This window comes from Protopterus annectens, chromosome 2.part0 (genome assembly GCF_019279795.1).
Source record: "Protopterus annectens isolate FY-2018-M chromosome 2.part0, PAN1.0, whole genome shotgun sequence".
Classification (NCBI taxonomy): Eukaryota; Metazoa; Chordata; order Ceratodontiformes; family Protopteridae; genus Protopterus; species Protopterus annectens.
Window position 1 is genome coordinate 966906258 of NC_056728.1, and position 144179 is coordinate 967050436.

The 144179-nt window shown below is 39.2% G+C and overlaps 1 protein-coding gene across 1 annotated transcript in view; it reads right to left on the reverse strand.

The window, feature by feature from the left end:
- Positions 1-6128, reverse strand: part of BMP2K (BMP2 inducible kinase) — a gene marked incomplete in the record, with an annotated part of 1991334 nt that extends 1985206 nt beyond the window's left edge. The window contains 1 exon segment of the mRNA XM_044061221.1: positions 4930-6128. Coding sequence (XP_043917156.1) covers positions 4930-5071 — 142 coding nt within the window.
- Positions 6129-144179: the final 138051 nt, after the last annotated feature.

A 144179-nucleotide genomic window follows, 5' to 3' on the forward strand; every position in this document is an offset into this window, starting at 1 on the left:
CCCTAGCTTGACGTCTGATTAACTGCAAGAATATAATGTATCGTAAGACAGTGAAGGAGCATCCAAGAAGTCACAAGTAGTCAAACAGTGCTACACAGTAGAAGTAAATATCAGGTGGGTATACAGATTTAAAAAAGGAGCATCTTGTTGTTCAGCAACATGCAACAAATCACAGCAATACCTGTACATTTTACTTATACAGATATTCACTAGTTAACTGAGCAGCAATGGCAAATGAGCAACAACTGTGGATTTAATGGTCTTTTCTCGTTTTAACTGAGCAGCAATGGCAAATGAGCAACAACTGTGGATTTAATGGTCTTTTCTCGTTTTATGGAAGCATTAAACTGACAAGTTCTTATTTCAGGTGTCCTAGCCATACTTAGACAGCTGTATGCATTTTATCTCATTATTACTTATTTTGCATAGATTCTGTACTGCTGTGATTGCCAACTGCACAAATAGATTCTCACTGCAGACACTGCTCATGCATATAACTAACAGGTGGCGACTCTGACCTAATGTGGTTTGGGCAGGGTTTGCATTAGCATGGTGGGCGTCAGTTAAACCACCTGGTAACACACCTTCCACCAAAAAATTATTCTACAGGCACACAAAATGAATTGGTTAAATCAAAGCAAAATAAATTAGAGCCCAAAACAGGACCACAAGCTCGGGGGGGGTCTCTGTGTGTCTCACCATTTTTCAGGTCATGCCCACCTGTTGACAGATGCCTTCTGTAATGGCTACAGTTGTACCAACATTGACAGATGCCTTCTGTAATGCCTACAGTTGTACCAACATTGACACATCATAAGACTTATCAATAGGTTGTTCTCTTGGAAAGGCTTTGTCATATTAGCCCCCTGCTATGTAAACTTCCATGAAAAAGAAAACATAGTTACAATTAAACAGAATAAATGCAGAAATTTCATGAGACTGCTTATTTTGCACCAACTTTAGAAAATATAAGAATCCTTTAATGTCACTGCTCAAGTACAATGAAATTTGTAGCAATCCTAAGTGCATCCATATATAATTAACATGATTGAATAAAGAAAATACAACACAATAACACAACATAATGCAATACAGTTTAGTAAAAACAAGCTATTGCGCATGAAAATAAAATAAAGAGCAAAAGAATGTAAACATACACCTTTATAGTGCAAAATGACTTATCTGTACTAGTCAAAATCACTCAATGCGAATGTTTAGCATTATTCAGTTCTCGTACGGCTCTGGGATAGAAACTGTTCTTAAGTCTGTTCGTCTGTGATGGAATGGGCCTGAACTGTCTGCCAGAAGGCAGCAACCTCAACAGGTCATGTCCAGTGTGGGAAGGGTCTGTCAAGATGTTGGCTGCACTGTTGAGGAAACGAGAGCTGAAGAGGGCAGTGTATAGTCAATGATTTCCTGGGCAGAGTCAATGATCCTTTGAAGGACCTTCCTGTTTGCAGCAGAGATGTTGGCATAACACACAGAAATGCAGTATGTCAGCACACTTTCAAAACGGTGGAAAAAAGACACCAGCAGCTTCTTCTGCAGGTTACTTTTCCTGAGGATTCTCAATAAGACATTTGTGAAGACAGATTTTAGGGAATAACGCAAGTGTACAAACTAGTACCATAAAAACATTGCAACACCACAGTAAACCAAGTATACACTAACAAAGTTAATGACATCAAATCAAACTAGATGGGCAAAGCCCATTTCAATGCATACACCAAAACGGTAGTGAACAAATATTATAGCAAAAACATTGTAAGGTAAATAAAATACTACAACTCCAGCATAGTCTTGAGCTATTCTTGAGATCAATGTATTCTTGGGTGTTTTTGTATGACTAAGTATTATTAGTGTAATGTACCTGTACATTTTCAGTTATGTCTAACCACAGGATATTTTATCACAACTATTTTATCTTCCAATTATGGACTTGTATTGTTTGCTAAAAATTCTGAAGAAGTCTGTATTTTTATTGACATTTGATTACTAGAAATGTTCTACTAGGTAGGTAACCCATTTTTAGCTGAGGTCCAGGAAGAAAATCTCCAAAGTATTATAAAACATTTTAAGAACAATAATTTTACAATCGTCATTTAAACTATAGATGTTGTTGTACTATTTATGATTATACCACATTAGACAAAATGTGAAAACATTGGTTAAAAATACATACAACTTATATGACAATGATTTAACATTTATGGAAAGTTTAGCCAGTTAGAAATTAAAGAAGTTACTATAATACAAACAGGAATTGCAATATGAAGTGGGAGAAAAAAAAAACAAGGTTATGGTATTTAGATGGACAGTCAGGGGAGAGAAACTGACTGAACTAAGGAAGTAAGAAAAGAAGGTAGTAAAGCTAGAACGGGTATTTGTTCATAACAGGATGAAATCATTTAACTGTTTTACTGAAGAAATGTATAGTGTATTCCAGTATAACATCTGGTTGTTGTGGACTAAGCTTTTTCTTTCTTTAAGGCTGTCTAGTGAGAACAACAACATCAGCTGTGTCACTTGCACACTTTGTCTCTATCCCAGAGGAACTTCTGGTGGCTTTGCCATGAGTCCTTCCAGCACCCCCTCTGTGAATGGCCTTTAGAAATGCACAAAGTACTCAATGATTGGTCTGACAAGAGACCATTACAGCAGAAGCATTTCCTCTTTGCTTCTGAAGTCTATTCCTGGAGTCTATTAAGGAGCGGTTAAATGTGTGGTGTCCAGTGGTGCAAGGTTCAATTCCATTGCTCGTGTGACTCTTGAGCAAGTCACTTAACCCAGACACCGCTCCTGGGCTGAGTCATCTGAAAAAGGTCCATGTAAATTAGTGTTCTATCCCAGAAAATAAATACAAATAAATAAATTCTTCTTCCAATGACATATCTCAGAATTCTGTTGGCTGGTGCCAATGTCTGTCTGCTCACTTTGTTCTTTGTGGTACAGGTGTGGTCATCACTCCTTAAACCCTTTTCCTGCAGTGTTGTCATCAGCTCTACCCCCCCCCACCCCACAGCCACTACTTTACATTGAAGATGCTGTGACCCAACTACAGAACTTTATGCTGTGACCCAACTACAGAACTTTGAATTTGCCTGCAGTGAATGTCAAATGTCATATTTTAGCTGACTTGATCTCACTTTCCAAATCTTTCCTAAAATTGTATTTCCATTCCTACATTGAGGTACCTAACATTGTCATCATTACTGAAAAAAAGCTTCCAAGTTCTCGGTTAACTTGTACTTGTTTGAAGTGAAACACCATGAAAACTATATGCATTCAGTGCCAACTCCTGAGGTCCTACAATAATTTTCGTTATTCCTAACATTGTCCCTCTCACCACAACTTACGTTACACCATTTAACCCAACAGCAATCCAGTTCCTTAGTCTTGAGCCTACTCCTTATCTTTTCAGCTTTCCTAGTAGCCACATATGCAAGATAAGCACAAAGACCTTGTTGAAATCCTACAAGGCCACATCTTCCAGTATTCCCCTTTCAAGTTCTCTTGTAAGCCAGTTAAAAAAAAGGTTGAACTGTCAGCCTTTTCAAGCTACAAACCTAAGTCTGATAGTTTGTCGGAGATTAGCTGATGCCTTCCAGGAAAGCAACTCACCTTTCACTGCAGTTAAGCTAACAGCCCTGTATCTCCAAGATTTTTCCAGATCCCCCTCCTTTACAACAGTACCACTGTTACTGTTTTCTAATCCTCAGGCAGAGCCGGTCACTTCTACATTGTTCAAGATTGTTGAAGACCCCAGCGGTGCAGCCACATGATCTTGCGCTTTACATTTCTGTATGGAAAAATGATTCAGGTCAGCCTTCCGCCCTACCTCCCCCTCCCTAGCATAGTACCCTCACTTTGCCTTTGAATTCTGCATTATTCACAAGCAATGAAATGGATAAAGTACTCCCTTTAGATACTTTGACACTAGTCTGAAAAAGTATCTCATGAAGAGATTCTGGAATTGAAAAAGATGAATAAACTCAAAAAACAAGTAGAACAGATTTATGCTGCAGAGCAAGAAAACCGTATATTACAGTCACCAAGCATGAAAATGGAAACCAACAAAGAGAGTAGAGAAGAAGTTTTAGATATTATCAGATTATAAGACTGACACCTGACTGTGATCATAAGACAGGCTACTGTTAAGAATTCAGCATTACTGCAAGAAATGCATGTGACATCAGCAGCTACATGCAGTTAGGCCATTAAAAAAAATCCCTGCGCACACAACACTGTATACGACTCTGGTGAAGGCTCCACTCTATTTCCATCCCATTCCTAAACCACCTACAGCTGTGGAAATATCAGCTCATTATAGACACCAAGACCATAAACAAAAAATAACAGGTGGTTAGATGGACAGTATACAATGGGAGGGGGAGAAAACACACAGACATATATATATATATATATATATATATATATATATATATATACACACACACACACACACACATATATATATATATGTATACGCACACCTTATATATAGACACATACATTACTAATACCAGACCTACTGACATCACTAGCAATTAACGCACCAATAATGTCGCATAAAACAACAAAGGCAAGTCAGATTAAGTGCTATTAAAGTTCATTCGTACAGTGATTCATCGTACCTGATAAAGGGCTGACATCAGTTGTCTTAAAGAAGCTTATAATAAATGGAATTTCACAAACTTGATTTTAACCAGGTATGAAAATAATATCGACGACGTGCTCTAAAAAAACTTTGAACAGCACTGTCACTGGTCATCCAATGAGAAAAAACAACACTTCCAATACAACAGTTCTACTATAGATCTACAGCAAACATAATTGCTTACACTTTCTATTTTAAACACCATTTCAAGTAAACACTAAGCTGTCAGTTTTATGGCAGAATCACACGCGCTTATTTTAAATACATTATACCTTCTGCAAGGAGTTCTTCAACTGTGACCTGGTACCGTCCAACGGTGAATACTCTCCCAATATAGTTACCGCTTCCACCACTCACACCAGAACCTGCCAGTCCAAGGCTCTCAGATCTGGGCATCCGAGAAAACTTTTTCATTTTTGTACATACCACTTCCTGCAGTGCAGTCCACGAGTTCTAAATTGAAAGGCACAACTCTAGAGAAGTTCAACCAAAGTAAACTACTTCTCCTTTCGCTGTAACCTTAGTTTTCAAGCAGCTGGTTCATGTTCTCTTGAGAAGTACTGTAAAACGGAACTTCCCCTACCACTTAGTCGGTACGGCCCCATCAAAGTAACTCCAAAACAGGTCAAATCGAAATAAATTGCGTCTCTCTTTAAGCAAGTACACACGTAGTATTTTCGATCTGAACTTTTTGTTGCTTATGAAGGAAGAGGGTTGTACGTAGCCCAATGTACTCCACAATGAAATAGCGGACGTCAGAAAAATTCCCACAACAACCCACCGGACCTGTAGACAAGGTACACCTCTTCCTCTGTAGCGTTGCACTTTCCCACTTCCTAGGCACTGTTCATCACAGACTTTTACCGTTGCAAATACAGCAGGATCCTCCCACTGACGCTCACAATAACTCATCCAGCTCTTGCACTTAAGCATTAAGTTCCATCTTCAGCTACTCCATCACGTTTTCCTTCCGTTAGTAGAGTTGCTAAGTTGTCTGTGTTCCCCGGAGACCAACGAAAAATGATTAAAATACGTTGATGTTCATAAACAGTGTTATTGGGGCGTGGTTTCCGTTTTAAGATCGGTTGAGACTGCGGTTTATGACAACGGAGACTATAAATAAGGAAATGAGTGGAATAACCATGGTGTGGTAGTTTTTGCTGTTCAGCACGTATGCAAGCAGTAATGCTTAATATGTATATCGCTCAACTGTCCAGGTTATCGCAGAACGTCCAGATGTTTGCTTCATATTTTTGGTCTGTTCCTCATAAAGTTTGTGTTTTTCTGGCAAATCACCGAGCACAAACATTGAAGTCACTACCTAATGATATACATTTGAGTTTCCGTCTTCGTATCATTCAGGAAATGCATACTAACGCAAATCCTGTTATTCTGTCAACTTTTTCCGTTTGTAAGAGTATTATTTAAAATCTCTACCCATTTTGGGGGCTTTGTCCAGGTTTCTAAGAGACTGAGAGCTATATCAACAGGGTGTGTGTTATTTTGGAAGTAACGCCCACCCAGGGGTAGTTTGAGGCCCGACACTGCAGGCTGAGGGCCTGCACCCCTCGAAGGGCGTTATTTCCATGATAAAACTTACCCCGGGGAGCATTATTGCGCTTAGAGAATGAGCTGCCTGTAAAATTGTACTTAATTATTTTTTGTAACTGTACTATTTTTATGAATTTTTGACGTAAAATAGTTCAACTGCCTAATGTTTCAAAACTTGCATTAGCATATGTTAATGTTGGAGGAACTCCCAGGAAGCGTTTTTACAGCCAAAGTATAATACTTTCAAAATATCCAGCCATTTACTGTATTTGTTGTTCCCGTACTTCTTAAATGTTTGGTTTGTTGGGGATTGAAATTACAAAATAATGACATATTTGAGTTTCAGACTTTTACTTCCTTCAGCAAAATCATGCTAACACAAATCCTTTTATTTAAGCAAGTTTGTAATTTAATAAGATGAATAATTAAAATATGTTTCTGTAGCTGAGCCTTTGTTCCCGTTTTATTTTAGGCTTTGTGGTGCTGCGGTAGCGTTGTCGCCTCATAGTACGACGCTGTCCGGTTCGATTCTCAGCTATAGCATCTTCTGCATGGAGGCATGCGTGAATGGGCGTACCCTCATTGAAGGTTGTGCGTCAGGGCTGGTAACTCGGCATGTAAAAATCAACTACCAATTATTAGCGGACCGGAGTTCCTCTGTGGCGACCCCTAACCGGGAAAAGCCAAAAGACACAACATCCAGATTTCTTCACAATGGTGCAAGTGGATAGTGTTGTCACCTCACAGCATGAGGTTCCTTGGTTTGACTCTTGGCCAGGGTGCTCTTTGTCCTCCCTATGTTTAGCTGAAAGGTCCAGAGGTATGCAAACATCTTTACTACTGCTGCTGCTGCTGCCAGTGATTGAACTCACACACCCACCCATCTGTATAAGAAAATGCCTGCTAACACAAATCCAAATATTACAGTGACTTTATGATTTTGTAACAGCAATGCTTAAAATATGTTTCTATTTTGAGCCTTTGTCCTCCTGTTTATTTTAGGGTTATCCAGATATATTAAGCTAAGAGGTCAATAGGTGTTCATACCTCTTAACTATTGCTGTTGCTGCTAGGGATCACCTACACTCTCCCTCTCTGTCACGTGTGTATGTATGTGTATATATATATATATATATGTGTGTGTGTATATACACACAGTCGCTTCTGCTTTTATGCATACATTCACTCGCACTCAGAAATGTAAACACACTTTTCTGTTTTGTTTATTTTTTACACTGGCTAAAGAGCAAAAGCACCACTTCGCAAGTGTAAAATAATAGTGTGATCGATCTCTCTCTCACTCATACACATGTACACTCATATATGTTTTTTTTATTTTAATTATTTTCCTTTTTTATTTTACACTCGCTAAACAGCAAAAGTGCTGCGTAGTGAGCGTAAAATAATGGCATCCATTAAACTTTTTTTAAGTACAAGCTCCACAGAAGCTTGATATGGTACCATGAAGAGGCGGACTCATTTTTCAGTGGGCATAATCTGTATATTAACACCCTGTTGGAGAATGTTCATTTTCCAATCAGTATGTGATCTACAGGTCACCCGTTCTCTAAAGTTAAGGTTAATTACCTGCTGTTGTTTTCTTACGGAGAGTCCCTCTTTTTTTGTCATCTCTGTTAGGAAAAATGGCAAATATTCCTCGATAAAAGATAAAATATTTCCTAGCTTTCCTCTAACTGGTGCAGAAAACAATGATTGTGTACCTGAAATTAAAACAACTAAAATGCTTGGTTCAGTGATTTCTTGTTAAACCATTTTTTAGAGGAGTTTGTGTCTTCTGTTTCAGCAGATATGACCTACATATCGTCCATTACTTTTATATGTTGATATGGTTATCTATAGATGTAGACCCACAGTGACTGGCTTAATTCCGAGAAGCTTGTACTTAACAATAAGAAAGCCAAGACCATTAAATTGAACACTACAAGGACTATCCAAAACTAATAACCTTGAAAGTTAAGACCACGATAACCACATTATGTAAACCCCAATCACATTCAGATACCTTGGCATCTGGCTAAATCAAGCTCATGTTGAAAAAAGCAGGGTGAAATTCAACTTCCTGGGCACAGATAAAAGTCTCAGTTCTTATCACCACCTGTAATGTTAGTTATAAGATGAAGGCATACTGGAATAAGGCCTACCAATTGTTGCAGAAGCATTCTCCACCCCCGCAACACACACAAAAATTTAGACCTCAAAACATTTTCTAACAAAATCTGTCTTACAGAACACTACCCCCAGGAATGAACATCACTGCTTATCTCAGAAAAAGCTAAATGTATGCCCATTCAGCAATGAGCTGGCCTACTGCTTGGTTATTTACTATTTAAACTATTACAACAAAATGCTTTAACCTCTCTCACATCCAAATTTATTGCTAACACCCCCTTAGCTTCTGAGAACCTAGTTCTATTCAGGATCATTACTTCAGACCACTACACCTAAACTTGACTGCAGTAATCACAGATTTGCCGTTCTTGCCCCTAAACTATGGCAATCTTTCCCTTCATGCCTTAAGGAAATTCATAACTTGGATTCCAAAATAGCTACTCTCCATGAGAAGCAGGTTCACCAAGTATGAAAAATAAAACTGGTGTAAAAAAGCCAGCAAAGGCTAACAATATGTGAAAAATTCAGTTGCTGGTTAGTTGCTAGACTCCCTCTATGGCAGCAAAGAAGAAACCTCAAGTGTATATACTCCAAATCTGGCCATGAGAAAGAAGCCAAGACCTACATTAGTAAAGATGCAGTCATACCAGCCAGTGATGTAGCTAGCTGTTCTGACAACCAGTGCCATCTATGCACCCACCTATTCAACTCTAAATTGAGAAGAAAAAGACAGAGCTTTCCTTTTAAACTGTGGCAAACTGCTTCTACAGTTTCTCCCACACAGAAAGCTCTAAGAGCTTCAGTTCTGACCACAACTGCAATACTAGGATTTGAGTGCCAGCAGTGTACTGCACCAACGACCAATTGACATTGGTTGATGTCACCCCATAGTACTCTGTGCCTGAGGCAACTGTGCCCTTTACCACACCCTAGCTGCTACTGACAAGACTGTGGTAGAAAGGAAAAAGTATTAAAAAAAAAAATTGGTGGCACCACAGTGTTTGTTGAAAATGATTATTCACTGTACACCAGGCAGAAGAAGAGCAGCAAGTCTATCCCTGCAATCGGGACATGTTGAGAGGTAGCTGTGAAATTCAAGTTACTATATCCAGCTGTTTGTAGAATATTTTTCCCAGAGAATCAAATGAATTTTATGAATGCAGAACAGTATGAGGAGGAAATAAAAATGTTTACACATCAAATAATGAGCCAGCACGCTGAAGGGGACCCTGCCTCTCATTATGCTGATCGTAACACTGGCCATTGAGAGAACTTGCTAGTGAAATTGTTTCCATTGTACCAAAGGAAAATGATTGACAAATAGAAGGTAGCCCAGGAGCTGACTTAAAAAACAGTTGCATCTTGTACTTGAACTAGAGACCCATGTTTTGTGGTCGAGATGATGAGAAAGAAAACCAGCAATAATGTGAAATTTTGAAATAAACTGAAGGTACAGTTTGGATATGAGACCTTTGCTTCTTTAAGAAGTAAATAAAAAAAGACTTGTAATTTGATTGAAATTAATAGGAAGACTCTAAAGAATAATTCCCACTTTGTCATTAATGTTTAAAACGACAATAAAAGGAATAAAGATTTATTTATTTATGTATTTGTATTTTTAAACATTTAGGTGGATTGGTCCATGAATCTTTTTAGGCACAACCCGGGACAAGAAGGCAAGTCATTGTGTAATGCATAATTGTAATAAAATAAATACACAATTGATAATATCCCTAAATGAACATCAAAAATGCAGAAATGCATATGCTTTGATAATATCCATAAATGAACAAACACAACAAAGACTTGGTAAAAATAAATAAATAAATAGCATATACAAGGCATCATATCATTATAATAAAGGTGGTGCATTACTCAAGTATTTACAAGTCAGGGTAGCTTATCAAATGCTCATTGAGTCACCAAAAGTTTATAGACAAATTAACAAATTGGCAGTAGGTTACCTTCATACTACAAAGCAAAATTGTGCCCACTTAGAATGATTGCAGCGAGATTGAGAGGGTAATTGACAATCTTAAATATGAAGGCTTAACCTGGATTCTTCTACATTTATTTTCCTCAGCAAGATGTTTTTTAAGTTGGTGTTTGAATCCCTTGAGGTCACGTACTGATCTAATAATTCAGGGACTGAGTTTCAGCATGCAGGTGCAATTTTAGAAAATGCAGATTCAGTGGTAGCGAGTTTGAATGGTTGTCTAACCAGTTGGAGTGAGTCCCTTAATCCAAGCAAGTGATTTGTTTCTCTGATAATGTAGTAAGCTTTTTTTAATGGAGGACTGTGGCTTTCATAAACAGCTTGTAAATGAATATTGTTATAGGGAAAGTTTGGTAGCTGTTTGCCTCTTTGAAGTGTAATGCAGCAATGTTCATTTTGATTGGCCAGCTGTGTAAATCTATGTATTTTATTTCCAGCTGCTTATATCAAGGAGATGTTACGAGTAGCAACAAAGGAAATGCCAGAAAGAACATATTAAAGTCTGGGGAGTAAAATGATGATAGCAGTAGCACGCCTGGTTTCTGGAGTGAACAGGTTGGATATTCTGTATTGAATTTTAGTCGAGCAAGAACTTTGGCCCCCTGAGCTTCTGTGTTTACATGAAAGTTAAGAGTTTGATCAATTGTAATCCCTAAGTATGTCTGAGTAGTTATTTCAGGCATAGGTATTATTGAGAGATCTGTTATAAAAACCTGCTGATTGCCTCTGAGTTTTTGTAAGTTTCAAAATAGCTTAGTGGCAGTTTTGCCAGTACTGATTGGCAGCTTGTTTTTGGCTTGCTAGTTTGTCAAAGGAAAAAACTTCAAAGACCAATTCACGTTAGGTTCAAGCAAGGCACCCTTTATTACTTGCAGCAAGGAGACAAAGCATGTAGGCACAAGGTTTGTCTGAATTACTGGTGATTAGTATGTTATTCTTATACAGTTCTCTTCCTGTCACAGAAAATGTTACTATTCTATTGCTGACGTAGTTAGACACAGCTTTCTGTATGTTCTACAGAAAATGTTACTAGACTTATTGCTGACTAGGTTAGATTATTTGCTAGCTTGCAAAACATTTTGAGAAAAACAACCTGGCCTTGGGCTTATTTTTGCCCATTTTAACTTTTCAGTTCTTCAATTGTACTGTTCTAATACATGTGTTACATTTTGTCTAGATTCAAGGTACATTTCTAGCATTGGTACAAATAATGCTGACTAAGGTTTATACTTTCAAGCATCTATTGTTTTCTTTATCAAAGCTTCTAGCAGCTGCATAAGCATAAGCAGAAATGAATATCTCTTTGTTAAGTTTCATGACATTAGCAGAAATGAAATGTCTCGTTATTTTCATGACATTAGCAGAAATGAAATGCTTCTTGTTAAGTTTCTAATAGCTGTGCAGATTCATGCAGTGTGAACAGAATAAATGTATTAACCCTTTTAAACCTCGAATGCACTAAGCATACATATTACTATTATATATTTTTCTAACATTTCCCCCCTTTTAATACTTTTATTCTACTTTCAAGATAAGCATAAACAGTTTTTTCTTCCCCTAACCTCTTCCTACTCAGGATTTGCAGTTAAGAGAGTCATTCAGTTTAAACTTATGAAAGCATTTTCAGTTTTTCAGCAGTTCTTCAAGTTCAGCACCTTGGTATAAAGTTTCTGAAACTGAAATGTCTATAAAGTCTTTAATCAGTCTTTTTATGCAGGGGATGCAGCAGCACACACATACCACCAGTAGGATTATTCCTACACAGATGGCAATCAGAATGCTCATCAGGATACTGCCCCACCCCCAAACAATTTCTGGAAAAAGTCCGTCAATGGATTTGGTCCTGGTTTGGTCATGGCTGACACCTGCTGAATTACCTCAAGATGGTTGTCTATCTCGTGTTTGTGATCAGGAATATAAGAACAGCACTTCTCCTGGATTAAAGCGCACGTACCTCCTCTTGCCGCTAGGGTGAAGTCGAGAGCCATGCGATTTTGAAGCACCACTGTTCTCATGGCAGTCAGTTCATCAGTCACCCATTCTAGGGCAGAAAAGGTTGCATTGCTCATTATTTCGAGAAGCTTAGACAATTTTCTCAGTTCCCAGATTGATTTCGTTTCTCCATATGCTGGCAGTACACCTGCCGACGAGATAACAGTTATCACTCAAGTCCATATAAGCCCACAGCATGATGGTTTTTCCAGCACGCATTGATTTGCCTCACTGGATTGACAAGTTTCTTGATTTCTCGAACATTCTGAATTTTCCCTTGAGGTAAAACTGCTGTGTGTTGTATGGACGGAACCAGGTACCCCAAAAAACAACTGCCGGACCAATTCTCAGGTAACCATTTATATGCTTTCCTACCACATACAAAGTAACAATCTTCTACTTTGGTAGTAACGTTACTATGCCCTGGCTCTGCATGAAACATTTTTTTGTCGATTATAGACAGTTGTCTATAGAGGTCAGCATTATGTTTTACTTCACCAATTGTCTTATGCATCAGTTCAACAAAGGAATCATAGCTTGTGTTGCAATAGGATCCGATGTTGTCAGGTTTAGTGTAGCATCTATAGGGATCAGTCACATTGCAATTGCTCCAACCCACCTGAACTGTATCATTCTTGTAAAAACACACAGTTCCCTTCTGTCGAACAGACAAGTGTAATGCTACTTTATCTTGTGATGTGACATCTGATGTATCATAAATTAAGTTTTCCCAGGTCTTGTTGGCTCCTAGGGGAACTGAAGTTAACAGTAACCCCCCATATGCTGTTGTCAAAGCTGTGCAAATCCAGCAATTCGAAACATTGAAGGTCTCAGCATACACATATTTGATTGCTGGTAAGTGTTAAAGTTCGGGTGCCACTCTGCCGCTTGTTTAGTTCAATTTGTGTGGCTGGGAAAAGGAATGGCCACAACAAAAAGATTATTGTCACTAGTACAGTCAACAGGATGATTATGCAATACTTTTGAGGAAACGGTTGTTCTGCATTTCTGTTTTCTCCGACTCTTCCAAGTAGGTGTATTTGGATCTTACTGAATTCCGTCATCTTGGACACGTGCTCTTACTCTCTGCCCTAATAGGACCTTCAGCACCAATGGTTTCTTCACTGGGGTTGAGACGGATCAGTCCTATTGATCTGACCCCCCCTTTGTGGCCAGACTTTGTGCTGAGGGCCCTGATGGAGAGGTAAGATTTTTGTCCAACTCAAAGTTCTTAACCAGCTTGCAGTGCGTCAGGTGTATCCACGAAGCTCGTTCTGCTATCTTGACTGCAGTGGGTGTTGAAAGGAGCACCTGGTAGGGACCTTCCCACCTTGGTGATGACCAATTCTTCCTCTTGATGTTTTTGATCCACACCCAATCTCCGGGCGTCACTGCCACTTCTGATGTCTCGGTTTGTTTTCTATCTGAAACAGAATTTCACTGCAACAGATGTTTAGAACTCAACAACTTTTTCATATATTCAGCTAGTGTGAAATCAGCTTCCTGGTCTGATGACATGAGAAGTTTCCACTGCGGTGTATAATAAGCCCTTCCAAATAATTTTTCAAAAGGAGTCAATCCTTTTGCTGTAGGGACAGTTCTCATGCTCAACAGTGCCAGGAGCAAACAGTATAACCAGTTTTTTCCTGTCTCAACTATTCATTTTCTCAATGTGTTTTTTAGTATACCGTTATGCCTTTCAACTAGCCCTGCAGATTGTGGATGGTATGCACAATTATTTTTTAAAGAAATACCAAAATGCTTACTCAACTGCTGTATGGTTTGATTTACAAAGTGTGTACCATTGTCACTGTAGATCCTTTCCGGAATACCAAACCTAGGAATGATTTCCTTGACAAGTACCTTTGCCACCATAGCTGCATCTGGATTTTTGGTTGGAAAGGCTTTCACCCATCTGGAAAACATATCTACAATGACAAGACAATACTTCTTATTTTCACATTTGTTCAATTCTATGAAATCCATACAGATAGTCTGAAACGGATAGGGTGGTGTAGGGAAACTCCCTTGCTTGGGCTTTATCGCCCCCTGTGCATGATGTTTGTTACAAATCTGACACATCAAACAAAATTTTTTAGAGTAGTTTGTAAAGCCATACGTTGTGAACATCTGGTTCACCAGCTGTACCATCCCCCCAGTTGAGACATGGCACTGCCCATGGCTCAACAAAGCTGCATATCGAAACAAATTAGAGGGTAGTATCGGTTTTCCTTCTCTAGAGATGTACAGTCCCTTTTCGAGGATTGCTCCTTGTTTTATCCATCGTTGTTTTTCAGCTTGCGTAGTGAGTGCCTGCATTGTTTTTAACATATCTAAATCTAAAATCTCAGAGGGTTGTAATTCCTCATTTAAAATAAATACTTCTGTGGCTGCTTGTTTTGCAGCTGTATCAGGTCTTGCATTACCTTTTGAAATCCTATCTTGTTGCTTGGTGTGAGCTGTGCATTTACCAATGGCTACTTTCTGAGGTAACTGAAAAGATTCTAAAAGATCTAAAATAAACTGTGCATGATTTATAGGTTTGCCAGTAGATGTTATCATTCCCCGGTTTTTCCACTGTTGCGCAAAAACATGTACAGTAGAAAAAGCGTACTGGCTATCAGTAAAAATGTTTACACATTTACCCTTTGTTAAGGTACATGTCCGTGTCAGGGCAATCAATTCTGCTGCCTGTGCAGATAAGTTGTGTGGTAAAGGTTTTGCTTCTATAATCCCAGTATCAGAAACTACTGCATATCCTACTAGGTTCTGTCCTGCAGGACCCCTTTTGCACGAACCATCCACGTAGTATGTCACCTCGCCATCATCCAAGGGGAAATCCGTGAGATCTTTTCTAGGTATTGTCTTTTGCTCAATTACCTGCAAGCAGCAGTGTGGTGTGCCGTCTGCAGGGTTCTGGAGCAGAGTACAAGGGTTTAAAGTCGTGCATCGCTCAATTGTCATATAAGGTAGGCTCAACAATATGGTCATACAGGAAAGATGCCTAGTAGGGGAAAGATATGCCAACTTTTCTTGTAGTAAAATAATCGCGACTGCATGAGGTACTCTCAAAGTGAGAGGGTGGAACAAGACTACTGAGGCTGAAGCCTGTACTGCCATTGCAGCTGCAACTACTGCTTGTACACAGTGAGGTAAGGATTGTGCCACTGGGTCTTGTTGTGATGAATAGTAAGCAATGGGGCGTTGCTTATCCCCATGCTGTTGTGTTAATACTGATGTCATGTAACCCTGCTTACAATTTACAGTTTGGAAAAAACGTTTATGGTAGTTTGGCAATCCCAGAACTAATGAGGACGCTATTAACTGCTTTAGTTTGCAGAAAGCAGATTCTGCCTCTGGTGTCCATTGTAACGAATCCTGCGCTGCCATAGGCTTTTTATATATATAAGGTCAGTCAGAGGTGCAGATTCCAAGGCATAGTTTGGAATCCAGCTCCGGCAAAAATTGGTTGTACCCAGGAAGGACATCATTTCCTTCTTGGTAGTGGGTTTTGGTGCTTGCAAATTTGCTATTTTTCTGTCCTCATCTAATGTTCTACCTTCCTTGGATATTACATATCCCAGGTATTTGACTTGTTTTTTCCAAAGCTGCAGTTTACTTTTATTTACCTTATGTCCTTCAGCGGCTAAAAATCGTAGAAGTGCTATGGTATCTTCTCTACATTCCTGCTGGGTGGGGGCTGCCAGCAAGATGTCATCAACATAAAGTAAAATCTGACTGCCTCTTGGTGGGGTGAATCCTGCCAAGTTGCTTGCCATTTCTTGTGAGAATATTGTTGGACTTTCACAATATCCCTGTGGTAGTCGCCTATATGTATACCTTTTCCCCTGAAATGTGAATTCAAACCAATACTGGCTATCAGGGTATATCGGTATCGAAAAGAACGCATTGCTGATGTCTACCACAGAAAAATACTTCTGTTGAGGTTTCAGATCATTCAACAGGGTGTGTCGGTCTGGCACCGTAGGTGCTCTTGGTATTACTGCATAATTTACAGCTTGTAAATCTTGGACCATACGCTATTCTCCATTGGCCTTTTTAACTGGAAATAAGAGTGTGTTACATGGTGAATCGGGAGATTCTACTAGTATCCCTCTTTTAAGTAAGGCTGCTATAATAGGCTTTATCCCTGCCTCTGCATCTTTTCTCTAGGGATACTGTCTTTTTTGTGGTCTGAATGCTGACTTTGGCATGATAGTAACTGGTCCCGCTGTACGAATGAGTCCTACATCTGATTTTCCTGTTGACTAGAGGGTCTCTGGTATATTTCATAAGGCATTCTCTTCCTCCTCTAACAGGAGTGTCAATCAGCTGTCCTCGCTAGACTGCAAGTGCACAGCTGGGTTGGTCTGAGTTATCCAGTTCAACTTCTGTATTTGTATTCCCTGTTCTGACAGTTCTAGTTCTGTCTGTTTCTCCCATCTTGTGACTTTTTCTCCTAGGTCTGCCCATTCTATATTTCTGTTTTTTGTTAAGCTAACGTGTGGTAATTGATTAGATTTATAACATACAAAGAACTACTGGGGCAGTGAACAGCTGGCTACACTGTTCCCTTCTGTGTCCCAGTACAGGTTACGCAATACCAATCTGTTTGCATGATTCTTAAATAATTCTTGCTCGTATTCCTTATCAGGTCCTGGTGTGTTACAATAATACAGGGTACAGTGCAACAGGTGTTACTTATCAGTGTCAAGGGAGGGGAACTTGCTGATGGCTACATTCATTAACTCTTTGGTCACAGTCCCTGGACCAGTCGTAACCAAGTCCTGGCTGTACCAATAAAAATTTCACCCTCCGGTTGCACTGCAAAGGTATCAATTTGTCGCTGTGCTTCCATACCCTGCATGGTTGGGACTACTGCTATACCAAATAGCTGCATGAGGTCTCTGCCCAAGAGGTTTACTGGGCATTTTGCGGAAACAACAATTTTGCTTTTCTGTGTCAATCCTGAAACTGGATCAGTTATTGCACTGTTACGGGAGAGAGGCTCCTGATACAGCTGTCCATTAGCTGCTTTGACCAGTATGTAATCAGGTGACTCTGTGTTTTCTGGCAGTTTGGAGGGATGTATCAGGGTTCGTGATGCCCCTGAGTCACACAAGAATTTAACTTCCTTCCCTTCTACCAAGAGTGTAACTTCTGGTTTTGTGTCTGCTAAATAAAGCTCCAAGCTCAATATAGCTAGGTCTAATATTTCATTTTCTTCATTGTCAGTAACTTCCTGCACTTCCTCTACTCCCTCTATCACATTCTCATTTGTCCTTTCTTCGCTAGCCCCTTCTAGTGATTCCTGACTACCATATAGTCAGTCCTCACCCTCCTTGTCTTCCGTTGTTGCCTTCTTGTTTTTCTTGCAATCCCTTGCCAAATGTCCCTTTTTACCGCATTTAAAACATTCTCCTCTTTTCTTTTGCCCTTCAAAGTCCTCTGATCGTTGATCAGATTGTTTGTTTCCCTGTGCATTTTTCTTGCCGTTTTTCCCGGACTGTACTACGTAAACTTCTGCTCCATCTTCTACAGAGAATACTTGAGCTTTCTTTTTCTTTTTGCTATTAAAATGCCTTTCAGCATGCCTAGCATATTCAAGTAATGATTGTAACCTGCTTGTTCGATGGTCTACCATATGTTTTGTAATAAAACTGCTTATAAGTGCAATACTGCCCTTTAAAAATGCATTCTTTAATTGCTGTTCATATGGGGAATCTTGTGTTTGATCTTCAGGAACCTGCATTCCACAGTGGTTATTAAAACACTCTAATAATCTGGCATAGTACCGATCAATTGTTTCACCTTCTTGTTGGATGCATTGATTAATGCAAGTCCAGTCTGCCCTAGTTTCCATTTTTCAGAGATGTGGTCTGTAAGACCTTTTACTCTGGTGTCTAATTCTACGCTGCTATGTGGGAGTGGTCTTTGTGCAGCGTCACAGGGATTCCAGTTCCCACTAATCATGTACCAATCCGGCCCTACAATCTGTCTAACTACTTTTTCTATCTCTTCTCCGTTTAAGTTATAACTCAGGCTCATTCCAAGTAAATCTTCTGAGAATTTTCTAAAATTAACCTTTGGATGTGGAATTCCCTCAGTGGCTTTCCGGATGTCTTCCGGAGTCCAAGGTCTATACACTAAAATAGTTGGGTCCTGATTGTCTTGACCTGATTCAGGATTGGGTACTTCTATAAGTGGTCATATTTCTTCTTCTTCACTTATAGATCGTGAATTCTTAACCATTTGCCATAACTCTATGCCTTCATCTGAGTTACCTGCCTTTGTTCGGGACTTGGTCCCGATGGGATCTCTAATTTTAGTCAGTTTTAGTTTCATAATATCTGTATCTTCAGTGACTACAGGATATCGTGGGGGTGAACTAACCTGTTCACTTGCTTTATATTCTGGTAAGGGAGGCGGAGGTGCTGATGCTATTACTAAGTTATTGTCCTCCTTATCTAAAAACATTGCTTTTGAATTTTTGTTCTTTTGTTCCTGACAGTTTACTTCCTCAAGCCACCTGTGTGCCTGAGGAATTCCTAATAGACGTTGCTTTTTTACCCGACCTTTGGAATCGGTTTTGAGCTGTTTGATAAGTTTGTTAAGCGAGGATTTTTCTAATTTTCCATCGAATTCGTATTTATTAACCCATTTTGAATAATATCTAATATTGTTGGCGCGCTGCGACTGCGCATATTTTGCGTCTTCTGTAAAAAGCGGATTTTGGGGTCTTTTTGTGCAATTATTACCCATTTTGTTCTACCCTTTGATCGTTACCTAACTTCTCTTAATTGTTAATGTGGTACCATGGATTTTGTTATAGTCTCTTCAGAATGACTGCCTACTTATTCTGTTTCTCCTGATCTATGACAAGACAGTAATCTTTTTTGTCCCTGACTTGTAAGAAAAATACAGTCTGACAAAAACAATACACGTCTAATCCCTGATCTAAAATAGAAAACAGAAAAAAGTAGATTCACCTTATCTGAGCCCACGTGATTGATCACCAATTTGCGGAGACCCGTCCTTCAGTCACAGATCAGAAAGTGGCTGGCCTCTTTTGAACGACAATTCGGTCGGAGGACTTTCCATATAAGAGGAACCGATTTGGTTTCTTCCCTGTACGGTTTCAACCACCTGGCCGTCTGATCCAAGGGAAGAGGGGGTTCCGGTCCGAAGGACCAATCTGTCAAAGGAAAAAACTTCAAAGACCAATTCACGTTAGGTTCAAGCAAGGCACCCTTTATTACTTGCAGCAAGGAGACAAAGCATGTAGGCGCAAGGTTTGTCTGAATTACTGGTGATTAGTATATTATTCTTATACAGTTCTCTTCCTGTCACACAGAAAATGTTACTATTCTATTGCTGACGTAGTTAGACACAGCTTTCTGTATGTTCTATAGAAAATGTTACTAGACTTATTGCTGACTAGGTTAGATTATTTGCTAGCTTGCAAAACATTTTGAATAAAACAACCTGGCCTTGGGCTTATTTTAGCCCATTTTAACTTTTCAATTCTTCAATTGTACTGTTCTAATACATGTGTTACATTTTGTCTAGATTCAAGGTACATTTCTAGGTTTGGTACAAGTAATGCTGACTATGGTTTACACTTTCAAGCATCTATTGTTTTCTTTATCAAAGCTTCTAGAAGCTGCATACTTTCTCATAGCATAAGCAGAAATGAATATGTCTTTGTTAAGTTTCATGACATTAGCAGAAATGTCTCTTGTTATTTTCATGACATTAGCAGAAATGAAATGCTTCTTGTTAAGTTTCTAATAGCTGTGCAGATTCATGCAGTGTGAACAGAATAAATGTATTAACCCTTTTAAACCTCGAATGCACTAAGCATACATATTACTATTATATATTTTTCTAATACAGTTCCAGATCCGCTTAAACTGCTGCTGCATTTGTTCTGATATTAGTGGTGGCATAGGTTCTCCTTACTGTTAAAGCAATATCATCTGCGTAAAGAGTGTAGTTGATGTTGTTCATATCCTAGGGAGTGAACATTTGGAAGGTGCAGTGGTGCAGCGGTTTGCATTTTCACCTCACAGCAAGAGGTTCTCCAGTTTGATTTTTGGTTGGGGGTGCCTTCTGTGCAGAGTCTGTATGTCCTCCCAGCGTTCGTGTGGGGTTCCTTTGGGTGCTCTGGTTTCCTCTCGCGTTACAAAGACATGCATCTGGAACATTTCTTCCCAGGTCTCCTCTGAAAATTGGCTCATTCCAAGTCGGACTTTCCTGGTAAACAAATGTTAAATAAATAAATGTAAAGATAAAAGCGTATCAGTCCAAGTACAGTGCCTTGAGTAACCCCATGGTTAATGGTTCCAGTAAAAGCATTACTTCCTTCCTCTTTAATGATAAAAGATCTGTTAGCTAGATAGATTTTGAACCAGTCTGTCACTTTTTCACAGAAACCACGCTAGTTTAGTTTGTGAAGGAGCAGCGTGTGATCAACCATTTCAAAACCCCTTTTTAGATCAAAGAACAAGACACTCAATAGAGGTCTTGAGTACAAATTTTTGAAGATTAGATTAGTGAGTGAGTAGACTGCTGTGAGTATACCGTAACTGGGTCAAAATCCATTGCTGTCTATTAAGGATGTCATACTTTGTGATGTAGTCAAGTATCTGTTTGGAAACAATTTTCTCCAATAATTTAGCAACCAGCAAATGGAGGCACAAAAACTGCACAAATACTTACTTGAAAAACACCAAGCAGAATCTGGAAGTAGGAGCTTCCAAATACCAAATGGAGTGACACAGTTAAAAAAAAAACGCTTTAATAAGTCACCAGTATAAAAATTATAGGTCATTCAGAAATAAAAAAAATGTTAAGCACTTTTGTCCTAAACAAACTTAACTTTCAGCTTCATCAGAACAAAATTCAGAATAGAGGAAAGTTTTAAATAGCAGCAGATCACAAGATGGAGGCTACATTTAAAGTTGTAAAGATGCTAATTCAAGCTTAAATAAAAAGTATAGCTGCTGTCACAAAAGTACAAGTAAAGCTATTCCCATGAGGTTTACTTAAAAATTTTTTGTAGTACATTTAACTGGACAAGACATATCATAACATTCAAATTAAAAATGTTATTAATAAATATGAATTCAAATAAATGTAACTGTTGAATATATAAAACTGTATTACCAAAGTTTTACCACTTTCTCAAATGAAAAATGTTGTACATAAAAATATTGCCAGTTTTGTGTCAAGACAAAATAGAATAAAATACTGCTCCAGAAAATTGTACTCAGAACTTGTCTGCTCATAATTTTAAAACCGGGCATATTCAAATGTACTTAGTGATACCAGGGACACAACTTATATCCAGTCAGACTTGCCAGTAAAACTCATAGAACTCTAAAAGAGTTTCCCAGGCACCACCTCTTGGGTTTGGAATAACTGTATCAAGAATTCTAAAAACAAATTTGTTGAACTGTGGACACAGAAGAGAGTGTTTAAAAAGAGTACATTTCAAATGTTTAGTACATATGTCATACAAATGATTGTACATCCTTCTTTTAAGTACACTTTCAGTCTTTCCAGCATAGGAGGCAGGACAAGAGGTAAATTTGGCAAAATAAAGTATTCTATTGATGATGCAGTTGCCATGCCATTACTGGACTTTGTACTTCAAAGTGTTGTCCAAAATTGTATGATCTCCTTCCAAAATATAACAGCAATAACAGCAGCTTCCATATTTAGTGGTACCCTTGTTATTTATTTATTTATTTATTTTATTTTACATTTGTTAACCGGGGGTGTCTAACTGAGCCGAAAAGGCCCTTTTTCAGCAGAGGCCCAGGGAGAAAAGCTCCATAAAGAAAAATTACAGACACATTTAGTTATTTAGACATAATCAGTATACACACAAATTACAAGAGACATGTTTTTACAGTGGTATGCGGCACAAACAGTTACAGTGGAGAGAACAATCAAAAAAGATATTAATTTTAAAAATAAAGGTAAGTAATAGATTTGTGGTGTACAGCTGAACTTTGGAATGTAGGTAGAATACATACATAGTACACAGGTACAGTACATACATTGTAGATTAGCCAGTGTTTGTGAGTAAGATTGAAAAACTATTATAAATTGCTCTAGTTTTAGTATGCATATGTTATCCGCTTTCCCTAGCCTGGGGAGCAATCATGGCACTGCCAACTTTGCTTGAGATGTTGCCTGATGAGGTCTTTAAAGGAGACTTTGGATGATGTGTTTTGAATGCTAGTAGGGACAGAGTTCCATTTTTTAGCCACTGAACTACTATATAGTGCATCTCCAAAGCTATTGTAGCTGTTGGTGACTTCTAGTAGTAGTTAGCTTGATGATCTAAGAGGCCTTTTGGCTGAGTGATGTTGTACTAGGTTTTTGAGGGCAGGACACGTATTGGGGAGGTAATAGATAGAATGACAGAGGCAGAGCTGATTGTAGGTTAGGAGGTTGGGCAGTTCAAGCCAGTGGAGCTGTCTCAAAGCAGTACAGTGATGAGTTCTATATGAGCAATTTGCAGCAAAACGGACAATTCTGTTATAGCAAGCTTCCATTTTGCTTAGTTCAGTTTTGTTGAGATTAGTCAGAATGGGAGATGCATAGAGTAGGGTGGATAGAAGTTGGGAGCGAGCAATGGCTGATCTTGTGTTGTTGGTAAGAAATGGTTTGATACGGTAGAGTGACCCCAGTTTGGCATGTACTTTTTTAATAGTCAAGTTCATATGACTATCACATTTTAGGTGGGAGTCTATGGTTATTCCCAATAGCTTAGCCTGTGCCACTGGAGCAATTGGAGTAGCATTTGTGGAGTAGATAGTGAATTGACTGTTAGTGTTTTTGTTAGAACTGGTTATAATCATAAGCTGAGTTTTCTTTGGATTGAGGATAAGTTGGGCTTTGGTAAGGTAGTTTTCAACGTCAGAGAATGCTAGTTGAGTTGTTTGCAGGAGGGTGGGAATGTTTTGTGCAGCACAGATTAAGGTAGTGTCATCTGCATACTGAATTATAGATGCATGCTGTGTGGAGGTGTGGAGGTCATTTGTGAAGACTGTGAATAGTAGTGGTCCTAAGATAGAACCCTGTGGGACTCCTATAGTTATGGGCAGCTGAGGAGAGAGAAAATTTTCCCATTTCACAGCTTGGTACCTGTCAGTTAAGTAGCTTTGGAACCAGGTAAGAGTGGAATTAGATAGATGATATTGGTTTAGTTTGTTTAGCAGGATTTGGTGTGAGACTGTGTCAAATGCTTTGGACATATCCAAAAAAAGAGTTGACACTTGCAGGCCTTCATTTGTGAGACAGTTTACTGTGTCTGTGAAGCAGAGGAGAGCTGTAGTGGTACTATGGGCAGGTCTGAAACCATGCTGAGTAGGTGACAGGATGTTGCAGTCTAGGAGATAGTTTAGCATCTGGGTATGGATGCATTTTTCTAGGATTTTGGCCAGGGGGGAGAGTAAATCAATGGGTCTGTAGTTATTAAGTTCAGTGGAGGTCCCACCTTTATGTATGGGTGTAACATAGGATATTTTCCAGAGTTTGGGCACATAGTTTTCAACAATTGATCTGTTTATGAGAGTGGAGACTGAGATAGCAAATAGCATCTGCTGTAAGTTTCAAGAAATAGCTGGGGAGTAGGTCGGCTGCTGTTGATGAGGTTTTTAGTTTGGATAGCATGCTTTTGATTGAAGTGGTGGAAACTGTTTTGAGGGTAAAGCTAGTATTAGCTTTACTACCATAAAGTGAATGGTGCAAACTGTTTTGAGGGTAAAGCTAGTATTAGCTTTATTACCATAAAGTGAATGGTGCAAAGGTGTTGGTCTTTCTAATAGATTTTTAATGTTGTGCCCAGTCTTGAAGACCAAATGGGGTTGCTCCCCCAATCTTCTGAAAATGTCAGTGTTAATTTTAAAGGTGTTCCAGTTGTTATTTATAAACTTTGAAATGGTTTGAGAATGTCCTTGAAATTTTAAGACAAATGCCCTCTCCCAGCTAGGGGACCTGGCTTCCACAGGGGTATATATGTATATATGGTTCCCCTTCACAAAGTCAAACATTCAGAAACTCGAAATGCATATGGCCGACGCCATATGCTTGAATTTCTGAAGCTCGACTTCATGAAAGGGAACTACAAAATAAAGAACATAACACAAAAAAGTGTTTCTGCAGGGGGGCAAGCCCCCCCTGCACTCCCCACACCTCTCACTACTTATTTATTCCAACTCAGAGATCACATTACAGCGCAGAAAGGGAAATCTCCCATTCTGCACTGTATGGCGTTCCCCATTCACACAGTCGAGCTTCCACAATTTCGAGCATATGGTCTTGACCATATGCATTTCGAGATTGTGGCCATTCAACTTTGTGAAGGGGAATCATATATATATATATATATATATATATATATATATATATATATATATATACACACACACACACACACACATACATACATCAGCTTTGTATTTCCAGATGGTTTAGAAGCAAACCAAATCTTGTAGCCACAGGCAAAAGGAAGCTCTGATCAGAATTTGTAATTCTTTTATACCAGCAAAATGAAAGACTTTTATAAAGTTAAACCCAGAGGCCAATCAGATTGTGACAAAGGGGGTTACTGCCAGCACAGCTATCTGGAATTTTGTAAATAATTATATGTCATTTGTGAATATCAACATACTTTATATAAGATGTTTGTGTTACAATTGTATTAGAAATGTATGTCATGTGTATATCAAACTGCTGGTACAGAAGTATGAGTTAAAAAGGTATTTTATAAAGTGTTTGTGTTTAAAATATAACCACAGTGTGCCCTACTGGAAAAGAACAGAAATATACACGCACTATTGTAACTGTTTAAATGTATATATTTTAACAGTGGAAACTGGGATAAAGGAAGTAACTTCAGAAAAATAAACTTAAATTCAATTACTTTATGTTTAAGCCATAAAAGATGGCACCTTACAGTTCCCAATACAGCAACAGACACAATGTCTGTACTAGGGAGCTCTAGCTTGGGGTGAAATAATTACTAATGTGGAGGAGTGTAATTGTTGTATGTCTTCCAGCATCTGCCAAAAATGTGAGGTCTATGTATTTTCACAGGTAGATGCTAAATATTGTCAGCTTCCAGAAGTGGGGGTTTCATCTGGGATAGAGTCAAATGACAAGAAATTATGTCATTCTGCAAGCTATCTCAGCAGTAATATTTGATATATTAATTTGAGACCTCTGTTAGAGAGACAGGGTATTCTGCATTCTGTCTCGGACCTGACAACATCTAGAAGATCCATTCACCACATCTGCGTTGCTCTATTAGTAAGGTCTTAGATTATAGTAATTCTCTTAGATATAGTCAGGAATATAGTAAAGCTTAGTTTAGATGTTTTTCTTTATTTATTTGAGACTGTCCTGCAATGTTATTTTAAATATTTCCTGTGGTTTTGAACTCTGATATAACTGAATATATATTTAGTATTATCGCGATAGTGGTGCTGCAGTAGCGTTGTTGCCTCACAGCAAGACGTTGTTGCCTTTGATTCTCAGCTAGAGCATCTCCTCTGTGGAGGCATGCGTGAATGGGTGTGCCTTCGTTGAAGGTTGTACATCAGGGCTGGTAACTCGGCACATAAAAATCCACTACCAAACATTAGCGGACCGGAGTTCCACTGTGGCGGCCCCTGGACGGGATAGGCCGAAAGACACAATAACAACAACAACATCCTGTTTTTTATTATTTATTATTAAATATATTTTAACCTTTCATTGTGGCTCATGTGTAGAGATATTTAAGTTTTAAGAGTACTTGCATATTTACTTGGTGACACTATGTGGGCCATTCCTGATACCCTTGCCCTTGGTCAAACTACCATTTGTATTTATAGTAATATCACACAGTAAGATTGGATACCCTTTGTTAAGGGCCTTAAAGTAACTGATAAGGAGTGACTTGTGGCTGTAGAAACTACCTTATAGTCTGGGCAGAAGGGGGCATAGCTAGTAAACCTGTGCTAGCCTTTCCCAGGTGTGTGTGTGTGTGTGTGTGTAAATCAAACCTTACTTGGGCAGAGACATGGCAGCACTGGTTGGACACAGAGGGTGCAGGAGGTCTTGACTTGGTCGGTCAGCTGAGATCTCAACTCAATAGGTGTGCCAATGGGGAGTCTATTGAGGTTCTGGAGAAAGAGGTAGAAACCTGCCATGGCCTGACTGTGGTCTCTGTGTACTCTTAAAGGAAATTGCAGTTGATGTAGAGAGCTGCATCTGGAGATACTGTGCATGTACTTGTCCCCCACTGGTGCCTGTGGTAAGCATTGAGGCTCCTTGATTAGTAGTCCAGGGGTGGGATGTCACACAGATAAAAACAAAAGCAATTGACCAGTAATAAATAAAATGGAGACATATATCAGAACAGAAGCAAGGCAATTGACAACCTAAAAGGAGTACACTAACAAACAGATGGAGCTTCTTTAACAATGCAGGCAGAAAAACAGTGATAAATAAATACAGCACAGAGTTATTAAATATCACTGAAACGGTTAGAGGAATGCAAAAAAAAATATTTATACCAGCTTTGTATTTCCAGATTGCTTAGAAGCAAGCCAGAACTTGCAGCCACAGGCACAAGGAAGCTCTGAACAGAATTTGTAATTATTTTTTTACCAGCAATGAAAGACTTTTCTAAAGTTGAACCCAGAGACCAATCAGATAAAAACACAAAAGCTATTGAACAGTAGTAAATAAAATGGAGACAGATATCAGAACAGAAGCAAAGCAATCAATGGCATAAGAGCAGTACATAACAAGCGGATGGAGTTTCTTTAACAATGCAGGCAGGAAAACAGTGATAATAAATGAATGTAGCACAGAGTTATTAAATATCACTGAAACAGAGTAAATGCAAAAAAAAAAAAAAAAATATATATATATATATATATATATATATATATATATATATACTTATATCAGTTTTGTATTTCCAGATGGTTTAGAAGGAAACCAAATCTTGTAGCCCCAGGCAAGAGGCGGTGGGTCTTGCTGGAGAGAAAGCATTTGATAGAGTCAGCTGGGATTCTATTAGTAGGGCAATGGTAGTAGTTGCATTCCTATTAGAATAATAGGGCCAATAAAGAGAATATATATGAAGGTTGGAGTTTTCTCCAACAAGCTGTGTTTAAACAAAATAACCAGCAGGGATGTCTTATTTCTCCTTTATTATTTATTTTATATTTTGAACCATTAGCAAATAAAATAAGGAGCTCTCAAATTCAAGGGTAGACATGGTATGACAATCAAGAAAAGTTAGCCGCATTCACAAATGATATTATTTTGTACTTGATAAATCCAGAAAATGGTATTTCAGTGTTGTGGAACATGTTGAAAAAGATTCAAACTTTGTTTGGGATTTAACATAAATGAAGATAAAACAATGTTTGCAAAAGTAAACTATGTACCCACACAATATTTGGTTCAGCAATATTCATATTTACAGGGACATGATATACTGAAGTATATAAGGGATTCTGTTAATGCATCTAAGGATAGGTGGTAAAAAAAACTAAACAAAGATAACGCAATAACTGAGTAGCTGGAAGCTCTTGATTGTGGATATGCATAGTTAAGTACAAGCACTGAAGATATTTTGTTTTATATATATATATATATATATATATATATATATATATATATATATATATATATATATATATATATGGGTCTGTTTCATATGATAGAAAGTTCATTTGACAGAAATTCATTTGACCGAGACCATAACTCTGAAAGTTCAAAACACTGAAAACCCATTTGACTGAAACTCATAACATTGAAACATTAAGTAAACTGTATATGCCCTTTTCCCCACTATAGTGCGATCCTGGAGTTAGTATATATAGTTGGGGGGGGCTTAGCCCCCCACATAGTTTAGGTAAATATTGTTTTCTGCAAAGAGTTATTCATTGCAGTTATAAGTATCCATGTCTGTGGTTTAAAATGTATGAAGTATGTGGGGGCTACACCCCCTAACTATATATACTAACTCCAGGATCACACTACAGTGGGTAAAAGGGCATAATCGTTTTAATTTCATGTTTCAGTATTATGAGTTTCAGTCAAATGGGTTTTCAGTGTTTGGAACTTTCAGTGCTACGGTCTTGAATTTCTATCAAATGAACTTTCTATCATATGAAGTAGACCTATATATATATATATATATATATATATATATATATATATATAGGGAGAGAGAGAGAGAGAGAGATGTCAGGTATATTTTTATCAGCCAGAGTAGAGGCTATGGATAGTAATTAATAAAGACTTTAATTTATCTGTGAGAGGAAGTGGGCAAGAATTAAGATGGATAAGTTGATCTCCACCATAGGGCAGGGTAGTTGATTTGAAGGGACACTTTAGAGCTACACAGTTAAGAATCATACATAACTCAAGCAGTAGGTTATAAATCACAATCAAAGTGAAAAGGAATAATGACAAAATGGTGTGTGTGTGTGTGCAGGGGGGGGATTCAGGAAATCAGGATAGAGTAGGATTTTGGGTGCAGGCCCTTAATGAGAACAGTAATTATACAGAATGTCATATTAATAAGGTAGCAGAAGGTATTATTAAAACTAAGCCAATGATGGAATGAAGATTTTATCAAGTAGGAGTATAGAAAATAGGAAAACTAATAACAAAACTAATAACCAGAACAAAAAATACAAAGTCCAGTGTATCAACCAATGGAGCACTCTTTATTAATACAAACAACACCAGCAGTTAAGCCATTTCATCCCAATTGGGACTTCTTCAGAACTGCTATACATTAGCAATTTCACACTAAAATAGTGATGCTTAAATCACATGACCAATGAATTAATCAGCTTAAAACAACTATTAATTCATTGTCAAATAAAACAATAACAATGAATAAAAAAGTAAAATGTTTTGATGACTAAAATACCACTTAATTTATAATTCCAAAATTTTAAGCTTAAGCACAGAACTAATGGAGCAACATTCATTTAAACCAGGGGCAACCTGTGCATTCAAGCTTAGTTGCCACATTAATTCCCTCATTAACAAATGTTCTTGAATTATTTACCCCTAGCATTCTTTTTCAATTGTTCCAAAACTCTGTATCAAAAATAATGTGTGGGGTGGTCCTTAATATGCCTATACAAAGCACACCTAGTAACCTTGTCCTTTTTAATTTCCCATTCATGCTCATATATTCTATCTTTTACTTGTCTTTTAGTTTTACCAATGTAAAAGGCAGGGCATAACTGACAACATGCTGTGTATATTACCCAACATGTATCACAATTATAATACCCCTTACATTTAAACTTGACCATTCATTGTTACTGTTTCACCTATTAAAATATAATTACACCAATTACAATGTCCACATTTGAACATCCCATATTTGTCCTTGGTGGTCCTCCATTTAGCATTATAATTTGATCCCCTCTCCATTAAATCTTTAAAGCATGTATTCTTTCTAACAAAACTTTTGGGCTATCTCCCAATTATTTATTTAGATGGGAGTTAGATGAAATAACAAAAAGTTGTCAGTTGCCTGCAAAACCAGCCTCACATAATGCTACCACACCACTGAATCAAACACATAAACACACAAAGACATACTCGGAGGCTCTGAGTAAAAGTTTACCTAAACAGCAGAGGCCTCCAAAGCAGACACCCAAACAACTGCTACCTCAAGACACCCCACAAGCAACACATAAACCACAAAATCAGTGTGCAAAGCAGTCACAGCCCTTAAGGCCAAATACAACACCAAACATACTTGTCATAGGTGACTCCATAGTCAGACACACTGACGTCCCACTCACCAGGCTGAACAAGGAGAGGGTCACAGTAAGCTGCCTATCGGGCACTAGAATCTGCCACATAACACAAGCACTGGTCACTCCACGGCAAGTACAAATATGACACAGTCATTGTCCATGCTGGTGTGAACGACCTGAGACGTACCTCCCTGGACTACATGAAAAGAGACATAGAGGAGCTCTCTGATTATGCAGCCCAGGCAGGTATGACCTGACCCTGAGCAGTGTCCTTCCTTCACCAAGAATGATGACACAATATAAAGACAAGATGATCAGCTTTAACAATTGGCTTAATGTCTGGTGTCATTCAAAGGGGATCCAGTGTCTGTATGCCTGGGATGACATGCTTGACAAGCCACGCTGCTTCGCAAGGGACGGCTTGTACCTGTCACCCCTCGGATTCCGGATATTGGCTAAGGCTCTTGCCACCCCATAGTGCCTTTTTAGGCAAGGCTCAAATTCTAAACCTACCACCCTAGAAAACAAAAATGGGAAGAAACTGAGGGTAATGCTGCTCAATGCCAGAAGTCTAAATCTCAAAATGCACGCACTCGAGGCCCTTCTCAGTATGGAGAACATCGATGTCTGTGCTGTAACTGAAACCTGGTTCAAGGCTCCTGAGAGCACCCGGCACTATTAGGTTTTACCTCACATCATGCGTTCCGCCCCAAAACCCGGACCACACCACAAAAGGAGGGTGTATCCATATTCATAAAGGATACCCACACCTCCAGGTTGGTGGCAACGCATAAGCTTCAGAAACCATCCAGGTGCAACTAACCATAGGCAAAACTGCTCTACAAATTGTAGCATGCTACAGGCCACCCTCTCAAACTCAGGAACCCCACACAGCCTTCCTGAAGACACTTTAGGGTATAAATGTATCTCCAAACACCATCATATTGGGTGACTTCAACTACCCGAATATAGACTGGGAACATTACTCAAGCCCTAACTTTCTAGCCCAACGGTTCCTGGAGTTCATAAATTCAAATGCCATGGAACAGCTAGTCACTGTTCCCACGAGAGGAGAAACTATACTAGATCTCATTATCACAAACATGGGGACAAAATGCTCCACACTGGAAGTATATCCCTCATTGGTGAGATCTGATCATAAACTAATCTCACTGGAAATCCACATCCCGCCCCCACCCCAAACAAAAAAGACCACAGTGAAGAACTTCTCTAAAGCAAACTTCACACTACTCAAGACTGGTGTGGTATCCTTCAAGGCCCCTGAGCCAGTGGAAACCACAACCCAAGCTGCGGAAGCCCTTACAAATGCCTTCTATGAACACCTCCAGGACTGCATGGATCAGGCAATCCCAAATAAAACCAAGACTCTTTCCACAAAGGGCAAACGTCCAGTCTGGTGGACCCCAGCCACTAACAAACTTTACAATAAGAGGAGAAAGCTATTACATGATAGAACAAAAATCCATAAAAGGGAAGTCACCCCTGATCATTATTAGTAAAAAAATACGAGCACTCATAAAATCAACTAAGGCCAATTTTGAGAGAAAAATTGCCATGGATTCAAAGGACAATCATAAGGCCTTTTTCAGCTATGTTAGGAACCTGGGTGGAAACTCCCAGATATGCTCAGAATTAGTCCAAAATGATACAAAAATCACTGAACCCACAGACATTGCCAACATACTGGCAGACAGGTTCAGTGCAAACTTCACCCCCCTCTCCCCCCCTAAAGGAGAGATAACTATCCCAGCGGAGTGTAGCCTCCCAGACATCTCAAAAGCACAGGTGAAAGCTGCTCTCTCTTAAGCTAAAAACACAGCATCAATGGGACTGGATGGTGTCCCCGGCTGTGTGCTACATGAGCTAAATGCGGAATTAAACCCGCACATAAGGCAGCTGTTTAATCTCAGCCTTACCACAGGATACGTGCCCAAGGAGTGGCGTACGGCAACTGTGGTCCCACTCCACAAAGGTGGTGCCTCTACGGACCCTGGTAATTACCGCCCCATAAGCTTAACAAGTCTAGTCTGCAAAGCTATGGAGAGGATCATAATGGAGCTCATAAACAAAGATATAGGGGACTTGCAGACATTGGACCCGACCCAGTTTGGCTTCGTCAAGGGCAGATCATGCCTTTTGAACTTGATCGACTTCTTCAAAACAGTCACCAAGGCCATTGATGAGGGAAAGGCAGTCCATACAGCCTACCTTGACCTTGCAAAGGCTTTCGACACAATACCCCACTCAGGTATTGTAGAAAAACTTACCAGCTTAAATGTAAACCCATATGTCACAAGATGGGTTGCAAACTGGCTTAAGGACAGAACCCACAGGGTTAGAGTTGCTGGCGCTATGTCAGACTCCAAGCCGGTCACAAGTGGTGTCCCACAGGGCTCGGTCCTTAGCCCCCTATTGTTCGGCATCTACTTCTCAGAAGTACAGGCCAACATGGGAGGACTTTGGCTGACAAAGTTTGCAGACGACTGCAAACTGGGCGCCATAGTGGAAAGTGCATCGGACACGGATATCCTTCAGAAGGGACTCATGGAAACAGATAGCTGGTGCCAGAGCCATGGCCTGAAGTTAAACATCAAAAAATGTATAGTCATACCCTTCGGGAAAAACAAGGTTACCCCAAGCTACCATATAGGTGGCAATCCACTAAGCACAGAAGAGGTTATCAGGGACCTGGGGACCCAGGTTGACAGTGGCCTTTCTTTTGACACTCACATTGCTAAAGTGGTTAGAAAGACCTTCTACATTGCCCACCTGATCATGAAGGGATTCACATCCAGATCTAGTGAGGTCATTGTTCCCCTGTACTCTTCACTTATCAGACCAATGATCGAGTACAATGCCCCATTCGGGATGTATCTCACCCGACATCTGCAGCAATTGGAGAGACCCCAAAAGTTCCTCACCAAAAGGATAAAGGGACTCCAAAATCTGTCATATGCTGCCAGATTGAAGAAACTCCAGCTCTATTCAGTCGCATACTGTCTGCTCAGAGGTGACATGTGCCTGACATACAAGGCCATGTCCAACCCGCAATTAATGGACATGCTCCACCTCAAAAAATCCAAATCCACCAAAACCACTAGAGCAAGCGACTTAAACCTTAGCACGGATATAAATAGGACGTGCTGGAGGGATAGATTTATCACTCAGAGACTCCCTATGCTGTGGAATAAAATCCCGGTCCATGTGAGGCAGAGCACCTCGCTGGCTCTGTTCAAGAGAAATCTTGACCTGTGGATGGGAGATCGTAGGTTTACCCTGGAAATCATCTCTGTGTCACTGCTGGACAGAGGCACAACAAACTAATGGGTACAGTATTTTTTCATATAAGGGGTGGCGTAAGCCACAAAACTTTGGGCTAGGCTTATAAATGCCTTAGGGCAGATAGCCTAGTATAAACCAATGAACCTATGAACTAAAAGAGTCAACTGTAAAAGTCAATATAAATGGTTTTGAAAAATCTTTTTGAATTGATACTCTTGAATTCAAAACTACCCCCGATTCATTTTCCACATTATTGGAATTATTTAATAAGGGACAGTAGATTCTTTTAAGTCTTTTTTCAACCACCTCATTTCTTATTCCCATTAAAAATTTCATATGCCTTGGCAAACATATCCAATAGTGTCTCACACTCCAGCGTAAATACATCATCATCTGATATCATTCTAGCCAGTCTAACTAACTGGCCCTTGACAACTGATTTTTTTCTGAAATTTATGGCGACAACTTTGGAAGTGCTGATAACTATTAGAAAATGTGGGTTTCTTATGAATATTAGAAACAAAGCACTTTTTCTCAAAATCTTTATGTATCTCAATGTCTAAAATAGTCATACTATCCTTATCATAAGAATAAACAAACCTTAAAAAAGAAGCTGACATATTAATATAATTTAAAAATTCCAACAGTCTTATTTTACTGTCCTCCCACACAATAAATATGTCATCCAAATGTTAATGAGGGAATTAATGTGGTAACTAACCTTGAATGTGCAGGTTGCCCCAGGTTTAAATGAAGCTTGCTGCATTAGCTCTGTGCTTAAGCTTAAAAATTTGGAATTATAAATTGTGGTGTTTTATTCATAAAAACATTTTTTATTCACTGTTATTGTGTTTTATTTGACAATGAATTAATGGTTGTTTTAAACTGATTAATTAATTGGTCATGTGAGTTAAACATCACTGTTTTAGTGTGAAATTGCTGAGGTATAGCAGTTCTGAAGAAGTACCGATTGGGGTGAAAGCGCTTAACTGCTGGTGCCGTTTGTATTAATAAAGAGTGCTCCATTGCTTAGTATACTGGAGTTTGCCTTTTTTGTTTTGGTTATTATTTTTGTTATTCGTTTTCCAGTTTTTGTGACTTGGTATGGTTTCTGGAAGGGGAGATATCAGTGAACTACCGGAGCTTATCAGTGGATTGACAACATCTATTGGTGATTTGACCATGCTTATGATACAAATGAACCAACAATTTCATCTATGAGGTATTGGGCTGAATAATTCACAATGGACATCTAATGGATATAATGGATCTATCCCCATAGCGGTGTACAGTCCCGGTCAACAAATGTAAATAAATAAATATTTAAGGACTTGGGTATATGGGTAGATCCAGCCTCAAGTTTTCCAATCATATCAACAGATTTGGTTAATGATAATTATAAAACTGTAGGCTGCATAACTTTTTTATTTATTTTATTTTTACATTTGTTTGTTAGGAATGTCTGAGTGGGCCAAGAGCCCATTTTCAACGGAGGCCCAGGGAGAAAAGTTCCACAATGTCATAACAGTTATACAATTAAAAAAGTGACATTAGATAACAAATATTAGAAACAGTACAATAAAACAAATTTCATATCAGAAATAGTCGGATAAAAAATACTGAGTACATACATAACACCCATGTTTGTTTATGAGGTACAAATTCTAGTAAGATTGTATAAAGCAGTGTGATGCAATTGTTTAGAAAGAATACCTCTAAACATGCCATATCTTCAGTATGCCTTGTAATTGTCTTTGTATTGTATTTTAGTACATTAGAAGAAATAGTAGTAGAGAACAGTAAAATTAGTCAAAAGGAAGGTGGAAGTAGAGAGAGCTGTGGATCATATCATAGTATGTTCAGCCTGGTTTAGTGCATGAGCAAAGACGGTTGTTTGATAGGTGTTCACTGAGAAGATGTTTACATTTGGTTGTATTTGTAGTTGTAAGTATGTTCTGGGGGATTCTATTCCACTGCCTGGCTATTTGTCTAGAGAACAGAGTCCCCAAAACTGTTGTTTGACTTAGTGACTTTTAGCAGGAGTTTGTCAGTAAACTTCAGGGATCTTCTTTTTGAGTAGGTTTGTACTAGGTTGTTAAGTGCAGAGCAATTGTTAGGATGGTGAGTGATGGAATGTGCCAATAGTTTAGGGATATGAATTTGGTAGCTCAAGCCATTTTATTTGATCAAGGGAGAGCAGTGGCGAGATCTATGTGGCTGGTTGGTTACGAATCTGGCAATTTTATTATAACAGGACTCTAAACGGTGTAAGTCAGGTTTTCTGAAGTTTGTAAATACTGAAGAGGTGTATAGTAGTGTTGAGAGTAGGTGTGTTCTGGCCATGGCTTGCCTGGTGGTACTGGTTAGATAAGCCTTGACTCTGTAGAGTGAGCCCAGTTTAATGTGAAACGTTTTGATGGTTTGAGGTGTGTGTTTGTCAAATTTTAGATAGTTGTCAGTTGTGACACCAAGTAGTTTGGAGTGGACAACATGTTCAGTTTTCATATTATTGATGGAATAGATAGCAAAGGAGGGCAGGTGATCATTTGTTTTATTATTTGAGAAAAGCATGAGTTTTGTTTTGTTTGGATTTAGTATAAGTTGGTAGTCAGAGAGGAATTTTTTGATGTCTGAGAAGGATTTTTGAGTAGCCTCAAGGAGTTCAGGTAGTGAGCGAGAAGAACACATGAGGGAAGAGTCATCAGCATATTGTACTATGGTTACATTGTGGGTAGGGGAACAGAGGTTGTTGGTGAAGACGGTGAAAAGCAGTGGACCGAGAATAGACCCTTGTGACACTTCCACTGAGACTGGTAATAGAGTGGAGAGTTTGTTTTGCCACTTAACTGCTTATATTATACATATTTATAAAATCTAGGAAATCAGAAATGATAAAACAATTGTTTGTAAGTTACATTAGACACAAACTAGATTATGGAATAACAATATGGAAACATTATAAGAAAACTAGCATGAGTAAATTGGAAAGAGTACAGTGGAAATATACCAAGGGCATCCATCAATGTGAAAGTTTAAGTTGTTATAAAAGATTCAAATATCTTATCTTGTACAGTCTCTCATATAGATGAGGAAATCTTATTCAGGTGTGTAGGACATTTAAAGACAACCATCTTTTGGAATATTTGGAGTTATCAAGGAGTATAAGAAAACCACTTGGCAGTCTGTGCTGGAAATTATATAGGAATAAAAGATGTATTAATTGGATCTCTAAGACAGTAGCTGATGCCTGGAAAAGACTACCAAATTATATTAAAGGATGCACTAATTAAGATATTTAAGAACTTGGCCAGTGGTTACAAGGATGGCTGTTTTGGACTATTGGAAGGCTAGAAAGTTATTATTGCCTGTACATGAAATACAGGCCCTATACTTACTCCCTTTACCAAGCATGCATGCACAAGATTCTGTTTTCTTACACCAAACAGCCTTTTTACAGGTGTTACTGATGCCTTTCTTCTTAGGCAGAGTATCATGATATTAGTCTGTATATTTATGCGTAAGTATTCAATTCCAAAAGCCTAGGCATTGTACAAGGCAAAACTAACAATGAGAAGTAATTGCATTGTTCTTGAAAAATAACAGTCTTAAAACTTTAACTAAAGAGCTTTGCTTAAAATTTAACTTACGGTTTTAAATCCTGAAGGATGATTTAGTGGCCTCACTGACCAGAAAGATCCCAGGCAGATGTGGAGAGGGATCCAAAACATCATAGACTATAAGCCACCATCCATGCAATGTGATGATAGCCCAGATTTTTTAAACAAGCTGAACATCTGCTTCAGCAGATTCGTGGAATCAAATAGAACCTCACCAAAGAGGCTACCCACCAATGCAGATGCCACATCACTATGCCTCTACTTGGAAGAGGTACGCAGAAACCTCCACATGGTTCACCCAGGCAAAGCAGCTGTTCTGGATATGATCCCAGGGAAGCTATTTAAAAACTGTGCTGGATCAGCTGGCACCAGTCTTCACAGACATTTTCAATACATGTCTCAGCCAAGAAAAAGTGCCCAAATGCTTTAAGACCACCTACATAATTCCTCTGCCAAATAAACCATCTCCAGCATCAGTAGTGATGAAGTCTTTCAAAAAATGGTCAGGATAATGTAATATCATGCCTATCTGCTACATTTGATCCTTTACAATTCACAAACAGGCCAAATTGTTCTACTGATAATGCCATAGCCTTAACATGTCATCACACCTTGGACCACCTAGAAAATAAGGACTTCTATGTACGCATGCTGTTCATAGACTTCAGCTCTGCCTTCAGTATAGTAATTCCACAACAAGTGCTGTCTAAGCTGAGTAATCTAGGCATAGAAAAGAAAATATGCAACTGGATCCTTGACTTCCTGACTGAAAGGCCACAAATAGTTTGAGCAGGAAAACATCACTCAAACAGCATCACCCTAAACAGCAGAGTCCCACAAGGTTGCGTACTCAGTCCACTTCTTTTCACAGTTCTAACACATGGCTGCACAGCTACGCATCAGCCAAACAGAATCATCATCAACTCTTTGGATGACACCACAGTAACTGGCCTTATCAAGAAGGAAGACAAAGAGGCCTACAGGGAGAAGGTGAACCAACTCGTTCATTGGTGCACTGACAACAACTTAGTACTAAATGTTGGGAAAACCAGGGAAATCATCATCGATGTTTGGAAGGAGAATAAGCCACACACCCTTATCATCATCAATGGTGCCACAGTGGAGAGAGTAAATAGCACCAAATTCCTAGGGGTACATATCTCACAAAACCTAAGTTGGGCCACAAACACTTCCTACCTTATAAAGAGATCCCAACAACATCTCCACTTCCTTAGGAGACTTCACAGAGCTAACCTTCCCCAGAGGTGCTACTTACCTTCTACAGAACCACGATTGAGAGTGTACTGACAAACATCGTCTGGTATGTAAATTGCTCTTAAGCTGATTGGAAGGTACTGGATAAGAATGTTATACAGGGCACAAAAATCATTGGCTCCAACCGTCAATCGTCGCGGACCATATATTCAAACAGATGCTATGGATAGAGTCCAAAAACTATTGACAGATATATGCCACCCGGCTTATGGACTGTTCAAACTCCTGCCAACAAGGAAGTGCTACAGAAGCATTAGACACAGGACATCCAGATTCTATAACAGCTTCTTCCCATACACATGAACAACAAACCCATTTCCTAATCCATTAAATGGGTAAAACATTGTTTATGTGCAATATGTCATTGTTATTTACATAACTCTCTGCATATCTCACTTTATACTTCTGTGTCTGCACTATGAAAACTGCAAACTGTAAGTTTATGGCATATATTGGTGGTGGGTAAGTTTTACGTGTGCCCCTTTTATTTATTTATAGTACTTTTTTTTTTACATAGCCTTATATTTCTACTAAGTCTGTTCCTGTTGTTGTATTTGTTTTGTTTCTGCTGTAAAAAAAGTTTTCAATTTTTTACTTTATTTTTATTATCTTATTTTGATTTTGACTATTTACTTATGGTATGAACCTGGGTATCAAAATTTTGTGCAGTGATATGCATATTTTCCTCTGTGTTGATCTGTATGACAATAATGTTTACTTTGAGTTGACACTGCAGCATTACAAATACTCTCTTAAAAAGATGGTTACACAGGGACATCCTAAAAGAGAACTCTGTTTCATATGGCCATATTGAAAGGTAGTCAGTTCCAAAGAAATATGGCAGGTAATAAAGAAGAAACCCTGCTGGAAGAATCAAGTCTGGTTTTCAAAAAAAGCCAGTAGTCCTTCATTTGATAACCTGTCCTGCCAGGTAGAGGCATAGAAAGGTAGCAGCTCCTTAACATAAACAGGGCCCGGAAACAGAGTAAAAATATTACAAATGCATGGGACCTCACAACCAACAACTAGCACAATTTATGCAGGATCTGAGAAATATGGCAGGTCCTAGGAGTGCCAGTCAACAACCTTGGCATGGAAGATCACCATGCTTAAGACCCAAACAGTGGGTGTTACAGTAGGTCAAGCAAGATAATACTAGAGCTTGAACCTCACCCAAGTCCGAAGGTGGTATATAATGCTTTTATTTTATGGGCCTTTTTCAAGCCCATACCTCCTGACTATCAAGATTCTCCTAACTGGACTTGGACATTATTCATTCCCTCATGCTGGAGTCTTGTGGTTACTTGTGGCCCCACTGACACTCACTTTGCTCCATCATACCCTTCCAGGAGGGTTTCCTTTTTAGTCCACATACAACACCCCTTTCATTGAAGGCTTGTGTATGCAGTCAACTTCTCCCTTCCCCTAGGACAGACATAACCATCTTCCCTGACAGCTCTGTCAAGCACCTAAGCCACTAATCAAATTCAGGATGCCTGGGTCATAATCAAGGCTTTGTCTTTCTGTACCACAGAAACTGGTATATGATGTTTGATAATGGCTTTATTTTTCATGTGGAAGTAGGAAGTCCTGATGAAAGATAGTAACTGGTCCTCATAGTCAATCAGCCAGGATAAGGCCAAGATCATGTAGTCAAGGAACAAATTCTAACTGAGCCTCCTTGTATGTCATCAATGTGCAGAGCAGAGAAAGTTCAACTAGACAGAGGGTGGCATGTAGCAGGATGTTTTTTGCCTTAGCTGGGATGAGTTTTAAGTGATTTCTGAACATCCATCCAAGGACTGAACCTAAGTGGTCTTCCAGAGTTGAAAAAGGAGGAGAAAAGACTGTTAAGAAATTTGTCTCCTAACTATAACTTCCTTGAATGGCAACTGTACATGGCAAGCAAGAAAATAACCAAAATCAAGAACAGAGGTACACCATATTTGAGTTGGTATGGATCTAAAGAATTCAAACCTGATACCATTAAGAGGCAACAAACTCCAGAACAGTACTTAATAACACACACTGCAAGCTCAGGCAGATTCAGTCTTTCACCAGTGCAAAACTCATTGTGAAATCATGTAGAGCTAAGTTGGAGTTTTTGCACTGATCTCTTGCTATAAGGATATCATAGGCCATTCTGATGAGGTTAGTGTCACTACTGTGCCCTGATCTAAAACTGGACTACCTAGGTACTTGGACTACCTAGGAATCGAGCTATCAAATGTCAAGTACAGTTGTGGACAGACTATTTTCTCAATAACATGGAGGTTCAACACAAGGAGTTCATCCAGAGTTGGTGTCCTAAGGATCAAGGTAATCAGTGCCTCTTCATCAGATGGAAATACCCCAAACCTCAGAGAGGAGAAAATGATATGAAGAATAACTGAACCTAATGAATCAAGACAAGATCTCAAAAGCCTCACTGGGCGAGGGACCAAAATGCAGGTGGTCAGCTACATTTCTAAGATCACATTCATGAGCTCATTCTTCATAGTCCACATATTTATGTATTTATTTTGTTTTTGCCACCACTGTCTGCCAGTCCCCTTCTGGTCTTTATGCCAGTTCATTCTGCATCATTGGGGCTATCATTTAGACAGCCATCAAGAATGTTTGAGATTTTTGCAGTAAGCCTGTCTCCCTCATGGGCACCTGGTGAAGCAGCACTGGGGAGAAAACATGCAATGAACAGGCCACAGAGGCTGTCCTCTCCAAGCATCTCTGCTCAACCCCCAAGCACTTAGGAGTAGCTTTCTCAGTCACCACCAGGTAAATTGTATCATCTTATATGCCCCTGATTACACACAAACCTCCCCTCCCCTGGGAGATTAATATCCTTACACTCAGCAGAGGAGAAAGCACTGGGGGAAGTCTCAAAAGCTGAGCTGTACAGCCTGTCAACCACCCTAAAGAATGCAGCTGGATGGTTAGATGTAGCATGGATCTCACTGAACACAAACATGGCCTTTTTTCAAGAGATCTCTTTCTGGTATCAAGAATAATGCTCATCCAGAACAGATTTATTTATGAGAAGGTAAGACTTTCCCATCTTTATTCCAACCTTCACCCTACTCTGTGCATCTGTCTTCATTCTAACACAACTCAATGTATCAATCTTAAATTATGACTGAACCAAAGCTGCAATAAAATACACAAAATGTTTACAGTCACAATAAGCCTAAATCTTGAAACATTGTCCATTCAATGAAATTAAACTGAATATTATATTAGTAACACAACAATAGCATAATACTTTTTAGGAATGACCCTTAGAAAGCGTTCTAGATATTTCAAAGAATTTAACCCACTTATCATATCCTATGCAAGTCATATTTATATCCTTATTCCTTACCATGTGCATCAAATTTAGGTCTACAACATCTCTGATGATGCCCTCTTAAAAACAGTCATTGCTTATACCTCTCAACTGTACATATTTTTGCAAAATGTCCAGATTTTTGCCTGATATTTTTGATCTGTTTCTTATAAAATTGTGGTTTTCTGAGAAATCATTGAAGGTTGAAGTCAGAAAATAATGACAGATATTTGAGTTTCAGACTTCATACCCTGGGGGAAATTGATGCTGATATAAAATATGTTATTCTATCAACTTTCTATGTTTCTAAGTGCAATATTTACAAAGTGTCCCTAGTTTTGGGACTGTGTCCCCCACCCTTTATTTATAGCTTTGCCCAAATTTCTTGCTCTAAGAGGTTGAGAGGTATGGTCATGCGATACAAGATCTAATGACCCTAGGTTCCACCATTTTTACTGTAACTTACAACACTGTTCCAGCCTATGTACACTAAGGGAAAAAGCCTGCTGTATTCATATGCACTTCATAAGGGGGCTTTGTATTCCTGGGTGTACCATCCTTTGGAAAAAATGTTAAACCAAGTTCCCATCTTCCTGAACTGATGGTAGCTCTGGTGGATGTAAAAGCTCCCATGGCACTTTTTGAAAAAGGAGTAAGGATAGTTCCTGGTATGCTGGTCAAACTCACAGTAGTCACTATGAATACCACACTGACTCTCCCTTGAAAAGAGGATACCGGCCTAGTGAGACTAACCCAGTCAACAAGGAATAAATAAATACACTGACAACATGGTAATGCTAAATATGCCCCAAGCTCTTGATGATGCCCATCTTCAACCTCCAGAGAATGAAAGAAATGGCCTATAATGCAGCAGATTTGAAAATGTATAATATAGTTGAGTGGTTGCACAGCCTACTCAAAAAATGTTTTTTTTTTTTTTACTAGTAACATCAGGAAGGGCACTGTAATACATTCCAGACAACTGTAGCAAGATGTTTGTTGCATGTTCAATAGTACATCATGGCATAAACAGATGGAGTGGCAAGAAAACATCTTAGTTGGACCTTCTGTACCAATTGTATTTAAAGCAGAAGGACAGGGTGGAGAGTCATATGAAGAACATGATGGAGAAGTACCATAGCTGAGCAGAAGCGGTTGCAATACATTGCTGCACTAGCAAAGAGGTGGTGTCTCAACAGCATGACAACTATGGGCTATGACACAGCCCAGAACAAAATGATGCATGCATTATCACACTCAATCTATATAGGGCAGTGCATGGACTGGCCGTGTTGTGCAGCAGATATCATCATGCCCACAAATCACTTATATAGGTGAAGGAACACGTAGTGTCACAGGAGGTGAATACAGTAGCCATTTACTCTTGAAGGCCATAGGGAGTTGGGAATCACATCGTATAGTGGTACAGGAAAGCCTCCATGATTTGACAGCTGGCATTGGCCACTGTGTTGGCTTGCAGTATTGTGGCACCATCACTGATATGGGTACAGTACTTGGTATTTTATTTTATTTACATTTGTTGACCGGGAGTGTCCGACTGGACGTAGTTCCATTTTCAGCGGAGGCCCGGGGGTATTATTTATTTCTTTCTTTCCAGTTTGATTACCGGGGAAGTCCACTAGGCCAAAATGACCCATTTTTAGTGGAGGTCCAGGGAGAAAAGCTCCAAGATACATTATACAGTTGAGAATACAAAGATACAAAAGTGTAGAACTTACATTATATAATACAGTTACAAATAAGTACATTCAATGACACGCATAGTCAACAAAATTCATTGTGGTGGTCTTATGGGTTATACAGTTTCATCTGAGCAAACACTCATGTATTTGGTGTGAAAACAGTTTACATACAAACATTTAAGTAAATGTGGATGCACACTTTTAAAGTAGGAAGCTATTTACAATATTTACAAAGTAGAGTCATGTGATAAGTAGCTATAAGAGATGAAGACAGCTTAGATACACTCATATGAAATTAGCTATGGGAGATTATAGAGAGCTTAGGAACCTGAGAAAGACTCCCCTGGGGACAATATACTTGGAATGATTAGGTGGGGTGAAGGCAGGTACATTTCCATTTTGTAGACAGGTGTTTGAAAACCTGGGTTTTGAAGTTTTCTGAGTTTGGTATGGTTCTTAGAGAGGAAGGAAGAGAATTCCATGTTTTGCCTAGTGAGACAGAGAGGAGAAGTTGGCCAGCTGGATGTATGGGTTTGTGGATAGCAACTAGGTTTTGATGTTCAGATCTGAGAGTTCTTTTGGGGGTGTAAGGGGGAAGGATATTTGTTAGAGCTGGACATTTTGTTGGGTGAAATACAAGTCTGTGTGCTGTGGTGAGTTGGAGGAAGTCTAAGTAGTTTGGGAGTTGAAGCCAATTTAGGGATCGTAGGGTAAGGCAATGATGGGTAGAAGTTTTGGATTTGGTGGCAAATTTAGAGATTTTATTGTAGCAGTTCATAGGTTCATAGGTTGGTACTAGGCTATCGGCCCTAGGGCCTATACAAGCCTAGCCATATTTTTTAGTTTGGAGGTGATAGAGGAGGACAGGTTAGTTAAGAGAGGGGCTCCATATAATAAGGAAGGAAGTAGATAAGTAGTGGTCAGAGTATGCCTAGTAGAGTAGGAGAGAAAGCAATTGTTCTTGTACAGCATACCTAGCTTTTGGTGGGTTTTCTTAATATTTTGTTGAATATGGATATCAAATTTGAGCTGTCCGTCAATAGTAATTCCAAGTAGTTTAGCGGAAGGAACCACTTCTATAGGTGAGCTGGTTTGACTAAGGACTTTGAAAGCATTTTTGTCGTAAGAGTATGTCTTTGTGGGAGGGAATAGTAGAATTTTTGATTTATTTGCATTGAGAGAGAGGTGGTTTTGGCGCATCCAGTTTTCAGTTGTAGAAAAAGCAGTTTGGGTTTTGGTCAGCAATTCAGAGAGGTTTGAGGCAGAGCAGACTAAGGTTGAGTCATCTGTGTATTGAATAATTTTGGCATCAGGAATAGGAGTGTGAAAGCTATTGATGAAGATATTAAAGAGCATGGGCCCAAGGATGGATCCCTGTGGTACACCAGTTGGGGTAGGTAAGAAGGAAGAGGTGGAGCTCTTCCATTTGACTTGACTATTAACAAGTAGATGTGCAGGTCAGAGATGGAAGCACAATTAGTTGGTGCCCACCAGTGGAGATAGTTATGCAGTCCTTAGTCGGGAAGGAATATAACTGCAGGTCTATGAGTTTTCTGGTTCTGTAAAGCATCACTGCTCATGAAGTGGCTGTTTTGCATGAGCAGGGGTGACAGGCTGTGTACTCACAGGCAACAGGGAAGGAATAGATCTATCTGAAAGTGTATGTGCAGTCTGATGAGGTATCTCAGGTGCAGAACCCTTGGACTGCCATTGCCAAGGACACCCATAGTCAGAGATGGCAGCCTGTGTTCCCTCAGTAACAGATATGATCTGTATAGTCTGACTTAGGACTGTCTGTGACTCACCTGCCCAAATCTGGACCTTTCCACAAGCACGGAAGGCATGGCCTCTGAAGGCAGCCCAGATGAAGGTTGCAGTATGTCTCACTGAGGTATCTGTGGATGCAACACTTGACACCATCAAACTCAGCAGCATTGTGTGCCTGTCTGCATACTCCTTTTCACTGTGTATTTGCTGCACATCATCCAGAAATCCACAGAGCATATTAACAATCATTATATATTGGATATAAATGGATGAATGAGGTAGAATGGATTTGGTTCTGATTAAGTCTTTATGTAATAAGAGACAAAATCACTTAACGTGTATTGTAAGAAATTATTTTCTTGCCAACATTTGCTGTCCGTTGTGATACAGTTTTGAATTTTTTTAGTTTATTTATTTATTTTGGTACAATTTGTTCCTTTTGTGGCAGTGGTGCATTTGTTATTTATTTGCAAGAACTGTTTACCCTGAATGAAAGGAATGAGGTAGACCTTGCTACACAGACAAATGTTTCCCTGGTTGGGAAACTCATTCAGTAAATTCTGATGCTTACTTAAAATGGCACTTTTTGCATGGAAACTGGTACTATGAACACAGGTTCGTTAATGGTGGATACCATTATTCCTGAAAGGAATGTTGCTGTCTCAATAGATGGTGATACACCAAGAATTCAGCAGATGGATTTGGTTCTGAATGGTCCAGTTCTATTAGAACAGGCACTTGTGACCAATTCTAGGATGAGGATGACTGGTGGTAAACCCCATGGTGTGACAGTGGTTTCTATGACAACAAGAAGGTAGAAGTAGTAGTTTGGCATCTAATAGACCAAGTAAACCCACTGTACTGATTCTGCTTTTATGGTTGACCATTTTCGCATCACAGACTGGCTCACCAAGGAGTTTTGTTTTAATATTAAAGATTGCGTGACCACAGAACCTTCATCTGTACAACTTAACATTTTAGAAAGAAACAGTTTAAATAACGTAGGTTGCTACTTGATAGCAGTTATTTTGTATTTGTCTGGATAGAAAACAGGTACCTACAGGGTTATGGGTATGAAATTTCCCAATGGAATTTGGACAGGTTCTTTTCTTTATTGTGAACTTGTGAAAATGTTTGACAGATGTAGCCTGAAATTGGTTCAGGCTTTGATGGACAATAATAACAACCAATTAAAGCCATTATACAATGACATTTGCAAATTAGATCAAAGTATTACTAGTGACTTATTCTTTGATACTTTTAGTACTCATTATTGTAATATATTGCAGAATTCAGATCAAGAGGTTGAAATTATTAAGAACAGAAGATTAAAGAAATTAGAAAGAGAAAGACAGTGAGAGAGAGATGACCAAGCATACAAGGATCACACTGCTTATCCTGTGTTGAAGGGCAATGATGATAAAGATGTTCATTATAGTAGTAATGAATAGTTGCATTCCAATGAGTTTGACACAGTTAATGATTCTAAGGTTCTGATTGATATCTCCTTGGATGACCATTTAGAATCTGCCCCCTCCGCAGGTCTGAGCAGCTAAGTATGAATCAGGAGCAGCACAAGACACTTGTTGTCCAACATCCCCCAGATCATTATACCTCGGGGGGAGGCAGTAGGGAAGAGGTTTTAAATAATTGTGGTTCATCAACGGATACAGTGGGTACCATTTGCTGCCGTACTGGATTTAATATTTTCAATTATTTTGGTAAGGAGCTTACTGATACACATTCCAAGCTATTTGAATGTAGTTTCACCTTCTTTCCTATAGCTAAATTTGATTGGTGGATTGTCTTACTGAACTGAAGCTTTTTATACACAAGATGAATCTTTCTCCTTTATTAACAAACAAATGGGAGTAGGTTATAAGGTGGGGGTTACCAAAAAAGGAAAGCATTTTCAACCCCCCCCCTTCACAGCCCTTATTAAATCAATTTAAAAAGTATGTGATAAGGATCCTTTGGGGTAAAGATCATAAAATTAAGCATGAAAATTTGAGTATGGAAGAGGGATCTTTGTCCAATTCACTTATGGACAACAATGCTATATGTATTATGAAACCTGATAAAGGGGGGGTGCGCTTATGAACTCCTTTGATTATGCTAGTAAGATGCTTAATTTGTTATATAATATTGACAAATATATAACTGTATCTTTAAATAAGATTAGCATCTGAATGATTTGGTGTTGAAAGATTTGATTACTCTGAAAATCTTCAGTTATCTGGTAAACAACTTACTTACAATAACTAAAATTTTTGGTATACCCAAGGTACATCAGAGTATTGCAGACCCTTCACTGATAATGCACCCCAGTGCATGAAAACATATCTTTTGGCTTCTTATATAGGTTTTAGATTAAAAAAGTTTTTGACTAGTGTCTCTTACTTCTTAAGATTCTTGGGACTTTTTGAGCCATTGTACTCCTAAGTTATATAATAATGGTTTTATTTTTCTCAGTTTGGATGTAGTTGATTTGTTTGGATCTATACCATAGTGAGGGTCTTGATACGTTTTTGGGAGTCCTTTCCATTGTTGAATATTTGGACACTAATGAGATTAATATTTTTCCCAAATTTATGGAAATAGTATTGAAAAAAATGTATTTACTTTGAAGGTAAATATTTTAAACAAATTCAAGGAATTTCTTTGGGAGCAATATGTGCTCCTATTTCTGTTAACTTAGTCATGTTAGCATGGGAACTGAATTTTATATTCTGTTCTGATTTTGTTTCATGTTGGTCTATGCATGTCCAATATTTGGATGATACATGCATTTTATGGAATGACTTAAAGATTGTTTGAGTGTTTGGATTATTGTAGTGGAACACCCTATTTGAAATTTACATACATTTTCCCCGTTAAAGATGAATTATTTAGATGTCACCATATTTAAGAATAAAGGGAGATTTGAGTCTAGCTGTTTCAAAAATCCACTGTTCTAACTCATACTTTCATTATAATTGCTGCCTCCTGATGGTGCAAAAGGAATCCTTAATTAAAGGCCAGTTTGTTAGACTTCTCAGAATTATATAAAATGATGACAGACTTTGGATGGAAAGCCATAAATTGTACAAGATGTTCCTGGACAGGGTTATCCTGAAAAATTTGTGGATGATATTATGACTGAAATAGTAAATGCTAGAAGTATGAAATTTAAGGCCTTACTAGGACAATGAATATTTAGACCATTGTTCAAATTGACAGTCCACTTAATGAATTTGATTGGAAATTAGTTCTTAAATATCACCCGTTAATCTTTCAAGTGAAACAAGTTAAAGAACTGGCATAGGTTGCTGCTATGCAACCTAGATTTATTTTTAAAAGGATTTGTAACATGAAGTATTAATTCGAAACAAATAAGACTAGGAACAACATAGACACTGTTAAAGGAACTAGAAAATGTGGTAGTTGTAATCTCTGTGGTTATATATTTTCAGGTGGCACTCTGGAGACTGCTGGATATGATCCAATGGGTAAACGTGCAGATGCTTGCAATTGTTTGACAGCTGATGTGATTTACTTAGCAGTCTACAAATCTTGCAAGGCATTTTATGTGGGGAACATCAAAAGGTATTTTTATAAAAGAATGTATGAAAACACCTATGATATTGCTAAGGGCAATGAAAACAATGTATTTTTTAAACATTCACTTACGTATGATAAATTTGAAAAGTTTAGGTTTGCTGTATTGGAAAAGGTTCCAAAAAATCCAAGATGTTGTCCCTGGGAAACTCAGATTAAGTTTAAGGAATTACAGTGGCAGCTCAGGCTAAACACTATGAATCCTCCTGGTCTGAATGATAATGTTTCGATTGCCAGCATTTTAAATTTAAGAGCTGCCAAATTTTGATCTGTTGTGTTATTATCAATGAAATCATGTTCTTGTTTTTTAAGCATAGAAATGTCTTGTGTTTTAATTATTTTGCATATTTTTATGATGTTGCATATTTGTATGTACTAATAACTGTATTTTGTATTTGTTAATTTTTGTATGGTAAATAACCTTCATGTATTAATTACACATTTACTTGATCACATGACATTTATTTTGGATATAAATGGATGAGTGAGGTAGCATGGATTTGGTTCCAGTGAAGTCTTTATGTATTAAAAGATGAAAGCACTTAATCTGCATTGTACTAACTTACTTGTCAACATTCACTGCCCAATGTGATATAGTTTTGAATTTTTATTTATTTTTAGAGGATGTAGACTCAGCCTGTACCTTACAGGAGCTTCTATAATAGTGGATGTGGGTAATCCCTTCCCTTATAGTGCTGCAAACAGTGCCACTTGTATGTCACCATCGTCAATCAAGGTGGCCTGCTAATGCTGTTCTATTGTGATGGTCTCTTCGCTATTGAAACCTATGTCTGGAAAGACAGACATGCACATGGTCTTTGGTCAGTCTTTCCCTTCAATGCAGTGCAGTGTGTAATGTTTTACTGTTGTGAACATCACCAACCTGCTGTTACCCCAACCTGACAGACAGATGGTGCTAGCCCAGCATCCACAAACTCCTGAGCTTAGTGCTGCTTTATTGTTGATGGGCTACCCCTAAGGTACATCTCTCTGTATCACATCAGCAACCTGTCAAACCTATTGCAAAGAACTATTATGACCAAACACAATATTCATATCCTGCATCAGTCCTAGCCAAATCTGGCCCTGATACAGGCCTTCTGCAATATTTTTGCCCCAAGGGACATATACCACACATTTGGAGGGCCTGAAGCAGGCTTTTTTTCTCCTAGGTAGAACATTTTAACAGGTAATGTCTTCCTTGAGTGGCCATGTCAGTACATGTATGCCTGTGGGCAAAACATACCAGCCAGTGGGTGTGTACATTATGCTGTGGGATGTCTACACAAAGACCACATTTCCCCCTTTATACATCTATCAGTTGCAGTTACTGCTATACCCAGGCTCACCCCATTTCTGCACTGTAACTATGGCCACAGCCTCTCCCATTATGCACCTGTTAATCAGCTGCAGTTAGTGCTATGCACGGCCTTCCCAAAATTACATACTATAGCCATGCCTCAACATGTGTTCCTGGAAATGCAAACTACCTAAGGCATGTCTTTCACAAGGCTGCCATTGTACACATGACCCCCCCCCCAGCAAAGACAAAGACAGATGGGGTAATACCATGCTGCTGTCATGGATTCCTAGTTACATGTGCATCAAAACAAGTGCCTTAGTGAGACTGGCATCCACCAGAGAGCTTATTGTCTTTGTTGTGGTAGGACTCCTTACTTAACTCTGTAAATCTCCAAGTCTAGAGAATCTTAACTGAAAGTCCTGTGTTCCCAGTTGTACTGTAATGAGTAGTGTTGTGCTACACTAATGAGGACCAATTAGCTCTGTGATTATGCTAATTAAGCTACTTAGTGCTACTGTTTATGAATTAATTCCATAGCACATTATGCTATCCACATATGCTGGTGTTGACGTGCTCACCATGGTGACCATGAGGCATGTGACCAGTATGCTTGTGCATTTTGTACAAGTATTCCTGTAGTGCCTTTGTGCAGAAACATACCTATTGTTTAGCACTGCAGTGCAACACTGGTGGTATACACTAGTGGAACAATGCTTTGTTTTGTTGCCAGGCACATACTTGATAAATGTACATCACTGTGCATTGGGCTACAGTTTTGCTCCCTGACTTGAACTGAGTGGGTGGCCATGGCTTTTTCAGGCACTATAGAAAACAGGGCTGCAGCTTGGAGCACCAGGGAGAACAAGATTTTCTTGTTACTGTCACTGACCTGTTACAGTCTACAGTCAGACATGTCATTTAAGCGATTTTGTGTGTGTGTGTGTGTGTGTGTGTGTGTGTGTGTGTGTGTGTGTGTGTGTGTGTGTGTGTGTGTGTGTGTGTGTAATCATTTTTTCACATTGTCTTGCCTTTCTGTAGGTCCAGATAAGTAATAGGAGGAGATGGCATTCACCTAAGTCTGTGCCAGCTGATGCCTTCAGCTGCATCACTAGTGTTCTCCAGGGTTATCTCTTGGGAGGAAGATAATGGCTGTCTTGCTGGAGGTGACATCTTGCCCTCCATGGCTACTTCTCAGGAGGGAATGAAGACTCCTTTTATGAAAGTGGTGCAAAGGGGTCTGTCCTGGTCTCCCAGCATCAGTTGCTACAGCTGACAGCTGCTGAAGTATAGTGGGAACTGGATGCCCACCCTTGGCAACATGGGTATCTTCTGGCACAGTTTTCCATCAGGACAGCAGGGAAACAACCCATAACATTAGCCATCCAGGTGACTGATGCCTGTTTTTGCTGACATTTGGGCTGGCAAACAACCGTGCCAGAACCCTACTCTGTCCTTGTCTTGGTATCTTCTCTCCCTTATACATCATTCTTCATTTCCTTGTTAGTCGTCCGGGTGCTCTATAGATCTGTGTCCATCCACTGTCCTCCCAACCTGTTATGTGTGTACTTAGACATCTATCTATATTTCATGTTTGTCTGCCTACCCATTTGGCCATCCATTCTCCCCTTATCATAGCTACAGAATTTCCTCTGTACCTTCTCCACCTACCATTATTTTTTGTATATGAAAAAAGGTCTGTTTCTCTGTAAAGATATCCCCCCTCCACCTTTCATCATTTATGGTTACCCTTGTGTATTACTCTTTGCTTACTGTTCTTGCCTTTTCTGTCTACCTCATTCTCCCCATTTACGGTGGATATAAAAAGTTTACACACCCCTGTTAAAATGCCAAGTTTTGTGATATAAAAAAATGAGACCACAATAAATCATTTCAAAACTTTTCCCACCTTTAATGTGACCTATAACCTGTACAATTCATTTGAAAAACAAACATATCTGTTAGGGGAAAAATATAAAAAATGTACAATAAGCTGGTTGCGTAAGTGTGCACACCCTTAAACTAATACTTTGTTGAAGCACCTTTTGATTTAATTACAGCATTCAGTCTTCTTGGGTAGGAGTCTATCAGCATGGCACATCTTCACTTGGCCATATTTACTCACTCTTCCTTGCAAAATCATTCCAAATCTGTCAGATTGCGAGGGCATCTCTTGTGCACAGCCCTCTTCAGGTCACCCCACAGATTTTCTATTGGATTTGGATCTGGGCTCTGGCTGGACCATTCCAAAACTTTAATTTTCTTCTGGTGAAGCCATTCTTTTGTTGATTTGAATGTATGCTTGGGGTCTTGTCGTGTTGAAAGGTGAAATTCATCTTCATCTTCAGTTTTCTAGTACACGCCTGAAGGTTTTGGGTCAAAAGTGATTGGTATTTGGACCTGTTCATAATTCCCTCCACCTTGACTAAAGCCCCACTTCCAGCTGAAAAAAAGCAACCCAAAGCATGTGCCAAACGTACCTTCTGGAATGGTGGCCAAAAAGTTCAACCTTGGTCTCATCAGACCATAACACATTTTCCCACATGCTTTTGAGAGACTTGATGTATTGTTTTGTAAATTTTAGCCAGGCCTGGATGTTTTTCTGTGTAACAAAAGGCTTTCATCTTGCAACCCTACCCCAGAGCCCAGACATATGGAGAATACGAGAGATTGTTGTCACATGTAGTACACAAACAGTACTTGCCAGAAATTCCTGTAGCTCCTTCAATGTTGCTGTAAGTCTCCTGGCAGCCTCCCTGACTAGTTTTCATCTTGTCTTTTCATCACATTTGGAAGTATGTCCAGTTCTTTGCAACCTTACTGTTGTCCCATATTTTCTCCACTTTTTGATGACTGTCTTCACTGTGTTCCATGGTATATCCAATGCTGTGGAAATTTTTTTGTACCATTCTCTTGACTGATACCTTTCAACAATGAGATTCCGTTGATGCTTTGTAAGCTTTCTACGAACCATGGCTTTTGCTGTAGCAGGCAACTGAGTAAATGTCAGGAAAATCCTACTAGGACAGCTGAACTTTATTTGGGATTAATCAGAGTCTCTGTAATTGATGGCAGGTGTGTACCCAAGAAGACTGAATGCTGTAATTAAATCAAAGGTGCTTCAACAAAGTATTAGTTTAAGGATGTGCACACTTATGCAACCAGCTTATTGTATGTTTTTTATTTTTTATATTTTCCCCTAACAGATTTGTTTGTTTTTGAACTGTACAGGTTATAGGTCACATTAAAGGTGGGAAAAGTTTTGAAATGATTTATTGTGGTCTCATTTTCTTATATTACAAAAACCTGGCATTTTAACAGAGGTGTGTAAACTTTTTATATCCACTGTATATGATGAATATGGTTGGCACTTTGCTATGCATGCCCACAGTGTTCTACCTAGTGGCTAGCATGCTGACATTTTTGTGCTGGTTGAGTATGAGATGCAGGTATGCAGGCAATTTAGATCCTGTATCTTAGCTTAAAAAATAATTTCCTAAGTTGCACTCATTTGCTGACATAATAGTTCTGACGGAGTACTTTGTAGGGAATTTTTGAAGTCTCCCACCTCATTATATTCCCAGAATGTGTTTTCGAAGTTACCTCTTTATTCCGCATGATGTATCTCCAACATTTGACATCTGTCTTTGAAAACATTTTTTAGAATCTGCTTGAGGTATAAAAAATACCTGTGCAAACACTTCTAAGCAAAAATCCCAAATATTCTATACTTTTTTGCATATTTATTTATTTATTATTTATTTACATTTGTTAACCGGGTAGTGTCTGACTGGGTCAGAAACCTGTTTTCAGCGTAGACCCAGGGAGAAAAGCTCCAGAACAGTGCACAACTTAAAGTATAGGTAAGCAGTTACACCAAATATCAAAAAGTATGTTAGAAAAAATGTTACATAATCACAGAAATATTAGGAGGAATAACTGTCTTATACATATAAGTAAAACATTAAGAACAAATATAAAAAAAATAGGTAGTTAATGTGTACATTATCCAAAAGGGCAACAATGCAAGTAAAGCAAGAATGAGCAGAAAAAAAGGAAAATCTAATGCATTATAAGAGAAGAAAAAAGAATGAAGAAAAACTAGCCGGGAGGAATACAGGTGCAAAGCCATTCAGCATATAGATAATCTTTCAGGGTAGATTTAAATGTGGACAGGTTTGGAATTTGTAAGATGTGCTGAGGAAGATTGTTCCAGTCCTTGGCAATTATATAGGAGTAGAGGGAGTTGCCATGACAGTTTGACATTTGAGAGCGATACATGTGTCCTCCTATTGTTTCTTTGTGAATTGCTTGTTCAGTCTCTCCTCCCAATCTTTTCTAACCTCTTTTGACTGATTCCTATAATTACAGAACAATATTTTATGTGCTCTGCTAATTATCTCTTTTTGAAAAGTAGCCTGTGTTCTATATTCAAATAAAACTCTGCTAAAACAGATCTTTCACTTAGGATTCCCCTGTACCTTTTTCTTTGCCCATACTCTTAGATCAATGAGATCTGACAGGGAAGGCAGTTTCTAGCATGCATTCCATATGTCTTCTTTGCTTCTTCTCATTCTGTTACCTTTCCCTCTCTAGTTATTTGCTCCCAATCCGTTGGTTCCTTTGCCATTTTCTTCCATTAAATTCTAGCTCCCTCTTGCCTGTTCCAGTAATTGCAGTTCATCCCAACTGGTATCATTTCCTTTCTCCATTCTCATGTTGGCTTAGTTCTTAGAATACTTTCTTCTATTTTATGAATGTAATATTCTGTATGACTGTCAGTATTGTCCTTAAGGATCTGCATCCAAAATCTCACTCTCTCCTTATTTCTTCAATTCTCCCACTGCTTCACGAGCATTACTTTCTACTCTGAATTTTACAGCTTTCTGCTTGTGTTTTGTATATGACCCTTAACTGTGTAGTTCTAAATATCCATTTAAATCAGGTAAGCCTAAACCACCTTGTTCTGTTTGGAAGGATCAACTTATTCCACTTGTCCTTTTCCATTTCAAGATAAACTCCATTAACTCTTTAGTAATTATGTCCAAAACGTCTCCACTGGTTGATAAAAATATGCCTAATCTGTATATAAAACTAAAGGGACTAAAACATTTTCACTGGTTATATCTTGCTGTGCATACCCAAAAAAACAAGAGCTTCCAGTTTCTCAGTTTTTATATTATTTTTTGTTTAGTGTCTTCTCACATCTCCTTAGCTGCCATTACAGAATCCTTTTTCATCCATCCTCCTAAATACTTCATTTTTTTTCATGTCCTCGTAAATATCGGTATTGTTGAACCAATTCAAGAGTGGGTACATAATTTACAGCTATAGCCTTTGTTTTATCTTCATTATCATTATACCCTAAAAAGGCAAGAAAGTGTCTCTATGTTCCATAACACTGAGATGTCCTTTTATGGTTTCATCAGGTGCAAATATCTGCAAATAAAGCCAACTTTTCGTGATTGCCATACCAATTATATCTTTGAATTTCCAATTTTATTTTTTGTCAATGGCTCTAAATATAACACAAGTAACACAAATAACAAAATGGAAAGTGTTCACCCTTGCTTGGTTCCTCTGTTCAAACACAACTTATCATTTTTGCTTCTGACACCTCATATACCCTCCTAATTAACCTTTTATTGTATCAGGGAATGCATATGCTTCCATTGCCCTACTCATAAAATCCCAGCTTACTCTGTTGAATGCATTCTCCTCATCAAGACCCACCAACAACAGCAGAATTTTCTTACATTCTGCTTCTCTGTGGATTATCACTGTTCTATTAACATTGTCAAATGTTTGCCCCCACAAAACCCCATTGATCCATATCTATCAATTTTGACAAAACTTTGCCATTCTTTTAGCTATTATGGACATATACACTTTATAATCATGGTTTAAAATTGTAATGGGTCTATATGAAGCTGGGTCTGGTAGACCTTTACCCCATTTAGATATTACAACCACGACAGCTAGCTTCCAGGGTGTTTCTGCTTCCCCTCCTTTTAAAATACTGTTAAACAAAACCTTCCAGATCTTTGTCACTTTCTACACTCCTAACTTCCAAATTTCCACATGAACACTGTCTATTCCTGGAGGCTTTCCTGAAGGTTGATACTATGTCACCATTTTTCTCTTTTCTCCTATTTTAACTGGTAATTTTTGAGCGTCAGCTATCTCTAACTCTAACATACTTAAGCCTTCCATAAACATTTCCATTTCTGCTTTTCCTTGACTCCCACATTTCTCTGCTTTATACAAATTTTCATAAAATTTCTGAAATATCTTTAATACATGAATAGTATCTTTGGCCATTTTTCATTATAGGCTCCCCAAGTTTAACAACAACCCATTATACCTTCTGCTGCCCAAGTTCCTGTGCTAAAACCTTTTGTGATTTGAAGTTATCAAAAAAAAAACAGTTGCTTAATAACAAACTTACTAAACTCATGCATGTTGTGCCTCTTCTTGTTCTGTGATATGCTTCTTAATCTGCAACATGTCAGCCCCTGTCAGTCCTTCTAAGTAATGATGTTATGTTGTCCATATCTCGTCTTCATTCTTGCGGTTTGGGTTCGGAGCTGTATACTATAGCTTGAGAGCTTGTACTGGCTTGAGGCTAGCCCCTATCCCAGCATGCCTAGCGGTAGTTACCCAGATCTCGTTTGCCGCTTGCAACGTCGAGATTGCAGATACTGGCTCAGGCTAAGTGTTTTTTCTCTTAGTATATTTTTGAACAAAATTTTCTAATTTAGCTTATCTATTTTGTTAACAAATCAGGGCAAGGAAATCCACAATCTGCTCTTGTTCTTAACTTGGGATCACCATAAACTACAAAACATCTACCTTATTGCCTTGTCAATATATTACCTTTATAGGGGCAGATTTAGACACAAGGGCCATGATAGCAAAGCTGCCTCAAGAAAAAGTATTAACGATCTGTCACCAAGTTGTCATGCTGTTCACACAAAAGAGAATTCAAGCAAGATTCATCCTCAAGGTCCTGGGTTCTATGGCAGCGGCAATCCCTCTGGTCCCTATGGCTCACGTCCACATGAGAATTCTACAGTGGCTTCTATTTGCACAATGGTCATTCCAGGATTTACCCATATCACATCAGATTCTGATCACGGAATCGGGCAAAAGGGATCTGGAGTGGTGGCTTCACTCCCCTATGGTGACAACAGGCAGGCTGTTTCTACTCTCCCAACCTGTAGCCACAGTGACCACGGACGCTTCCCAGATAGGGTGGGGAGGGTTATCTGGGACAGACTGTTCAGGGGACTTGGCAGGAACATGAGTACCACTTGCACATCAATGTCCTGGAGATGAGAGCAGTGCTCCTGGCATTGCAAACACTTCAGGACTCTCTACCTACAGGGACTATAGCAATTCAGATGGACAATATGTCAGTAGTATGGTACATCAGCAAACAGGGTGGAACCAGGTCTTACCCCTTGCATCAAGAGGCTCTATGAGTTTGGCAATGGGTGATGTCTTCCCAACGCTTTCTGGTTGCAATGCACATCCCAGGGAAATCCAGTGTGATAGCGGACAAGCTCAGCCAGGCTATCCTGATGCCCCATGAGTGGTCCCTGAAGCAGGAAGTTGCAGACTTTATTTTTCGCAAATGGGGCCAGCTATGCTGCGATCTGTTTGCCACCTCCCTGAACAACAAATGCAGCAGCTACTTTGCCCTAGTCACACCACCGGGACAGTCACCCAGAGATGCACTTGTTCACGATTGGCCCCCGTGACTGCTTTATGCCTTTCCACCTTTTCCCCTGATCTCCAAGGTTCTTCAGAAAGCACAGTCATTGGGTTGCAAGTTAATCCTCATTGCCCCTTACTGGCCTTGTCAGAAATGGTTCCCATTCCTTTGGCCTCACATGTAAGGGGAGCCTTGGATCCTGGACCCAGTGCCAGATCTTTTGAAGCATCAGTCTGGGGTTCTCCATCCTTCCATTCAAACTCTCAAGCTCACAGCTTGGTTTCTCCACTTCCTGTCTTAGCCAGGCTTCCCGATGTTTCTCCAGCAGTTCAACACATTTTGATTTCCTCCCATAAGCCCACTACTAGGGGACTTTATGCTAGTAAATGGAAGAGGCTCTCTTGTTGGGCAGGCAAAAATCAGGTTGATCCCTTTACTGCTCCCATTTCAAAGATTCTTGAATTTCTTGCTGAAACCTTTGGCCAAGGAGCAGCTGCAGCTACTATCTGAGTTCAGTTAGCTGACATTTCTAATTTCTATATAGGAGAAATAGGTTCCAATATCATATCCCATAGGTTATGCAAGGCATTCCTAAGAGGTACTACCCTATTAAGACCTCCGATAAGAGAACCTCTCCCCCTTGGAATCTAGATTTAGTTTTAGATGCTCTGATTCTTTCTCCCTTCAAACCATTTGCTTCTTGTCCGCTCAAATTTCTGACTTCAAAGACCCTTTTCTTGGTTGCAATTACCTCACCTAGAAGGGTTTCAGAATTACAGGCCTTATCTATTCATCCCCCGTACTTGACTTTCCATAAAGATTGGATTTTTCTCAAAACCAACCCTCCTTCTTACCCAAGGTATGTTCTGACTACAATTTGAATCAATCCATATAGCTTCCTGTGTTCTTTCCCATCATGGCAACAAGGCAGAGTATAAGCTTCATCAATTGGATGTTCATAGACAGTTACATTTCTATTTACACAGGACCAAGGACTTTAGAAAATCTGACCAAATGTTCATATCCTTTGCAGACAATAAAAGGGGTTGTGCAGTCTCAAAGGTGACTTTATCAAACTGGCTTTCAGACACTATAAAACATGTCTACAAGTTGTGTAAACAAAAACTTCCATGGAAAATTAAAGGGCACTCAACAAGGGCCTTGTCTACCTCTATTGCCTTTCAAGCCAGATTGCCTTTGGATTCGATCTGTGCAGCAGCTACATGGGCTAATCCTCATACCTTTATCACGCATTACAAAGTAGATGTGGCCTCCTGGAACAGGGCATCCTTTGGTTCCACGGTCCTGAAAAGTTTTTTCCAGTGAGCCACCTAAGAATCAGGTGCTGGGGACGCTGTCCCAAGCAGCAAGAATGAAGGCGAGATATGAACAACATAACATAAAGAAGTTATGTACTCCCCATAACTTTCCATGTTTGTTGTCCTTGATCTTGCCTTCCCTCTTGAATCCCAACCTCCTTCCCCCTTCCTGGAGGATCGAGAGGAATCCCTTGTTTTATTGGTTATACTGGCTAGGTTTCCTTTATAGCATACCTTATGGTTAGTCTCAGTCTACTACTATTACTATTGGGGAGGGGTCACACCTTTATATATAGATGTCATTGGATATGTAAAGTGGAGTATATCTCTTGTCTATTTGTATGGTCTAGTGTTGGGTTATCACAAACAAGATCTGGGTAACTACCGCTAGGCATGTTGGGATAGGGGCTAGCCTTGAGCCAGTAAAAGCTCTCAAACTATAGTATATGGCCGAGTCAGAGCCAAGGATCAGCTCCGAACCCAAACAGCAAGAAGGAAGGCGAGATCAAAGACAACAAACATGGAACGTTATGGTGAGTACATAACTTCTTTTTTGTTACTTCTCAACCATATTTCTTTCTTTTATTTCTACCTTCTTTTAATCTCCACTTTCATTTTATCCCACTCACTGTTATAACTTCTGAAGAAATTTCTATCTTCCCTAATAACTCGAGTAATTTCCACTACCCATTAATTCACTTCCTCTCTCTTTAACAGATAGCTGTATGCCAATCGCTTATTTTTACTTCATTACCCTGCATTTTTATCTTAGTTGTCATTGACACATGATTTGAAGTAGTTATTGAATGTGTGTTGAAGCTTTCAATTAAATGCACATGTCCCTGTGAAATATTAACTTCTGTCTAGCCTAGTCTTTTGTACCTTGTACCTTGAGATGTAAATTTTCTCCGAGTTCCTACTACTGAATTCACGTTTTATACCAAATATTTTCATATTTTTTTCAGACATCTCTTTTGTTATATTTTCTTTTCTAGGTCCACTAGATACATCCTCACTGTTGCAAAACAAATTCCAGTCCCCACCTATACATAATGTTCCCTGCTGAAAAAAAGTAGTTATTTACTCACCATAATGTTCCATCTGTTTTGTCCATTGTCATTCTTCCTGAACTGATGGGTTTGGATCTGATCCCTTGGATCTGACTCAGCCTTTGCTAAAGCCTGTGGCAACAAAAAACTCTAAAGTTTCTCCCTTATCCACAGTGCACCAACTCCAGTTACCTCAGATCTTGTTTGCTGCCATAGTAGAAAGTAAAAGATGGAAATCATCATGGAGAAGCTATATTTGGAGTTTATGTAAACAATAATAAGGACAAATAGTTTCTCTAAACACTCATTCTTCCGGGAACCTTAAGGATGGGGGTTGGTGGGAGGGGAGTTGAGGAAGAATGAAAATGGACACCTTAGGTAGAAAGTTATGGTGAGTAATTTTCATTCTGTCCTCAACTGATGGGACAGAGTCTCCAGCTACCTAATTTCCAGGGTGGACTCAAGGAAGGATATTCCTGAGCACCACAGAACCAAAAGACGCCCTTCATCTGGAGAACAAATCTAATTTGTAACAAGTAATAAAGGTGTGGGGAGTAGCCCAAATAGCTGCTGCACAAATATCATCCATGGACACTATGGATTGAAAAACTAAGGAAGTTACCATGGATCTGGTGGAATGGGCTCAAACAGGTTTTGTCAGAGCAATGCCCAATTTGTTATACGCAAAGGAAATGCTATTTGTTATACATTTAGACAGAGTAACTTTGGTAACTGGATTTACCAGTGTTGGTTCTGTATATGAAGCAAATAGTTAGTCAGAAATTCTGATGTTTTTAGTCCTATGTAAGTAAAAACACAGCTGTCAATGAACATCTAGTAAATGTAACAAGTACTCTCCTTTATTAGGAATTTGGGAAAGAGTACTGGTAAATTAATAGATTGATTTCTATTGGATTCTGACACACCTTTGGAAGACATGAGAGGTTGGTATGTAAGGTAACTCTGTCTTTATGGAAAATCAAGTATGGAGGTTTTGCGCACAATGCTTGGATTTCAGAAATTCTTCTGGCAGAGGTAATGGCTATTAAGGACATTGTTTTCCATGAAAGATATTTGAATTCACATGTAGCTGAAGGTTCAAAAGGAAATTGTGTAAGGTTTAGGTCCCAAGGAGGAGTAGGATCTTTAAAGGGGGCCCTTAAGAGTAGAGCACCTTTTAAAAATGCTTTGCTCAACTTATGGGATGCTACAGAAGAAACATTTATTCTAACATGAAAACTGGAAATCGCTGCTAATTGTACTTTAACAGTAGAAGAAATAGTTCCTTCTTCAAAAAGATGTGCTAAACATTCCAAGATATTATTATTATGTTTTTGAGCCCCAAAAAACAAATCTCTTCCATTTGCTGGAGTATAGTTTCCTGGCGGAAGGTTTATTGGAGGATAAAAGAATATAACAGACAGGAGAACAGAGCATAGATTGTCTGGCTATTAATGGAACTGGAGGAACCAGGCAGCCATCCTGAGATTTACTATGTCTGTATGTATCATGCCTGTTGGGTGAGACAGGAGGTCCAGAATTGGATCCAGAAACCAACGTGGTTGAATCAGGTGATGCCAAAGGAAGGGAAACCAAATTTGTCGAGACCAATAAGGGGCAATGGGGATGACCTTGCTGTTCAACCTTGCAGCTTTCTGAAGAATTTTGGGAATTAATGGAGTGGGAGGTGTGACACCTGTGCCCTGGCCCAGCAATCAAGGAGCCTCAATCCTCACCACTAATACCAGTGAGGGGCACCACATATAGGAGAAAAGGATAGCAAATATACACAGTAAAGTGCAATTTCCCTTAAGAGCCCACAGAGATCACAGTCAGTCTGGGGCTGGTCACTCCCTTGCTCTCCAGGTCCCCAATAAGACTCCCCACTGGCACAGTTATAGGGTCCAAATCTCAGCTTAGTGGGCAAGCTAAAACCTCCAGCACCCTCTCTGTCCAACCAGTGCTTCATGTCCCTGCCCAAGTAGCTGACACACACACACACTTTGAGAAGAGTTTATATAACCACACAGACACTCCTGGGGAAGGCTGGCACAGGTTCTCCAGCTGTGCCCCTTTTTCCCAGACTGTACGGTAGTACCAGCTGCCACCACTCTCTAATACTTATCAGCTAATCAAAGGCCCTTAAAAGGGTGTCCAATTATTACTGTGCAATATAATTATCCAATTGGTAGTACAGCCCAGGACAAAAGCTATTAGAGTGGCTTTGTACAATTTTACCAAAGGCATGCAAGTACACCAAAGAGCTTAAATTATCTCTACAAAAACAGCCACAGTTGAAAGGGTTTAAAAATATTTAATAACAAATAGTCAAAACACAAGACAATACTTTTTACTACACAGTCCTAGTCAAGAGTTCAGAGATCATAGAGAAATACTTAAAATAATTCAGTAGTACAGTTCTGACATCACAAAAAAACACTTAGTCTAAAGTTTCTAGTTATTTCAAAGAGAAACACAAGTCTAAGATAAGCTTACATATAGAGCAAGACAGTGCTGATGAGTTAGATGGTCAAGACAAAAATTCTTAATGCTCTCTGATGCTCTCTGTTTTTAAAATCAAATTCCTGGTTCACATTACATCATTCTTCACACTTCCCTGGGTTCCCAGGCTAACAGAAACTACATTTACATTCTTCACCTCTGGGCAGAAACCAAAGCAATAAAGGACATTTATGCATTCAAATTCTGGCCATTAACTCTGGCCTTAAAACAATAGGCAGGATGCCTCACTCTAGACTCACTGGCTCTGAGTTTTAACATCAAAGGGTCACCGCATGCTTTACTTGGTCAGTAGACTGCATTGTTGTTACATTTTCTTCCAGTTCTACATGTAACACTATTTTTGCCATTTAGGACAACAAGCCTGTGGTTTACATTAATATTTACAGATGACATAATTATCTCCAAAATTCTATCTGGCTAGGCTAGCAGCCTTCACCCAACTTCACCCTATCTTCACAGGAGGATATGCAAAAAGGAGACTGTGGGGCCAATTGTGAAGCAGAGCATCCCTTGGAGATTTCCCCCTGTGGGGGGGATTAGGGCAAAGTAGCTGCTGCACTTGTTCAGGGGGGACAAGAATAGATCACAGCAAGGCTGACCCATTGTCAGAAGATTGTGTTCACAATATTTTTGTTGAGGGACCATTCGTAAGATAAAAGAATGAACCTGCTCAATTTGTCTGCTATCACATTAGACTTCCCCAAAATGTGCGTTGTTAAAAAAAGAGGCTGGAGGAGCTTGCCCACTGTCATACTCTGACAGCTTCTCGACATAGTGGGTAGGATTTGGTTCCACTTTGTTTTTTGATGTAGCTGATGAGCAACTGTACTGAAATTGTCCCTAAAGGGAGAGCATTCTGAAATGCCTGCAACACTAACAGCACTGCTGTCATTTCTTGGACATGTATATGCAAACTGGCCTCCTCGTGGCCAGGTGGCTTGGACTGTCATCCCCAGATAATGGCCCCCCCAGCTGGGAAGCATCTATGGTCACTATGGGGTTGGGCTGAGGGGGAATGAATGGATGATCTTGTAGAACCTGAACTGAGTGAATCCACCACTTGGGATATCTCTCTTACAGATGTGAGTGATTCTTATCTTGTAAGACATAGGCTGATAAAGACTTGACCACTGAGCAGCTAACATCCATTGAAGAATTCTCATATAAAACCTGGCAGGTGTACTAACATTACTGCTGCTGCCATTGATCCCAGAGTCTGAAGGCCAGGTGGACTGAAATTGAGGTGCTAAAATCCCAAAATACAACAGGAAAACCAAATTGTATACACAAACAAACCCCTGTAGTACCAAAGCAAAGGGTAGAATACATGTAAAAACTGAAACTATTTTATTAAAATAACAAAGTTAAGTGCTTTCATTCCAAATAACTATTCTAGAAACTTCATCAGAACTGACACACAAAATGCTAAAGACACAATATATACTTGTTTAAAATCATGTCACCCAATCTCATTATCCAATTAAAATGGTTTATTCCTAATCCAATTCGAGTGCAACTTGGACAATTGGATGGGAAGCCAAAATTCATCCCTGGTTTGGCACCTATGTCTCTGATGCAAACAGGTAACCAGTAAATGGTTCATCTCCCAGGCCCATGCTTACACTTATCAAGGGTATCAAAATTCGTCAGAGATTTGGAATGCATGGCTAGGCTTAAAAAGGGCCTTGTGGTCATTAGCCTAATAAACAACTATGAGCTGATTCAGCTTTGAAATTGAAGAAATGGAGACTGAATAATTAAACCCAGGAAAATTAGTGACATCCAACTTAATTTGCCAAATTAATTATGGCAAGAGCAGTCATTTTGTAAATGAAGAGGACCTAGCTAATTAAGTATGGTTAATTATCATTTTTATTGGATAATTAGGCTGGGTCACATGATTTTAAACAAGCATATATTGTGTCTTTAGTATTTTGTGTGTCAGTTTTGGATGAAGTTCCTGGAATAGTTATTTGGAACAAAAATGCTTAACTTTGTTATTTTAATAAAATAGTTTTGTGTGTTCTACCCTTTATTTCTGCACTACAGGAGTTTGTATATATGAAATTCAGGTGCTGCAGATGATTTTTTTGACTTGGAATCTTATAGTCTGAACTCTCAGTAATGGAAGGGAAGCAATAGTTGTTTTTGTATTGAGAATTGCTCCTACAAGCTGTAAACTCTGAGTTGGTTGCAAATGAAATTTGTTGTAGTTTATGGTTATCCCCAGAAGACAGCAAGTCTGCAGATTCGGATCTCTTGCACATACGAGTTGATGCCTGGTTACAGTGGTAATGAGACAGTCATCTAGATATGGAAACAGTCTGAATCCTTGAAGTCTCAGGTGAGCTGCTACTACTGCCATGCACTTGGCAAACACCCTAGGGACTGTGGTGAGTCCAAAGGGCAGTACTCTGAATTGATAATGAATGGCTCCCAGCTGGAAGTGTAAGTACCTTCTGGATCACCTGTTCATCTTTATATGATAGTACACATCCTGAAGGTCTGCGGAGCACATCCAGACATCCTAGCCCGAAAAGGGGAGAAAAGACTGAACTTTGGCTATCCACGACTTGGTTCTTAGAACTGTCTTGTTTAGTTCTGAGAGATCCAGAATTGATTTCCATGCCCCTGTTTTCTTTGGCACCAAAAATAATCTTGAGTAAGTTCTGGATTCTGTCTGGCCTGGTGTCACATCTTAGATGCCTCTTTTTTCTAGCAGGTTTGTATTTGAATTGTTGCTTGTTCCCTCTCACTGGGTTGAACACTGGGGATTTTTTATGAGTTTGGGGGTGAAAGGGAAAAGAGTATTATATAGATAGCCCTTGGAAATAATCTTCTGCACTAAAGTATCTTTCATTATATCTAGCCAGGCTCTCTGTAGCAGGGATAATCATCCCCCGACTGTCTGCAGAGGTGGACAATTGGGCCTCCTTTCAGGAGTGCTGGTAGGGTTTGTAAAAGAATGATTCTTTGGAACCCTGGTTCTGTGGGCCACCTCTGCCATGGGGGCATCTTTGACCATTAGAGGTCCCTCTTCTGCATCTGGGAGAACCTCTCAACATGTGTGTTGAAAAGGACCCTGAGACTTCTTTAACCACATTTTTCAACCACCTCATTGATTCCTGGAAAAGGTTCATTGAAGAGTTGAAAAACATGTGGCCATGGCAGACAGGATATTTCTGTATTTTTCACACCTGAACAGCATGTCTTTTACTTTGGAGCTGAATAAAGATGTTCCATTTAAAGCAGCATTGACAAAAAAGACTTGAAATGCTCCGCAAACTCACAGAAGCACCACCAGGTGTGTCTCCTTACAGAAACACCGAAACCCACCCCCTTGAGGTTCCTTCCCTTACATGTGAAATCAACCTCATGGAGGAATTAGATATGAACTGTAGGGTCATCAGCTGGGATGTAATAGATGGCTGAATTTCATCAGAAACAGCACCCAAGAGGGTATTTGATAACTCCTGGATAAAATCCCTCTGTAGCCTAGTACAGTGTGCCAAATAGTTCACAGACCTCAATGAAAAGGTCTGAGAAGCACAGACACACTTCCCAAATCTCTCCATCGCCAGCAGCTCCCTGTTGGGGGGATGGCCAGAATAACTTTCCTCAGTTAGTTCCTTCTTGGTGGCCGCTGCAATGACCATGGCATCAACAGGAATTTCCTTTCCCCAAAAGTGCCTATGCACAGGTGGGGCCATTATCCTATCTGATCTGCAAGGAATGGGCTGTATGGTGTCATGGTCCTTGCACTCCCTCCATGAGATCAAGTCAATCAACTCATCGGTGGGCAGAGTCACCCAGGAGGTAGATGGTCCAGTATCAAAAGCCTCCAGGAGAACAGATTCCTCAGACATAGGGTTGCTCTACATCTACCCACCTCTGTCTTTAAGGATTTCTTGGATGTCTCCAAAGGAGACATCTTCAGGAGGTGATTGTGAGGACCCTTCACCTTCACTGAAATATGTCTCTTCTGTGATGGACTGCTCTGGGGAGTCTAAGTGTTTCCTCTTACACATCCTCTTCTTAGGGACCTCCTCGGTCAGGTGCTCTGGGGAGGTATCAGAAGAGAAGATTATACTTCCCTGGTTGGGATCCTGGGGTTTTGGTACTGCCTGTTCTTGTGGAAGCAGATGGTGAGGTTCTGAGCACTGAGAAATCATACAAGATTTAGGATCCAAGAGGAATGGATCCATCACAACTGTTGATGCAGAAAATACTCTCTTAACAGTCTTAAAGGTAGACTTCTCAGAGAGAGAGAGAGGGGCCATTGTTTCTGAGAAGATAAACTTCTGAATCATAGGCCTCCCCTACTCTGAGGGCAAAACCTCCAAGGAGGTGGAAGCTGCAGCTGGAGCTGAGCTTGCCAGTGCTGAGGTTCTAAGGTGCTGAGATGGCTGCTAAAGCTTCAGAGTCTAATGCAACACCTTGTATCCAACAAGCAGACTACTGTTCCAGGAGCTTCCAAATCTGAGGGAACAGGAGCCCTCAGAGAATATCTCATATCCAAGGATAAAGTTGTCATCAGATCCAAGCCAGATGGGTCTGGATGACTCAGATCCACAAACTCTGAAGCAACAGGAGTTAGAGGAGGAATCTATAAAGGGGGAGAATTAGACATACGGATCTCCTGACCTAGATGGATAGGAGCTGAAGGAACACCAGTCTGGCTCTGTGCCAAGAGAATATTATTCACCAGTCTCTCCACATCTTCTTTTGTAAGGCGTCTGGAAGAACGAGTGTAGTATATGGGCAGAGACCTGGGTCTTTCTAAGAATGGGGAAGGCACCCTGTCAGGAACTGGATCCAATGATGGAGAGTACCTTGTATTGGGAAGTAACTTGACAGTCTGAAAGTCAGGTTTGAGTCTTCATCAGGTCCAATTTATGAGGCATCGGTTTTTATACTCTTTCCTTAGTAGGATCTTGAATGTTTGCCTTTTTTAGATCTGGGGTTCAGACCAGGTCCTTATGAGATCTCTTTCTTGAGGAACCCAAAGCTAAGGAGGAGAAAGAGGGCTTCAGAGGAGACATTTTTGTAGCTTTTGTTATTTTAGTCTTAAAGGAAGAACCCTCGGATATAGACTCTCCAAATGAAGAAGGAAGAAGATCTTTCAGTATCAGGTTATTCTTGTGCTCTACAAACATGTGAGGATTAAATCCAAGGCATACAGAGCAGTCCTCTTATAAATGAAGAGGACCTAAACTAAAGATACATAGTGTGTAGGCATCAGAAAGTGGCAGTTTGTGCTCACACTTCAAACATTTTTTTAAATCCTATTGGTTTTTCATCATCACCAACAAAATAACCGTTAACACTATAACAAAACAGTGAAGAAAAGTTTTTTTTTAGATAGGGAAATAAGAGAAAAAGAATGGAAATACCAATAATGGTAAATAAGCTATGACAGTATCATAGAGGGAAAGAAGATACTAACAACTGTATCTAAGAGGTACAAAAAATGTACAATAGACAGAAAAAAGTGTTAGAAATTGCAAGAAACAGCAAGAGATTTATAAACGAGGGTAAAAGACAGTAATAGAAAAAGTTTTAAATAAGGAATACAAAAAATATAACACTTATCTGAAGAAAGCTCAAGAGAGATGGAAGACCACATCTTTTTCTTGAAGAGACAAACAACACCTGAAGTAATTGGGGTTGGTGCACTGTGGGTACGGGAGAAGCTTGAGAGTTTTTGCTTGAAATGAGCTTTATCAAAGGCCAAGTTGGATCCAAGGGATCCTATTCTATATGTCATTTTAAAAATGTCTACTTCCCGCTTTTGTGTTACATTCACCCAATAATGTTTGAATGGTTGATCCTTCATATAGTTGTTTCTTGTCATCTAACTTTGAACCTATGTCACATTTTACAAGACTTTCTCTTTTAATCAAAACTTTCAAATAGCAAAACAAACCCCCCCAGAACAACCCTATAACCTATTAACTTAAAATAAACACAAAAAATGCACATCTTCAAATAATGAAGTTTAACCTTCCCAACAGGATTAACTGTCCCAAATTGACAACTGCACCCACAGGCATTACCTAACCTAAAGTTAAGGTTATGCATGTTAAAGCCTGTACTCTTACTTACACTAATTCCTTTCCTGGCTGTTCCTGTCATATCTTTATTCCCCTCCCAGATGTGAAAATAGTTTGTATGTTTCAGAAAACATTAACATTTAGCCTCAAGAAAAAGTGCACTAGCCATATTTAAATAAAACTGAATTATACACTGTTCTAGTAAATGCAATGAGGTATTTAGGTACCAGGAAATCTGCTATCTCTTATTCACATCCAATAATTTCATACTTTATTTTTCACTAACCTGCTTGCCCTGGTACCTTTTAATTTAAAATTTTTGTCAGCAATCCGTGTCCAGAGCCCTTGAGCTTTATTGCCTGGGTATGTAGTCACCTTGTCTCCATGAAAACATAAGAAGAGAAAGTAAAGTTCCCCTCAGCTGCAGACTTTTCAACTCACACTGCACAATTATTTGCTAAAGGAAAAATTTTCAGTACATTCACAGTGTTCTCTTATTTTTATAGTATACTTGCTTCCACAAAAAACTTGTTACTAGATTAAGCCAAGGGCATCAAAACAGACATTAATCTCAACTCTCTATATATTATAATCAGTGCACTTTTACACCCCATTCACCATCCCCAACAGTCAAAGAATTTACAGCATGTTAACTTGAACATCCTTTTAGCCAGCCTTTCTTCTTTTTTTACATTATAATGCATACATTCACTTAATTAAATACCAGAAAGATACTATGTGATCAGAGGCTGCTTTCATTGGATAACACTCATCTGAATGAGTATGGAATCATGTTTTATGGACAGTAAAATGACTTCACAACTGGAAAATTTTCTGGAAAACAAAAAGTGTGAAGTACAAGACAATTTGTGAAAAATCTTGAGTACCTGTTAACTGTTTCCTTTGTAACACTAGAAACCTGGAAAATAAATCTGAAGAACTGTTTGTATTAATTGCTAACTATCAGTACGAAATCATTGCTGTCACTGAGTCCTGGAATTCTCCATGTTATTTGTTAACGGACTTTGTTTAGTATGAATGCATACGTGAAACTCTTACGGGAAGCAGTGGTGTACACTGGGTACATAAATCTATAACATCTTGTCTCATCAACTCTGATGGAGTGTATGAAACTTTAATTGTTCAAGTTCTTAAAGGCACTTCCACAAACTTTTATGTAGTTGTTACATACTGCTCTCCAAGTATGGACAGTAGTTCCCATTGGCAATATGTAAAGAATTTGGACAACTGTCTGGACAAAAAAGGGTGCTATATAATTTACTAAGGATTTTCTCTACCCCAGAATTGATTGGAATACACTAAATGGCATTTCATATCTTGACAAGGAATTTATTAATATTTTGAATTTTCATTGGATGACTCAACTAGTTAAGTTTAATACTATTATTTATTATTTATTTATTTAACATTTGTTTACCGGGAAAGTCTGACTTGGAACAAAGCCAATTTTCAGCAGAGGCCTGGGGAGAAACGCTCCAGACGCATGTCTTTGTAATGTGGGAGGAAACCGTAGCACCTGGAGGAAACCCACATAAATGCAGGGAGGACATGCAGACTCCACACAGAAGGCACCCCAGCTGAAAATTGAACTGGAGAACCTCATGTTGTGAGGCAGCAATGCTACTGCTGCACCACTATGTCTCTGTACTAGTGGAAATACCACACTGGATCCTATTATCACTAATGTACTTGAAGATATAACTTGTTTAAGTTACTTTCTCTGCTGAGAACATCTGACCACTGTTCAATATTTTTTGTATTAGACACAGCAACCCATTCCATATTACAGTCCTAAAATATGAATATGATAAAAGTGCCTTACAAAATTTACCTTTGCAGTTAATGAAGATAAACTAGTCAACCCAGGTACAGAGTGTAGACAGTTGTTATAGATATCAAATTATTGCAAGAACAAGAAAGAATATAAATAACCCAGGCAAGAGACGCAGGTCAATATTTACACTATTAATTGATAATTGTAGCATAGCTTATTAATTTAATCATTTTTACACTAATATTGCCTTGGCAACCATGGATGATTGGCAATACAATTTAGTAACAAGTTGTTATCCAAATATATCTAAATCAATCATACTAGCTGCCTTTTCAAAGTTAAAATATATAGCATCCATGGGTTTGGACCTGATGCCAGAGAATCTGTTACTTACTACAAAGAGTATACTTATGCCTAGACTAACTTTACTATTTAATAAGCTAGTGAAAAAGGGTAAGGTCCCTGAATCATGGAAGATATGTGTATCTCCTAGTTATAAAAAAGGAAAGAGAGACCAGTTGCAAAACTACAGGCCAATTAAGTTTAACTTCACTAACTGGAAAGTGTTTTCATAGATGCTTACTGGGCTTCATGACTAATTCCAAGAATAGTATAGCTACATTAGTTATTTATCAGTGTGGTTTTATTAAAGCAAAGTCAACATTGTGTAACTTAGTTAATTTTTATGACTATATAACATAAACTCTGGGTTTGGGTTTGTCTCCTGGGACAACTGTTTAAACTTATCCAAGGCTTTTGATAGCCTACCACATGTAGTTATTATGAAGTTTTTAAGTGATTACAAAATAAACAGTTACCTTACAAGGTGGATTGGAAATTGGTTGCTGGGTGGAAAACAGAGCATTAAGATTCAGAGTGTTTTCTCTAATTATCTAGATGTAAAGGCTGGTGTTCCTCAGGAATCTGTGTTAGGCCTTGCTTTGTTCAATCTTGTGTTTCACCATTTCCTAAGAACAAAACATATTGTGTATCAAAGTAAGCTGATGATTGTAAAATTGGATTTACACTACAAAAACCTGATGTAAATGAGCTAAATGAATATCTAAACTTGGCAAATGGGCAAAGGACATAGGATTAGCATTTAGTGTAGACAAATGCAAAGTTATATGTTTTGCAAATAAAATTATTAAACAACCAGTTTACTTGACGGATTTTCAACTGGAGGAAGTCAAGGAATATAAAGACTTAGGAATCCTGATTACTACAAATATTTCTTTTAAATCTCATTCTTAGCTCATAGTATTCAGAATTACTAAACATATGGACTATTTGTTAAGAAAACAACAAGGCATGAAAGTGTATTAACACTAGTATTCGAAACTTTTATCAGACTCTGGAGTTTAATAATTCCTTCTATGCCTATACAAGAGGACAACTGAGAAGGCTGGAGGGAGTTCAGAGGAAATTTATACAAAAATTATGAAGTTAAAGAACACGGGATATGGATCATGATGTGAAACATTAAAATTATTTAATGTCTGTTATTCAGGCTAAATTCATCTTAGCATACATTTTTTATGATCAAGTTCTGCAAATCATGTTCAGTTTAAAGATTAATACCTATGTTAAAATGCAAAAGTTTAATAATATGCAGCTTATAATGACAAGGGGCAATTCTGTGATGATATCTTAGTATATTTCTGTTTGAATTACAGAACTATGGAATGACATCCCATTTAATGTTTAAAAACATTATAAGAAAAATTTAGATACATGGGCTGGTAGAAAGGCCTACATACCATATTTGGAGGAATCAGCATTTCTTGTAGGCTGATTGGTGTAAAATGCAATCTTTGATCTTATGACCTTATGACGTTATTTCTTACAAATAAAAAAGAAAAATGTATATATTTGTTTACTTTAGTATCTTTATCACATAAAATAATCACTGTAAATGCTTTACTATATAACATGCAACTTACATCACAAAATGCTTTGTAAAAATGCTGTTGGGACCAAAAATTATTTTACTTACAGCTACTCTTTTTATTTCCGTCTTTTTTATTTTCCTTCTATTGTCCTTCCAAACAGTACTGATGTGAAGTGGGGTATATGCGTTTTAGTGTCCTGAAAAATTTAACAAAATCAACAAAAGTCCAATCTTTCTCAACCACTTTTTCTTGTAAAGCCATGCTTCACAAATGTGATTGGTGTTTTATAGTCACATTTATTTACTAATTTCAGTGTTGCTAGTCTTCTTCCTGTTCATCTCCATCTCCCAGTCCCAGACACTGGTTCAAGTCCAAGGCACTCTTGTACATTTTTTCTGTCTTTCAAGCATTTTCCTTTGGAAATTTGGAAAATATTTCACTGGCAAAATTTGCCTTTGGGCTTATTATCAAAAGAATGAAAAGCAGAGTCCCCTTCTGTTTGATGGCAAACTCTTTGTTGGACAAACATCTGTATTTCCTCCTTAGCCTGTTCTCCATCAAAAAATGACTTTGGTCTAACAGGAAAAAAATATTCTGAAGATAGCTAGATGCAGTAACTTGAGTCTCACATCTGCCTCTTGATATTCCCGGATTGCCAGGATTAATTTGCATATCTTCTGCCTGATGAACAGTGAATAATCATTTTCTACAAACACTCTACTGTTTCCAGCTTTTAATACTTTGCCCTTCTGCCACAGTTTTGTCAGAATCAACTCTTTTTGCTGGTATGATTGTATCTTTACTAATACAGCTCTTGCTGCTTTCTCAGGTTTGGAGCATAAAACACAATGTGCTCTTTCAATTAATAGATCCTGCTGAGGACTACTAGTCCAGTTGCTTATTTTTGCTTTCATAAAATTAATACAATCCGTTTCTTCCAACTTCTCAAGTAAAGCAGAAAATCTCAGGTTTTCTCTGCATGCTCTTTCCTACAATGCAACCATTTTTTGAAACAGCCATTCCTGAACATTCTTATACTTATGACAAACAAAACAAATGAAGCAGCAAAACTGGCTTGAAAATTTTCTTTACTGAATTCTGGTACCTCGGCCTTCGCCTTCACATGGAATAACACTATTTTACATAAACCAGTATAAATACACACCTTACTTAGTCAATCACATCAATTAAACAATCAATCAATTACATATATTATATTTTAAAGAAATACATACAAAATACAATAAATAATGTTTTTATAATAATAGTTATACTTCTAAATTCATACCATTAGGAAATAGAGTACCATAATTAATAATAAATTTAGATTCCATATTCAATAAATTAGTTTGAAAATTTTTATTATTTTCCCCTATTCCCCAAGGTCTTGCCAAAATACTAAATACAAAACCAGTTTGTTCTCTGTTATGAAATTGGTGAAAATGGCTTGCAACTGGACTATCAAGTCTATTGTTCCTAATATCTCCCAGATGTTCCAAAATTCTTAATTTAACCCTACGCTTCGTTTGTCCTATATACCATTTTTGTTCTATACAACTGCAACCAATAATATATACCACCCCAAATGAATTACAATCAAAATGATCTAATGCATGGTATTTAACCCCATTTATTTCATGATCATCTAAATTAATAATATGTATAGAACAAAAATGGTATATAGGACAAACTAGGGTTAAATTAAGAATTTTGGAACATCTGGGAGATATTAGGAACAATAGACTTGATAGTCCAGTTGCAAGCCATTTTCACCAATTTCATAATGGAGAACAAACTGGTTTTGTATTTAGTATTTTGGCAAGACCTTGGGGAATAGGGGAAAATAATAATAAAAATTTTCAAACTAATTTATTGAATATGGAATCTAAATTTATTATTAATTATGGTACTCTATTTCCTAATGGTATGAATTTAGAAGTATAACTATTATTATAAAACATTATTTATTGTATTTTGTATGTATTTCTTTAAAATATAATATATGTAATTGATTGATTGTTTAATTGATGTGATTGACTAAGTAAGGTGTGTATTTATACTGGTTTATGTAAAACAGTGTTATTCCATGTGAAGGCGAAGGCCGAGGTACCAGAATTCAGTAAAGAAAATTTTCAAGCCAGTTTTGCTGCTTCATTTGTTTTGTTTGTCGTTGGAACTTCGATTTGGATACTTTGTGATCCAGAAGTGTTTTTTCTTCATTCTTATACTTAGCCAGCCTTTCTTTAATTTCGACCTTTGAATTTTGCAGTTTTAGCAGTTCATCTGAATAGCTGTTTAAAACTTCTTCAAATTTTCCTAGCTTTCTATTTTAGTTGTTATACTCCTTCAGTGTTTCATTTATTTTAATCAGCTCTTAGCATATTTTATTTTTTTTTTCTCATACATTACTGTAAGCCATCTCTTGTACCAAAGCTGGAACTTGCACTGCTTTTTTTGCTGAATGGTATTCTTCCCAGTCAGTGCTTTCTCTTCAACTTTTCTAGGTGATTTTTTCAGGCTCTCCAAGTTTCTTTTTTGCTTGCATCCAGGCAGTGCACCTACTAGCCAGTAAATAAATTTTACTAAAACTGTCATAATTACTAGCCCTAATATCTCAGTTTTTTCTTCCACACCAGCGAGCTAAAGTTAAGCTGTTGATAAGTGTGTAGCCATCTTGGAACTTGCTGGTCTGTGCTTGAACTCAAATTATGTCTCCAGAATCTGGAATTCTTTTTTTTTATATTTTTTTTCAGAATCTGAAATTCTTTCCCTACCATCAGACAACAAGTCAACCTATCCATACTTAAAAGCATACTAAAACAACATTTTAAAAACAGTTGACTCTATTCTTAAACCTTTCCAGGCTAGGCTACCTTGAGCCTTGTACTCCTTCATTACCCTTATATTCCTCAACAAAGAAAATTCTCAAAGAAAATCTCTTGTCTTCAATCCATTTGCCCTACTGCCACTTCTATTGTCTCTACTTACCACCTGACATTTTTTTTCCTGGCAGAAAAATTCCAACTCATATACACTGCCTCTTCAGGTACCTCAAGCTCACTACAACATTCTTTTTCTCTGTATCACATAACAAATGTACACTCTATTCACCTTTTCTCACCTACTCTCTGCTTTCTACACATATATCCCACACCATTGCTCTCTTATTTGTCATGTCAAATGGAAATGTTTAAAAATTAGCGGGTTATTTAAAGTAAGGACAAGTATTGTTTTATGTCTGAAGAAATTTATTAATGGTGAGTGGATAAAAGAGCTAACTTTTATTTTTGAAGAATAAATTAATTTTATTTACAGTGGTTGGGTCCTTTGTTTAACCATCACTATGTTTCCTGATTTTTGTGTTTTTACGAGTTATTTTTGGAGTTAACAGTTTTATTGGATGGCTGTGGAGGGAGAGACTGCAGTGGCAACACAGATATTATTCACACCAACTACTAATGAAACAGAGAAGGAAAGTTTGGGGGCTTTAACGTTGTTAGTGCAACTTCTGTCTCAATGAGTAGAAGGGTTGTCACAGGCCCTGAACAGTGTTGAACATTCAAATGCATTTATATCTAATGGGACTGTTGAACTGAACATTCCACCTGGATAGTTGCATCAGATACAGAATACTTCCCCCACTGTTGAAATGAATGAGAGGAGTATAACCAATGCCTGCAACATTTAGCTATGTCGGTGAGGTGCACCCTAACTGGAGGGGGCATTCCAGCTGAATCATTAGCTTTTGGGGATTCCATTAACATGGGATCTGGAGGAGATAATCAAACAATGACTGAATTTCACCTGAACCAAAAAAAGGTCCAGTTTTGGATGATTGGTTGTAAAAAGGATTTCAATTCCAGTACCAGGAGCAGAGGAATGGAGGTGAGATAAAATTATTTAATGAGAAATTAAAGGAATTCATTTATAAATTATTAAAATATAACAAACTACAATTAGAAAATAGGTACCGTCTCAAGTGCATTAAGACTAGCCTGATTACTAAAGGCTACATCTTTGGCATTACCCTGCAGGTGTTGAATTGAATTCCCCCTTGCATTTGGAATTGTTACAGCTTTTGATAAGCAAGGGTGTGAATACTTAGAAGTGCTTATGAAGCACAACAGCAAAGAAATAGAAACACGGGCATATGATTTAAGTACTTTGGACAATCAAATTAAACAGGACAATGAGAAATATAAATATAAACATTTGAGAATAACAGCATTGACGGGCACTTGGAAAATTTGAAACAAAGAAAGATGAGAAAATTGGAAAGAGACAGGGTAGAATATGTTAATGGGACAGGATATTCTCATACCCCTGTATAACAAACATGGGGGAAGAAAATTTGGACTTTAAAGGGTCCATCTAGAGGCAATGAGAATATCGGAAGCCAGGACTGAGGCTGTCATGTGGTTATTACAGTCCAATGCGTCCTATTTGGTAACTGAAAATGGGGGAAGACAGAATTATAGTGACTCTCCTCTGAAATTAGAAGATCTGAGTGAATCTGTGGTAGGTGAAATTAATGAAGTGACTGAGGGTGAGATAATAGAGTGACCCCTCATCTTAGAACTATAACAAACTTAGAGGGTGACTTTAAAATTTGCAATTTTTCAGAGACTGCAACTGATATTTCAGAGACTGCAATTGATACAACCATAGCTAACATACCAAGTAAAGGTCTTACCTTTGTAACTTCTAGAGGAACAGACCTAGTTATCACCTTGCTTGACTTAAAGTTGTATCTAAGAAAGTTAAATTTATGTTTGGGAGTACTGCCGGTGCTCCTCATGACTTTTCCATACATAATACTTTCAACCACTCCTCCAGCCAGTGCTGATGCTATATGAAAAGATCTGTGAATTAGTCATCAGAAACTGGTTTGTGAATAAGAAAAATAGGAAAACTTTTAGTAACATGAACAAGGAGGAGCAGAGTTTATATTATCTCAGTCAAAAGAACATCCAAATAATGAAGCCAGACAATGGTGGTGGTTGGTGGTGATGGATATTCACCAGTATAACCTCAAAATGGTGAAGATTTTGCAGACTGATATCTATGAACAAGTTTTAAAGAACAAAATGAATGGCGCATACAGAAGGGTCGCTTCTGCCATTCATCTGTTTATTGAGAACAGGATCAATGTTAATGTGTACAACTTTTTGAATATGTTAGCACCAATTACCTCAATTATATTTGAAATCCCAAAAATCCACAAGGATTTGATGGACCCCTCCATGTGCCGCATTGTAGATGGGAGAAATTCTATTACATACCCATGTGCCACATTTTTGGATTCCAGTTTGAAAGTGTCTTTAATTAGTGAAAACAGATTTGTAAAGATTCTTGTTGTTTTCTTGGTATGAGCAACGATTTACACTTTAACGTGAGTAATATATTCTTGACTATAGATGTGAAGTATCTTTATAGTGTTATACCCCAAGAGATGAGGAACTAGTGGGTAACATAATTTTTACATGACAAAGGAGTGAAGCAAGAGGACATTAATTTGTATTAAGACATTTTGGATTTAGTATTGAGTAACACATTTTTGTTTTTTTGGAGTAATTACTACTTACAAAAAAACAGGGGTTGCAGTGGGGTCTCCATGTGGGGGGACATTTGCAAACATAGTAATGGCCTGATGAGAGAACAAATATATCTTCAATGATACATCAAGTCAATTATAATATCAGACTTTATGTAAACTTTTTGGATGATATCTTTATTTTGTTGAAAGATGGGGTTGATAGTATTAATACCTTTATTGATTATATTAATTCTACAACCAGTTTTTTAGTTTTCACACATGAAATGAGTATGGAACAAATAGTGTACCTGGACTTATTACTTGAAAAAGTCAGGGAAGTCTAAGTGTATACCTCTAAGATCTTTAGGAAGAAAACATATTCAAATACGTTCCTCTATTTTGACAGCTTCCACCCTCACCACCAGAGAAGATCTGTGGTGAAGGGACAGTTGTTCAGGGCAGCTAGGATGGTCTCCCTGGATGGTGGCTTTTTGGAGGAATGCAGGACTATGAGGGAAATGTTTATGAAAAGGGGTTACCCACAGGACTTGGTCGATGACTTATCCAATGAGGTACAAAAGAAAAAGGGAAGCAGGATTTTATGTACTTGTTTTAAAAGGGTCAAGGAATACCAGTGTTATTCCAGAATAAGGGGCTGGTAACATGTGCTGTGACCTTATGGGTAACTGGACAAGTACTATTGTTTACACTGCTAATCTAATAACTACATATAGTAGCTATTATATATGGTTAAGGTGGGTTTTAAACAAGAATTGGGCAGTGTTAGAAGAAATCTTCCATTAGAGAGAACGTTTGAGCAAGAAATAACATTACATTTAGGAGAGGTAGGAATATTAAGGGTATCTTGGAGAAAACAAGTGATGGAAGTTCAAGTAAGGTAAAATCTCCTATAATGAGAAAGTGTGGATTTTGTCCCTAGTGTAAACATGCATGGGTGGGGGAGGTTTTACACTTAGAAGGATGCAATATAAACTAAGGGGTATATTTAATTGTAACACTAGAGGTGCAGTTTACTTAGCTATGTACCAATCTTGCCCATATTTTACATAGACAAGACTGAATACAAAATGAAGGAGAGAATATATGGGCACGGGTATAACATTAGAAAGGGGTATACCCACAGTGCATTTGCTAAATATGTTTAAGCTAATGAAGGTCACTCTTTTAGATACACTGTGATAAAAGCTATCAAGCAAGGATATAGAGGATGATCATGGCCACTACTAGAAGAGAAAATGGAGCTTTCCTGGCAAGTTTTCCTAAATGCTTACACTTGGCCAGGAATAAATGAATATTGCTCCATCAGCTCTTTGTTGAAATTGAGGGCCCTTACTAGAATAAATTTCTCCCTTGGAGGTTTATTAAATGGGGTATTTACACATATATTTATTTAGTTATTTTTCCCTAAGGAGACACCCTTATTTATTATTATAGGAATAGATTAATACTGTTCCATTAGCTGTTTGTTGAAAATGGGGGCCTTTACTAGATGTAATCCCTCCTTTGGGGGTTTATTAAATCTGGTATGAACATATGGATTTTTTTTAATGTGGATATTTTTAATAAATTTCTCCCTTGGAGGTTTATTAAATGGGGTATTTACACATATATTTATTTAGTTATTTTTCCCTAAGGGGACACCCTTATTTATTATTATAGGAATAGATTAATACTGTTCTATTAGCTGTCTGTTGAAAATGGGGGCCTTTATAGGTTCATAGGTTCATAGGTTTATACTAGGCTATCTGCCCTAAGGCATTTATAAGCCTAGCCCAAATTATTGCTTTTACGCCACCCTTATATGAAAAAATACTGTGCCCATTAGTTTGTTGTGCCTCTGTCCAGCAGTGACCCAGAGATGATTCCCGGGTAACCCTCGATCTCCCATCCACAGGTCTAGATTTCTCTTGAACAGAGTCATTTATTCAGATGTAAACCCTCCTTTGGGGGTTTATTAAATCTGGTATGAACATATGGATTTTTTTTTTATTATATGGATATTTTTATTCACTACTATGTTATTTATAATACTATCACATATTTATTAAAATTTGGTATTATAAATAAATAATAGCGATTAAAAATACTATTGCATATTTATTATTAATATTTAACCCAGCTACTGGGGATACACAAGTCAGTGTATTTCTTTGTGCCAGTCCCAAGCCCAGACTAATGGGGAGGGTTATGTCAGGAAGGGCCGGTGTAAAATTTTTGCCACGTCAAATATGCAGACAATACAGATTTCTATAAAGGATCTGTTGAGGCCCAGGTTAACAACGACTGCCGCCAGTACTGTTAGCTAACAGGGTGCTGGTAGAAATTGGGTTACTGTTGGCCAAAGGAGAAGGAGAAGAAGATGGGGAAGGCATGTCCAGAGGCAGGAGGAGAGGAGGAGGAAGGTTAGGAGTGTGGAAGTGAGGGTAGTAACTTTGAATGTTGGCAGTATGACTGGTAAAGGGAGAGAGCTAGCTGATATGATGAAGAGAAGGAAGGTTGATATATTGTGCGTGCAAGAGACCAGATAGAAGGGGAGTAAGGCCAGGTGTATTGGAGGAGGGTTCAAATTCTTCTACTGTGGTGTGGATGGGAGGAGAAATGAGGTAGGGGGTATCCTGAAGGAACAGTATGTCAAGAGTTTTGGAGGAGAAAAGAGTGTCAGATGTAGTGATTTTTATGAAGCTGGAAATTGTTGGTGTGATGATGAATGCTGTTAGTGCATGTGCTCCATAAACTGGGTGTGCGATGGATGAGAAAGAAAAATATTGGAGCAAGATGGATGAAATGACAGAGAGTGTACCCACGGGTGAGAGACTGGTGATTGGAGTGGATTACAATGGGCATGTTAGTGAAGGGAAAAGAGGGGATGAAGAGGTGATGGGTAGGTATGGTGTTAAGGAGAGGAATGCAGAAGGTCAGATGGTGGTGGATTTTGCAAAAAGGATGGACATGGTTGTGGTGAATGTGTATTTTAAGAAGAGGGAGGAGCATAAGGTCACGTACAAGAGTGGATGAAGATGCACATGGGTGGATTATATCCTATGCAGAAAATCCAGTCTGAAGGAGATTGGAGACTGTAAAGTGGTGACAGGGGAAAGCATAGTTAGGCAACATAGGATGGGGGTCTGTAGGATGACATTGGTGATCAAGAAGATGAGGAGAGTGAGGGCAGTGCTAAGAATCAAATGGTGGAAGTTGAAAAAGGATGACTGTAAGGTGGAGTTCAGGGAAGAGTTAAGATAGGCACTGGGTGGCAGTGAAGAGTTACCAGACAGCTAAGCAGCCACAGCAGAGGTGATAAGGGAGATAGCTAGAAAGGTGTTGGTGTGACATGTGGACAGAGGAAGCAGGACAAGGAGACCTGGTGGTGTAATGAGGAATTACAGGAGAGTATACAGAGGAGTTAGCAAAAAGTGGTATTGTCAGAGAGATGAAGAAAGTAGACAGGAGTACAAGGAGATGAAGTATATGGTGAAGAGAGAAGTGGTGAAGTCTAAAGATAAGGCATATAGTGATTTGTATGAAAGGTTGGACACTAAGGAGGGAGAAAAGGACCTGGCTAGATATAGGGACCAAGCTGTGAAAGATGTGCAGCGGGTTAGGGTGATAAAGGATAACAAAGGAAATGTATTCACAAACGAGGAGTGTATGTTGAGCAGATGGAAAGAGTACTTTGAGGGGCTGATGAATGAAGAGAATGAGAGAGAGAGAGAGAGAGGGAGAGAAGGTTGGATGATGTAGGGAGTGAATCAGGAAGTGCATGGATTAGCAAGGAGGAAGTAAGGACAGCTATGAAGAGGATGAAGAATGGAAAGGCTGTGGGTCCACATGACATACCTGTGGCATGGAGGTGTTTAGGAAAGATGGCAGTGGAGTTTTTAACAGATTGTCTAACAAAATCTTTGAAAGTGAGAGGATGCCTGAGGAGTAGAGAAGAAGTGTATTGGTACCAATTTTTAATAATGATGATGTGCAGTGCTGTAGTGTCAAAGGTGACACATGCCACAATGTTTTGAGTGACACATCAGCAATCACCAGCACCCAAGTTACCAAAGACACTGCTTTTGCATTTGTAGCTCATGTGAAGTGCACTGAATTATTTTGTGCCAGGAGCTTTTGACATGCCAAACCCAAAAGGTTTGCCATCACTGGAGTAGTGGAAGCTAGTTTAAGAAGGGACGTCATGATTAGTGAGCAGCAGCACGGTTTTATGCTGGGAAAGAGCACGACAGACGCAATGTTTGCTCTGAGGGTGTTATTGATGAAGAAGTATAGAGAAAGTCAGAAGTAGTTGCATTGTGTCTTTGTGGACTTAGAGAAAGCATATGACAGGGTGCCTAGAGAGGAGTTGTGTTACTGTATGAGGAAGTTGGGAGTGGTACAGAAGTACAGGATATGTATGAGGGCGGTATGACAGTGGTAAGATCTGTGGTAGGAGTGATATATGTGTTCAAGGTGGAGGTGGGATTACATAAAGGATCAGCTCTGAGTCCTTTCTTATTTGCAGTGATGATGGACAGGTTGAAAGACGAGATCAGAAAGGAGTCTCTGTGGATTATGATGTTTGCAGATTAACTTGTGATCTGCAGTGACAGTAGGGAATAGGTTGAGGAGACCCTGGAGAGATGGAGATATGCTCTAGAAAGGAGTCAAATAAAGGACAGCAGGGCTAAGACAGAATATATGTGTGTGAATGACACGGAGGACAGAGGAATGGTGAGAATGCAGGAAGTAGAGTTGGTGTAAGTAAATGAGTTTAAAAACTCAGGATCAACAGTTCAGAGTAATGGTGAGTGTGGAAGAGAGGTGAAGAAGAGAGTGCAGGTAGAGTGAAGTGGGTGTCAGGAGTGATTTGTGACAGATGGGTACAAGTAAGAGTGAAAGGTAAGGTGTACAAGATGGTAGTGAGACCAGCTATGTTATATGGGTTAGAGACGGTGGCATTGATGAAAGGACAGGAGTCAGAGCTGGAGGTGGCAGAGTTAAAGATGTTAAGATCTGAATTGGATGTGACAATGATGGACAAGACTAGAAGGTCAGCTCAGTTTGGATGGTTTGAAGACAAAAACAGAGAGGCAAGACTGTGTTGGTTTGGACATGTGCTGAGGATGGATGCTGGGTATATTGGGAGAAGGATGCTAGTAATGGAGCTACAAGTTAAGAGGAAAAGAGGAAGGCCTAAGATAAGGTTTATGGATGTGGTGAGAGAGGACATGCAGGTGGTTGGTGTGACAAAGCAAGATGCAGAGGGCAGGAAGAAATGGAAACAGATGAGCCACTGTGGCATTCCCTAATGGGAGCAGCCGAAAGAAAAAGATTTATTAATATTTATTATTCTTATGCACATATATTTTTCTTTTACTCTTTGTGTATGCATTTTAGTGTGGATATGTATACACATTTAGATGGTTTACATTTATAAAACGTTAAGTCATTTGTATGTGGATGATTTTACGACTCTGGTTCAGTGCCCTGTCAAGTGTGCTTAGTGTCCAAAAAAATTTTAATCTTAATTTTAACAATTTTAAATTAAGATTCTTACATACATACCTATCTTTTGACATTATTATCTTTTTGATGTTTATTATAACTGTTTTTCATTAATTTATGGTGGGCATACTTGTTTAGAAGGTGCTTCATTTTATCATATTCCACTTTTGAACTACGGTAAAAAATGTAGTCTTCCTTTAATAAAAAGTGGGAGGAGGTGTACTTGTTGGACGGAAATGTTTAAAAGTTAGCGGGTTATTTAAAGTAAGGACAAGTACTGTTTTATGTCTAAAGAAGTTCATTAATGGTCAATGGACAAAAGCTCTAAGTTTAACTTTCATTTTTGAAGAATAAATTCATTTTATTTACAGCGGTCAGGTCCTTTGTTTAGCTGTCATTGTGTTTCCTGGTTTGTGTGTCTTTACGAATTTTTTATGCTTTGATATGTATTGACTATATATTTTACTGACTGCAGATTTTTTTTTCTGGAGAATAGCTGCCTTTCGGTTATTGTATATCCATATTGTAACTTTAAACTTTATATTTTTCTCTCTTGTATGAAATTGTTGGGTTTGGTACTGATGCTTTTCTCCCCGGGTCTCAGCTGATAAAGGGGCTACCACACTCAACAAAAGCAATAAATCAATATAATACATGTCTGATGAGCTGCGTGGCTCATCACTCAGGCACACAGTAGTTGTCTATGATTCCTGGACAATGTTTCTGTTATTATTCAAAGTCCTCATGATAACTAATGTTTAACTTAAGTTCAAACCTCCTAAAACAGTGCCTTGCTCTCACAGTTTATGTAGTTTGCACAGTTTTATTTTTGACTTTGACCTCTTCTGCAATTTGCACTGTTTACAACTTTAAGAAATAATAAATTACTCTGAAATTTACCATTTTTTACATATGTTTAACCCAATACTTTGAGTGGAAAACTTTGTTTATGCCTTTATCAACCACCCACCAGCTCTGTTGTGATTTCCCACATGTTGCATGGGGCTTAAATAATTGCCACTCATATCTTTTAGGGAGCCTTCTTCTCCATAGCTATAGTTAAAATGTGCAAGAGCCACATTCAGTTGTTTATATACTTCTCAATTACTCAGTTGCTTTTACATCCTGCTAAGAACAAAAGGGCAATTCAGTTTACTAAATCTTAGTCATTTTTTGGCAATCAACTCACTTGCAGGAATAACATTGCATCATTCTTAATTTATTTAGATCATGAAGGTTCATTAGAGTAAGAGAGGGGAAACCATACACATCTAAACTAATTTACTTCTTCAACAATAAAAGGAAAATATTATCTCAGATAATTAAACCATGCCAGCAGATAATTGCACAACTGGTTTTGCTTGCACTTTTCATGTAATCTCATATTCCCTGACTATATTCTATACAGTACCACACACCTTAAGACAAAACCTATAAAGTCTGAAAATCTTCCTCATTGTGCATGTTCCCATCTGCACAGACAACTGCAAAATTTCCATGATTAACTTATAGTTGCCAAAAATTCTATCCTTATTTCTTCTTACATGTCTTTAAGCAACATGGCTTTGATTTCCCCATATCCCATCTTCCTCTCTTTGCACATCAGCATTCTTGCATGTAATGGAAGAATCAGAGTAAGATTTAACATTTGGAACACTGCACTACCTAAAATAGATCAATAGGACATCTTCTTGTCCTACATATCTCTCAACGTGTAATATACAAAACAACCACTGGGACACTGGAGTGCCCAAAGAAAAAAACATGAATGCATTGTTATATTGTATGCATATCATTTAGCAAGTGAAGTACTGTCATTGTACTTGGATAGCATTTGTCAGACTTAATTAACTTTGTAGCAGTAAGATGAAGGCATAACTATACTGTTCAGTATATTGAGAATATAAATCCAGTTATTTCATGCATATAACTTAGTCCAGGATGTGAAAAGCAATCATTGAAATACTAGAATTCATAAGAAACACAGTGCTCATCAGTTCTCATATGACATAAGCAACACATGACAGGTTAACACTGTTGTCATCGTAACAGATGATCATAGAAGGAAATTGAAAAAACTGAGTTATTTTTATGGCAATGAAATAAAGTCAATACATTTTAAAGTTTGGTCCCGAGAAGAGTAATCATTTAAATGTCACCATCTCTGGAGGAACTTTACTGCTATTGAAGATGCCTTCTACTGCATTCCATATTTGGAAAATGGGAACTGATCCTGCCCAGTCAACCTCTGTTGTAGTTTGTCTTTCTATAACTCATCCTCCCCACCATGCCCACTGTCCTGCAGCATAAGATCACCAGTCAGATCCCTAGAGTCATGCATGAATTCAACTTTCATCCCTTCCAGCTCAAATCCACATACATAGTGTAAAACTTTTGCATATCACTAATGATTTTTGCCTGCTTTTGGAAGGAAAATTTTGAGAATATCTGGATAAAACATCCTGAACCTCAGCTTCTTTACTCAATATTAACACACAATGGAGCAAATTGTCAAGATTGTAGCCAACCAATAAGTGCATCAGTTAGAACTCTCCTAGTGTGACAACTGAGAAAATGAAAAAAAAAATCCAGTAAAGCTCATAACATTGTGTGAGCATTTGATAACTGAATAGTAAATATGCTGCTTGGATGTCAGCAAAAAAAAAAAAACCTAAAAAATCAACTAGAGGATCATCTTCATGACTAATCAGCAGGAAGCAGACTTATGTGCAACATCACTGGAGACAATTTACAGTACTCTTGAAGAAAAAAATAGACCAGATGCAATCAGATGAACTGCTAAGTCTGAAAAAATCATAAATACAGAGGAAATAGAGAATGACAGAAAAAGAGGCAGTAATTGAAGAATTGTTTCAAAAAGTAGTAAATCTAAAAGACAGAGTACAAAGACAAAACCTGAGTTTTTTTTTTTGCAATACTAGACAAGTTGAATGGAGTGGAAAGTACAAATAAGTAAACATGATTTGTTAATTGAGAGGGTCCATTATAATATCTTTCTTCCAAATTTAGTCTCTAGAAAGTAACTGAGACCTATAATGGTTAAAATACATTTGTATCAGCAGAAGATTAGGATTATATGAAAAATGTAACAAAAAGGAAAAGTGCTAATGACTGATGTGGTGTAAGTTTATTCCAGTCTTATTCCAGAGTTATTGAGAGGCTTTTGTAAGATCCATACTCTATATATGTATATGGAGGCAGACCAGGCTTTGAATTAAAAAAAAAAAGGAAAAAAAAATCTGTAGTAATCAAACTCCAGTCAGCAAAGTAGCAAAGTGAGGGAATCGCCACTTCCTGACCCATTACAAGTAAGGGGGGGGGGGGGCAAGAGAGAGATTGCTTCTCTTATTTCAAAAGAAAATGGTGAAGTGGCACAGAGGGGTCCAGGAACTGACTAGAAGAATCACATGTTTGTATTCAAACTGATCCCAGTATTGCAAGAAGGTGAGAAATGTGAAGAAGACTCATAATTAAGTGAATCTGGTGAATAGCGGGAGAACTGGGTTAGTCAGGAGAAGTTGGGACTTCAATCTGAAGCTGGTATGATGAGGTAGCAAGGACACTGACAAAGACTGATAATAAAGTGAATATACTAAACAGTGAAAGTACTGCGGAGTATGTGCTCCATTATGTACAGTAGACAGTTAATTATCTGAAACATCAATTATATGAACCCTGCCTTCCAAAAGTTTCAGGTAGAAAAAAATCATAGTCTGAAAATGTAAACATTATATGTATTAGCTTGTGCATGTTTTTTGAACTTGTAGCCTGCTTGTGTGTGAAAAATATTCTTTATTGTTCAGTGGACTTGCTAAATGGTTGAAAAGTGCATTCCCTGAGTGCAGAAAAAACAAGATTTTAGAAGGTTTTTTTCCCAGTTCAATGTATGTTTGATTATCCGAACTACCCTTGGTCCCAGTTAGTTCAGATAACTGACTCTCTTCTGTATTTCAAACTGGTGGGCGAACTGAAACATATGAACCCCACTTAATGTTATTACTATTTATGAGGCTAAATGGAGGAAATAAATAATTGTAATTGTAAAATTATTTTTGATTTTCTGAGCATATTTTGTGTTAAACAGGTTAATATTATAGTAACCACTGGATAAATGCTGATATTTTTTCTGGGTATAAGTGAGCTTGATTAGTAATATGATAAAACCACCAATGAACAAATTCACTAAATGAAAAAAAAACAAAAAAATTGTTGGACTTAGAAAGTCGAATGATTTTGAACTTCCAAACGCTCCACCCTAGATGGCTCAATCTTGAAGTTAGTTTAAGTATAAGATAGTTAACATTCAGCTTTTTAGAGTGGACACTCTAAATTGGCCCTAGGCGTGACTGTGTGCGTGTGTGTGTGCCTTCTGTGGAAGGTTGGGTGCCAGGCTAGCAACTCGACACCGTAAAACCTCCACTGCCAATCATGACCGGACAGGTGATCTGCTGTGGTGCCCCTAACCAGGAAAAGCTGAAAGAAGAAGAAGAAGTAATAATACTGAATACTTATTAGGATGTTATATATTTTTACAAAATGTTACAGTCATTTTTATGAATGTGCAGTATTTGTTAAAGCTGAATGTTTAATTATGATGGGTGTGTTCATTTAACCAAGTCAGCAGGGGGCACTGGATATAAACAGTAGGTTCACATGTTGGGTATTATCCTTTGAAGGTGCAATTCCGAAGTACCGGATATGATGTAACATATGGAATAAAAGTAACACGAGCAACTGCATCACTCGTTTTTTTTTTTTTTCTTGATTAGTAATAACAAGGTAACAAAGTGTCCATTTAAATGAAATATATAAAAGAAGTGCACAGTGTGTTGCTTTAAGTAAATATTTTCTAAGGGTTACCTGACTTGAATAATTATAGTAAGTCAAAACGGAATCTTAAAAAGGTTAGAAAGGAGCAGTGCTACTCTTTGTCTCTCTCTCGCTCTCTTTTTTGTTACAAAAGCAGATGCCTTGGCTGTCAGGAATTAGATTACACATTCAGAACTGGTTTAGTGAAAACTAACAAAACTGAACCTATTAAGTTGAGATAATGGCAATAAAATTTAGAGATGTTCAGACAGTGTATTTTAAATGATGTTTTGGTAGATCAGTCAAAGATTAACTTTTAAAAGGTCAATGAAATCTGGCTTTGAGGGAAAGGAAAATAAAAATAGGGGAACTAAATAGTGTTAAAATTGAGTACCTCCAGCGGCTCTAACTTTATAACGTTATAAGTGTAAAGTTATAGTTATTTGCTTCATTTTAAGGCTGTTCTATGAGTTTTGTGAACAGCTAATTTTTCAGTTAATATATGATTGAGCATATGCAGATCGGTGTCCACATTTGGAAAAGGAACAAGTATTAATGTATCTGGGTGCTAACACGGGCAAGAACATGCATTTTTGCATGAGTAGCCTAATTTTTCAGGTAAAAAATACATTTAAGCAGTCATACATTTGGAGCAATACTACTTATTTGGAGAGGTGAAGTTCTATTAATTCAAATGTATATGGTTCTCTATTAACTGTATGTGTTAAAGAGACACAGGAATGGTTACAGTGATTTGAACTATATGGAAATATGTGACGTCTATTTATTTATTTCATTTATTTATTTATTACATTTGTTAACCGAGAAAGTCCACTGGGCCTAGAATGAGCCCATTTTCAGTGGAGGACCAGAGAGAAAACCCTCAATAATTACATACAAAGAAATGTTAACACACAGAACAAAGTATGTCGAGCAGTACTATTACATTCAATTAAAGTGATAACAGTGAAAATGTGTACAATCATGGTATAAATGTAAAAGTAAAAAAAATGGCATACATACAAATAACACACAAGTATAATTTTATCTGCAGAATTCTTAGCAGAGGAGAATTAAGTTCAGGATAAGAAAAGGAGGAGACAGAAGGGCTAAAGGAGGGAAAAGTCAAGCTAAAGTGACAGCAAAAGGAGTAAGTATGGTACATAGAAGGAGAGGAAATGCTAGTAATTAAATGTTTAAAAGTGAGACTCCAGAGAGAGAAGTCAGGTATTGGGATTATGTTACTTTTCCATTATCAGGGCAACACTTCAAAATGAGCACTTGGAGTCTTAGCAGGCACACTGATCTCACAGCTGCTGCTGAAGTGGGCCACAAACACACACTTACTTTCCTGTCACAGATAATTATTACATTTTATCCATAATGGAAAACTACCGTTCATAGTTGTGTGCCTATTAATATCTACAAGTAAAACATGTTTATGAGTATTTGGAATTTCTCTTTCAAAACTCTCCAATGACAACACGTATTCCGTAGTTGCTGCACTTTTTTACACTGTTCATGAGACATGCATGTTAGATGTTTTTCCGGAATGGGGCCGTGTTCACTGGGGATTTTCTCCAGCTTTTCCCGGAACTAAGCAGTACTGCTTTAAATGATGCTGTGAAACCGTACGGGTATCCTTTGCTCTTGAAATTGACACTGTTTGCATAAAGGTGTTTTGTTTATAACATACTGGTTTAAGCTATCAGTGACATTATTGCCTATTTTGCTCCCATTATACCTTGTAATTAATTCTCTTGTGATAAAGCCTGGGACACCAATCAGGGGCTCTAAATGAGCAAATGTGAGTAACTTAAAATGTGTCTTAAACAGTTTTTGGCAGATAGGTTGTGATGAGGAGCCACTTTACTCCCCCCCCCCGAAAGCTGGCTCTTATGTAGTTCGGAAATATATTTTGGAACATTTTAATAAAGGCGCAATAAATAAACTTATTAGTAAGTAATAGGGTAGGTTGTCCCTGAAAGTCAAGGACAGTCTGGAGGTAGTCTCCATGGACCTCATTTTCATTGTGGTTAAAACAAAGTGACATTATAACTCTTTCCAGAGCTTTCATTGTGTGATTGAGTAAATTCACAAAGTACAAAAATGCCTTTTAAAAACGAAGGTACTTTTCCATTGTTGACTCGATAACGGAATGCACTCATTAGAAGTGTTGCCCCGCTAACGGAAAAGTACCGGGATTATTTGATGGGGTGTGCTGGAGCATAACCAGTGAGAGGAGGGATGTAGTCTGGGGGATTTTTTAAAGGAGGCAGGATTACTGATAGTTCTGAGTGAAGGAGGGAGATTATTCCATAGCTTAGAGACAGTATAAGAGTACAACATTTGGCTGGCTGAAAGCTTAGGTTTCTTGACAGTCAGTAACATTTTGTTCTCAGACCTGAGGTGTCAATTAGGATGGTACTCGGTATGGAGGAGAGGGAAAGGCAAGTCGTTGGGTGGTAGATAAGCTTATGGGCTGTAGTTAATTGTAGATACCCAAGATAGTGAGGGGAGTCTAGCCAATTTAGTTGATACAGAGAGGAGCAGTGGTGGGTAGAAAATTTTGCATTTGTAACAAATTTAATGACTTTGTTGTAACAAGAGTCTAATTTTGTTATCAAGGAGAATCATAGATTGGTGAGGATGGGAGCTCCATATAGAAGAGATGGAAGCAGGAAAGATGAGGCAAGAGCCTTTTTAGCAGAGAGGCTAATAAAATATTTGTGCTTATAAAGGGCTCCTAGCTTTTGATGTTTTTTTTTGATGTTGCTGTAGATGTGAGTGTTGAAAGTTAATTTGTCATCAATGATGACACCTAGCAATTTGGTACTAGGGACAACGTCAGTGATAGTGTTGTTTTGGGAATGAATATAGAATAATGATTTGTCAACAGGAGTAGATTTTAAGAGCTTTGTTTTACTGGGGTTGAGGGCGAGATGATTCTGAGACATCCAGGTTTCGATAGAAGTAAATGCTTCTTGGGTAAGACGCTGTAGTGCAGTGGCAGAATTAGAAGAGCAGATAATAGTCGAGTCATCTGCATAATGGATAACAGTATTGTGGGTAAGAGTGGTACGGAAGTTATTGAGAAGTATACTGAATAAGAGGGGACCCAGTAATGAACCTTGGGGGACACCTGCATTTGTATTGATGAAAAGGGAAGAAGAGTGCTGCCATATAGTAGATTGCTGCCTACTGCTGAGATAGTAAGACATTGTAAGGCAGGGGGGAGATAGGCCAAGTTTAGAGAGTTTAGTAAGCAGTAGGGAGTGGGAAATAGTGTCAAATGCCTTTGATAGATAAAGAAAGAGTGCAGAGTCTAAGTAGCCACCATCTTGAGCTCGATTTACTGTATCCAGGAAGGAAATGAGGGCAGTGTTAGTGCTATGTCTGGGCCTAAAGCCATGCTGAGTAAGGGATAGGATTTGGTGTTTTACCAGATGACTAAGGAGCTGAGTTTGAATGCACTTTTCTAGTATTTTTGAGATGGGGAAGAATGGCGATTGGGTGGAAGTTTAAGATGTCAGAGTTATTTATTTATTTACTTTAGTTATAAAAAAAACAAAAAACAAATAGTACTGCATTATATTAAGAAATCTAGTGTGACTATTGCCTTATTTCAGGAGACACATTTGGACAGAAATGAAATGTGAGTTTAATAAATGATTCTAATGTGGCTATTGGAAGACTATCAGGGACAAAGGAAGGGGAGTGTTATATTGATAGGAAGAGTGACACTAATTGAGGTAGACAATGAACAAAAGATAACAAAAGATATGTGACATTGAGGTAATACCAATAAGCTGTACTTCGGCATTGTATCAATATTCCCCCTAATACTGTAGTTATGGTGCTTAGAAACAGTTTTTAGAAATAAGTTTTCCGCAGGGCACTTTATTGCTAGCTGGTGACAGGAATTCAGTCTGAAACACTGAGGTCATGTCAGTGGGCCCCTAGAAGGAAAATGCAGCTAGAGAAGGCAGATTAGATGTCTGAAAGTATTCACTATGTACTATTTTATTTCAGCAGCAGTGGTTAAGAGGGAATTTACATTTTTTCTCCAAAACACAATAACCAGGTTAGGCTGGGCAGAAACTATACATCACAGAAGAAGGTTGGTATAATGGTTAAGGTAGTTACCTTACAAACACAAGGTGCAGGGTTTAATTCTCACATGGGGTAACTAGCTAGGCTTAAAATGGCCCATAAGGGCAGTAAACCTTGTACTAATCTATGAACAGGACATGTACATTTGGAAAAAAATCAATGAGACCCGCCCAATAATGATATCTGACCATGAACCTATAAGAGCTGAGATAAACATATGACAAACTACAATAAAAGCACTGGTGCTTCCTTGCAATTTTATTAAAGAATGAAATTTAAGGAATGGGAATAGATTCAATTTGAAAGCTATTTTGCCAACCAAAACTGATTCTGAATGTATACATAGCACCTGGGATAAAAGGAAGCTGGATTTACATTCTTATACATTCATATATATTTATTCATATACATTTAAGTTATCATTTAACACTTAGGCACACATACATTAACATAAATGACATAGGCACACGTACATTAATAGAAAAGAAAAAAACATTTTATATACTCATGCATCATGCATTACATATTTGTTTTCCTTCTTTTCAACACATATTTTTCACTATAACATCACATAAATGCTTTTGTTTAAATCTCATTCCTCCTCCTGATGCATTTATTGCTCAAACATATTCCATTGTTTGTGAATCCAAATGGAGAATTTCTGTGAAAATAAAAATATAAACCAATGAAACTAAAAACAGTTCACAGTGTTTGAGCATCAAATAGAAATCACATTGCTTCAACAGTACATATAATACAGAAATTGTCTTCTGAATAGACTCACTGTAATCCAAGACTGAATATTAAATCAAGTCCAGTGTAGTAGCCACAAAAAGACACCAGCTGTTGTTACATTCCTCTGCAAATGGAATATGTTATAAATCCACCAGGGATGAAAGGAAATTCACTAACGAATTATCCAAACTCCATTAAAACTGAACTTTATTATTACCACAACCAAAAAATAAAATAACACAGTGAAACATGAGAGCAGGTTTAGCTCTTTCATCCTATCACAACATTTGGACTTCTTCAGAACCTGCCGTCTTTTACCTCTCATCCCTTTTTATACCCTATGGTTAATAAGACTTAACTGGATAATCATTTCATGGTCTGTGGTTTCTTAAAGGTATGTTAAACAATGTGCATAAACTGCATAAATGAATTAATGTAAAAATAAAAATGCAACAATATATGTAAATATGTATACAAGTGACCAAATAATATTTCATAAAGCATCTTCTTCGTTACTGTGTAATAAAAAACTTTTTAAAAACACTTTAAAACAATGTACTACAACAAGATAAATAAAACTTCTGGTGCTACCAGGTGGTCTCCCATCCAAAAACTAACCAGGCCGGACCCTGTCTAAAGTCAACCCTGCCAGAATGGTGTGATTACAAATGCACGGTTTGAAAATGTATTCTTAAATTAAACATTCATGTTAAAAATCTGATACTTTGAAAGCAATAATCATATGAATCTAAAAAAAAAAATAAATAAAACTATTATTTTTTATGAAAATTTCATCATTGTTGGAAAAATTTAAATAAACACCTCATGAATATATTTTTACAAGTGTTTTAACCATATTCAGTAAAGCACTTAATATAACATTTCATACAATTCTCATAAATCCAATGCTTTTATTTTTAACACAGGCATAATAGAAGTGTGTTCATTTAATCCTGGTAAAATGGTGGCATTACATCTTAACTGCCACTCAATTCTTTCCTTTCCAGATCCAATTCCCACACACCATTCCTATTTTGCTTGCCAACTTTGTGCAAAATACCAAACTTAAAACCTCTGTACTTGTCACAATTTAGTGTATGCCTATAAAGTGCATTTTGATTTTTGGTTTTAATTGCATTTAAGTGCTCATAAATTCTCTTTTTAAAGGCTTCTTCTATTTCCCAATGTACTATCACACTGGGTACATATTCCAATGTAGACTACCCTGATGTGTTACAATTTCCATCCCTAAATCTCAAAATCATGCCCAGTGATGTTAAATATAACTGGTTCTATTCTAAAATATAAGGGCAGATATTACACATCCCACACTTTCTAGTGCCTTTATTAAGATAATGGGAACCAAACCATTCCATTGTTTCTGATATAGTTCATTCTTGTCTTTTTCTAAAGATTCCACCTTTAGTTCTTTTATTTATTTTATTTTACATTTGTTGATCGGGCTAGTCTAACTGGATACATGTCCATTTTCAGCAGAGGCCCGGGGAGATAAGCTCCAAAATTAAGCTAATAAAACAGGACAGCAAAACTAAACAATATTTAAATACAATGTTGGAGATTTTATCCTCTTTACATTATTCAGTACACCAGTTAAAATTGGAATAGATTCTAATATTCACTTTCTAAGAATTGCTTTTTTGGCAGCAAATAGCATTAAACTTACTAAGGCCTTACTATGTATACGCAATTTAGATCCTTTGTCCTAGTTCAAAAGAATCATTTCCTTAGTTACATCCATTTGCCTTCCCAACATCTCTGCTAGAAATGTAAGATTTTTTTTAAAAAATCTGTCAACTAATTACATTCTCCCACCCCCCCCCCAAAAAAAACACATATTCCCAGTTACCACTGTCTTTTCCATCATACCTGCAGCATTTGCTATTTTTCTAAGGAAATATTCTCTGAAGTCTGCTACAGTACCAATGCAAACAATTCCAAGCAAAAATCCTACACCTTCTGGACTTTGTCACATTCTTGGGAGCCATACAGATATCCTACCATCATTACTTTGTAAATTGCTTTTCCAGTCTCTCTTCCCAATGTTTTCTACCCTCCTCTGATTGATTTTTATAATCATGCAGTAGCTCATATGGCTCCCTGACCCTGCTGAAATGTTGGCAGTCAAAATGCAGAGCGCAGAACAGTAAAAAAAAAACAAAAACAAAAAAAATAATACTAAAAACTCAAAAACTTATCTACCAATTCAGAGATCACCATACCTTAGAGAAAAAGGAATATTCCAAGAAATGGCATCTCAGACAATATATGTAAGTATTTTCTTTCTGCCATTCAGTCTCTGTGTTTCAGGACTCGCTCTAGCGGGTCTCTGCATTTCAAATAGTTAACATTTTATATGCCCTACTAATTATCCATGTTTAATAACAGCGCCTTAGCTTAGACTCAACCAAAACCTCTACCACAGTTGATCTTTCGATTAGTACTCTCCTAGCCTTTTCTCTTTGCCTGTACCATGAAATCAACCTCTGGTAGGGAAAACAGACTTTGATCTGCAGTACAAATTTCTGCTTGGCCTCATCCTATTCTTTTTCCTTTCCCTCTCTACTTATTTGATCTCAGTACCTTGGTTCCTTTTCCAATTTTCTATTATAAATTTCAGCCATCTCTTGCTTTTTTTCTATACCCCTACTTACATGTACTGTCACCCCTGTTGACAAAACCTCCTTTCTTTCTCTGCAACTTTATGAATATAATGTTCTGTATGGTTATTGTTATTCTCTTAAGGATTGGCTTACAAATCTTACTATCTCCTTATTTCTTGAACTTCCCCCATTTAATCATAATCTCTTTCTAGTCTGATTTATAACCTTCTGCTTGCATTATGTATAAGCCTTAACTGTGTAACTCCATGGTGTCCATTCAAATAAGGTAGACCTAAACCACCTTGTCATTCAGGAAAGATCAATTTATCTCACTTAACTCTTTCCCTCTTCCCCTCCAAAATAAATTATGTTAGCTCTTTATTAATTGCTGTCCACAGCTTATCCTGGTTAATAAAAATATACCTGACTTATTATAAAATTAAAAGGACTAAAACATTTTCACTGCTTGTATCCTATTAACCATATCCATAATCAAGAGCTTCTAGTTTCTGTTTTTGGATTACCTTTTGTTTAATCTCTTCCCACTTATCCTTAGCTGCAATAACAGAATTATTTTTAATCCATAAGAATCTATATACTTGAATGTTTCATATTATTATTTCTCCATAAACATGGGTGTAGGTACATATATTACCCATAAAGCCTTTGTTTTATCTTCATTAATTTTGTATAAGAAAAGACTTGAAATTGTCTCAAAATATTCCACAGCACTGAAATGTCCTTTTCTAGATTTATCAAGTACAAAATAATATAATTTGTAAATAAAGCTAACATTTCTTCATTACCATACCAGTTATATCCCTGAATTTGTGAGGCCCTATTTTCTTTGTCAATGGCTCTAAATATAAAGCAAACAACAAAGTGGGAGGAAGATAGCCATGCCTGTCTCTTCTATTTAAAACATCTTGTTAGAAATAAACATTTTCACCTTAATTCTGGTCTCCAAGCCTTCATACATCCTTCTAATTAAACCTACTATTTTATCAGGAAATGCAAATGTTCCATTGCCCCTACTCTTAAAACTCTAGCTCATTGTATCAAAAGCTTTTTCTGGATCAAGACACAACAACAACAGCTGTATTTCCTTAGATACTGCTTCCCTCTGGATCATCATTTATCTACTAATGTTGTCAAATGTTTGCATCACCTCCAAAAAACTTGCATTGATCTATCAATTTCAGCTACACCTTTGTCCTTCTTTTAGTATAGATACCTTATAATTATGGTTTAAATTAAACTGGGTCTACATTAAGTTGGGTCTGAAGGGTTTTCAGCCTCTTTGGGTGATACAGCCACAACAAGATGTTGGTGCTCCCCCCTTCTGAATACTGTTAAACAATGCCCTCCAGATCTTTATCAACTTCTTCCCTCCTAACTTTCAAACTTCCACAGGAATACCATCTGTTCCTGGAGATCTCCCATGGTTGAATGATTATACATCTTTTGTCTCTCATCTCTTCCTCTTTGTATCTTGGCTATTAATGTTTCAGCCTTTTCTTCCCCTAGCCTTGGCATTGTTAAGTCTTCCATATATAGTTCCATTCATGCCTGGTCATGGTTTCCATAATCCTCTGCTCTATACACATTTTCATATGATTTCTGAAATACCTCCTATGCCTCTATAGGATCTCTGGATATTTTTCTTGTTTTAGGCACCCTAAATTTGGCAACAAACCTTTCTACTTTTGTTGGCTAAGTTGTTCTGCTAAAGGTTTTTGTTCTCTGGAGTTATCATCAACAATATTTGCATAACATCAATTCTTCTGAACTTGTGCATATTATCCAAACTCTCCCTTATTTGCCCTTTAGCACTCAACAGTTCTTTCTGTTTTGTCAGAGTCCCCATGCATTTATTAATTTTAGTGTTGTTGGTCTTCTTCTGATCAACTCCATCTCCAAACACAAGTCTCTGGTTCAAGTCCAATGTTCTCCTGATTCTACTAGTCCGCTCCTGGGCTTTTTTTCTGTCTCTGAAGCATCTTCCTTTAGAACAATGGCAAAGATTTCAATGGTAAATTGTCAAATTCTGTGTATGGGATTCGTTGTCAAAAGAATGAGAAGCAGCGTCCCCTTCTGCCTGCTGGTGCTGTCTTTGCTGGATAAACTTTTTAAATTCCTCCTTAGCCTATTCTGCACCAAAAAATGTCTTTCAATATCCAGGAAAACGTGCTCTGAAGACAACTGACTACAGTAGCTTCAATCTCACACCTGCCTCTTGACATTTTCTTACTGCTGGAATAAATGTGCTTCTCTTCTGCATGGTGTACAGCAAATAATCATTTTCCACAAATACTCTGTTAAAAGCTTTTAATACTTTTCCTTTTTGTCACAATTTTGTCAGGATCAAATTTTTCTGATAGTATGATTGGATGTTTACTAATGTAGGTCTTCCCTGATTTCTCATGGCCAGTTTTGGAGCATACACATGGTATGCTTTTTAAAATAACAAATCTTGATGTGGAGCACCAGTCCAGTTGCTTATTTGTACTTTTATAAAATTAGTGTGGTCTATTTTTTTTCGGTTTCTCTTGTACATCAAAAAAATCTCACGTTTTCTGTGTGCTCTGTCTTCTGACAATATTATTTTTTAAACAGGTTTTCTTGAGAAACTTCATACTCAGCCAACTTTTTATTCATTTCAGACTGTGATTTTTACAGCTTTATCAATTTAAATGAATAGCTAGTTAAAGCTTATTCTATTTTCCCCACCCTGTTGTTATTTGAATTGATATAGTCCTTCAGTGTTTCATTTATTTCAAACACATCTAAATGCATTTTGATTTTTTTCTCTGAATTACTGGAAGTGATACCCTACACCAAGTTTGAAACTTGAACTGCATCTTCTTGAGCAGCGGCAAGATTTTCCCAGACAGACTGTTCTCTTTTGCTTTTCAGGCTTATTTTCACACACATGCTCTAAATTTCTTCCTTGCTGGCACCCAGGCAGAGTAATTACTAACCAGTGACTGAATATTGCTCAAACTGAAAGTCTGCATGTCCCCTTCTTCCCAGTTTCTGTTTTCACACTGGGTCAACTTGCTGACATCTTGGAAGTCCCTAGACGTTAAAATATAATGGAAATAATGAGCTGTAAGAGAAAATCAACAAAATATTGCTTGGAAGACTTGGCAAAAGTTTACATGTTGCAAGGAAGGGAAAGGTTCAGGAATCAAGAAGTGGATTAGCTACAAAGTGGCAAGGTGAAAATAAATGAGTATCAGTTAAACAGTTGTTTATTGACAATAATCCCAGAGTACAGAAGTCATTAGCACAAAAAATTGGGTAACAGAAAGTAGAAATAGCAGTGGCAAAACATAGAAACTCTATGACAAGAAGGTTAAATAGAAACCCTAATGAGATAGTGGAGATATTGCAGGAATTTATATGAACTTGGGTATAGACCATATGAGTGTGGAAATCCTGAAGAGACAGTTGGAAGCATTTTTGGAAAGTGTAGCAATTCCAAACCTTGCTGAAGCAAGAGCACAGTAATTAGCATTCATAACAGATAAAGGAAAAAGAAAATTGTGATATATTCTCAAGGAACATGGGAATCGCCAGGCATTTATAAATAGAATACTTGTAGAAATTTGGAAGTCAGATAAAATGAGGTTGTCGAAAATTTGAAAAGCACTGTTTAGTAATGTTATGAGGGGGTATAAGATAAACATATCATAGTAGAAGGCAGTGATGGTATTATTATTGAAGTGAGGGGGGGGGCAGACCCTGCATCAAACAGACCGTTTTGAATTCTAAATTATGACTATAAAGTCTTTCAGCTTTTCCTGGTTAGGGGTCGCCACAGTGTACCTCTGCTCTGCTAATGATTGGCAGTGAATTTTTACGGTGTTGAGTTTGTTTACATTTATATAAGCAAAGAACATGACAAAAAGGCATAACCAGATTTGCTATATACAGTGGATATAAAAAGTTGTACACACCCCTGTTAAAATGCCAGGTTTTTGTGTTATCAAAAAAAGTGTCTATATTATCTTGTCGAAAGATGACAATATTGAACGGCTAAAACATCGAAAATGCCGTACATTGAAACTGTTCTTGTGGGGGGCTGTGCCCACCACACACCCCACTAATTATATATACCAACTCTGAGATCGCACTACAGTGAGGAAAGAGCAAATTTTCTCATCCCCACTGTACAATGATCCCGTAACAACACTTTAGATGTACGGCATTTACGATATTATTGCCATTCAATATTTTCAACATGCAATAACATGAAGTAGACCCTAAAAAAAAAAAAATGAGACCACAATAAATTATTTCAAAACTTTTCCCACCTTTAATGTGACCTATACCCTGTACAATTCAATTGAAAAACAAACAAATCTGTTAGGGGAAAAAATATAAAAAAATAAAAAACGTACAATAAGCTGGTTGCATAAGTGTGCACACCCTTAAACTAATACTTTGTTGAAGCACCTTTTGATTTAATTACAGCATTTAGTCTTCTTGGGTACACACCTGCCATCAATTAAAGAGACTCTGATTAACCCCAAATAAAGTTCAGCTGTTCTAGTGGGATTTTCCTGACATTTACTCAATTGCCTGCTACAGCAAAAGCCATGGTTCACAGAGAGCTTACAAAGCATCAAAGGGATCTCATTGTTGAAAGGTATTAGTCAGAAGGGTACAAAAAATTTCCACAGCATTGGATATACCATGGAACACAGTGAAGACAGTCATCAAAAAGTGGAGAAAATATGGGACAACAGTGACATTGCAAAGAACTGGACATCCCTCCAAAATTGATGAAAAGACAAGATGAAAACTGGTCAGGGAGGCTGCCAAGAGACCTACAGCAACACTGAAGGAACTGCAGGAATTTTTGGCAAGTACTTGTTGTGTACTACATGTGAGAACAATCTCACATATTCTCCATATGTCTGGGCTATGGGGTAGGGTTGCAAGACAGCCTTTTCTTACACAGAAAAACATCCAGGCCCGGCTAAAATTTGCAAAACAATACAGCAAGTCTCCCAAAAGCATGTGGGGAAATGTGTTATGGTCTGATGAGACCAAGACTGAACTTTTTGGCCACAATTCCAAAAGATATGTTTGGCGCAAAAACAACACTTTACATCACCAAAAGAACACCATCCCCACAGTGAAGCATGGTGGTGGCAGTATCATGCTTTGAAGTTGCTTTTCTTCAGCTGAAACTGGCCTTTAGTCAAGGTGGAGGGAATTATGAACAGTTCCAAACACCAGTCACTTTTGGCCCAAAACCTTCAGGTGTCTGCTAGATAGCTGAAGATAAAGAGGAATTTTACCTTTCAACACGGCAATGACCCCAAGCATACATCCAAATCAACAAAAGAATGGCTTCACCAGAAGAAAATTAAAGTTTTGGAATGGCCCAGACCTAAATCCAGTAGAAAATCTGCTGGGAGACCTGAAGAGGGCTGTGCACAAGAGATGCCCTCGCAATCTGACAGATTTGGAGCACTTTTGCAAGGAAGAGGGGGCAAATATTGCCAAGTCAAGATGTGCTATGATGATGGACTCCTAGCCAAGAAGACTGAATGCTGTAATTAAATCAAAAGGTGCTTCAACAAAGCATTAGTTTAAGGGTGTGCACACCTATGCAACCAGCTTATTGTACATTTTTTAATTTTTATATTTTTCCCCCTAAAATATTTGTTTTTCAACTGAATTGTACAGGTTACAGGTCACATTAAAGGTGGGAAAAGTTTTGAAATGATTTATTGTGGTCTCATTTTTTTATATCACAAAAAAATGGCATTTTAACAGGGGTGTGTACACTTTTTATATCCACTGTATGTATCAATGTGTTTTTTTGCAAAGAAGACAAACATTTGAAAATATTAATACATCAAAGATAATTCAAGCAGAATGAGAGTATAAAGACACCCCTGTTGTTGATTAGTTTGGATGCTGAGAAAACATTCAATAGGGTTTGTTCAAATTCACAAGTAGGGCAATGTTAGCATTTATGTTACCATGTACTATAATGCAGTTAATAAGGAGACTCTATGACATATCAGAGGCAAAAATAAAGATGAGTACCATACTGCTTTTATGTACTAAACAAAACAGTAAAGGGACGAGAAGTCTTTTCTGACTGATTGAGTTTGAATAGAGAGACCAGGCAGGCTTAGATGTCCTCTTTCTCTGTCTTATTTTCAATGTCGTGAACGTGTAGCCACAAAGATAAAGGATTTGCAAATTCAGGAATATAACTTGTTGGAAGTCAAGAAAAACTAGTTCTGTTTTTGGATGAGATTATCCTTTTTTGACAAATCCTGAATATGACATTAGGATGCTGTTGGATGTTTTATGACAGTTTCAAGAAGTCTCAGGATGTAAAATAATGCAGGTAAAACAAAAAATAATGAAAATAACAGTACATTATGTGCCTACAGATGAATTAGTTCATCAATACTGATATTTATGTGCCATTAAAAGGTGAAGTATTTAGGCATGTGAATTGAAAAAGGATTCTGTTGTGGTAGCTAAGGATATATGGGAAGAGACCAGGTAGAAGATTATTTAAAAAATAAGAGAATGGAAATGAATGGCCAATAACTTGGATTAAGATACAGGAAGTGAAAATGTTTTAATTCCTTTGGTCCTGTGCATAGGTCAGACATACTTTTATAAGACAGAAAAAAGGTGTGGTTTGCAATTAATACAAAGTTGAATGAATTAATTTAAGAAGGGAGGACAATAAAGTGGGATAAGTTGATTCTTTCTATAGAAAATAATGGATTAGGACTAGTCATAACTCTCAACTGTACAGATTTTCGCAGAATGTCCCGAATTTTGCCTCATATTTTTGGTACATTTTTCATAAAATTGTGGTTTTCTAGCAAATTAGTGGCAAATCATTAAAGACTGAAGTCAGAAAATAAGGACAGACATTTGAATTTCAGACTTCATACCCTTCAGAAAATTCACTCTAATGCAAACCCTGTTATTCTATCAACTTTTTAAGTTTGTAAGAGCAATATTTAAAAATTGTCCTAACTTTTAGTTATGGCTTTGTCCAGATGTCTTGTTCTCAGAGTTTGAGAGGTATAAGGGCTGCTTAATCTGAAGGGATACTGTAAAGGTATTCAGTTGATATAAAATGCAAGGAGAAAGATATAGGTCAAAAATGAAAAAAAGATATTGGTAGAACAAGGTGGAAATATGAGGTACTCAGAGAGATTAGTTTGGAAACAAGCTCTCAAGGAAAAACATTTATTTAACTTTTATTTATTTTGCTTTTGTTTACTGGGTTTGTCTGACAGGGTTTGGAGAAAAAAAACCTTTTCAGTAGAGACCTATGGAGAAAAGCAGCAACATATTTCAACATTTTTAAGTAGACATTTAGTAATTATATGAGCAGACATTAAATGATATCCATTTACAATTATACATGTTTTTGCTAATTGGATTTCATTCATATGATATAAAAGCAACTCTTACAATATAAAATACACTTATACATTTAGCAGATGTTAAACACTAAGCAATGAAGAGATGTATCAGTGGCTTAGTCAGATAGGTACTTGTCTTTGTGATTAGTGCTTAAAATATAAAAAATAAATGGAAGTTAGCAAAGAAACCTGGTAGGGCATTAAATGTTAAAATTGTAGCTAAGAGGTGGGGTGTTAAGCAGGTTCACAGATAATTATATATGGATATCACAAGATTTATATTAGAAGTACAGAGGTGGGGTGATGAGCAGTGTTACAAAATATCTAATATTGTCAATTTTTCATTTCATCCTCACATATGGGTTCGGATCTGACTCAGCTGATACTTAGCTCGTGGCAACCAAAAACCTCTTGGACACCTCCCCTTATGTGCAGTGCACCTCTCCCTGTTACCTCAGATCTTATTTACTGCTTCACAAAGATGTGGTGTAAACCTTTTGCTTTTGGACAGTCAGGTGACACTTCCACATATTCTTGAAAATCCTTTGCTAATTTCTTCGCTTTCTGTGTAGTGTGATTAATTCCTTTCCTCCCCAATTTTCAATCTAAATCTTCTTTCCCTACAGTAACCATTTTTATTAGGTTCCTTTCTTTCCCTTCCCTCCTGTATACCCACAGTGCTATCTTTGCTGATATCATTAGTAGCTTCTTCCCTCTCTGCATTTTCTTTCTTTAAAAAAAAAAAAAAAAAAAAAAAGAGAGAGAGAGTTTTCCTCTTTACTGTTTTGAATTCTTTTTTCTCTGAGGATTCTGTGTGTGTGTGTGTGTGTGTGTGTGTGTGTGTGTGTGTGTGTGTGTGTGTGTGTGCGCATGTGTGTAGTCTCAGCCATTCCTTTATCCTTTCAATGGCAGAGAGACAAGATAAGCCTGCAGACTTTAAAAACTGTACTAAGTGCAGTCACAAAATTCCATACAGTGACTTGCACACCTTGTATGCTTACTACTTGGATCCCCACCATCTGCAAAAAGACTGTGCTATTTGCCACTCCTTCAACAAGCAGACCCTGGTTGAAAGGAAAAATAAACTTATTTTGAGGGGCTTGTTACCATCATCTTTTGATGAGGCCATTTCTGCTAGTGACCCCAAATCCATGGCTAAATCCAAATTGGCTCATTCGAGCCCTGCTTCTTCCTCAAAAAGTTCAGATAGAGGGAAAAAGAGGCCTTCCTCAGCTCCAAATGATCCTTCAGAGCTGAGATCTAAGTCTTCCAAATCTGCTGACTCAGTGATTCGATCAGAGCTTTCTGAGCTAACTACTTCTTCCTTGGATCCACCTTCTTCAGCTCCGAGCCCCTCTGGTCATGACAGGTCAGAGCCATTGCAGTCGGATCCATCCTCCAGCCCTTTAAACCTATTGCCTCCCTGCCAAGGACTTAGTACTCCCCATCTGTAGATCCTGTGCCCTTTCTAAGCTGGCTGAAATCTCTTCCCGTACTGTCTTATGGAACAGGATGTGAAACGGATGATCCAGAAAATTTTGTGGGCACAGGGCATTACTAAGTCCCCCTTGGCTTTGACCCAAATGATCTAAGGTCTATCCAAGCCATCCATTTCCCCTCTGGTTCTTCCCCTGACTTCAGGACAAGCCTCAAAGTTCTTGGATCCAATACGCCTGGTGACTTCCAGCATCGGATACGAGGATTTCTTTTTCTTCAGATTGGACTTTTGTTCAAAGCTCTTTAGCCTTCTTGGAGCTGGAGAGCTCTTGGAGCCAGAGAGAGCCTGGCAAACCATGGGTGCAATCAACTCCAAGACCTTCTGAGTAGTCTATGCACCATGGGGCTTCCGAGCAGGTGAGATCAGCACTGGCTTCAACCCTGGGTGACTGCCTTCAGTGTGGGAGAGGACTCCTTTCCGAAAGTATGGCTTGTCGGAGATGGACTCCCTCTCCACTCAGGAGCAGTCAGCTTTTGGGGCTCTGGAGAAGGCTATAATTGCCTCTGCAACTAGGAAGTCACCTCCCCCCTCAGATACTCAAACCCATCTATGCCCCCTTCGCACACTTTCTGACCAGGACTTTCCACAGGGACAGCGGGACTTTAGGTGCCAGGATAACCATCAGGGTACCCCTGCCACATCTGATACCTTCCCATAGTATCCCACAGAGGAGGTTACTTGGAAGAGGACCTGCAAGAGGAAGCATTTGGACTCCACCAAGGAGTCAGCCATGGAAGACACTGACCTTAATGAGGGAGGAAGATCCCCGTGGTCACCTCCTGAGGATGTTTCCTTTGGGGACATCTTGGAGATTTTAAAGCAGAGAGGTGGTCTGCAGTCCAGTAATCCTTCACCTGAGAAGTCGGTGTACCTAGGGACCTTTTGATCCCAACCGTCTACCTCCTGGATCACTCTGCCTGCAGATTATTTCATAGAATTGATCTCTCGGTGGGTGTGGGAGAGCCCAGATTCGACTGAGCCAACCCCCCACACACACACACCAGCTGACAAGATATTTTGGACTAAAGGGGTTGCAGCAGATGTCATGGGTGTGGCAGCAGCTACCAAAAAGGAACTATCAGAGGAGAGTTCCACTGTTCATCCTCCTAATAAGGACTCCAGGATGATGGATAGATGCAGGAAGTGAGTCTTTTCTTCAGTGACATTTGACTTATAATCACTGAATTACCATTCCTGTTTCACCAGGTTGCAAAGGGATCTGATCAAGGAGCTTTCAGATACCCATGAGGGAGCAGTAGCTGAGGAAGTCCAACAGAAGGTTACTTTGCAGCTGGCAACCCTGCATTCTGTAGCTAACTCTACCATGAGGCTCATCACTCATGCAGCTGAAGGAACGAGTAGAGTGGCGTGCTCCAGCATATTGATGAGAAGGCATGCCTGGATGCACCTGTGCAACTTTGTGGAGCCTTTTAAGTTTTTGTTTGTCAACACGCCATTTGACAGCACGTCCCTTTTCGGTCCCAAGGTCAAAGATACATTATTCAGGTATGAAAAGGAGGGTAAGACCCTTTCTGCGGTCGGTATATGTTTTTTGGCCCCTCTGAGACCTTACCGTAATGGTCAGAGGTGGTGGTAAAATGTGGTTCAGGAAATCACAAGGGTCTTACCAGGACACAAGTGGAGAGTGTCTCCTCAGGGGCAGAGGGGGGGAATAATTCTGGAAGACATCACCCTTGCAGCAGAGGAGGCCCACAGAACCAAGGGTCCACAGAGCCTTTCTTTGGTAAACCCTTCCAGCGCTCTTGAAAGGAGGACCAATTGCTCACTTATGAAGGCAATTGAGGGTCTACTATCTCTGCACTGCAGAGTCTAGCTAAGAATAACCACCAATATATGGGAGCAGAGGATAATATTCAGAGGTTATTTAATCACCTTTTCCCATAACCCCCCAAAACAGAAAAATACCAGTCAACGGGATCAAGCAGTTATTCAAATTCAGAAACTGCTGGACAAAAGAGTCATCCAAGAAGTCCCTCCAGACCAAAGAAGATTTGGAACTTACTCAAGGTTCTTTTTGGTTCCAAAAAAACAGGGAACTGAAGACCAGTTCTGGATCTCAGTAGACTAAACAAGTCAGCTTGATGCCACAAGTCCCAAATGCTCATGGTACAGTTCCTACTTCCTTTCTTGGAACAGGATGAGTAGATGTACTCCACAGACCTTCAGTATGCATACTACCACATAAAAATAGACAGACATTCCAGAAGACACTTACTCTTCTGGCTGGGAACCAGTCATTACCAGTTCAGAGCACTCCCCTTTGGTCTCACTACAGCCCCCAGAGTGTTCACCAAATGCATGGCACTGGTAGCGGCTCATTTTGAGACAACAAGAATTCCATGTGTTTCCCTATTTGGATGACTGGCTCATTTCTGCTCCACCCTGGCGTCTACTTATTTGAGGAAGAGATTCTGTTATCCAAATCTGTACAGAGCTAGGTATAACTTGGACCTTCCTCAAACACTGGAGTTTATAGGAGCAATTTTGGACATGACTCAGATAATTGCAAGACTTCCACACCTATCTACTCCCTGTATCATATATACTCCTAACATATCTCCCTTAGTACATCTTTACACAACACTTTTCTCTTGTCCCTATGCATTCTCCACTTACTTTTCTCCCATCTTCCCTTCTAATTCTACTTTTTTATGCAAGTAACTGTTCTCCATAACTCTGTTCTTCTACAACACCTTAGACAATGTTTGTATATAAAATTCAAATGCCATCTGTACCTAGATCATCAAAGCTAAAATATGAAACTCTTATACTGTTTGAATTATCCTTTGTATGTATATGATTGTCTACTACTATGTATTTCAAGTACTTCAGTAGTTATTATTTCAACACCATCCCCCATTCTAGAATTATAGTTAAACTCACTAAACTAGGTATAAATCCCTACATCACAAGATGAGTTGCCACCTGGCTCACTGACAGAACCCACACTGTAAAAGTTGCAGACTCCGAATCTGACTTCAAATCAGTGGCAAGTGGAGTACCACAGGGTTCAGTTCTGGGACCCCTCCTGTTTGGTATCTACTTCTCTAAAGTACAAGGTAACACAGAAGGCCTCTGGCTAATGAAGTTCGCAGATGACTGCAAACTAGGAGCCATAGTCGAGTCCCCAAATGATGTGGACATCCTACAGAAGTGCCTCATTGAGACAGATGCCTGGTGTCAGAGGCATGGCCTCAAGCTCAATGCCAAAAAGTGCATTGTCATCCCCTTTGGTGAAAACTCTGTACTCATGAACTACCACATAAACGGGAGTCCACTTAATGCCGAATGTGTGATAAGAGACCTTAGGACCCAGGTGGACAGTAGTCTCTCCTTTGATAATTACATCGCCACACTAGTCAGGAAATCATTCTATGTGGCACCCCTCATCACAAAAGGATTCTCATCCAGGAAAGAGGAGGTCATTGTTCCCCTCTACTCGGCACTCATTAGACCCATTATAGAGTACAAAGCTCCTTTTGGAATGTACCTCACAAGACATCTTCAGCAGCTGGAAAGGCCACATAAGTACCTCACAAAGAGGATTACTGGCATTAAACAGATGCCCTACACTGACCGTCTCAAAAAACTCCAGCTTTACTCTGTAGCATATCGCCTACTCTGAGGAGATCTCGGCCTAACATATAAAGCTATGTTAAACGCAGAGCTGTTGGACATGCTACACCTAAAGAAATCCCAGTCCCTCCGAGCTACACACTCTAGGGACCTAAACCTTGCCACCACAATAAACAGGACATGCTGGAGGAATAGATTCATGTCCCAGAGACTTCCTGTACTCTGGAACAAGCTACCCATCTATGTCAAGCAAAGTTCCTCATTAGCAGTCTTCAAGAAAAATCTTGATGAGTGGATGGGAAATAGGAAATACACCCCAGGGATCATGTCTGTGGCTCTGTTCGACAGGGGCACAGAAAATTAACTAACCTTCTTGGGTGGCATAAGCCAGGGAACCTTGTTGGCTAGGCTTACATAGGCCCTTGGGCCGATAGCCTAGTACCTACTTATGAACCTATGAACTCCAGAGTACTAACACTCAGGTGCCAAACACACAAACTACTCCAGAACAAGAAGATAGACACCCATTGTCTTATAGGTTCTAGGCTCAATGGCTGCAGCTATAGTCTTGGTCCCACTATTGCGATTCCACACGCAAACACTACAATGCCTTCTGGCTGCACAGTGGCTGATCATGCATCAACTGAAGTCTTATCAGATACTCATTATGGACACCTGCAGAACAGATCTATCATGGTGGATTCATTCCAATCAGGTAATGCAAGTCTGACCCTTTGTTCTCCCACATCCTCAGGCCACGGTAATCGCAGGTGCTTCCCAGATTGGGGGGGGGGGCGCATTATCTGTGGAAGATGGTTCAAGGCACCTGGCCTCATGATGAGACCATTTTACACATAAATATCCTGGAGATGCAGGCCTTTCAGGCTGCTGTTCTTCTGGGAACAGTGGAGATTCAGTCAGAAAACACATCTGTCGTCTGGTACAGAAACAAACAAGGAGGAACCAGATCATACCCCTTGTGTCGGGTCTATATTAGAACACTGAACATTCAAAATGTCGAGTGTTCTAATATCGAACCCTAGCAATAGAAAAAAAAGCATCGAACATTCGGAACAGCAAATTTTTTCCTAGGGAAAAAAATTTGCTGTTCCAAAACACATACACACAACACAAGCACACCAAACAAACAGCAATCCACACACATACACCTAAACTCTTACACCTAACCCTACACTAAAATATACATACACCACTAACTATCCACTTACCTTAACCCAAACCCTAACCCTAAGGTCCGTCACTATTGCACAGTCACCTCACCCGCACCCTAACTCACCTAACCCACCCGAACCCACAAGTCCACACAATCGCACACTTACCTGAACCTGACCCGTAACTTTCCACCAGAGCACTGAAAATACCGAAGCAACAGAAATGGACAATCAAATTCTTTCCCTAGGAAAGAATTTGGTTTCCTGTTTCTTCGATATTTTCAGTGTTCACTGAAAACGGGTCGATATTAGAACACTTGATATTTCAATTGTTCGGTGTTCTAATATAGACCCCTTGTGTCGAGAAGTACACAGAGTGTGACAATGGGCGATCTCATTCAACTGCATTCTTGTAGCAATGCACATTCTGGGAAAGTCCAACATGATTGCAGACAAGTTGAGCAGATCCATTCTTATGCCTCACTAGTGGTCCTTCAACCAGAAAGTAGTGGAAGAAATTTTCCACAGATGGGACCAACCCTGCTGCGACCTTTGTGTATCTCCTCTGAACAACAAATGCAGCAGCTACTTTGCCCTAATCTCCCCAATCTGGGAGTCCCCGAGAGATGCTGTCATACATGATTGGCCTCCTGGTCTCCTTTACTCCTTTCCACCTACTCCCTTGATCCATCCCCAAATTTCTCCATAAAGCAAACAGGTTGAAAAAAACAGTAATCCTCGTTGCTCCACTTTGGCCTCAACAAATCTGATTTCCCTTCCTTTAGCTTCATTTACGGAAAAACTCTGGATTCTGGAACCCATTCCAGACCTTCTGTCATACCCAACAAGAATGATTCATCCCAATCTGTCCAACCTCAAGATGACGGCTTGGTTCCTCCAGTTCCATTTACAGCCTTACAACTTATGCTGTCCTCCCCAGTTCATCGTATTTTGATATCATCCCCATAAGCAATCCACTCAAAAGCTGTATAGGAGCAAATGGAGGAGGTTTGTAACCTAAGCTCAGCAACATGATGTACATCCCTTCACAGCACCTATTCACTCTGTTCTAGAATTTTTGGCTCACCTGTCTGATAATGGGGCAGCTGCCTCAACTATTAAAGTGAAATTAGCAGGTCTCTGTTTTTCACATTGGGAGATATAACTTGTCACTGACTTCCAACAAGCTTTGAAAGGCCTTCTTGAAATGAACTATTACTAAGGCCAGCCCACAAGGATGTCTCTCATCCTTGGGACCTTAACTTGGTGCTACATGTTATCATCCAACCCCCTTTTGAACTCGCAGCAATGTGTGATACAAAATTTTTATCTTGGAAGATCATCATCCTAGTAGCCATTACATTTGAGAGAAGAATATCAGAAATTCAGGCCTTATCTTCCCAACCTCCATACCTGATTTTCCATAAAGACACGGTTTCCTTATGCACCAACCCTTCTTTTTTACCTAAAGTTGTTTCTGAGACTGTTGTAACTTGACTGTTTTATTCCCTAACTTTACTAATACAGGTGAATATGTACTGCATCTGTTGGATATCCGTAGACAATTACATTTGTGTCTGCACAGGACAAATGAATTTTGGAAGGCAGATCAATTGTTCATTTCCTTCTTGGCCCCTAGGAAGGGCCTAGCAGTGTCCAAGGTTACTCTAGGAAAATGGCTGTCTGATTGCATTGGTTTCGTCTACACCAAACAAGGTATAGATCTTTCCAGACCTGTTCGAGCTCACTCAGCTAGGAGCATGGCACTAGGACAGTTTTTCAGGCTAATGCATCTATGGTCAAAATTTGTGCAGCGTCCACTTGGGCAAATCATCATACCTTTATCATTCATTACAAGTTGGATTTGGTTTCCAGAGGAAGAGCCTCCTTTGGTTCACTAATTCTGAGGAACATTCTTTCATATGTCCACCCAGGATAAATGTGAAGATGAAATGAAAAATTGACAATATCAGATAAAGAAGTTATGTACTTACCTTAACATTCAGTCTGTAGTGTTGATTCTTCATTTCTCCTCACAACCCCTCCCTCCAAGTCCCTAACCTTTTTTTTTCTGGTAGAACGGTAAGCTGGATTTATGGCTCATGTTATCTTTTCCATACTCCAGAAATGGTCTACTTATAGTTTTTTCATATAAAATTATTCTCCATATGTTTTATCTGGAAATAACCTTAGCAAACAAGATCTGAGGTAACAGGGAGAGGTGCACTGTGGGTAAGGGAAGGTGTCCAAGAGCTTTTTTTTTTTGCCATGAGCTTAGTAACGGCCAAGTCAGATCTGATATGTGAGAAGAAATGAAAAATTGGCAATACAGATGGAACTTTATGGTAAGTACATAACTTCTTTATATGGATCAGAATTATTAGTACATCTGTTCAGGTATTGGTGATAACTGGTTGTGGGGTACAGAATTCTGGGTGAAGAAAAACATTTTTAGGACATGGCAAACTGAAGATTACAGTGACATTTATTCTATAGATATGCAGAAGCAGACTCATGGATGAATGATAGCTGACGTTTCAGTTCTGTTATGAATGAGTTTACATTTTGAATATAATTCAGTGATAGTAAGAAAGTTTTGTAATTTAGCTACACTATTTAGCTACAGAAAGTCATTTTCTGTATTAGATGATTTGGTTATAGTGATTAGTGATTTTTCTCAAGAGCGTAAAATTCTTTTGGGGGAGTAGTGTTGTGTTAAGTTAAGGTCTGACATAAAGACGTCTGTATTTTAGTTAGATGAGACAGAAGTAGGTGATGTGGTAGCTCTAACCAGTTTAATTCTCTGAGTGCTAGGCAGTGGTATATTTTATTGTTATAGTTTACTGCAAATTTGGCTATTTTTATTATACCATTGTTAAGTTTGGACAGCTATGAGACTTGAAGGTTGGTCAATATTGGGGCAGCATAGAGGAGAGATGGCAGTAATTAAGTAGAGGCTACTGGTCTTCTGGCTAGGTCAGTGAGGTAGGCCTTTACTCTGTATAGTGTGCCTAGTTTTGATTATTTTTTAACCAAGTATGATACATGGTGGTTTACTTGTTTTATGATGGTAATGTTGGCAGAGACAATAGTGAATAGTATTGTTTTGTTAGAGATATGTTTTGGGGTAAAGAGTAGTAATTTAGTTTTTTTAGAGTTTATAAGTAGTTGTGAATTATTTTGCCATGTTTCAGTTGATAAGAAGGATTGTAAGGTCTTCTAGTTTAGAGAGAGTGAGAAAGATTAGGCAGAGCAGATTATGGTTAGGTCACCAATACACTGAACTAAAGCAGCAGTTTTTGTTCCAGTTTAGAGGTCATTGATGAATATGTTGAAAAGTAGGGGGTTTGTGGGACACCAATAATTACTGGCAAGAAGGTGGAAAAATCATTTTTCCATTTCACTGCCTGTGCTCTGAGAGGTAGCTATAGAACCATTGCAGTGAAGTGCTGGTGAGCCCTAAGGATAAGAGTTTATGTAGGAGTTACTGGTGGGAAAGAAAGCCTAAGAAGATGGTGGAGACCAGATCTCTGACATTTCTATGGGTGCTGATAGTATTAAGAAAATTCAGCAAAGCAGAAGCTGTGTTGTGATAAGGACAGAAGCAGTTTTGGGTTGAAGACAGAGGCTGGCTATCTATTAGTTGAGAAGCTGTGTATGAATAAATTTTTCTAACATTTTTGATAGGGGAGATAAAATGGTAATTGGTTTATAGTTTGAAAGATCTGTATTGATTCCACCCTTGTGCTGTGGAATAATGAATATTTTTTTCCACAGTAAGAGGACTTTATTTTCAGAAATGCGTCAGTTTAGTAGAATTGAGACTGAATATGCAATACCCTCAGCTGCTATTTTAAAGTATTCACCAGGTAAATTGTCAGGGGCAGTTGCAGTAGGGTTTAATTTTTGAAATTATTTTTGGTGGTATCTGTAGGAACTGTTTGAAGGAAGTTATTTGATTAAGAACGTCAAGAGCTTGATGACTTGCCTAGCTGATTAGTGACTGTACTGTCTGTATAAATGGGTATTGAATTGCTTGGCTACAGTATCATTTTGTTTCTGTGCATTTGGTGTTGACTGTGAAGTTTGTTCATGATTTAACAATTTATTGATTGAGGCCAAGAACAGTTTTGGATAATTTGTGTGAATGTTTTGATTGTTTGAGCAATGTTTTTTTTTATGTTTGGTGATAAGTTGTTTTGTTAGGTTTGTTAGTTTTCTATATGCCAGTAAAATAAAATAGGAACCATTTTATTTTTTTGTCCTGACCTTACACTGTTTTATGGGTTATTTTGCTCAGGATAGCCATAGAGCAGGGTTGGCTTTGACTCTTTTTTCTGAGGGGGGTTAGTGCATTAGAAGCGATAGGAAGATTTTTACTGAACTCAAAGACAGAATAAACTATGGAGAGAGTCTTTAGTGACTGCCAATTAAAGAGATGTAGCATATTAATAGAAGTGTTTTCTTCTGAGTAGTAAGTTTTCTTACCAAGCTGTAATGTGTTTTGGGGCTGTTACTTTGATGCCTTGTGGTGTAGATTGGAAAATAGTAACTTAGCTTCTCTGACAGAGCTCCACATGATGATCTTTTATTTGGAGAGGATGTTAGGATCCAATCAAGAGTTGACTGTCTGGCTGTGGCTTTGTTATATCTAGTTGGTGAGGTTACAAGTTAGTGAACTTGTACAGATGTATATTACTGGATGGATGTTCAGATTTTACGGTTTGCCATTGCCAGTATTAAGTGGTATAAAGTGGTTATTGAATTGTTTGGTTATGGCATAATTTAGTTGCTGCATATTTGCTATTGACTGTGTAACTTGCCCTAAATTATTAGTTTATTAATCGATGCCCAGAACAGTTTTGCATTACTGATGTGATGTTTTCATTGGCTGAGTAATAGGTTTTCATATGTTTGTATGAATGTCACCCAATACTATGGTTTCATGAGGGATTTTTGAGGAAGCCCAGCTTTTCTCTAGAGCTGCAGGAAGGAACACAGTGAGTCAAAATAAGAGACAATACACTACACCAAGAGTAGAGTAAAGGTAATTAAGTTCAAAATGGGTGTAGCAGGAGGTATAGTGATAAAGAACCAAAGTGATATGCTGTATAGAGCTGTACAAAGCAAATGATCAGAATACAGCACTACACTGTTAAATAAATTATAAAAGCATCACTTACAGTTAGCATTCCACAAAATAATCAGTATGCCAAAAGAATGTTGTATATTCCAAAGCATCAGCAAATGAAATTACATACATGAGCCCCCCACTTGTTAAAGGGTAGAAGCTCAACATACATAAAGGGTATCCAACTAGAATACAATCAGTACACATACAACACACTAGCAAGGCCTTTTTCAAAGTTCTACACAATCTTAGAACAAAGAGAAATGCAATAACACAATACATATCTGCCCTGTGAAGGCAGATGATGACCAAATGGTTGTGGAGACCTAACTGAGGGGAGATATAGACTACATTCTACTACAGTGACCTAAACTCAGAAGGGGTGGAAGTATGAAAGTTCCCATTATTCACTGGGCATCAAGCCTATGGTGCTTTGTAACCTACACTCAGGATGTTTTTTTACACAAAGGAAGAATAGGAATAACTATACAGAATAAAAACTATAATGGAGAGGGAGTGCAGACAGGAGAAATTACCAATAGAAATACATACAATTAAGGGTACAGAAAACAGGCAAGAAATGGAAGGACGGAAATGGAGGAAATTAACAAAAGAAAGAACCTACACTACTGGAAGCAAGCAAGTTGGAACTGAAAAGTGACAGAATAGGATAAAGCTGGGCATATGTTTGAGCTGCAAGTCAGTGAGTACCTTCCATATTATGGATTGTTGGCAGAATATAGGCGTGTTAAGAAAGAAAGGGGAGTATCAAATGAAAGACCAGCTTTGCTAAGGGTTTTAGTGTAGCCAAGCACAAAGGATACCACAAAAAAGGACTAATTAGTAGGGAATATAAAATACAGCATGATAACAACAAAATCAATTAGAGGAGATTAGAAAAGACTGGGAAGGGAAATTAGAATTACTAACTGAAAAAGAACAATGGCAGAAAATGTATTAGGCTCTCTATGTACACTGTGAAATCTAGAAGATTTAGGATATTTGTGTGGGCATGTCTATACAGGTACTTATATAATCAAATGAGACTTCAACTGATTTTCCTGAAGTGATGCATAGTTGTTTGAGATGTGAATAGAATGAGAAAGGTATTAAGTTCCCATCTTTTTGAATATGCAGTATTAACTGGGTTTAAGGACTCCTTACAAACTATCCCTGACACAGCTATTGGAGGAATATATTTTATTAACTAAGGAGACTGCCATTGAGTTGGGGTTTAGGTTTAGAATTGCTGAAGCATAGTGAGGCCTTATCAAGTTTAATGTTACTAGCAGCCAGATAAAGTAATCACATCAATATGAAAATCAACAATTAAACCACCAGTAAATGAAGTACTGAATATACTGCATGAAATACAATTCTTAGAGATGTAATCATTGAAAGACAGAGTAATTAAATTTCACAATGGCAAATGGTTCATCTGGAAACAATATATGTATATCTGTCTATCTACCCACAAAATAATGATCAAACAGATGTTTAAAATTTGTAGGTCAGTAGGAACAAAACAGTTTATTAGTTTACTGCAGTGTAAAGAACAGAATTATGATTATGCATGCATAAATGCATACACTCAATTAAAAATATTTTGAGATTGTTTCTTTTCACTGTAAGTAATGTATATAAACTCATAATATGAATCAGTTATATGATGAATGAATAAATTTGCATAAAAAATTTTGCACGACTGTCAGAAACTAAAAAGTCATTGGCACAAAAGATTCTTGATAGGATTCAATAAACTCCATGTAGGCTTTGCGTGAAGCCTATACTGAGTTTAAATGTTTGCACATTGAGCAGCAGCAGTGATTACATGGTCATTGAGTGCACCATGTTTAAACATAAACAAGCATAGTTTCATGTCTGGCAACAGTGTTGCTGGCCAGGAAACCCTGTAAAGCAACAAAGACAACAAACCTGTTTACCTCAGAGCAAACTAGTTTAGCGAGATTGAGCAGAATGCCACAATGATTACCAGGGTTTATCATAACAAACATATTACAGAATTGTGTGTACAGTGCAGTGTATTGTGGAAGCCCATTCCAGGCATTCTGTACAAAAGCTGTGTAAATGATCTGTAAGGGTACATGGACTGCCATTTAAAATAAACAGTCAGGGGAAGTGTGACACTGTAGGAATGAATACAGGGAAAGAGGACAGGTGAAACACTGTAATGCACAGCAGATGAGGGCATGCACATGGAAGACGGTTTAGCAGGAACACTAATCACATATCAACATGGTATAGTATGGACTGCTCAGTGAAAATGTATATTATGTGACTGTCAGACCAGGTTACATAACAATGGAGAAGATGTCTTTGTGATACAAGCATCCTGACATGAACAGTGAAGAGGACATATATCAGGGATTTTTTACATACAATTGGGGTTGGGTGAATATTGTAAAGCTATGCAAACTGATTTGTTTGAATATGACTGTAATATCAGCAGAGGTCTCCAACAAGTGGGACACGGTTCTAGGCTCATGAACAACAGTAAACAGCAGCATGCACAATCGCAGACAATATTCAGAATACCACCACCAGTAATCCCATGTCTCTGACATAACATATGTGATTCTGAGGTTGGTATAATAGTTAAGGTATTTACCTTACAGGCACAATGTGCAGGGTTTGATTCTCACATGGGGTAACTGAATAGGCTTCAAATGGCCCAAAACAGCTGTTAGCTTAGTACTAATTTATAAACCTGTGAACCTGAGTGATCATAGATAGTTCTGCATGAATACCCTTGTACAACTATTATGACATGTCAGCAATCTATGAGAGTAATGAAGCACACCATCCTGATACTGAAACATCTGTTGAAGGTGTTAGGAGGGACACTGCTATACCTGTATGTGACATTATGATCAATACCAGCTAACTGACTAGTGTGCATGGCATACATATATATATATATATATATATATATATATATATATATATATACAGCTATATATGCACTGTGTGCATCACCGGAAAGTACAGTTGTGTAAACTTACCATAAACGTAGATGTTCAAGTGTATTCACTGTTGCAGTCCTAACATATGGGTTATCCGGCTCCCGGTAGCCCTCAGTCGGCCCGAATACAAGAGTCTTCAGTATATGATGTCGATTGCTGCCGGTTGTAAAACTGATGTCAGAACGTCAGGTATAAAGGTAGGCAGCCGACGCCATTTCCTCAGTTTTTCTTGCCTTAAATGTCAGAAGCTCCCAAAAGAAGGCTAACCCAGGAAGGAAACACCCTGGAAACATGTCATACAAAAAATAAAAATATATAGTCTGTACCTTAGGAAAAAAGGGGGAATGGAGGGTGGGAAACCAGGACTGCAACAGTGAGTACACTCAAACATCTACATTTATGGTAAGTGTACACAACTGTACTATGTTCTTAGTGTTTCACTGTTGCAGTCCTCACATATGGGTTGATTCCCAAAGCCCAGGAAAAAGACAAAGGGGGGGGGGGAGGATCACAGATTAAGGGTTGGTAAGAAGGCCCTGCAAAACTGCAGAGGCAAAACCAGCACAGGATTTAGAAAACAAAGGTAGATTGTAATGCTTTGTGAAAGTATGAACAGAAGACCAAGTAGCTGCTTCTAGAATGTCCTTATAGGCACACCTCTCAGAAAAGCTGCAGAGGTAGAGGATGCTCTAGTAGAATGGGTCCTAATACCCTGAGGGGGAACCTTCCCATGCTGCAGGTAACAAAAGTAATACAATGAGCAATCCATTTGGGGATGGTTTGTTTCGAAATAGCTTTACCCTGAGCCCCAGGAGCAAAGCTAACCAACAACTGTTCAGATTTTTGAAAGGATTTAGTCCTGTCTAAGTAAAATCTCAGCTGTTTATGCACATCAAGAGAGTGCAGAATCCTTCCCTCTTTATTCTGGGGATTGTTGAAAAAGGTAGCCAGGCGAATGGACTGGTTAAGGGTTAAACAGGAAACCACCTTAGGCATAAAGGAGGGATTAGTTCTCACAGAAACCTGATCTGAATGAAAAATAATGAAAGGTTCTACTGCCATTAAGGCTTGCCACTCCGAAACCATTCTGGCTGAAGTAATAGCCAAAAGAAAAGCAGTCTTCTAGGAGATAAACTTCAAATCTGCAGAGGCAGCTGGTTCAAAGGGAGGTAGAGTAAGCTTTTCCAGGACAAAATTAAGATCCCAAGCAGGAGTAGGGGCTCTTCTGGGAGGTCTAAGATTGCTAGCTCCCCTCAGGAACTGCTTCATCAAGGGGTGAGAAAAAATGGGTTGCTCAAAAGAACAACAAGCAGAAAATGCTGAAGCATGAATTTTAATTGAGGAAAAGGAAAGTCCACCGTTAAGCAAACCTGCTAGATACTCAAGAATGAGAGAAAGAGAAGGATGAGAAGAGTCTTCTCCTTTAGCCTGCATCCAAGAGCAAAATCTCTTCCATTTACCTGCATAGGATTTCCTGGTGCTAGGCCTCCTGGCCTCATAAAGAGCTTCAGCCACCTGCTGGGAAAGATTTAAAGTATTAGCCAGGCAGTTAAATGCAGAGTTTGAAGATGAGGATGAAGAAACTTTCCCCTTTCCTGAACCAACAGATCTGGTACCAAGGGAAGATGCCAAGGCTGAGCTTGGGAAAGGCTGCAAAGAAGGGGATACCAATGCTGCCTGGGCCAATCTGGTGCTATAAGAATAGCCTTTGGTTTTTCATCCCTTATCTTTAGCAGCCCTCTGGGAAGAAGAGGCAAACGGGGGAGGCATACATTGAGAGTTGTGTCCATGGGAAGGACAAAGCATCCACTCTCCATGCTTTGTTGTGAAACTCCCTGGTGCAGAAAGTTGGAAGGAGATGATTGGTGTGAGAGGAGAAAAGATCCACTTGTGGAGTGCCCCAATGCTGAGTGATGCGATGGAAAATGACCTTGTTCTGGGGAGTTTGCTTGAATGTGTCAGTCGTCCAGGTAAGGATAAATTTGAATGTTTCTCTGCCTGCAAAAATCAATGGCTGGAGCCAGGCACTTTGTACAAACCCTGGGAGCAGTAGATAAGCCAAAGGGCAGTGCAGAGAATTGAACGTGTTGCTCCCCAGCCCTGAAACAAAGGAACTGCTTTCAACTTTCCCTTATTGGGATGTGCAGATAAGCTTCCTTGAGATCCAAAGTTACCAGCCATGAATTCTTGCCCAGCATGGGTAGTAACTGTTGAAGAGTGAGCATCTTGAATTTGGGAATCACCAGAAAAGTGTTTAGAATAGACAGCTCCAGAATGGGGCACCAGGTGCCCCCTTTTATGGGTACCAGGAAAAGTCTTGAATAAAAACCTAGGCCTGCCTGATTTGCAGGAACTGGCTCTATAGCCCCTATAGTCAGTAGAGAAGAAATTTGATTTTCTACCTCTGCCCAGAGAGTTCTGTGTATGTCTGGGTGCCCTTGTAGAACAGGGAAGGTGTGAGAATAAAACTTGTAACCTTGGTTTACTATATTAAGCACCCATTTGTCATCTGTGGTGGTAGACCATACCTCTGTGAACCTAGTTAACCTTCCCCCCAAAGGAAACCCAGGGCCTGCAGAAGTAGCCACAAGAAGGCCGGAGTCATTGAGAATGCTTGCTTTGGGATGCTGGCTTAGAACTCCCCGATTTAGCAGAAGAAGAATAACAATGTTTAGCCCTTTGAGGGGCAGAAGCCTGCCCTCTGGAAGATCTGAAACCCCTAGGCCTAGAGCAACCCTGTTTGCCAGGATCATGGAAAGACCAATTTTTGGAAGGATAATGCTACTAAACAGAATAGGCTGAACCTGAAGGAAATCTTTTACAGCTTGCATAGATTTTGCCTTATCCTCCAACTTCTTCAGTACCTCCTCAGCCTTATTACCAAAAAGATTGTCTTTGTGCAAAGGAACATCCAGCAACTTAGACTTAACAGGTTCAGAAAGAGGCTGCTCCCTGAGCCAAGCATGCCTTCTAATAATGGAACCAGTGGCTGCTGCTCTGCAGGAAGCCTCCAAATTGTCAAAACCACAATGAAGTGAATTCATATTAATTAAAGTGGCAGAATTCAGTACGTCTTGTAAATCTTTGTTCTCCGTCATGGAAGGAAAATCTCCAAGTTTAGCCTTAATAGCCTCCAAAGTATGCTGCTGATACTTAAGCATGTGAAAAATGCAGTTCACAGATCTAATGGCAAGAGTTGCAGAGGTATAGACTTTTTTACCCTATCTGTTCAAGGCCCTAAACTCCTTATCAGAAGGCACAGCATTTTTAGCAATAATAGCCTTAACACCCTTGAGGCCTTGAAAAATAATTTCAGGATCAGCAGTAGGGTTTTTAAAAAGGAATTGATGTGAATCAGGAACCCTATAATACCAGCAGTAGGGGTTTTAAAAAGGAACCGATGTGAATCAGGAACCCTATAATACTATCAGGTTTTCTGGGAGCAAGAGGAACAGAATTAGGAGTTAAAGAATTTTCCATGAAAACATCACCCACAGCTTCTAAAACTGGAGGTATAGCCAGAGGCGTATGCTGTGGCAAATCCAAAAATTCCCTGATTCTTTTCTTAGACTGAGGAAAATCCTGCCATTCACATTTAAAGTGCTCCCTAAGAGTATTCAAAGTATTCCCAAAGGAAAAATCTTCTGGAGGGGAGGCAGAAGGGATAGAGTCCTCAGCATCAGAATCCTCAAAGCCAGAAAAAAGTTGAGAATTTCCTTCTTCACCAGCAGAAATACTGGAAACCTCAGAATCTGAGACAGACAAAACATCAGGAGACATTTCCCTAGCCATCTTGGAAGGGGGAGGGGATGATACCCCCTAATCAGGGAAAAAAGATCACCAGCCATCTTTACCAAGTGGGACTGAGGCACAGGAGGGGAGGCCAATGCCTGCTTGTGAGCAGGTTTGTGGCTGGAAAGTTTGCTAGCAAATCCAGAGGGACTCGGGAGGCCTAGCAACTGCAGAAGTCTGAACTAAGGTAGTCGGTCTGTTCTGGTCTCATGTCGAAAAGAAGAGGCGTTAGAAGCCGGTGCCTGCATAGCAGCTACAGACCCATCTGAGGTGGCGACAGGCAGAGGGTCTGAAGATGTAATAGCAGCCTGCGGCATGGAGGACTCTGTAATGGTCTCAGCAGAGGCCTGCGGCTGAAAATCTGTGGACTGCAGGGGCTGCGAAAGCGCCTCATGATCGCTGTGCTGACGACCAATTTCACAGGTGCGTCATCAGCAGATTTATCCCTAGGCCTGTCGCGGTCCTTGTCTTTGCGTTTCCTAGGTATATCCAAAGTCGGGAGACCAGAAGACGCCATACCAATGAAATTAGGCCAGACTCCAAAATGCTTATACAAAATCTTAGCTCTACGGCATATGGTACGCGGGTTAAAGGAAGCACAGAGATCGCAGTTAGGGATGTCATGCTCAAGGCCCAAACAAGTTATACAATAGGAATGAAAATCACGGTGCGGAATCTGTTTTCCACAATCAAGACAGTTATTAACTTTATCTGACATTCGTTAAAGCAAGAAAAGAGTGTCCCCAACAGGGTACTTATCTGAAGGTGTCTTCAACTTGGTTGTCAGAAAGCAAAAAGAAGGTAAACGGCTGACTGGCACTAGTGCAAATTGCTTTGGGATCTGTGGCATCAGTTTTACAACCGGTGGCAGACAACATCATACACCGAGGACTGTGGTATTCGGGCCGACTGAGGGCTACCAGGAGCCAGATAACCCATATGTTAGGACTGCAACAGTGAAACATGAAGAACATCAGGTATCACACAAGCATCTATTGTAATACCTTTATGGGGGTTCCACACCATCAAAAAGTAATGTTTATGCAACAAAAAGAAAATACACCTAGATACGGCCAATAACAGGTGTGAGAGCTCACTGTGGCAAAGGTGGTAGACTTCAGTTACACATCATTGGAAGATGTGTAAGGAGGTACATGAAGAAGGGTGCATTGTACTCAGTTACTGGTGTGATGAAGGCTGTGACCTATGGAGGTATTATGGCCTTTGATGTGAATGTCCTGCACATAATCAGTAGTTGTGTTATATACAAGGGAGTAGTCACCACTGTGGCCAAATGCAGGTGGACAATCCATGTACCATCTACCCCAGGACACAGGTCACATGCCACTTGGACTGCTTATAGGGTGTGATGTCTACATTATCCTTGGGTTGTGCATTTGTTTTCATAATGTAAAAAATCCCACCCCCCATGCTATTGTTTCATCCCATATGTTGTCATGGCTGTGGCAGCAATCTTTGGTGTGTGTTGATACTGTCTATATTATACTAATATCACAGTTGGAGTTATTAATTTCCAACAATCTGTAGTCCTCCAGACAGCTGTTTGGACACAAGATGTGCATATCATTCTTGAAGTCTGTGACTAAATAATAGAAAGAGTCTAGCAGACAGCCCAGATGTATGGACCTGATCACTGGACGAGATATATAGGTCACTTCACACATTTCAACATATTTAGATGCCACATATGTGATCCAGTGGTCTACCCACTTAGTGACATAGGTGCTTATGGCCACATCTAACAGTGCTGAATGAATACCTCAGTGTGGATTTGTGTCAAATGCCTTGGCCTTGTCAAGTTCCAAAGGATGATACTGTTGTCATCATGCATTCCCTCTATGACCTCTTTGACGATAATCTAACATATGTTACAGACATCGATGTAGCATTAACAACTCTCACATGTCTGCTGCACAAAGCCAGTATATTACTTGTGTCCATTTAGAAAAGGTCCATGATTACAGGTTGGTCTACCTCACAGATGAGGACAGTCCAAATGTGTCTATGCATCAAGTGTTGTCCTCCCCCCAGATGAATGCATGTTGATGTACACCCTTCTATGGGAACATATTCTGCCTGGAGGGTGTGTTGAAGTGTGTCCGACTGTGTCAGGTAGACATATGCTCTAAGTCACACTACAGTTAATCTGTGATGTTGTCACAACCCACTGGTTCTGTGTAATATGCCTGGATGGTACAATCTGGCCTAGGGTTTGGACACAATCCCCCACTGAGGTATCACTGAGAAACTCTCCCAGCTGGGGATTAACCCTTAGATGGTTAACCAATTGGCTCACTGACAGAACACATACTGTGAAATTTGGTGACTCAACCTCTACTGGTAGAGCTGACAACGCTGGCATACCCCAAGGATCTGTGCTGGACCCTTCACTGTTTGGAATCTATTTCTCAACAGTCCAGGCTAAAGTATGTGGCCTTTATCTTACCAAGATGGCTGATTATTGAATACCGGGTGCCATCATTGAGTCCACCAATGATGTTAACATATTACAGGAGGGACTAACAGACAAACTGGTGCCAAAGCCATACAGTCTACAAATAAATGCAAAAACGTGTCATTATTTTTGCCTTCTTCAAAGTGGAATTCCCTGCTAATTACAACATTGGCAACACTCCCCTATGCTCAAACCTAGTGGTGCAAGACCTGGAAACATATACAGATAGCAATCTGAACCTCAACCACCAAGTTTCCACAGTAGTATGGAAAGGCTACATTGTGGACCTCATAAGTCAGGCCATCATATTCACATCTGTGGATGTTATAAAAGCAGCATACTCAAACCTCATCAGAACACTAATAGAGTATAATGCTCCCTTTTGCATGTACCTCACCAGACACCTGCAGCAGCTAGAGAGAACACAGGGATTTCTCACTAAGAAAATACAGGGCCTACAAACCATGCCATGATGTATGTGGATAGACTGAAAGTCCTGTCACTGTAATCTGTATTGTATAAGATGAGGTGACCTGTGCCTGGCCTACAGGCTAGTCTCTGACCCTGCACTTTTGGGAATACTGCACATCCACAAATCTGCTTTAGAAGATGACATCATGAGTCTGATGAGAGGAAGATAATAATAGCAGTGTCCTACATCCTGGTGTAAAATGCTCTCTCTAATGTCAAGCAAGTGCACAAACACACATACACACCCCAGTTGACTGCCATGAGAACAGAATCCTTACCTATCTTAGTACACCCACTAGAGAACTCTGTATTTAACATAACAACCAGAGCATAAGTCTGACTTGGACAGTGTCAGAAAACACTTTACAGGTGATGACATCAGCAGTGTCTGGTGAGGAGAAGGTAGTAATAGCAGTATCCCAAAAGCTGGTGTAAAATGCTCTCTCTAATGTCAAGGAAGTGCACAAACACACACACATACATACCAGTTGGCTGCAGTGAGAACAAAACTAAGTACACAGACTAGAGAACTCAGTATTTTATGGAAGGCTGCACAACTTATAGCAGATGACATCAGCAATGGATGTTGGAGCAAAGGTGTTGGAAGGCATGTATGAAATGGATGTGTAGGCATGTGTGAGTGTCAAAATACTGGTACTCCCTAGGATTGGAGTTGTGACTGCATAATACACAATTATGCTCTTCTGACTAGACGCACACACACGCGCACCAGTTGACTGCTGTATAAAGAGAACCCTACCTAAGTACTGACTAGAGAACTCTGTATTTAAGACAAGTGCCACAGCACAAGTCTGATTTGGAGAGTGTCCCACAACACTTTATAGGAGATGATATGAGCTGTGTCTGGTGAGGAGAAGATGGTAATAACAGTGTCCCATATGCTGGTGTAAAATGCTCTCTCTAATGTCAAACAAGTGCGCACGTGTGCCCACACACACACACACACACACACACACACACACACACACACACACACACACACACACACACACACACACACACACCAGTTGACTGCAATGAGATTAGAACCCCTACCTTAGAACACAGACTAGAGAACTTTGTATTTTATGCAAGTGCCAAGGCACAAGTTTGACTTTTACAAGGCTGCAGGATTAAAGTGGTAACTGCAGGAAACACACTTATTATCCTCTGACTAGATAGAAACATAAACACACCACCCAGTTGACTAAAGTGAGAACAGAACCCCTACCTATCTAAGGAAACAGACTAGAAAACACTGTATTTTATGCAAGTGCTATGACACAAGCCTAACTTTTACAAGGCTGCAGAGCAACTTACAGTGGATGACATCTGTAGTGGATACTGGAGAGAAGATGTTGGGAGGCCAGCATGTAATGGATAGCTAGCCATGTCCAACTGTCAAGATATTAAAGTTCTGCATGTTATCAGACCGATCAGTGTGCAATGTATAGTATTTGGTGGTTATGTTTCCAATGTGCAGGTATACTTTAACAGACAGCATAACAAACTATATGCAAACATGTGTTCACATTACTACAAGTACTGGAAAATCTGAATGTGTATTGTCATTATAAAGATGTGCATGGTATATAAGATATTTGACATTTATTTGTGTAGTGTAGTTGATATATTTGTGAACAAGTACTGAGAGACCAAGGTTGCAGTGCATGCGGGGAGGTAACAGATGGCTGCATTGTAAATGTGTGTGTCTTTCTTAGATAGTGCCTTAATTTTGTTCATGTTTCCACATGTAATTCTATGTCATGAACACTAAATGGACAGTAAAGAAAAGCAATACATACTATTATCCACTTTGCATACCATGCACTGAGCAGTGGGTTGTGCGATGTTTGGCAAACTGTTAGCACATGTGAGATACAAATGTCTACCACTTTCCCTGTTTGAGGAAGTTAAACAGTGAGTGAACATGAGCATCATTGCTAAAATTCTGAGAGTTCTCAGTAATGAAGCTATGAAACACACCTGCTGCATAGCTGACTCTGTGGCAACACATGTAAATGTATTGACACATTTCTTTCCAGATGATATAGGGTTCAAATCCAGGTGTCTGTAATACTTTTAAGTAAGTAGTGTTAATGCAATGAAATTATGCTTTATCCTACATTCACCACGCGTTACTGTGTGTTGACATTGAGCAGCATGTTTAAGCGGCATTGCACAGAGGTAACTGCACCACAGAAGAGCCGTTCACTGTCACTTGGCATTGATGTGTGATGCCAAACTCCATGCAAACATAGAGGACAAAAAGTGAAGGGCTCTATTGTTTTTTGTTTTTTTTAAAGGTCTCCCACTTGACCTATTTATTCTGTTTTAGTCTTTTTACTGTTATGAATGTCTGTTACTAATTTTTTCTTTACTGTATTATACGATTTTCTTTCTACCAACAATAGTCTACTAACAATGGAGCTTTTCTCCCCGGGCCTCCGTTGAAAAAGGGTTTCATGCCCAGTAGGACTCTCTCAGTAAACAAATGTAAAATAAAATAAAATAAATAATAAATAATAAAATTTTGTTACTTATGTGTGTTGTGTGTGATTTTATTTTTTCTATCAGATTATAGGTGTTAAAATGGGATAGATAGAAAAGTGGTGAAATGGGGGACAAACAAGAGGAAGAACAAAGGGAAAGCAATATAGGAATGTGAAGGAGGGAGATAGGAAAGAACCACAGCTATCCATTTCTTCAACAGTGTTAAATGAAAATATTTACAGAATATTGGCTAAATTTGGACTGTCACCTCCAAAGTGAGGTGACGATAATGAAATCATGTTGTATAGCCAATTGAACCAAATGAACTGTGTCAAGAATAAATGTGTGTAAAATGGAGAAGTATGTATGAGATGATATTTTTTTGTGGGGCAGGTGCCCATTTTTTTTTTTAATTTCAGTAAGACAGGAATGCTGGGTAAAAGGTGGTATTTCTAGGTCATGTAAGTTGGGAAGATGAGGAAGCCAATACAAACAAGACAAACAAGACAAGACACAGGGACAGTGAGGGACACAAAAGTTTGGGGGACACCATGATTGGGGTGAGGGATAGAACAATGCAAGTCCATGCCCATCAAACTTGGGGACAGTGAGAATCTAGTCCTCACCCACAGGACTGTCATCACCACTCCCTTACTCCACTGGCTGCTGAAGTGCTACTCCACTGGCTGCTGGAGTGCTACACACCTTATTCTTCTGTGGACCATGAAGGAGAGCAGCCTGTCCATCTGGGATAGGAGTACACCAATGGTGCTGTGCATGGCCCTAAGCACCAACTCTGGCATGTCCTGGTGGATGATGAAATCCCCACCTCTGCCAGTACTTACAGAGGGTGCCACAGCACCAGGTGCCAAGACAGCACTACCTGAAGGCACAGGTAGTGCAGGGGCAGCAGAGGCAGTATTGTCAGGTTGAGTCCCAGATGTGCTGGGCGTTGGTGCCACAGTTGGTGGAGTTGGGGCGGGCTGAGCCACTGTGGTTGGCCTACCTTGTTGTGCTGTGAAGCATCTAGTGACTTATTACAGATGGATGACATAGAGACATTTTGATGACAGATAACAGAAAATAACAAAAAAAGAGATAAGGGTTGGGGTGAGGGAAAAAAAGGCATACAATTAGTACCATCATATGTGACATACAGTGCAGTATTACAATAATACAACTAATTTATCTAAAGTTTTACATTTAAGTAGACTTCCTAACAACTATAGATTATAAATATGGATTGCTCAAAGTAATCCTTGCAATGTGTAGATATTGCACATATGCTTGATCCAGTTATACAGATTATAGTTAACAGCAGGGCTTTTATGCCCCTTGTGCAGAATTTAATTTATGTAATATTATTAAAGAATTACAGTATTGTATAGTTGTTACTTGCGGTATTTTAACCCACAATCTCTGATTACAGTCTTACACTTGATTTGTTTTTTTTGCTACAGACTGATGCATGCATACATGCTTTTGCAGTTAGGATATGGATGCTTACTTTGGTACTACTGTATAGAAAAGAAAAACAATCTACAATAATACTTCTGTTTTGCTGCATACATCCCCCTTGCTTCCCTTAGTCTCTAAGCATGGGCCTGCCTATTCACAGCTATTTCAGAATTAGTTGTGAAAAGAAAAGACCATTATGTATACCAGTCTTGCCTATATTTATCTTTCTTTGAATTATAAAGTCTCTTTATTAGCATACTTACACAACTGTGGGATGTTGCTTGTTTGAAACTCATCCAACCACTGGTTGAGTGTATCCCCCTTAGGTCATTGAAGTGGTGCCTACACTGTTGTCCAGTATGTGGGATGCCAGTCACACTGGATACAGCCTTGGCCAGACTATTCCAAGCCTCAGACTTGTATTGGGAGCCTTTGGCTGTGGCGCTTAAGCAGGAGTCCAGTAAATATTCTGGACTCATGAACACCCTAAATTGGGCACCTTCTCTTCTAACACCAGACATATCTAATCCCAAAGCAGTGCAATAGCAAATAATGATTTCACACCAGTTCCTGTTATTGCATTTACTGGTAGTCCACAAACCCAAACAATGATGCCATGCATGTTTGTGGGATGTTAAGAGGAGAGCAACAATACCAAACAGAGAGGAAAGCTATTTTTGAAACTGGAGGGTTAATCTGACACATGCCATTAGTTTGAGGGGTGTCTGCTGCTGTAACTGTTAGGTGATTTAACTTTTCAGACATGACATGCACTGGGGGCATAAATTTCATGACCTGACATATTTGTTTTGTTTTATACACTGCTAAAATTGATTTTTTACAGTGTGGCATTCATACCTATGCATAAGGGGCAAAACATTTTATAGGTTCATAGGTATGTACTAGGCTATCAGCCCAAGGGCCTACATAAGCCTAGCCAACAAGGTTCCCTGGCTTACCCCTCCCAAGAAAGTTATTTTCCTGTGCCACTGTCGAGCAGAGACACAGAAGTGATCCCCGGGGTGTATTTCCTATTTCCCGTCCACTCATCAAGATTTTTCTTAAAGAGTGCTAATGAAGAACTTTGCTTGACATAGATGGGTAGCCTGTTCCAGAGTATGGGAAGTCGCTGGGACAGGACTCTATCCCTCCAAATTGTCCTGTTTATTGTGGTGACAAGGTTTAGGACCCTAGAGCGTGTAGCTTGGAGGGATTGGGATTTCTTTAGGTGTAGCATGTCCAACAGCTCTAGGTTTGACATAGCTTTATATGTTAGGCAGAGTTCACCTCAGAGTAGGCGATATGATACGGAGTAAAGCTGGAGTTTTTTGAGACGGTCCATGTAGGGCATTTGTTTGAGGCCAGCAATCCTCTTTGTGAGGTAATTCTGTGGCCTTTCCAGCTGCTGCAGATATCTTGAGAGGTACATTCCAAAAGGGGCGTTCTACTCTATAATGGGTCTAATGAGTGTCGAGTAGAGAGGAACAATGACCTCTTTTTTCCTGGATGAGAACCCTTTTATGATGACGTGTGCCATATAGAAGGACTTCCTGACTACTGTGGTGATGTGACTATCAAAGGAAAGACTACTGTCCACCTGGGTCCCAAGGTCTGTTATCACACATTCAGTGTTAAGTAGATTGCTGCCTATGTGGTAGTTCATGGGTGCAGAGTTTTTACCAAAGGGGATGACACTGCACTTTTTGGCATTGAGCTTGAAGCCATGGCTCTAACACCAGGCATCTGTCTCAGCGGGGCTCTTCTGTAGGATGTCCACATCATTTGGGGACTTGACTATGGCTCCTAGTTTGCACTCATTTGTGAACTTCATTAGCCAGAGGCCTTCTGTGTTAGCCTGTACTTCAGAGAAGTAGATACCAAACAGGAGAGGTCCCAGGACTAAACCCTGTGGTACTCCACTTGTCACTGGTTTGAGGTCAGATTTGGAGTCTGCAACTTTTACAGTGTGGGTTCTGTCAGTGAGCCAATTGGCAACCCATCTTGTGATATAGGAATTTATACCTAGTTTAGTGAGTTTATCTATAATTCCAGAATGGGGGATGGTGTTGAAAGCTTTGGCGAGGTCAAGATAGGCTGTGTGAGCCACCTTACCCTCATCTACGGCTTTGGCGACTGCCTCAAAGAAGTCGATCAGTTTCAGGAGGCATGATCTGCCTTTCACAAACCTGAACTGGGTGGGATCCAGAGTTTGGAGGTTACCAATGTCTTTGTTTATGAGTTCCATGATGATATGGTCCATGGCCTTGCAGACCAGGCTTGTTAGGCTAATAGGGCGATAGTTCCCAGGATCAGTTGTGGCTCCCCCTTTGTGGAGTTGGATAACTGTTGCTTTGTGCCATTCAGTGGGCACAAAGCCTGATGCAAGGCTATTATTGAACATGGTGTTTAGGTGGGGAGCCAGTTCGTTCTGAAGTTTGTGTAAAACGCAGCCTGGGATGTTGTCCGGTCCCATGGATGCTGTGTTTTTGGCATTAGAGAGTGCAGCTTTTACCTACATAGTTGTGATTACACGGACTTTGCATTTTTCCTGTATAGATATGGGCCCTTTAGGGGGTGGGGGTTGGGGTAAAGTTAGCACTGAACCTATCTGCCAGGATGTTGGCAATATCAGTTGGTTTAGTAATTTTCGTGCCGTTGTGCTGTAACTTAGAGCAGATCTGGGTGTTGCCATTGAGATTCTTGACATAGCTATAGAATGCTTTATGGTTGTCCTTAGAATTAGTGGTGATTTGTTTTCATAGCTAGCTTTGGAGGATCTTATAAGGGCTCTCAGCTTCTTACTGAGGCTGACCAGGGAGCTCCTCCACTCATGGGATTTTACTCTCTTTTGCAACAGTTTCTTCCTTTTCTTCCACAACAGTGATTTTCCAACTTTGCCACAGAACACGTGCTTCTCAGACATAGTCATGATTCATTTATAAATACAAATGACAGACTGAGGTGTTAACCATGTATGTGTGTGACCCGACAAGGTCCTTGTATATACATTAATTTGTGTATGTGTCTTATTTCTGTAGGCCATTCAAGTCCAAATACCAGAATTATGTTTACAGAAGCATAGTAGACAGTATACCCTAAGTCATACATCTAAACCTTCAAAACACAATAAGGATGTCTTATCCCATATAAATATAATTCATATCAGCTCCTTTATTTATAATTATGAAGTGTTATAAGTGATACTTAATATAATGTGAAATGGAACAACAGGAAAATGTTTGGAATTTTGTGTATTAGAACCCAGCACCATGTGTATGGCAGCCCTACACTTACACTTGTTGCCACAAGAATTTTGAAATAACACTTGATATTTTCCTGTTCATTACCATAAACTGAACTGTCACAACTGTAAAAATATGTTGCCCTTCCTGTAAGTGAACCCAGAACCATCTGCATTACAACTCCACACTTACACTTGCTGCCACAGGAATAGTTAAACAACAGTTCAATATGTCCATATTCATTATTAACTTCTGTGTGTTAACCACTGAGCAACTCCACTTACCTTGTCTGTGTGGTACCCAGTACACAGATGATACATTGTATCCATTTTTAAATTGTTGACTGACTACTTCAAGTCCGGAGGTGTTCAATGGTTGGTGTTAGGTAAGCTTGCTAACCACCGCACAATGTCACTTAGTGGTGTTGTGCAATGGAAAGAAGAAACTGCAACAATGTATCCTTTTTGACATTAACCCGGAATTAATGGACATGCTCCACCTCAAAAAATCCAAATCCACCAGAGCCACGAGAGCAAGAGACTTAAACCTCAACACGGATATAAATAGGACATGCTGGAGGGACAGATTCATCACCCAGAGACTCCCTACACTATGGAACAGAATCCCAGTCCATGTGAGACAGAGCCCCTCACTGACTCTGTTCAAGAGAAATCTTGACGAGTGGATGGGAGATCATAGGTTTACCCCGGGAATCATCTCTGTATCACTGCTGGACAGAGGCACAGCAAACTAATGGGTATAGTATTCTCATCCTAAGGGGTGGTGAAAGCCACACACACTCTGGCTAGGCTTATAAATGCCCTAGGGCAGATAGCCTAGTATGAACCTATGAACCTATTTAAAATGTCTATGCCCTGTCTGCAGATGTTCTATCTGCTTCCTGTGTGAGCCACTAGTCCAGGTTTGTGCACTGCCAAGCATTGCACAAATGGGAAAATCAAAGCTAAACATCACATTTAATGTGTTGCTCTGTTTTCCCTGTTTGTGCTAAGCCATGCACAGTGCAAACACTGGCATTACAAAAGGGGAAAATATGAGAAAGGAAGAAAAGAAATATATTAAATAAACAACATAACAAAAATGTATGTTGGTATATGGAAATATTTTTAGACAGGTCTGGATTTAAACTCTCACTCCAATGAACCTTCAAAACACAGCAAGTGTGTCTTATCCTTTGCAGCAGTGAATGAAAATCATTATGCATACAAGCAACTGCAACATCATGCATAGGATTGACAAAACAAATTACAGCTGTTTGTAAATGTATCAATTTCAGACGCAGTGCACTGAGTGAGTCACACAACCATTTATGACTATTGCTTGCAGAAATGCAACTCTGTCTTATCTCTCTGTGTTTGCTGCTCATTCTTGTCTTATCTGACCAGTAATCTGTGACATGCAGTCTATAACATATTCTCTATCATTGTCCATAAAAAGTGGGAGGATATTAAATGGCAATAATATACAGCTGTCAACAAATGAAAGGGGAGGTTGGATGTTACTGAACAGAAACTGTGAAATGTGTGCTGCTTACTTACAATTACTTCTACACTTTGTAAGTCTAACCTGGCTGACACTCCCACTGGAGATAAGGGAGTCTGAATTACCATTGTGTTTTCCTTCTCCCTACTAGTAATCATTCACAGTTGCAGTCCATTAGCAACAAACATGTAGAGAGTGCTTGTGCTATGTTTACATCTGCTACTACTATGGAGCCAAGCACTTGGGATTCAGCAATTCTAATGAGATCACACCTCATTTGCATCTTCACTGTGCTCCCAGCCCTGAATCTACACTATAAAAAGGGAACCATGTAGCTTGGGAAACTGAAGGTGAGGCAACTTGATTATGTGAATAACAGAGAAGAAGATATTACTTTCAGATTTATCTATCTGCACAGAAGACCACTGATCTTGATAAGGCATGCTTGCATTTTTCAGTTATATACTGGATATGTCCAAATGTCACTAAGAAAAATCATTTATATATATATATATATATATATATATATATATATATATATGTGTGTGTGTGTGTGTGTGTGTAAAAAAAAAAAAAAAAAAATATATATATATATATATATATATATATATATATATATATGCATTAGTAAATGCTACTTTTAGCTGTATGCATTTCTTAGAAGTTTACTGATGGCAAAGATATGTTTGTCAGGGCATTTAACCTTCTCAAATGCACAGCCTTATTAACTGTCATCACAAATGCTATTGTTATTTTTTTTTTCTCTTTACACTTTATTATTATTTCAGTGAAATGTAAATATCCTATTTGTCAATGACACAGGTGAGTTAGCCTTCTAAGATGGCCCATATACACCTCTAGGGGAGTGCTGGCCACAGGTAGATGTGACTGGCAATTGCATAAAATTGAATATTCTGTGATAAATGTGCATAGGTCCATAGGTAAGTACTAGGCTATTAGCCCTAGGGCCTATATAAGCCTAGCCAAAAAGTTACCCTGGCTATCGCCACCCAAGAAAATTATTTTCCTGTGCCCCTGTCGAGCAGAGCAATGGAAGTGATCCATGGGGTGAATTTCCTGTTTCCCATCCAATCATCAAGATTTTTCTTGAAGAGTGCTAATGAGGAGCTCTGTTTGACATAGATAGGTAGTCTGTTCCAGAGTATGGGAAGTCTCTGGGACAGGAATCTATCCCTCCAGCATGTTCTGTTTATTGTGGTGACAAGGTTTAGGTCCCTAGAGCATGTAGCTCAGAGGGATTGGGATTTCTTTAAGTGGACCATGTCCAACAGCTCTGGGTTTGACATAGCTTTGTATGTTAGGCAGAGATTGCCTTTGAGTAGGTGATATGTGATGGGAGTAAAGCTGGATTTTTTTGAGACGGTCTACATAGGGCATCTGTTTAAGGCCAGTAATCCTCTTTGTGAGGTATTTCTGTGGCCTTTCCAGTTGTTGTAGATGTCTTGTGAGGTACATACCAAAAAGGGCGTTGCACTCTATAATGGGTCTAATGAGTGGTGAGTAGAGGGGAACAATGACCTCTTTTTTTCTGGATGAGAAACCTTTTGTGATGAGGTGAGCTATGTAGAAGGATTTCCTGACAACTGTGGCGATGTGATTATCAAAGGAGAGACTACTGTCCACCTGTGTCCCAAGGTCTCTTATCACACTTTCGGCATTAAGTAGACTACCACTTATGTAGTAGTTCATGGGTACAGAGTTTTTACCAAAGGGGATGACAATACACTTTTTGGCATTGAGCTTCAGGCCATGGCTTTGACACCAGGCATCTGTCTCAGTGAGGCCCTTTTGTAGTATGTCCACATTGTTAGGAGTTTCAATTATGGCTCCTAGTTTGCAGTCATCTGCAAACTTTGTTAGCCAAAGATCTTCTGTGTTAGCCTGTACTTCAGAGAAGTAGATACCAAGCAGGAGAGGACCCAGGACTGAACACTGTGGTGCTCCACTTGTCACTGGTCTGAAGTCGGATTTGGAGTCTGCTACTTTCACAGTGTGGGTTCTGTCCATGAGCCATTTGGCAACCCATCTTGTGACATAGGGATTTATACCTAGTTTAGTAAGCTTATCTATAATTCCAGAGTGGGGGATGGTGTCTAAAACCTTGGCGAGATCTAGATAAGCTGTGTGAACCACCTTACCCTCATCTATGGCTTTGGTGACTGCTTCAAAGAAGTCAATCAGGTTTAGGAGACATGATCTGCCTTTTACAAGCCCAAACTGGGTAGGGTCCAGAGTTTGGAGATTACCAATGTCTTTGTTTCTGAGTTTCATGATGATACATTCCATGGGCTTGCAGACCAGGCTTGTCAGGCTAATGGAGCGGTAGTTCCCAGGGTCTGTCATGGCTCCCCCTTTGTGGAGTGGGATAACCGTCGAGGTGCGCCATTAAGTGGGCACAAAGCCTGAGGTGAGGCTATGATTGAACATGGTACTTAGGTAGGATGCCAGTTCATTCTGTAGTTCATGTAGAACGCAGCCTGGGATATTGTCAGGTCCCATGGATGCTGTGTTCTGGGCTTTGGAGAGTGTGGTTTTTACCTGTGTAGCTGTGATTACAGGAACTTTGCATTCTTCTGGTATAGAGATGGGCCCTCAAGGGGGTGAGAGTGGGGTAAAGTTAGCAATGAACCTATCTGCCAGGATGTTGGCAATATCAGTTGTTTCTGTATATTTAGTGCCATTGTGCTGTAACTCAAAGCAGAGCTGAGTGTTGCCATTGAGATTCTTGACATAGCTACAGAATACTTTGTGGTTGTCTTTAGAGTCAGTGGCAATTTTGTTTTTGTAACTTGCTTTGGAGGATTTTATGAGGGATCTCAGCTTCTTACTGAGGTTGACCAGAGAGTTCCTCCAGTCATGGGATTTTACTCTTTTTTGCAACAGTTTCTTTCTTCTGTTGTAGAGCTTGTTTATGGCAGAGGACCACCATATTGGCTTCCTTTCTTTGGAGGATAGCATTTTGGTTGTATTAGGGATAGCATGATCCATGCAATCTTGTAAGTGCTTATAAAGTGCATTTGTGTAGGATTCAGCAGTCATACCTCTATTGTCTGTCTGCATGGGTGTCATGAAGTTTGCCACTTCTGTCTTAAGAAGTGTGAAGTTGGCTTTTAAGAAGTATTTTACGGTGGTTTCCCTAATTGGGGGTGGGGGCGGTATGTGGATGTCTAGGGTGATTAGCTGTGGTCGGATCTGACCAACGAGGAATTGACCTCTGGTGTGGAACACCTGTTGCCCATGTTGGTAATGACCAGGTCTAGGATATTGCTGCCCCTGGTGGGGGTGTGAATAAGTTGATCCAAGCCATTGGAATTTATGAATTCCAGAAAACGTTGAGCTAAAGAGTTGGTACATGAGTAGTTTTCCCAGTTAATGGTGGGGTAATTGAAATCGCCCATTATTAGGGTGTTGTGTTGTACCCTAATACTTTCCAGTGTATCAGTAAATGAGGACTGGGAACCCTGGGGCATGGTAGGGGGTCTGTAGCAAGCTCCAATTTGGATTGCGGTCTTGCCCAGAGTTAGTTGCACTTGGATCATCTCGGATGCATTATGCTGTGCAACTACCCTGGAGGTGTGGATATCCTTAATGAATATGGACACTCCTCCACTTTTAGTGTTTCGTTCCGGGTTAGGTGGCCGAAAGGTGTGGTATGAATTATAGTCTGTTAATGCAGGGGTGCTCTCTGGAGCTTTGAACCAGGCCTCTCTCACTGCACAGATGTCAGTGTTCTACATTTTAAGGAGTGCCTCGAATGAGTGCATTTTGAGGTTTAGACTTCTAGCATTGAGTAGCATTACCCTCAGATTTTGCTTGCTTGTACCTGTTACGGTGGTGAATTTGTCATTTGATGTCATATTTGATGTATACATGTTTTTGGACAGTTTATTTTATAGCACTTTTAGCAGTTCAGTGATGGTTTGTTAGCAAAATGTGTCATTTGCCTGTTGTTTTGGGGGTTGGGGAGAAAAGTTCCATTTCTGTGTTGGCGCAAACAAAATTTGCTATTGCTACTCTCTTTGTTTTGGATCCAACCTTGCTCTGTTTGTGATTGTAATATGTTACAACCAAATAATTTCTTTTTTATATTTGAATATCTTGACTGTTTTTTGTTTCTCCAGTGGGTAATTTTAAAATACTATATTTTACATATTATATCTAATGAGGACTTTTATTTACGTGATACTTATGTGGATTATCCTTCTTTTGTGTTTTATGTCACCTAGGACTATGGCACCCAGGTGTCCCAATCCCCACAAAGCCCCCTTCAGTGACTCTGAAAATGAAGTCATTGTGGAAGCATTTAGGCAACATGGTGCCTTTCTGTTTGAGACAGGGCATGGGGATATGTCTGGCAGAATGCAAATTTGGCAGTAGATAGTGGCTGATGTGAATTCAGTCAGTGGCCGGAGCAGGACATATGATCAGGTGCATTATAGGACCACTGACATGATTTCAGTGGCCCAGAGGAGAACAGCTGCAGTGGCCTGTGAATGGATGGCTACCAGGGAGGCCTGCTACAGAGTCATCACTGACACCAAATAAAGAGTTCCTGTCTACCATCAGGGATCCAGACAGCTCAGTGGAAAGTAAACAGCATATCAGTGTTTCAGGGAGGAGAAATATGCCCCAGGAGCTTCCAGGTAGGCTTACCTATCTCAATTGCTAAATCTTCTTGTATAGTAAAATATTGAAAGTAATACTTAAATTCTGTTTAATGTAAAATTATTTTGGGGGGGGACAGTTGCAGATTGATACAGTTAACAACACATTTTGGTTGATTACACATGGGCTTTGGGTGGACATGTCATCCAAGTTCTTGTTAAAAGTATCATTAATGGACATATAATGGGAAAAGCATCTTAACCACGTTAAAGTTAATTGTGATGATGGTGTCCTTAACTTTTGCTTAACTTCTTCCAGAACAATCCTCTATAGGGAGGCTACAGTCATCTGCACATGGTAAGCCAAAGATTTTTATGTCAGTACTGATGAGCAGTTCAAAGAAATATTTATTTTGTGATGTGGGTGTCAGGACTGTTGTGTGTATTGTTGTACTGTCTGTAATAGTGGCACCACTGTTAGTTTGTTAGCATATATTGGACTGTAGTAGTGTAGGTATTAATTTCTTTCCTGTGTTTGTTGCTTATTATCACAAGTGACCCGAACAGTGGAAGTGTAAGACTCATACCACCTCATGTTAGAGTATCAGCAGACTCTGATGATGATGGTGGCCAAACAGAAGCACAGTCAGGAGGTGCAGAGATTGAATCTGACACTGAAGTTAACATTCAGCCATTCCCTGCAAATCCATCAGACACAGCCAGTAGGACTACATCAACCCATTCTAGTGAGCCCTCAGATATTAGACCAGTGGAGGGTGAGACACTCGATTAAGGTAGTGTGGTTACTGCAGCTTCACTGCATGTTGACTCTGGCCATAGCCAAAGTGTGGTTGAGGTGCCACACAGGAGGGTTATCAGCGGTGCTTAGATGAGGCCTGCTGTCCATCCTCCACCAGATCCAGGTGTGTCTTCCCGTGCCACACAATGTATGTTTAGGGCCATCATGGAGGTGCAGGCATGTTCCAGTAGGTCCCCAGAGAGTTGCTTAGGGTTGTAGATGTGGCACTTGGTGACATGCATGACTCCCTCTACCATGCTGCTGATTCAATGGATCGGATGAATGACACATTGGAACAGGTGGTGTCTGTAATGGAATGTCTGATGGGAGTGGGACTGGATTCTCGTGGGAGGTGGTCAGCCACATCATCTGATGTTAGCCAGTGTGGCCATGCCCAATAATGCTCCCATGGTGGCACTACTTCCACTGCTCCATCTGTGGTTGAGGTGTCCACACCCAGATGTCGCAGGCCATGGGGTCATGGTCCTGGGTGTCCTCATGAGAACTCGTCCAGCAGTTATCAGTCACTTTCAGGTAGTAGCAGTGCATCTGACCATGGGTGTAGATGTGCCAGTGCAACTTCTGGCAGAGCCAGTTCTTATAGTCATTTATGACAACGATGAACTGCCACCTCTACTATCCACAGCTCACACCTGTCCAACAAGTCAAGACATAGAGCTAGCACAGAGCTTGGGTGTGTTCTTGCAGACACTCACACACTAATTTCACCTGAAGGGCTCTTACAGACACAAACACAACAGTTATATGGTTCATCCATGAGGTGTGAAGCTCATTCTGTCTCAGTGGTCATTTGTTAACTTTATCCAAAGGTCTGCCCGTTTTTCTTTTACTCACTTTGAGTCAGGCTTCCTGCCCCCCCCCCACACACACTAAAAACATCCTGTGCAAGTGGTGAAAACTGTGCTATATCCTTGTTTTCTATCTTCTGAATTCATGGGATGCATAAACTTTGTTCATAGGTTGGTACTAGGCTATTGGCCCTAGGGCCTATAAAAGCCTAGCCATAACAATTTCCCTGGCTATTTCTTCCCACAATATTTACTTCCCTGGACCCCTGTCTAGCAGTGCGACTGACATGATCCATGGGGTAAATTTCCTATCTCTCATCCAGTCATCAAAGTTCCTTTTGAAAAGGGCCAAGGAGGTGCTCTGCTTGACATGTATGGGCACAGTCTATTCCAGAGTATGGGGATTCTCTGGGTCAGGAACCTATCCCTCCAGCATATTTTGTTCATTGTGATGACAAGGTTTAGGTCCCTGGAGTGTGTGGCTCTGATGGATTGGGATTTCTTTAATTGTGGCATGTCCAACAGCTCTGGGTTTGACATGGCCTTGTATGTTAAGCAGAGATCGCCTCTGAGCAGACGATATGCCACAGAGTATCGCTGGAGTTTTTTTAGACAGTCAGCATAGGGCATCTGCTTTAGGCCTGTGATTCTTTTAGTGAGGTGTTTCTGCGGCCTTTTCAGTTGTTGCAGATGTCTTGTGAGGTACACACCAAATGGGGCATTGTACTCTATGATGAGTCTAATGAGGGATGAGTACAGTACGACAATGACCTCCTTTTTTCTGGATGAAAAGCCCTTAATGATGAGGTGTGCCACATAGAAGGATTTCCTGACTGTTGTGGCAATGTGGTTATCGAAGGTGAGACCACTGTTCACCTGTGTTCCTAAGTCTCTTATCACACTTTCAGTGTTTAGTATACTGCCACCCATGTGGCAATTCATGGGTACATGCTTTTTTCCAAAAGGGGATAACTATACACTTCTTGGCATTGAGCTTGAGCCCATGGCTCTGGCACCAAGCATCTGTTCCTGTAAGGTGCTTTTGTAGAATATTCACATCATTTGGGGATTCAATAATGGCTCCCAGTTTGCAGTCATCTGTGAACTTTGTTAGCTAGAGTCCCTCGGTGTTGGCCTGTACTTCAGAGAAGTAGATGCCAAACAAGAGCGATCCCAGGACTGACCCTGAGGTACTCTTCTTGTCACTTGTCTGGAGATGGATTTGGAGTCGGCTACTTTTACAGTGTGGGTTCTGTCAGTAAGCCAATTGGCAACCATCGAAGAAGTCAGTCAGGTTCAGGAGACACAATCGGCCCTTCACAAACCCAAACTTGGTGGGGTCCAGTCTTTGAAGGTTGCCAATGTCTTTGTTTATAGGTTCCATGATAATACATTCCATGGCCTTGCAGATCTGGCTTGTCAGACTGATGGGATGGAAGTTGCCAGGATCCAAGGTGGATCCCCCTTGTGGAGTGGGATAACTGTAGCTGTGTGCCACTCAGGGGGCACAAAGCCTGAGGTCAGCCTATGATTAAACATGACACTTTGGTGAGGTGGCAGTTCATTTTGTAGTTCATGTAGTATGCAGCCTGGGATGTCGTGTGGTCCCATGGATGCTGTATTCTTAGCTTTGGAGAGTGCGTTTTTTTACCTGTGTGGCCATGATTACCGGAATTTGGCAATCTTTCTGTAATGAGATGGGCCCTTTAGGGGGTGAGAGGGCGGTGAAGTTGGCACTGAATCGATCTACTAGGATATTGGCAATGTCCTTGGGATCAGTATATTTACTGCCATGCTGTTGTAGCTCAGAGCAGATCTGAACATTGCCATTTAGATTCTTGACATAGCTATAGTGTCTAATGCTCAGGGTGCATAGCTGACTTAGTGCTTAGTATATCTTTGTGATGTTGTTTTGTTAATTGTACTTCTGACATATTTTGGTCTTACAAAGTTAGACAGTGGATAGAATCAAAACGGTTTTTGCATCAGTATTGTTAAGAATCTTCTAAGGGTTATGAAGTCCAAAACTGAAATGTGTCTCATTACTTTCCAGTACAAAATTATGAGGAAAAACTGAAGACATCAGATGACCATCAGTACTTTTGTGAGGTATGAATGTGTGAATCTTTGATGCCTGAGGCCTGTTACCTGATGGAAGACATGCATTCAAATAAGTATCTGCTGTCAAGTCATTGCTGTATAAATCACCCACCTTTTACTTACTTACATTACAAGTAACAAGATGCAAGGATATGCCATAAATTTGTATTATCACACAATTCTGTTTTAACAGTTCAAGTTCAGCACTTACCTTGTAAATCCAGCAGTTGCTACAGTTTTAGTTCAGGGCTAAGTCTGTCTGATGCTAGGAGTACACAGCCATTACATGGGTAGGTAAAGGATGTGAGGATTGCCTGTCATCAATGTTACTATACATATGAGCTATGGATGAAGGTTTTAGCCCCTTAGGTGGTGAATGAGTGTGCTATGTATTGCCTCTTAGCCAGTGCAAGGGAATATTGAGTATGCCTACATCTGTCTACACACACAGTAGCTGCTGGTTTCCCCACTGACTCCTCACCTATGTGTGGCTCTGGTGACCTTGCCATTTGTGGTGGGATGTGTGACCCTTCCCCTTGTTGATCCTGCTTAAGCTGTTTTCTCAGAATGATGTTGTGAAGCATGGCACAAATAATGAAGAATTTAGTACATGTATGTGGACTGTACTGCAGGGCTCCCTCAGATGTGTTTAGGGAGTGGAATCATGATTTCAGCAGCCCAAACACATGCTCTGTGATATTTCTGGTTTGAATGTGTGCCTCATTATGGCGTTCTTCAGTGGGTGTGTGCACATTTCTGATGGGCATCATCAGCCATGGTTCCAGTGCATAGCCTGCATCAATAGTGAATAACCCTGTGGGATATCATCTACAGTAAACATCTGATGCAGTTGGGAGCTGTGCCAGATATGTGAGTCATAACGGTCTGAATTGCCAGCACACATATTCAGGATGATTCCCTTAGTGTTACACATGACTTGGCAGCTAATGGAGTGGAAGCCCTTTCTATTTATGTAGACCCTTCCCTGTTTCCCAGGCAGTGCCATGATTTCTATGTGTGTACAATCTATGGCACCCAGTACTGTGCTACAGGGTAGAAAGGGTAGAACTCTTGCATATTTGTGGCCCTGTTCTCAGGAGTATGGGGAAAATATATGTGGCCATTGCCATGTTGGAGCATAACACTCAGGAACTGATGGAGGATCTTGGAGGCTGATGCCTATGACATCCCCACTGTTGATCTCTGAAAGGTTTCTGTACTTAAAATTCTAAGTGCAACACATATCTTTGTCTCCACTGGTATTGGTTCCCCTCAGAGCTTGCAGAGTTCCTGTAGTGTGTTTCTATCTACCCTGTAGCTCTCTACAATTTCCACCTCATGAAGATTGTGATAAGTTAATTGTGGTCTGAAAACTCTTCTCCTTCTTGTCCATGGTCTATTAGCAGCAGCAGTGTAGACTTCAGCTTGTTGCACAGACACATGAATTAAAGCTACAGCAGCCACTAACATTCTTTCTGTGCAGGTGCCTTTCCATGGCTGTATTCCAATATGTTTTGGAATTTGCAGGAAAAACCAGCACTGAGTCTATACAGTTGCTTTATAGCTTGTTGAATAGCTCCTCCAGCTTGGATTGGATAATTGGCATGCAGTTCAGCTGCTAATGTTGTAATTAGTATGCCACAGTGTTTACTGTAGTTGCATGGCTCTACACACCATGTAGAGTCGCTGACTCAACACAAAGCAGACCGCTACCATGTGCGGCATGAACACGGTCTTACAGCAGAAGAAACTGTTGCAAAAAAAGAGTAAAATCCCATGATTGGAGGAACTCCCTGGTTAGCCTCAGTAAGAAGCTGAGATCCCTCATAAAATCCACCAAAGTTAGTTACTAAAACAACATTGCCATGATTCTAAAGACAAAAACAAAGCATTCTATAGCTATGTCAAGAATCTCAATGGCAACACTCAGATCTGCTCTGAGTTACAGCACAATGGCACTAAATATACAGAACCAACTGATATTCCCAACATCCTGGCAGATAGGTACAGTGCTAACTTTATCCCCCTCTCATCCCTTAAAGAGCCCATCTCTATAACGGAAGAATGCAAAGTTCCTGTAATCACAGCTGCACAAGTAAAACCACACTCTCCAAAGCCAAGAACACAGCATCCATGGGACCTGACAACATCTCAGGCTGCCAACTGATATTGCCAACATCCTGGCAGATAGGTTCAGTGCTAACTTTATCCCCCTCTCATCCCCTAAAGAGCCCATCTCTATAATGGAAGAATGCAAAGTTCCTGTAATCACAGCTGCACAGGTAAAACCACACTCTCCAAAGCCAAGAACACAGCATCCATGGGACCCGACAACATCTCAGGCTGCCAGCTGATATTGCCAACATCCTGGCAGACAGGTTCAGTGCTAACTTTATCCCACTCTTCTCCCCTAAAGAGCCCATCTCTATAACGGAAGAATGCAAAGTTCCTGTAATCACAGCTGCACAGGTAAAGCCACACTCTCCAAAGCCAAGAACACAGCATCCATGGGACCTGACAACATCTCAGGCTGTGTTCTACATGAACTACTGAATGGACTGGGACCCCACCTAAGCACCATGTTCAGTCATAGCCTCACCTCAGGCTTTGTGCCCACTGAATGGTGCACAGTGATGGTTATCCCACTCCACAAAGGGGGAGCCACCACAGACCCCGGGAACTACTGCCCCACCATTAGTCTAATGAGCCTGGTCTGCAAGGCCATGGAACGTATCATCATGGAACTTATAAACAAAGACATTGGTAATCTTCAAACTCTGGACCCCACCCAGTTTGGGTTTGTAAAAGGCAGATCATGTCTCCTAAACCTGATAGACTTATTTGAAGCAGTCACCAAAGCAGTAGACGAGGGTAAGTTGGTTCACACAGCCTAT